We start from the raw sequence: 129580 nt of genomic DNA on the forward strand, positions 1-129580 counted from the left end.
TCATCTGTGTCTTGCACATAATTGTCTTTCCTGATTCAAGGCCTTTGTGCCTCCCCTTCCCACCTTTCTGTGGGGATAAATCAAGGGCCAAGAATATATTCATGCAGCACAGGCAATAACAAGAGAGTCAGGGAGGAGGTTCTGTTCGTGGAGCCTCCCCAGGGCCTGGCATGCAGTCATCTGCCAGAATAAACATGTTTAATTACCTGTATTAATATTCAGATCATGAAGTTTTCAGCATTTGTATTTATTAATTTATATAAATGGAACAAGCTTTCCAGGGCATGGCTGCTGGGAGCACAGTCCCTCGAGACCCCTTCTGAAAGAAGCATTTGCCATTTTGCATATATACATTTCAATTGATTACAATGGGTTGATTAAACGAAATGATTAATTTACAGTTGTAGAAATCATCCAGGGTCAGAGCAAACACATGGAAATGACATATTGTTCATTTGCAGCTCAGTTTCACTTTAGATTAGTGGTTGTCATTTTTTACAACAGGACATTAATAAAAGAGGGGAATGACATTTATGGCAGAGGCAGACACTCATCACTGAAAAAGCAGGGCCATTGCCAGGAGCCCGTGTCTCCTCTGTGCTTCTGGTCTCAGATCCACACTGAACTCAGCAGGTCTGTCTGACATTATCCATTTGCCATGATTGTGAAAGGCTGGAGCTGTGAACCATGCTGGATTCTTGAATTGGTCTCTTCCTATCCATCTGCATCTGCAGCCCCACCAACCTACACCCAGGTTGCCTTTCTACCAAAGCACCTCCTGGAGGTCTATCCCTGGTCTTCCTCTGAGCATTTAAGAGGTGAAACTGGTCCTGTGCTTAATATCCCCCATTCCTGTGGCTGGCAGCTGCCAAGCAATCTCTGTACTTGCCACAAGTGAGCACTGGCTGCCAGGGGTACAGAGAGGGGAAACTGCCCTGCGCTCAAAGAGCCCCTGAAAAGAGTTGTCTGGGTGGGAACCTTGGCAATGCCTAGTTTTGTCTGCAGAGCTTTCTTGCTGTTCTTTCTGAAAGAGAATTTGGCATTTTTAATGTAAACGTCAAATTACTGATGGTTAATTAAAGACCTTAACACCAGAATTAAGTCCTAGGGAAGGCTGAGTGGAAAGGTAAAAACCCAGCTTGAGAAGCTACATAGAGCAAACATTAACAGGCACAAACTGAGAGAGAGCAGGGGCAGTGCAAGAGTGTCTGATAATGTCACAGATAAATATGTGGGCAGACAAGTTCATATGTAGGTAAACACTACTCTGTTGAGTATACTCAGTAATTATCTCAGGGATCACCCAATATTCATCAGAATTCTCTTTGATTCAGCTCACTTCCCAAGCTGCTGTATGAAAACAATCGGCATGTTAGTCCTGATTGTCAGATCCAATACCAGATCTCCTGGTTTAATGGGCTTCAGGCATCTGAGATGGTACTTTCTGCTTCTGGGGCAGACATGCAGATGTGTCTATGTCTGTGCAGGGCAGAAGCATCTGCGCTGCCAGCAACGGGTGCAAGGAAAGAAGGCCTGGGTGTGAGAGCAGACACAAAATATTGTCAAAAGCTATTGATGCAGTGAGGAAAGGGGCAGCTCGTGTCAGCTCAGATTGCTGGATCAGGCATAGACAACCTGCAAATGCTCCACAGTATTTAAGGATTCAGGAGGGAAAGGTTATTCAAAGCAGGTGTTTCAGCAAAATGAATACATGCAGCTAAGTCCTCTGTGTTTTTCACTGAAGTTTATCTCAAGCATATTTCTAGAGAGAGACATTAGGACACAAAGAGAAGTCAGGCAGTAGGAGATTTTGAGAGGATGCATGTTTTGACTATTAAAAATGAACAGTCGAGCACTATACATTTTCCAACGATGTTTATTTGTTTCCTGTAGCCCACAGACACAATTGGATCTGGCAACAAAGCAGATTCTTTTTTCTTAAAGTGTCCATATGACATTAAGCCCAGGGTAACACTGTTGCCAAAGGCATTTAGGGAGGGAGCAGCAAAAGCAATGGGAGGTGCTGGGAGGAGGCTGGACAGCAAGGCATGAGAGCAGGAAGCACCTTCCCTCACTGACACAGCAGGGACAAGGTGCAGATAAGCATAAAATCATTTTGCTCATCTATACCAGACCAACACAGCACCATGCAACACAATCTGCAGCTGGAGGTGGGTGGAGAGCAGGACATGGGGAGTTATTGCAGTCTGGTTGTTGGGAGCTGAGTGCCCAGGACTGCAGGGAGCAGCCTGGGGAGTGACCAGAGGGCAGCAGCTCACACACAAGCTCCGAAGTGGCAGTTGCTTTCTGAAAGGAACCATCATTTTCAGGAGGATGCACCTACTGGGACAGACCTCTCCCTTGGAGCCAGATCCACTCTGCTGCATTTCAAATGGAGTTCAAGTACCTAGAATACCATGTAGAGAGACATCTGTTTACTTTGCAGGAGGTCAACTACCATGGTGTCTCATCAGGTTAAGATTCCTTCCCAGGGTGTCTTCCTTCCCAGCTCTGGCCCAGAACTGCACCTCCCACGGCACTTGCTGTCCAGCCTTGCTAAGGGCAGCACCACCTCTAACATCCTTTCTCTTGCAAACGAAGATTAGAAGAATACCTTCTCCTGATTGCACTCTGCTGCTCACAATCCCCTCTCCTCCCTCCAACTCGGGTCCCAAGCAGCCCCCACCCCACACTCTGCGTGCTGTACAACTGCACAGAGGCACAGGGCCTGGGTTGTGGCTACAGGCTGTGGGTACAGGAGGGTGGCACACAAATAGCAACACTTCCTTTTCCTTTGTTTTGCCCAGTCACAGATTCCAGCATCTGAATATTCCTCTGCCAAGTGCTTCCTTCATCGCAAGCAATCTGCACAGTAGCAGCTAACCCAGAAGTCTCCACAGTACAGGGTGACTTGTGCACCCCAGTTTGCAGCTGTAACCTTTGCTCAGCCCTAGAGACTGAGGAAAAGGCTTTGGAAAGGCAGGCTGGCTCCTGCAGCCAGCACCTTGGCTCAGCCAGTTACTGTACAAAATGGACAACACACAGACATTATTTACAGCCCATTTTTCACATGATGGAGCAGCTCTTGGCTCGGTCTTTCCTGATCTCTGTGTCACTCAGTAAGTCTGTCCTGCCAGGCATCTGTGACACCCGCTTCAGTCCCCGTTTGGAGTTGCTGCGCTTCAAGTTCTTGTGCACTCTGTTGACTGAGGCAAGTGTGGTCACATGGAAGACATCCCGGACGCTGTTCTCCGAGACCTTGGAGGAGCACTCTGCGTAGGCCACTGCTCCGATCTGCCGTGCCAGTGCACTGCCCTGCAGTCCAGACAGAGCAGGAGGAAGAGAAAACAAGGTTAAGACACAGGTGCTCTGCAAGGAGCATCCTCTAACACGGCCAGCAGCCTTGCCTATGCTGGCAACCCTGCCGCAGCACTGTGGCACCACTAGGACGGCTCTCACAGCGGTTCCTCAGCACCTGTAAATACAGTGCAAGCCTTGCTTCGAGCTCCAGAGGTGTGGGCAGCCTCCTGAGCAGACAGTGGTGCCAAGCACTGGGCCCCGGGTCACCAGCACTTTCTCATTCACGTGATACCACCCCTGCAGCTGAGATACTTGGGCAACCCCTCTCACCTGGACAGTCACCCACTCTGTGTGACACAGAGTCAGGCACAGCAGCCTGGGGCTCAACCATTCCTGCACCACAGAGACTGGGTCTGTTGCCAGCCTAGAGATACTGGTGGCCACTGGCAGCAGCCCCTCTGCCCCTCCAGCTCTGGCCTCCTCCCCACCAGCAGTTTTGCCCCAACACAGAACACAAGCCGGAGGATCACTGGGAGCAGCAAAAGAGCACTGAGCTAGAAGATGCAGAAACACAACGCTCTCCTTTTAGCCAGTACAACTTGCCAAATTAGGCATCTCCACCCTCTCTGAGGAACTGCTTTTCGATACTAAGCAGGAGGCTGCTCAGCAGAGCATCAGGAATAAGTCAGGGTCTGCCAGCACTGGGGACAACACTGCTGTCAGCATGAGCAGATCTGAGGTCCTGAGCCACGATTACAGCAGCTGCAGACCAAGACCCAGGTGTAGTGGGTCACGGAGCCCCCATCTCTCCTCCCTGAGCCCTGCTGGGTCCTGCCCAAACACACCTGCTCATGTGTCACAGGGATGAGGCGCTGCTTGGAAAGCTCTCGAAGCGTGTTGAGGTCTGTCCGCATGTCCAGCTTGCAGCCAACCAGCACGATCTTCGCATTGGGGCAGAACTCCTGTGTTTCCCCTTGCCACTGCAGAGGAAACAAGAGGCTCTGGCATGTATGGCTTTTCCAAAGGGGGGGTCCCAACTGTTCAGACACTGATTGGCTCATCAGGGCACTTTAATGTCTGTATGTATGGCCAAACTTCGCAAACGAATATTTGGGAAGGGCTCTCCCCACGTGGGTGTGCCCTTCGAGCCTGTGCAGTGGATTTTTTAGGTGAGGCTCAGCGTACACAGAACTGGCCCTACTGTTTAAGTCCTAAGGTCCATCTGCCACGGCCGAGAGAGCTTGGACAGTGACAGTGAAGTCCTCAGGACTGTCTACAGCCCCCGGTACTAACTGGGCTGACCCTGCTCAGCATCCAAGATCCGCGGGATCGGATATCAGGGAGACATTAACTGCCAGAGGACGATCCCTACTGAGTCTCGAACTCACAACCTTGGGTTTCCAAGTCCGGAGTGCTCTCCCTTACAACACAGGACCACCCGTAGCACTTTAATGACTGCCACAGGAAAGGATGGGAATGGTCGAGTGCCTTGGACAACTTGATGCTCACTTGTTCCAGATTATGCCCTGCACACCTTCTCAATCCAAGCTGTGGTCCCCTGGGCAAGCCTATGGGAGGCCAGTCCTGGCTGCAGAAAAGTAACAATCACACAGTCTGGTGCACAGATCTGGGACCCCAAGGGTCAACACAGCCAGCACACACACTCTTTATTTACTACTGGGAGCCACATGTTAAAGACCTTATGATACTCAAAGTGTAGCTATAGCCAAGGAAATAAAGAATTGAAGCAATGGAAGGAGAAGACCAGGCCAAACATCTGCGTCCTTTGCATAAATGGTTCCTTTCAGAGCTCCCAAAATGAATGCCTGATGTCACCTGTGTCTGTAGCAGTAAATGAATCCATCACCTTCCCCAGGCCAGACCTGCATAGCCCCATTAGCATATCAACACCCTGGTTACATATCTAGTCATTCTGAAGCAGGAAGTAGATAATAGAGATTACCCCCTGGCTGAAGATGTCACTTGGAATTAGCAATTTCCTGCTAACCTAACTGGTGGTTAAGCATATACTCTGGCCTATTAGAAGCAGAAACCCAACTTGGTGGTGGAGTGACAAGAACAACCCAAGTTCCATTCAACCAGTATCAGACCAGAGCAACTGCAAAATACAGAAAAATCTTGTTTTCCACCACGAGATGGGCTCAGGTATCTTCAGGTATCTGCTTAGCAGCAACATTTGTTCCCCAGGATTCAGGTACCTCCAGCCCCTGGACAGCATGGGTTGCACAGACCTCTGGTGTCACAGCCACAGAGAATCAAGGGCCAACACATCCTCACGAAGAGCAGATGCAGTTCCTTTGCAGCTGGAATTCAAGCACCCTAATTTACGTGAAGGATTTGAGCTACAGGGTCTGTTCACACCTGCCAGAGGTGCCGGTGTCTGCCTGCAGTGACACGGGGCTACGTGGTCTCTGGAGAGACCTGTGATGCTCTTCCCACATGACCGACACCTCTGGGAGCCCAAGATCTGTTGCGCCATCAAGACTTGTCAGAACAAAGGTACCACCCCATGAAAACCTCTGTATGAAAGGAAGAGTTGTTTGTTTGCATTCCCTCAGACAGCTGTGCCTTACAACTGTACACGCTGTACAGCAGCCCCAGGCATCAAAAGGGCAGCAATAATAAAGATTTCCTCTGCTGAATTAGTTTTTTTTGCCTCAGGCTTGAACAGCCTGATATCACAAGGTGAAAGCCATTTCAACTTCATGGTATGTTAGGAATTTTCCTCACCTCCATAAGGCTGTAAGCCTGCACCAAAGGAAACAAGGCAACTACTCAGAGGCACCTAAGGAATCCCCTGGGATGTGGGGTTTATTTTAAGTTACCATATCAAAAAGACACTGCCTAACAGCACTCAAAGTGTCTGTGAGGCTGCACAGGGAAGCCCATGCACCAAGCAGGATCGATTCACATGAAGAGGTTGCAGAGAGACATAAATAACTCCCAATGCTAGCTAATTATTGAGGGGTTGCATCTCATTAAGGTGTAAGTGATTCACTTGCATTATTATTCTGCGGACTACCAAGCTGAGCAGTGAATTCTTTCAGTCCACATGAAACACCCTCTCTCCACCCAGCCTGCTCAGTATCCAGGACCTGCTGTGGAAGCCAAGACTGAGCCATTGACTGAGTTATCTGAAGGGTCTTTGTCCGCTCACTGGGACACTCCTGAGACAAAGACCCACTTCCCAGGCTTCCCAGCAGCTGAGTAAGAGGCACTTCTTCAGCACAACATTTGGCAAAATGTGGAGAGGCCAACAGGGCAGCCAGTACAATGTGACATGTTTCAGGCTGTGGCCAGTCCAGCCCTGGCAGCCTGGGGCTCTCTGAGGAGAACAGCCACGGGAACCACTGGTCTGTGGTGCTTTTCACGCCTCGGTGTCCCAAATTGTCACAAATGAGACAGCAGCCCAAGGCTCTCCCCTGGAGTGATGCAGCTGCCAGATGCTTTGCTGCCCAGCAGAACCACAGCTCCCTGAATTCCACGGAAGGAAGCAGGGTACAGCCAGGACCAAGGGATGCAAGTGACCAGGAGGCCATTTACCCTCTCTCCCTTGAGCAGCATTCTGAGTTGCTGAACTTCATTCCACCTCAGAGGAAAGCCTCATATGGGACCCTGTCCCTGAAGTGACCCACTGGAGACCAGCCAGTGGAGCTCCACAGATGATCCCCAGCCTTGTCGGGCTCTCCGGGATCTGACAGCCAGAATATCAGCTTTGCTGAAAGGTACGGACCTGCAGTTTCAAAACCCTCAGTTGCTCCCACAGAACAGTCAGCTCTGCTGGGGCAGGCAGTGCCAGGGGCCCTGCTCTCCACACCAGTGGCATTGTGTCATCTCATATCCATTCATGGGTTCAAACTTCACTGCCACAGCTCTTTATTTTTGTTGTCAAGCTATAGAGAACTGATTGCTGTCTTTCTTGTTGTGCAGATACTGAACGGAGGGGAGAGCCAAAAAACTGAGCACTCTGCTTGCTTGGAAATAGGCACCAGGGGCCACTTCTCAGCTGCTGCAGGCAATCCACAGTTACTGGTGATTCTGCTAACAAGATCCAAAACACCTTCCAACGCCTTCATGAAAAACAGAACAAATGCCCTACATTTCTCTCTGTCCCCACATTTGTATCTGTGAAGACAGACAGACATAACACACATGCTGCAAACTACCATAAGCTTCACCACTCACTGGGCTCCTTTCAACTGGAAATATCTTGCCTTCTGCACAGACCATGCAGAGATCAGCTGCAGCAGCAGCAGCCGACCATCCTCCTCTGAGCACACAAATTCCAGCCAAGGTTTGGCCACAGGGCCAGAGCTCTGAGCCCTGATGACAGCCTTGGGGAGTGGGGACCCCATGGTGGCTCCACAAGCTGCTGCAGGAACACCCCTCTGACTGGCCAGAGGGCAGGGGGCACTCACCTTCTTCAGCACACTGTCCAGGGTCTCCGGGCGGCTGATGTCAAAGCAGATGAGCACAGCATCCGAGTCGGGGTAGGCCAAGGGACGGACATTGTCGTAATACGCTGAGCCTGCAGAGAGGAGCGGGAGGAGTGCGGTGAGCAGGTCCCACCCACGGACTGCTCCTTGCCCAAAGGGACAGGCTGAGACCCTCAGCCCTCTCTGCCACTCAGAGATCTTTAATTCCAGTAAGAACTGGAGACATTGCCACATGATGCAGACTGCTCTGCTGAGGATCAAGGATGTCAACCTGAGTTTCTGACCAGTGAGCAGACACTGTAAAGTTCAGCAGAGTTTGATTTGCAGGGGATGGAAGTCAGAGGTTTTGTCCTTGTGTTCTTGTATTTAGCCCTTTACAGAGTGAACAGCAAGTTTTGCATCCCTCTCCTGCCCTACAGAGCATCTGGCAAGTCTGTGTGGAGCTGCACTGCTGGGGGATGCTGCTCCTGTGGGAAGGAGCTCACAACACACTCACCACTCCTGCCTTGATTCCATCACTCATCATGCCGGTGCTGCATCACTAACAGTGGAAGGCTGTGGTTGAGAGAAGATAGGGAATGCTACTGCTATTTTTTATCCTCACTTGCTCACATAGATATGAGAATTTAAGACAGGTAAAAATGAATTGCTTTTTTCTCTGGATTTGTGCTGGGAAAAGCCAAACAGATTCTTTTTAATACATAAAAGAAGTGACAGGATTTTATGAACAAGCTATAAATGGAAGGGGATGATTCTGCATTCTACAGAAATTCTGTGAGCAGGCAGAGAGCCCAGCCTGAATCTTGCACAGCTTTTACTGCACACACAGGCACATGCACACACCTTGAATGCAAATTGCAGGCGTTAAAGTCATTGTGCCAGAGTGGTTTTATTCACAGTGCATTCTGTTGGTGAGTGCAGGTGTCTCAGCAAACAGTCATGGAGCAATCAGCTCACTGCTAGATAAAATCACTGTTTTGGTGTTATACTTTTCTTTATAATGGCTTAAACTTCCTAGAGGATTGAGAAGCACTTGTTTGTTTATGAAGAGGGGCAGCAGAAACACCAGAGTCCTTGTTGAATTTGCCTCCTTCAAAAGCAGGATCGCTCCCCAGAGGCTGAGGCAGCCAGATGCGCTCCCTGTTGCAGCCCCTCAGGCTGCCCAGACCCGGCATTTTCCCACACCGAGAGGAGGGTACAGCACCAAGCCCGGGTGTCAGGTGGCTCCTTGATGAAGTTCAGCACCTGATGAATTATGGATGATGGATCTTATGTTTCCAGGACAATGGGAATCTGCCTGGGCTAAGAGTGAGAGAAGAATGGGCTGACACTCCCCAGGAGCTCTGCCCCGTGGTCCTGCCTGCACAGGGGCTCCCAGCTGAGGTCCAACACAGCCCCAGCACACCAGGGGCTCCCAGCTGAGGTCCAACACAGCCCCAGCACACCAGGGGCTCCCAGCTGAGGTCCAACACAGCCCCGGCACAGCCCAGCACACCAGGGGCTCCTCAAACACCCCAGGCCCCTCTGGAAGGCTGAGCATGGGGAGCAGAGCCATGGCCACTCCTGCCTTGCCCAGAGCCCATACAGGGCAGGCTGAGGGCTGTGTGAAATCTTCCCAGACCCTGTCCAGTGCCAGAGACTGGCCATCCACCCTCCCCTTGCCACCAGCTTCGAGCAGAGTACCAACAGCAACCACCACCAGCAGAGCTCGAGGGCTCTGACCAGCACAGCCCCTGCCTTTCCCACACAGCCAGGGGCAGATGCCCTGGATTCAACGTGCAGTTGGATTCCAGCAAAATTGGCTGCAGGTATCTTCAGCTCTTACTGCCAACCCAGAGAAGCAAAGGCACCTGCAGACTCTGCACCATCTGGGAGAGATGTGTCTGTCCCTGCAAAGTCATTGGGAAGGGAAGCAGTAGGGATCAGCACAGAACAAGCAGACCATGATCTCTGCAGGGCCCAGCCCTCTTCCTAAAGGCAAAGTCACGTCACGTTCCCTGGTGAAAAGAAGCCCGTACCTGTGGCACCTGGGCCAGCTCTGGGGACGTGGATGCCGCACAGGGAGGCACAGGAGGGATTTCTGCCCTGGCCTCAGGCTCACGTTGCTGCAGGTCACGGATGGCAGAGCCGGTGCCCTCACTACTCCCTCTCAGGCCCCAGTCTGCCAGGTACAAGGCCACTTTCACGGGCAGCACCAAGCACAGGAGTGCTGAGCTCCCCTGTGAACGGAACTTTCAGTCTTTTGCATGGTGCGGGCTGAGGGGATGAGATGGGCAATGCAGGGCTAATTTGCACGCTTGACTGAGTCGGGTTGGTTATTTGAGCTCAGCCCTCTCTTCCCCAGCACACACAGAGGTGCTGCCTCCAGACAGGGGTCTGGGGCTGCAGGGAAATGTTCCCACGCACATCCCCTCCCTGCGGCTTCTCAGTTTTACATAAACACTTCAGATTAATCTACCCTCTCCCAGGCAAGGAATGCTCCTTTTGTAGAGGTGGCTTTGACTCGTTAAGCACAGACATTGCCACGGCGACCTGTATCATAGCAACCTGCTGCTTCCCAGCACCAGCCAGACCTTCGGCAGAGCCCGCAGTGCCGGTGCAGCCCCCCCGTATCCCACAGGACCACCCCCAGGAAGGATGCTCTCACCACTTGGGATCACAGAAGGAAAGACACTCGTGCTGGCAGGAGGAGCCGAGGGAAGGGAAGTACGAGGCAAAAACCCTTATCTTCTTAATGAGATCAAAATTTGTTTCACATTAATTAACCTGCTGCTCCAGCTCCAAAGAGCAGGAGTCACCACCGGCCCCTCCGCTGGCAGCTCAGTCAGACCCAGCGCTCCCGGCTCAGCAGCAGCAGCTTCTGCCCACCCCAAGAGACCGATCGAAACTGCTGGGGACCCACGGTCAGTGCTGCCTTGCGGGGCATTGCATTGCTCCCAGCCAAGGTAATCCCCAGTTTGCTCTGGAGACGCCTCTACTGAATCAGGAAATTCTGTTTGGGTGATTAGTCTTGTAGTTTTTGCATCTATTTTACTTTTTCATTGCATATGATAATTTAAAAAACAACAAAACAAAACACAAAACCCAACAACAAAACACAAAAGCCTCAATGCCTTCAATTCCAGCTCTTCTGAGCACTCGGCACATTTCACATACTCCACCAAGATACTCCAGAGACCCACAGTCTGGCACTTCCAAACTCACACACATGCACACACACGCCCAAGGCTTGATGTGTCTGCAAATTCAGTCTTCCTTTACCACATGAGTCATTTTCCCACTTGGCACCCAGGTTTGTAAGAAACAGGTCCTATGTGCATCTGCTCATGATTAAAGAGGGAAACTGGAGCAAGCCTAAAAACAGCTTAAAAATAAAATCCACACAGTTGTCTGAACTTCAGGGTTGGATACAGCCATGAGCAGCTCCTCTTTCTCCTTGGCTGGCAGCCCCTGGAACATTTAGCACTGCAGCTCAGAGATGCTGCTCTTGAGCAGGGACTGAATGCCATTTCATCTATACCAACATTGTGCTAATCTTCATTTGTGCCTTATTAGCTGTTCTAGAGATAATGAGCCTCCTCACATGCACAACCTCCATCCAACAATAGGACATTACAAACCAGGAAAGCCAGGGTGCATGTAGAGCCATGATCTGCAAGGGGGTCCCACAGCCCTGGCCAGCTCTGGCTTGAAACAGAGATGAGCACTGCCCAGACCCAAGTTTCTCAGCAGCACACTTGCCTTGGAGGGCTCCCTGTAAACCCTCCCCATAGAGCCAGCAATGCTGCAGCACATGCTGCTTTCTGCAGGGACAGCCAAGAACAGCCTTCATGGAATGAAACAAATTCATCCCAGCTTTCGGGAGGGCTACATTGACGAACCAAATGGCACTGGCCTTTAGAGATGACACAGGATGTCCACTCTGCCAAACAGATCCCACTGATGGTTCAGTGAAGTTCTGGGCAGGAGTACTAAGCTGTCAAAGCAGGACCAAGCCATCAACCCCGGGACTTCTATGAGCTTCTGTCCTAGCTGGACTTCGAGATTTCTCTTGCTCATGCAACATCACTGCAAACCCCTGAAGTACAGGGAAGTAGGAAACTACTCCATGACGTGGAACAAGCAATCTTCTGCAAAGTGCACAACTGAATCAACAGGTCATCAGCTTGGACAGTTAATCTCTGATCCTAATTCTTACAATGCACGTACAAAAATTAGTGAATTACTGAAGAGCCAAGCTGGCATACCTTCAGGATGGACATAATCAGGATGAAGGGAAAGGTATTTGCATGGGCTGAGGTGGCACTTCTCAGCCTCCCTCTAGATCTTATTAGTGGAAACCTGCCCCTCAGGAAGAGGCTGTTCTGCTGGATTTACCAGTGGAAGAATCCCCAGCTCAGGCAGGCACAGGGTGCCTCATCCCAGTCCTGTGTCCTGCCTCGCATATGCTTGCTCAGATGCAAACCTCCCTTCAGCAACTGTGAGGAAGCTCTGAAAGCTCCCTGTTTAAGTTCCTGCTGGCTCCAGGGGGAGCATGACCGAGTGTCTGGTGTGGTGGGGCGGGGTCTTCGGATGCAGTCAAGGAGCTCAGCAGCCTTTTCACCATCATGCCTGCAGCAGCTGACAAGGGAGACAAATGGGAGTCAGAAGTCCCTTCCTGGCACTCTTGCCGTGTCACAAGGGCAGCTGGTATTGCCACAACCTGCTTGTCATCCTTTCTATGGGGTACAACAAGGACTAGGAGTGGCAACATCTTCCTGCATCACAGCCAGCACACATTCTGCTTTTGGGGAACACAGTCCCTCAGTCTGAGGGCTGAACGAATGCAATTATATTGACGCAATGCTGCACCATTCAGGTTTGCTGTGCACAAGCATTAGATCCCTCCCTAAGCCCAGCTGCCAGTAAGGTTTCTTCCCACAGAGAAGGCTGGGCCTGTACATTTGCAAACTTTAACAGAGTAGAGGTTTTATCTTCAGAAACAGGAGCAAAAGGAGCAGGGAGACCAGAGCGGTGCTGTCCTTGCCATAGGAGAGAGCAGATCACCTCTGAGCTGTTGCAAAGGGGTCTGCAGCAGGGCTGGGAACAAACCCACTCAACACAATGAGGTCACAGCAGCCAGCAGGGTCGGCTGGTTTTCACTGACAGCACCACTCCCCAGGATCCCCACGCCATGCACAGCCCAGTGAGACAATCCTCCTGGGCACTGTCCTGCCCGGTCATGCCTTCTCAGGTCCATTATCCACCCCCTCCAGGTTTCTGCTGCAACCCTTTAAACTTCTGTCTGACTGGTTACTGGCCTGCCTGAGAATGTGACCCACACGCACATATTTTTAGGCTTAACTACTTATTTGTGCTGAGGCACAACACAAGTATGTTGGTTTCAGGCTCCCAGGCTCAATAGGAAGCATGGGAGGAGCTATTTTGGTACGGAAAGGGCAGCTCCACGTTTTCTCTCTGCCTCAGAGTGCAAGTGGCATTGAACTCTTTCCAAGACAGAACTTGCCCTTACACTTTGGAAGAAGCAGCCATGGCAATCCTGGAGCTGCACCCTGGGAATCCAGGCACAGACAGCCACAGCATCCATGGAGATGCCATTGTTAAACTCAGCCCCTTTCAGTTCTCTAATCTCATCAACATTCCTCAGTAGTTCCCCTAAAGAAGGATCTTTATCACAGCCTGTGGGTTCCCACACAGGCCATTCCAAGGCAGACTGTTTGCCGAGTAGAGGCAAAGAGGGAGGTGGAGGGGGATTTGCAATTCACAGTGTTATTCTTGTCTTGCAAGCACATCTGCTGAAGAGATAGTGGCTGAGGAGGGCTGGCAGCCACACAGCTCCTCTGCTGGGAGCTGCAACACGGAGCAGAGCACTGCTGAACCTGCCGGCACCAAGCTTTGCAGTGTTGCAGGTTGTGGCAGACACTGCAACACTGCATCCCGACAGTCCACAAAGGACAGAGAAGTGCTCTCCAGCAGCTCTCCAAGGCAACAATGACCTTGTGCAAGGCACAATGCCAGGCTGGACCTCCTACTGAGCACTGGCAAAGATGCCCCTACCAGAAGCAGGCAACTCTACTCTGCAGCAGGACCTGCACCAGCAAAAGATGCACAAAACCATGACCTCAGGCCACTCACTGCTCTGCCTGCCTGCACTTTGAGGCCACAGACACAGCAGGCATGCAGAGTCTGCCAGCACAACGGGGTGAACCTAAAACAAAGAACTGAGTCCAGGCTGCAAGGTACAGACTAGCTGCCTAACCACTATTACTGGAAGCTGAACAAAAAGTCCACTTGCAAACAGGGCAAAGCCTCAGATCTGCCAGCACCAAAGCTGCAGCACTCTGGCTTTGGAGAGCCACTGGGCAGCAGCACTGCCTGAGCCCATGTCTGCCCTTGCCTGCACTCAGTGCTGGGGAAGGGGCTCTGCAGAACAGGCAGGGCGTTGAATCAGTCCAGTGTAAGGCAGCGGGTTCAGTGACAATGCCACAGTCATGGTGGAACGTTCCAAGTGCTGGTCCCTGGGAAGCCGGGCAGCTGTTGCCAAAGGCTCTTGCTGCCGGAGACGTGCTGAGCACTGCAGTGGTTCTGCTCTGGGCATGAGACCTCCCAGAGCTGGGCAGACCCACAGACCCTCCCTGACCCCACATGGAACACAGGCAGTGCATTGCTGAAGAAAACCTCCCTGCCCAGTGCACGCCCAGGGGTAACCACACTCCCTCTCACACCTGACGCACAAAAACGAAACTCGCCCACTCCTTGCAGACAGAGCATCACTAATGAGCACAAACCATCCACCACAAGGAACAAAGCTCTTCCAGATGGGTCCGGTGCACTGGCACTCCAGGTCTGGGAGGCAGCCAGGCCTTTGGGAAGAGCACTCCCAAGCCACCAGGCATCCTGTTGAACAGGAGTTTCCCCCACCACAAGACACCGGTGCCATGCAGAGGACTCGTGTCTGTGCCAAGCGTGTTCAGCCAACAGGCAGTAAAAAGAATTTGCCAGAACAGGAGCACGAAGAGCAGCAGAGAACCATGTCACCCATAAGGAACAGCCAGTCCCCAGAGACATGTCTACCCTGCACATCTGACAGGCTCTGCACCTCTTCCCTTGCACGCAAATATGTCAAACTGCTTTTTACCAGAGGCTTTAGCAAACAGTACAGGCTTCCCGGGACAGGAGGATGGGATATCCCGGCCATTCTGTGAAATGATACCTGAAACAATTTTACTCCCAGTCTGTCCCAAGCTGGGACACAAATGGAAACAAATATGAAATACAAGCAGCACAGGCAGATGTTGGAAAAGGGCATTTTCTCCCTGGTAGGTTCCTAGATCTAAGGCACTTGAGACAATGCAGAATTTTCCAAGCAGACTGCTCTTGTCCCACTGCTGAGTGATGCTCAGCTCACTCTGTGCAGCTTCCAGAGTCTCCAACTGCTTTCTCAACTAAGTGTGAAGGGAATTAATAAAAAACTAAAAATCAATAGCCAGCTCCTCTGTCCAGGTCTCTGCTGATTTCTGGTGGAGTTTCAGTTCGAATTACTTATCTAAGAGATGGCAAGTGTTTAAAATAGAAAGGGTGATCCTGACCCAAGGAGGGGAACAGTTTCTCAACACCTCCCTGCCTACTCTTGCTGGGATGGAATTTATAATGAACAGTAAGCCCCTGCATGTGAAGTGGCTTAAAAGAGAGAGGAAGTAGCACCCCCAGTGCCTGTCATTCTCCCTGAGGAGGGCAATGAGCTACTCCCAAAACCTTCAGCTCAGCTGGTTCAACTCACAACTGTGCAAAACCTCTTCAACCAAAGTTCCCATTTACAGGGGGCTCCAGAAGGCAGTGGAAACTCAACAGCAGCTTGCAATCGACAGCTAAAAATATCAGTTTGATTCCTGGGAAAAATTGCTGTGTAGTGCTTTGCAGGACTGTTTGTTGAGAACTAGCTCCCATGTATTTCAAATAAAAGCTGCAATAGAAGGAAATTTATCTGGAAAACTACCAGAGGAAGTCTATCTACAGCAAAGCAGTTAAAAAGGCCTGACATTTTTCATAGCACAACAGGGAAAGAATCAGAGTCCATTTCCTTTGGACTGCAGAGATAAACATTAGACAAACATATCTTCTGTTGCAAAGAGGAAAAATGAATGTGTGACAGCATCAGATGCAGGTATCAGCTACATATACACAGCTTTAAAGACTTTTTATCACGTCCTATTCTTCTAACATTTTTAAGACCAAAGGAAACCATTCTGGAGAATTCGTAAAGAACAGACAATGTCTCAAACTCGCTTCCACAGTCTCCAAAAGTGAAGGTTTTTATATCAAATACAGACTCTTGGAGCAAAGCCATTCAGTGCCCAACAAAGATAGCCCACCCCAGTCCCCTCCAGGGCTGCAGGAGCCCCTGGTTTGGAAGCCCCCAGCCATGGGGGTGACCAGGCTGTGGGTGCACACACACATGCACCACAGTGACATGCAGGGTCTGCTCCAAGGAACCCTCTGCAGCGACGGCCACGAGGTCTGCCAGGATGGCCACGTCTGAAGGACTTCACAGAGACACATCAGCCCAGCACCATCCACCAGGCACCATTCTGTGCTCCAAGCACAGCTCCCAGTCAAACACTGAGAGTCAACATTTCATCCCCAGCTCCAGCCCCAGGAGCTGCCAAGAAGCCAGAGTCCTTAAGGCTCACATAACAGCACTCAGTGTGCAGGCAAAGCTAAGACCCCTTTCTGTTTCAGGGAATAAAAATCAGCAAAAACAAGGTCTTCTGGGTCAGAAAGCTCCACAAAAGACTCAACAAACATATTTTACATGTTTGAGCTAGTCCAAGACTCAAGTAAAGCCACCAGCCTAGGTAGAGCTATGCTGATCCTATAGCTGTCACTTGATGGATGCAAAATTACAGCAAGGAATCTGAATGAACAACAGCAAAGAAAGTCCTTGACGTTTTAATTCACTACTGCTCTTGGACACTGAAAGGACTTCATTTGTCATGAGGACTCCAGAAATTACGGGAATATGGGGAAAGAGCATCAGCAAGACCATGAGAACACAGCATTCAACTGCACTCTCTGTACAAAGGAGTCCAAAGGTAAATTAAAAAGTGTATGTGAACTTTGTGGGAAGCCAATATTTTTATTAGCTCTACATCAAGCACTTCACTTGCAACTCATGCCACCACAGAAAAGACAAACAGCATGAAGTTTGGGTCAGGTTTTGGTGGGTCGGGACAGCTGTGCCTGTGGCTTAACACTGAACCACAACTGAGAACACAAAGAGGCAAAACCAAACCAAGCAAAAAAGACGCCAGAGAACCACAAGGGCTGTGTGGCAGGGGGCACCGACAGGCGGGGGCATCCCTCCCCGAGGTGAAGGCTCCCTCCTGCAGCAGGAGGGGGGCATCCCTCCCCGAGGTGAAGGCTCCCTCCTGCAGCAGGAGGGGGGCATCCCTCCCCGAGGTGAAGGCTCCCTCCTGCAGCAGGAGGGGGGCATCCCTCCCCGAGGTGAAGGCTCCCTCCTGCAGCAGGAGGGGGGCATCCCTCCCCGAGGTGAAGGCTCCCTCCTGCAGCAGGAGGGGGGCATCCCTCCCCGAGGTGAAGGCTCCCTCCTGCAGCAGCACTTTCCTCCCCCCCGATCCCCCCGGCCTCCCTCGCTCTCGGGGCCGGTTCTCTCGGTACTCGCCGCCTCCCCACACTCCGGTGCAGCACCGAGAGGTCGCGCCGGCTGCGGAATAAGGGACGGGGCGGCCCCGGGGCTGCCCAGGCGGCTCGCAGACTGCTCGCAGGGCTCGGCGCCGCTGCCCCGGTCCGAGGGTGGGTTGAGAACGGGGACAGACCGTGGGGCGGAGGGAGGAGCCAGCCCCGCTGCCCCCCGCGCAGCCCCGGGCCCACCTGAGGTGTCCCACATGTTGAGTTCGGTGCGCTGCTTGTCAATCTCGAAGCTGGCCGTGTAGTTCTCGAAGACGGTGGGTACGTAGCTCTGGGGACGGAGGGGAGAGCAGGGGTGAGATGCTGCGTGGTGCAGAGCCCGGCCCGCCCGCCGCCCGCCGCCCGCCGCACCTCGGGGTAGCAGTCCTTGGCGAAAACGTGCAGCAGCGCCGTCTTGCCGCACTGCGTGTCCCCTACCACCACGATCTTGCAGCGCGCCAGGTGTCCCTCCATGGTCCGGGGAGCGCCGCCCGCTCCGCCGCTTTACCGGGCCGGCCCCGCCTGGCCGCGCCCACGGCCCCGACGGCACCAACCGGCGCGGAGCGGGGCCGGCGCTGGGCAGGGCTGCGCTGACACGGCCGGGGGAGCCGCCCCTGCCGCCCCTCGGGGTGTCCCCCGGCGCTGCCGCCGCTTGTCGCCAATCCCGGGACACGGCACCAGGGGTGGGCACGGCTCCGCCGGCCCTGTCCGCTGCGCCGCGGTCTCTGCCCTGCCTTCGGTCCGCAACACAACACCCTCCCCGCCCCGGGAGGTGCCGCTCCCCCCGGGGCCTCCTGCCCCGGCGCTGCCGAGGGAACGGGACCTGTGCCCTGAGGAATTCGGCAGAAACGGGCACATCCGGCATTCTGGCCCGCCCCATGCGCGTTCAAAGAATCTGCGGTGTCCGTGAGCAAGTGACATCAGCAGGGACAAGAGACTGGGCTCTGCAGCGACTGCAGGACCTCAGGCCCGGCCCCTCTGCAGAGACGGCAGCGATTTCTGCCTTCCATTCCTCCCTGAGCACAGACAGCACAGCTATAAATTACAGACTGTGATTTTAATTAGCAGAACTATTTAAAAAGGAAAGGCTCCTCTACTGCTAATATTTTGCTGGCCACACTGCACAAAGGTTCTCCGGAATGGTGAATGAAACCGACAAGCTGCCTGACACAAAATGCGGCAAAACTAGAGACAATGAAGACAGAGCAAGTCTGGAGAAGCAGAAATTAAAATGTTTTGGCAGTGAAACTGGATTTATTAATGGACTGAGGGGGCAGATTGTTTTTGCTGAAATTAGTAATTTTTTGCATATAAATATTGGCTCAGTGCTGGGACAAGGGAAGAACAGAGATAGCGTGCAAGGCATGGGGGTGTGCCATGACTTCAAGTGCTGCTTGGCCTTCTCACAGCCGTGCCATCCAAGCCCCCTCAGACACATCAGCCTCAGTCAGCACTTTGGTGAGCCAGCTGCCTGCCTGTGTTCTTGGGCCACCTGTGTCTTAGGATACACCACCAGGATGGGCCAAGTAAAGCAGGGCTGAAGGTATGTCTGTAGCATGTTCAGCTGGTCAAACAGGAATTCAGGTCCTCCGTCATCATCACATACCAGAGAAGACCTGAGAGCCAAAGGGATGAGGCAGTCTTGGAATCCAGGTCACTCCTGTCCTCACCTGCTCTCATTCCTGCATTTTGTGGTCCAGGAAATGGCTGCCAGTTCCTTGTTCTGCAGCTTTGCAATGGGTTTTGCTGCAGCATCTCCAGTCTTGCCTTAAACCTTAAAGATGATGAGTGACTGTCTCATGCTTGTTTCCTTCCACTCTCCCTGGGGAAAGGAGCCTGTGCTGTGACAGGTTTTGTAAGGCTTGTAGGGGTTTTTTGTCTTCTTATAAGTGTACATGTTGTGCCATTTTTATGTGGAAGAATGGAAAGAAATATTCATTGTCTTGTGACTGCAGGTAAAGAAAGGAATGCCGGGTTGCCACTGGTGTCACCTGGAGCAAATTCTTCCCCTGGCCAGTGCCCTTTCTGACAGCACTTCACCACATTTCTCAATAGGAATTAGGTTTTTGCTCCCAACAGATTGTTATAGCCCTGCTTCAGTGGAAGCAGGACAGTCTCTGCAGGGATTACTCAGACCTTTGCAAGCCTGACACCTACATTTGCCTTCCCCAGGGAGGGGCAGCAGTTGCTGCCTTTACTCAGAGCCACTGGGGCACCATCACTGCTGAGACTCATGTCCCCTTCGGTACAGAGCACCTTTTGTCAGGCAGAATCCTTTCAACAACCCACCACCACGGTGTGAATTTTCTGAGCAGGATGCAGAGACATGCTGTGACTGTCACTGTGTATAGAGAGGTGACAGATGGCTCTCACACATTTGCTCCTGAAAATGCTTCTCCAGTGGTTAGATCCTCCCTTGCTGATCCATGTTCTCAGGGATCTTAATTGCTATTCTGAATTAATTTTATTGTGTTATATCTGTGTCATTTTCTGTACAAAGAAACTGGAAGACATCCTCAGGTCCTGTACTGAGAAAATGTACTAGGAGAAACTAACTCTCATCAAAGGACCCACAGCTTGAAACCTGGAGCCTGTGACATTTTGTTCTGGTGCACGAAGCCCCAAAGTCTGGTCCTGTACAGCCAGTCATAAGCTCTGGACCTAATTTCAGGTGTGATGAGCAAGTGAATGTACTGAGTGAGCAGTGTCCTTTTTACTCTGTTGCATGACTGTGGTCCCTGCAAGATGCACACGTACATCTGGTGAGAGATGCACGAGTGTCAGCCCAGGAACACGGACAAAGCTCCTGCTCATCACATCACGCAAGTGACAGTTTCCTGGATTTTTATGATGTGTGCATTGTTCACTTTGTACCCAGCTCCTCTGTGACATTTGTCTCACTATGCAACATCTTATTTCCACTGGTAAGCCTCTAAGCTGGGACAGAAATAAGGAACACACTTTAATTTCTCACCAGATCTAGTCTTAAACATCTTTTTGGACTTGTCAAATATGTGAAAGAGCTAGAAACCTCCCAGGCCAAACTGCAGAGTATTACCAACTGTGAACACTCAGAGTTAAATCATTCAGCCCCAAATGGTGTGTTATTTGATGGTTTCCCTTAGAAGATAAAGAGGTGGAAAAGCAGTAGAGTTTGAACACATGCAGCAAAAAGATTCAAATCATCAGCAATTAGGAAGGTTAAAAAAATAAAGAGGAAAAAGTCCCAGCCAAATCGCCTTTCATGTGTCCAGCCTGTTTACATTCTGGGCTAGAATAGCACTGATTTGACTCACTGCTGGCATTAATGAAGTTTGCACTTCTGGGTGAGCAATTTAATTTATCTCAGCAAGCCAAAACTCACTATAACAGTTCATAAAAGCTATCAGATGAAAGCAACATCCTTCAGCAATCTCAGGGATTAAAGTGAGGAGGCATTCAACTGCCAAGGCTTCTGCAGGAAAGACTGCAGTCAGAACATGTGTGTTAGAGGCTGAGGAGACACAATGCCTCAATTACTGCTGCAGATTTCACTGTATTGAGACAGTGACCTGGAGCCTCTGGAGGTGAGCAGCTTCCTTTTTTTCCTCCCCTTGCTCTCTCTAGACATCTCTCCTTAGGGCTCATCCAGCCCTGTAGCAGCTGGAGAGACAACCTGGGGGACTGCACAGGTTGGCCACAGATGGTGTCTCTCCTTCAGGGAACAGGAGGCCCCTTGGATAGGAAGGGACCTGCAGCATGAAAGCACACAAAGAGAGTCAGGGTGCAAGGAGGAAAACAGCTCATTCTCTCCTCTTGGGTGCAGAAACCTCCTTGCCACACGTGTCCTCTCCCACACTGGATCCAGCTACTTGAACTGCAGCTCCCAGAGCTGCGCTGGCCTTGCCCTTGCCTTGCTCTGGGTGGAGGCAGTGCAGCACCCACACATCCTTCCCATCACTCCCTTTCTGCCAGGGCTGCCAACCTGGCTGTGGCTCCAGCTGTGGCTCCAGCACACAGCACTGGCTGTTGGGGTGATGGAGGAAGCCCAGCTGGGTGCTCCCTGGCAGAAGTGCTCAGTGGAAATGGCTTCTCCAGAAGTGGAAGTGATCTCCATTGCCTTAATGTTTGAAATTCTATTTTTAGTTTTGCAATTCTTTTTCACATGGAGAGTGGTGGAGGTGGGGTGGACAGGGGATGAACAGAAATAAACCCTCAAAACTTTATTTTCCATTTAATTAAAAAATGAATTGCATATCACAAACACAAACTGGGCAGAAAAGAGTTTTCTTTTTAAAGTCTTCCTTTCAGCAGTCCCAACACAGCGAGGCAGCATCCTACAGGCTGCCTGTGCCTGTGCCTGGGGTCCCTGCTCTGTCTGAGGGATGGGGCATCTTGAGGGGGCTGCTTCAGCTGGGCTGGGCTCAGGTGAAGCTCTTGGCTCTGCAGACCCACTGCTGCATTCTGACATGTTTTAGTCCCACCCTTGCTTTTCCCTGCAAAAGCATTCACGTGCCTGGGGTGAGCCATGGGAACACTGAGCCACTGGCATTCCCAAGGCACAGAGGTGCCAGAACCTGACGGGAACCAGCGCCCTCAGACAGCAGCAGAGATGTCAGTGATGCAGAGAAAACTGCCTCCTGGTGCCAGACAAGGCCAGGCTGCCCACTCCTGCATGCTGTGCCCCTGAAAGGCACGGTGAGCACGCTGAGGCAAGTCTGTGCATTTTCAGCAAGGTAAAACACACTGACCAGATAATGGGCTTCTCATGGATGCACAGCATGTGGATGTGCTAAGCCTGTAATTTGGGGATTATAATTGTCAGTAAGTTACTGATGCTGGGGTGGAAGGTTAAAGTTAAGGAGAAGGATTCTCATTTCATGATTTCTCCAAGGACCACAGTAGAGAAGGTGCCTGCCTCCAGAGGAGGACACAGTGGGATACTGTTCCATGCACACCTGGAAACTGGCCTCATGCCAGCTATGCCATTTGCTCATGCTGCACATCCACAACCTCTGCTGCTGGGGTTGTGCAGGGGAAAAGGCTCAAGCAACCACAGCCCCTTGCATTGTTGGAATGATGCTCTGTGCTGGGAAGATTTCTTCAGTCTGCTGCCAGTGTGAGGAGCGAGCCACCATTCCCTGAGCTTCACTTACCACTTGACAACCACCTCCATTGTCGCTGTGATCAAAACTGCAGCACTGGGAACTGCAGCTGTGAGTGGCAAGTATGTCTGAGGGCTTGTGTCAGATCTCTTCCACCTGCTGCTCTACCTGTCAAATCTAAATGTAATTTACTGTGATATAAGCACAGTGTCACCCAGGAGGCACAGCATTCCTGGTATGTGTGATGCAGCTGAGACACCTTGTCTGTGTCTACCTCCCTATGCATCCCAACACTGCAGACACAGGCGAGGAAAAGACAGAACAGAGATATGATGAATCTTTCACTTGAGTTGCCAGCAAACTCAGATAGATGGATTGAGGCCAACACCTTCTGGGGATGTACAAAGCCCCCCCACATCCAGCAGCCAGACCCTGGCCCCAGTGGTGTCTCAGGCAGCCTCACTATGCGAGGGAAGGCTTTTGTGAGCCTGAGTCTCTGAGATTCTGTTCTGAGAGAGCCCTGGGAACAGGCACAGGCAGCTGCCTTCTGACCAGCAAACTGCTGGCAGGCTTTTGTATCTCCTGCCTGTTCATTGTTCCAACGTCCTTGAGAGCAGAGGAGAAAGACTGCTAGAGCCCTGTGTAGAAATAAAGGGAGGGAGAACAATGGGCTGGGCAGGGGAGCTGGCATTGCTCCAGCTGTGGCACATCCTCCTCAGTCCCTCTCAAGGGATCAGGGAGGGCAGCAAGGGTGGGAAAGAGCAGGACAGCAGCTCAAGGGGAGGCAGAGTTGCTGGAAAGCTGGAAAGCTGTGTCTGTCACAGAGAGAATGAGAAAAACTACCTCGGTGGCCTGTGCTCACCTCTGGTTGTAAAATCACAAGTCAGCACCATTCAGAAGGGCCCAGCATCTTGGCCACATGGTTCTGTGCAGCTCATTTGGAGAGCTTGCTGGAAAACAGGATAGAGCAGTAAGTACCAATTCCACTGAGATAACTAGTTTTCTTTAGCTAATGCTTCTTTGCTGTTACACACCAGCGTCCTGTCCCCAGCAGGCAGTGCCAGCCACTGTGCTGTGCTGGAGGTCACAGGTCTCTAAGCTCTGAGCATGCCACCTTCATATGCCTGGCCTGTGCCTGCACACCAGCACCTCTGTGCCCACTCCCCCAAATGGCAGCACCTCCCTGTCCACTCCCCAGACAGTGAGCTAGAACTGACCTTAAACCTGCTGCTTCAATACAGTGAGGAGGCCACCCCAGCAGGACACCAAAGGAAGCAGGTAAAGATTTACATGGAAAATGTTACTGACTGAGCTGATAAGGAAAGATTGACTCAGAAATACGAAAGAGACAAAGGCAGGAAGAGTGTCCTGTCCAAGCACGGAGACTTGCCAGTGTGCATAAATGTCCCTGCCCTGTCCAATCTGCTCCAGAGCTGCACACAGCTGGAACAGCCTTGCAGAAGAAGAATCTTACTCCCTAAATCCACTGCCTTCATCTACTGCTCCCAGCCTCTGGGGCTCAACCCCTGATCTCTGGGGTCTGTAGGGGCTCGCTGCAGGTCAGCATGTTTCATGCATCACAAGAGCCCTGACAGCTGCAAAAATAAATCACTGAAAGAAGAAAGGCTAGGAAAGCTCCTAGGAAGAGCAGTAGAAGGCAGAGGATTGTGCTCTGACGGCTTCTTTCTAATTCTGGGCAGGGAGAGATGCCCAGACATCAGGAAGGGGTACACCTGTGTTTCTCAGAGCTGAGCAACAACAAAAGGTAAAGCTGCGCTATGGTCCTGTCGTGCAACTGGACATGAGTCTCCTCCTGGTTCTCACTGCAGCCACCCAAACACCCATAAATCTGCCACACAGCAGAGCCAGACGACGTACAGCCTGCCCCAGGCTCTGTCCTGTCCTGCTTTCCTGCCCTTGTGCTCCGCTTCCTGAGCAGCCGCAGCTGCCAGCACTCCTGGGGCCAGCCGAGCCCGGAGTGCGGCTCCACGGGACACGGCCACGGTCACAGAGAGCTCACCCAGGTCAACAAGGCCATGCTGGCACTGCTGTGCCAAAGCTCTGGGCTTTGCTGATCCTTGGACCAGACAGAGCCAGACACCAAGTGCTGTTGGAGTGTTGGGCTTTGCTTGGCTTGGGAATTCTGGAGCACTGGAACGACACAGAAACTTCCCCAGCACTTGTTTGCCTGAGCAGTCACTCTGCAGTGGCTGTGGGTTGTTGGGGACAGGTTAGAGACAGGTTTACCAAGAACCGAAACCCGAGGCATGGATCCTACTGTGCTACACACACACAAAGTGATACCGAATCGGCATTCCAGACGGCAAGCGGGATACCTCGGAGCCGGAGCCGAGCACATGCAGCTCATGGCGCAGCTGATGTCTGCTGGCAGAAAGCGAACCTGGATCCAGCGATTTGTCTGAGCACGCTGCTTAATGTATTGTCTTTAGCTACAGGACTAAGAACTCTGCTCCTCCCTTGGTGTGGGCGCAGCCCGTGAGTTCCCCCCGCCGCCCGCAGCCATTGCAGGGCCCCGAGCAGGGCGATGGCCACGGAACTGCCCGCGAGTGACAGCATTTGCACACCATAAATTTACCATAAAGTAACTCGGGGAGATGATGCTCCGACAAAACCGCCGTTTCAATCGCGGCCCCAGGCAGGATGCGAGCAGGGTTTTCAGCGGGGCGGTGTGGGAAAGGCGGGGGTGAGGGAGAATAAAAAAGACAAAAAAGAAGGCGTAGAGCAGCAGGCAGCCGGCGGCCCCGGGGGCCGGGCCGGACCAGCACAGCCCCGCCCGCCCCGCCCCGCTCCGCCCCACGGCCGCGCCCCGGCTCTCCCCCGCCCGCCGCCGCCGCCGCCGCAGCCGAGCCCGCCGCTCCGCTCCGCCATGTCCGCCGAGCCGGCCCCGACCCCGACCCCGGCCCCGGCCCCGGCCCCGGCCGAGCCCGCCGCCGCCCCCGAGCAGGCTCCCGGCCCTGAGCCGCCGGCGGGCGGCGGGGAGGCGGCCGAGCACCGGGCGCTGGTGCTGACTGGCTTCGGTGGCTACGAGAAGCTGAAGGTGCAGGCGCGGCGCGGCGCCGGCCCGCGGCCCGGAGAGGTCTCCGTGAGCGTCCGCGCCTGCGGCCTCAACTTCGCCGACCTGATGGCGCGGCAGGGCCTGTACGACCGGCTGCCGCCGCCGCCCGTCTGCCCCGGCATGGAGTGCGCCGGCATCGTCCGCGCCCTCGGCGACGGCGTCCGCGACCGACAGGTGAGGGCGGCCCGCCCAGTGGCCCCGCCGCGCTGCGGAGCCCCGGCCCGCCCGGTCCCGCTCCGCCGGCACGCTGGGGCCGCCCCGGGGCCGGGGTTCCCAGTCGGGGCGGGCGGCCCGGCCCCGGCAGCGCCAAGCCCCGCCAAAGGCCCGTCCGATGCTGCCCGCGGGGAGGCTCCGGCGGCGACCGGGCGGCGGACACAGGGCCTGGACAAAGGGGAGAAGGAATCCCCGGGACAGCCCTGCACGCCCCGCCCGCTCCGGGTCCCCGGGGGCGGCGCCGCCCTCGGGGCGGGCCGGGCTGACGGGCCGGAGCCGCGCCTGGCCGTGATCTTCATACTCAGGGCGTTTTCATAGGACTGGGCATGCTTTTTCCATGGTTGATGCTATTAAACGTTGCCCCAAGGCTCGGGCCTCTTGGCAGGATAATCCTTACAACGCAGGGTAGTATTCCACGGTGTTCAGACTCCTGTTCCCGGGTGGGGCAAAGAGAGTGGGGGACACGATCCTCATTCCTCTTGCCTTCTTGGGGGTCTCTGGGTTTGGGCAGCTGGCAGGCAGCAACTCTGGGTACAGGACAGAGCCTGGTGTGCCTGCAGTCCCTCTGAGGTTCCTGGTGTGTGCCTCATCCTGTGGTGAGCAGTGCTGTGCTGCAGTCTCCCAGGGAGCAGAGCACAGCAGAGCCCGCGCTGCTGCAGTCCCTGCTGACTCCACACAGAGAACTGTGCATGCACTGCCTCTGGCATCCCGAGGCCAAAGGTGTGATGGCTTCTGCCAGCTGGCACTCGTTTCAGACCTACTTGTCCTCCAATTTTAGGTTGGCGATAAGGTAATGGTCCTGGCTCGGTCAGGGCTCTGGCAAGAAGTCGTGAATGTGCCGGCCAGTCAGACTTTTCCAATGCCTGAGGGGATGAGTTTTGAGGAAGCAGCCGGTCTTCTTGTCAACTACATCACTGCCTACATGATCCTGTTTGACTTTGGAAACCTGAGACCCAACCAGAGTGTTCTCATCCACATGGCTGCAGGTAAATGGTTCTTGCCAGCCTGTGATGAGACTCTTGACCTCATTGTGCAGCTTCCAAGTGGGTGGCGTGGGTGAGGAGCTTCTGGAATGGAGCTGGACCGACAGAACATCACCTGGCAGAGATGCAGGCTTCACACTAACCCCATTTCCCAGCAAATGCGGTTGGTCTCTCCCAGTGTGTCCCAGGCATCAGCCTCACCAGGCAGAGCCTTTATTCTGCAGGCTCCTACCACTGTGTGAGCAGTACAAGCAGGGATGATTTACCTATGCAGAGGTTTTTCTGTCTTCTGGGGCTGTTTGCTTCTAGGTCTTTCTCACTGCTGTTTTTCAGGTGGTGTGGGAACTGCTGCCATCCAGCTGTGCAAGACGGTAGAAAATGTCACCATTTTTGGCACAGCATCTGCCTCCAAACATGAGTCACTCAAGGAGAGCGGAGTTGCTCACCCCATTGACTACCGAACGATGGATTATGCAGAGGAGGTCCGGAAAATCTCTCCCAAAGGTATGATGTGGTGGAGGATTTAGTGCAATCATCCTGCATTTCTTTCAAGTGCAAAGAAACTTCTAGTTACTTCCAGTTCTCTCTCTAGGTGTTGACATTGTCCTGGACCCACTTGGAGGATCCGATACATCCAAAGCGTTTAACCTGTTGAAGCCAATGGGCAAAGTCATCACCTACGGTGCGTGTGAGCCCCATGCCCGCACACAGTGCTTGCACAGAGGGGGGAATTGGTGGTGGCAGGGTGGGATCCATACAGGAAAGCTCTGCCTGGGCGCAGTTGTCAGGGACCATCGCTATTCCTGGCTGCTCTGAGTGCTGTAGTTCTGTTATTTTGTTAAGGTCTTCAGGATGCTTTGCCTGGGTGAGGCACTGAGGGGAGTGAGATTCGTCTCTTGTCCCTAGAACTCTAGTTACAGGCTCCAAGTTTCTTCCCTCCCATGGCAAGATCTGTCCTGGAGTCCAAGCCGGTGCATGCAGGGGAAGGTGAAATGTCCTCGTGGAGGAACACTGGCACAGCTGCTCTGTCTAGGCTGAGTTAAATGCACAGCCTTGCTTTTCTTCTAGAGGATGTGTGGGTGAGGAGGTTTGAAGCTACTGAATACTTATCTCTTCATTCCCCAGCACTGGAACACTGTGATTTTGTCCCATAGACAAAGCCTTCACACAGCCCCCAGTGGAATTCCAGACACTTGCACCAGTAAACTGCTTCTGTTGTTGCAGCCGGTTTGCAGTGTGTGACTCTCCTGAAGAAAAAGGGCTGTGGGAGAAGGGGAGAGCTGTCCTGCCAGCCTGGCTGCATGTCACTCGTAACCCTTTCTTGCCTCTGCCAGCACTCTGGTCTAGCTGTGAGGCTGCTGCCTTAGGAGGGATGAAGAAGGTAGTTCTACATTTTTGCAACATATACGAGTGCTGATAATCTAAATTCTGTGTATCTTGAGGCTGAGGCAGGTGCCTGTTTCCATAGAAGATCAACTGGTCAGAGCCTGATGTGATTCAGTTCTCAGCTCTGTCCCTCCCCTGCGTATTGTCTGACCTGTTCCACGGGATGCCTGTTGTCTCTCATGCTGTGTTCCAACTCATCTGTGGCTTGCCTTCTTTTTAGGGGTAGCAAACCTGCTCACTGGGCAGAAGAAGAACCTCATGGCTATGGCTAAAACATGGTGGAACCAGTTCAGCATCAATGCCTTGCAGCTTCTACACCAAAACAAGGCTGTGTGTGGCTACCATCTTGGATATATGGATGAAGAAGTTGAGCTTCTCAGAAGCGTTGTAGCCAAACTGGTTAACCTGTACAGTCAAGGGAAAATCAAGCCCAAAATAGACTCTGTCTGGCCCTTTGATCAGGTGAGTCTGAGCTAACATACAGGCTGGTAACAGTTCAGAGTGAACACCTTGTTTGTGAGGGCTGAACTGTTGAAAATGTTGAATAACTGTATGTTCTCAGACATTCAGTGCCTTTTTAAGATACTATGCATGAGTAAAGTGGCTGGGCTTTTCTGCTCCAGTGCACAGAGCTGGGCAGTGCCAGACAGTGTCCCTGTGGAGCAGAGCAGGTGCTTAGCTGTGCTCCATGTGCAGGAGCAGCCAGAAGGGTCTGAGTTATGCATCAGACTGGAGTCTGCCCTGAATCTGCTTTGTATAATTAAGCAGACAGATGGGAAAGTTGTTGCTGCCCTTCCAAGAGTAAAAAGAATCCCAGTCAGTGAAGCAGAATGAGGGTATTGGAAGGGAGCAGCAGGTTTTTCAGCAGCTCTGCTCTGTTCAGGGTTGCTGCATGGATGATTGTGTCCAGGCAGAGTCAGGCTCTTCCTTTGGAAATCCTGTGCTGGGGCAGGACTTGCTGCAGGGAAGCAAAGAACTTAGTGATGATCAGTCAGCATTCATGCATGAGAACTAGTTTTATGGAAAGGCTTAAGGAAAACTTTTAATTCCAAGCCTGGCCCAGGTGCTGTTCTGCTTAAAAATAATTATAATAACGATGAAATTCTATGCATCTGTTGTTTTGTGTGGCTGGTAGAGGCTTTGTTTTCCTGGCAGATGGCTGGGTTTTTGCAGTGCTCCCCTGCCTTTGGAGAGGAAGCTGTGGTGACACACACTGCACTTCCATGTTTGTGTAGCAGAACTTCCTTGTGTGTGTTAGGGTTGGTCTTCAGGATAGTTTCCTATGGACAGGGCAAGTAGCTGCCCAGGCCTGTCCAAAACACATCCATGCAGAGGCACTTGAATGCTCAGCACTTGCTTGGACTGCAGGGAAAACTGCCTCTGGGGTATCCCTGACAGCTCTGGGTGGACTGAGGGGCCCCAGAGGGGCATGGACACACTGTGCAGGGTGGGCAGGGGTCTTACCAGGTTCCTTTTGCTTCCAGGTGGCAGAGGCCATGAGACAGATGCAAGAAAAGAAGAACATTGGAAAAGTCATCTTGGTTCCTGAAGCACTGAAGGAAGAATCCAAAAAAGCAGAGAACTAAGGAGAAGAGATGTATGCAAATTATGAATTTATGGTTTAACTCCCTGATCTCTTTGGGACCTGAAAATGGACAGATCAGTAGCTTCCATCTTCACCAGTACAAGAACATCATGGTTATCATTCAGATGAGGTTTGCATGCTTTTGTTGTGACCGACCCTTTGCCAGATGTGCCTCCTGCTCTCTCTTTTGATGGCTATTTATTTTGTAGGCTTTTCTAATCTACTTTCTCTACTGAATTTCCAAACTAACCTTATTTTTCTCTGGCAGTGAGGCTGAAGCTTTCAGGCAGTTGGTGACTAACAACTGCACAGGCTGTCACTGTAAAGTCATGGCACAACGTACTGGAGCAACTGCCAAGTATCTCTGCAGAAACTGAGTCCTGCTGAAGCATTTGCACTGTCACCTTTGAGAAGCCTGTTCAGTGGAGAGTTGGCCAAATGCAGGGCATTTCCCCCATAGCCAAAGGAAAAGCACAGCTGGCCTAGTTTAATTCAAGCAGGAGTTTCTCTTCTGTTCACACTAACCGTGCTCTTTCCCCTGTGCTTTTGCAGGGCACTAACACGGTCAGATAGTAACAGTTCATGTTGTCTTTGCCTTGGCCATCCTGGCAATTTGGAGTCTATGGCATATTGCACTTCATGTGCAGTCACTTCTCTGTGCAGTCAGCAAATACCCTGACAGGCTGGGCTGGGCTGTATCTGAATACAAATGAAAACTTTCAGTTCAGTAACTTGATCTTGTCCATTTTCTATTTCCAAACTGGATAGAGAGATCTGAACTGTGTCTCAAACAAGTGGAACAATTGATGATGGCTCTGTGCTTTATTATGTTGGGCTCCAAGTTGATATTGCTAAGGCTAGACTTCACCCTTCTGTTTGTATTTCTAAGGGCTGCAGTGTTGAATTAGATCATGATGGGAACAAAGTAAGCCCCCTGTTAATGGTTTGTGGTGCACCCTGTATGCAGTTTGGGAAGTAACTTACAAGAGCCAGTCCCATGGGCCAGCTGCCTGAGAGCCTGGGCTGGCTCTCCCTGTGGCAGACTACTCGGTAAAGCTGTTGCCAGGGTAGCAGCAGGATGGTAAATGGCCCAGCCATGTGTCAAACCTCTTGGCCTGGGCATTTGGAGCAGTTTAAAGTGTGCTTTCTGTTCTGTCCTAGCTCACTCATTAGATGTCCACTCACACCACCTCGGGGTTCAGTGCTGCAGTCGAGCTTGACTCTTCTTCCCCTGAATTTCTGACTCTTGGGACCCTTGGACTCTTTTCCACCACTGAGGGTTTAGGAACTGCCTGGGGTGTTCCTCCCATAGTAGGACATTGTTTCTCTTCTCCTTTTCTTCTATACATTTGAAAACAGAACGGGTGATGCTGTCCCTACCACTTGGCCCTGCTTCCAGCCCTGGGCAACTCTGGTGCTGTTGGTATTTGCTTTGAGGCTTTGTCACGAATTATAGGTGTTGTAGGCTTTTGAGCTTCATTCTGGGTTTGAAAAGGTAAACCTGAGGGCATGAGAAAGAGCTGTTCATTGTGGAAGAACTTGGGCTCCAGCAGCAAAACCTTGCTGCTGAAAATCCTGCTTAACCAGCCCCCAGGGACGGCCCAGGGCCCAAGGAGGGTGGGTGCCTGCTGGGTGCAGGGCCCTGTGTGCAGCCTCCCTGGCCCCTGAGAGAGCCCCTGCAGGGCTAGGGCTCCTGTGCAGAGGAGTAGTATGGCTTCTTCCTCAGCCTGCTCTGTTCTCCAGTGGCAGAGCTGCGTCTGTCAGTGCAACCTGAAATTCACGTGCTCGGGCTCAATCCAGACTTCTTTAGAAATCCATAGGACAGCTGGCCTGGCTAACTTTAAATACTGAAACAACCCTGTTCCCTACAGCCTCAGAGGAGTGCTGGAGCCCTCTCACAGGTCCTTGTCACTTCATCTCTTGTACTTCATAAACATGGGCTGATGCAACTAGCAAGCACAACTTTCTATCTTTCTGAATCCAAAATCTTGCCACTTCTTTCAGCCTGCCCTATCATGCTAATTTAGATTAAATCCAACAGTGTCTAATGCTGCTTTACCAGGTCTGACAACAGAAGGACTGTCTAAGTTGCTGAAACGGAAAATCTGGACCTGTTCCTCTGAGAAACTGAACTTCATCTTGATGACAGAGCACCGTGCTTAAATGGCACACAATCCTGCACATCTTCAGGTTCTGCACACTGGTGGAAGGGAAGACTATTTCAGTGTGTTTCACAGTAACATCCTCTCCCTGCTTTACTCTGGGCCAAGCACATGCTCAGTGCCTTACGTGGATGGCCTTGGGTTGGGTGGCATGGCCTGGGAGCCTCACAGCTTCCCGTCAGACCCCCTTAACACACAGCAGGCAGCATCTCAGTGCCTTCTGCTACATGACTAGGAAGTTACTGGAGCCTTTTCCATTCTGGCCATATTGCCAAAACCCTGTTTTGACTCTTGCTAGCTCTATTTTGTGAGCACTGGTGATGTTTGGTGGACTTTCTGTGAATAAGCTGTACTCTTCCCAGGTGTTCCAGCCTTTCTAGGGCTGTCCTGGTGGTTCTGTGCTCCCCAGTCCAGAAGACCCATTGTAGAGCTCTTGTCTCCCACAGGGTGCCTGTTTGGCTCCTGACAGTCCTCGAGTGAGGCTTTATCTACTGCCCCAGCCTTGGCTCTCTGGGAAAAATCTCAGCTCCCAGGTGTCCTCAGGTATCTGCTTACGTGTCTTATACATACAAATTCCTGTAGCCCTTATCGGGGCAGGAATGCCAAGCAGTTACTGTCTTCTGGAGCTCAGCACTAGCTGTTCTGTGTCCCTTGGTAGCAACAGTGTTTTCTGCAGAAAGAGTGAGATTAAATCTAACCTTGCTCTCCACTGCCCTTGCTCAATGCTCTGCTCTAGGTAGGGGGGGTAGTTTTTTGGTTTAGTTTTTTACTTTTTTTTATGGGCCAGAAGTATAGAACGTTTGTAAAACAACTTCAGGTGTCTTAATCAATTTAACCAGCAGGTTTGTGTACTAGGGACCAAAGCAAAAAACCAAAAATAAATCCTAGGATAAAAATCATTCCACTCAGTGTTGCTTGTTTAGGGCAAAGTTGTGTTATTGAGGAAGTGGGAGATTCCTGTGCTTAATCATGTGTGCCATTCCAGATACCAGAAATGCAATTTAATGTTTATTTCACTGATTGTCTGACTCTAAGCTTCTGCCATGAGGAGTCCAAGTAAAAAGTGTGAGCAAGGAGTTAATGAGCATAGGAGGGGTCCCCAGCCCTGCCCACCATGGGGGGCTCAGCATGGGGTGCCTGTGTGAGTGCCTCTCCTGTCCTTGCTGCAGTGGCCTCCCAGACTGGTGCTGCTGGTCTTGGATGAAGGGCAACTCCTTTGCTTCACCAGAAGGCTGTTGTCACATTTTTGACTCTTTGGTTTCTCTGAAGCTCTCTTAGGCTGTACACTGACTGCAGCAAGGGAAGGAAGCAGAGGCAGCCTCTGCTTGCACAGAACAATGTAGCTCATGCCAAGTGCTGTGGGAAGAAGTTTGGCTGTGCATTTTGTTTTAGACACCTGTATTAAACTAGAATCGATTGACCAGGGACAATTAAGAAGCACTGTGGGTCTCAGGCTTCAGCTGGTGCAGAATCCTGGCACACTGACAGGTGCTATCATAGGTGTTAAACCACTCTGGTTACCTGAAGACTCTGGTCTGCTGAGCCCTTGTGATGGCTGAGTGTGACTGGCAAGTAATATATGAGCATAATGTGAAATGCATAAGACTCTGAGTGAGCCTCTTACAACTTATGGTCTGGTCTGTACTGTTTGAATTGTGTTGATTTGCAGATATGTGATATCAGTGCTGCTCATCCTACAGACAGAAGGAAAATCTTTGTTTAAAAATATGTATTCTACTTTGTGCGTGTAACCAAGTTGGACAGAAGGCAAGTGTGCCACTGATGTTTACATGGTTAAGTGTAATGCTCCTCTGTCCAGTGTTGCCATATGCCTTATGTGTTTCAAATGGTAATTAAAAGCATAACAAAATTGTCCATGGTGCACTGCTGGGGTTTCTGTTGGCAGGAATCCTTTGCCCTCAGCTCAGCCTCTGGGCAGCTTCAGTTGATAAAGTGCAACTTTCCCAGCATGAAGAGATGCCTGTGCTCTCAAAGACAACTGTTAATTGTTGCTTGAGTGTTGTTCCTAACACTCTTCTGGAGGGCAGCTGTGGTGATTTTTGTTTGTGAAGGCCTGAGCTGGGCTCTGCCCTTTGTGTCTGGGTGTCTCTATACTCAGGTGGGACTGAAGTGGGTGCCTAGGCTGAGGGTAAGACAAGCCATGAACAACTGCTACCAAACGTGAGAATAAATCCTGTTTATTTGTTTCTCCACTTAGAGACTGCTGGGAGGCAGCTGTTGTGGGTGCTGAAAGCTGTTAATGTTCTCCCCAGGAGAGCCCCAGGTCACCTGCTGGCCCCAAAGCAGGTGCTGGAGAGGGGCTGAAGCACGGGGCTGTCTGCTGAGGTGTGAATAGCTGACAGTAATGATACCTGGCCCTGGCTGTGGCGGCAGCTGAGCTGGAACTGCCTGCAGGAGTTGGAAGAGAATTCCAGAAGCTGGGGCTGGACTGGGCACAGGCTGCTGCTCAGGTTTGGGTCATGCTGCTGAGAGCTGCATGGGGCTCAGCCTGAAATCAGCTGAAATAAGGTGTGTTACTGGCTAGCAGGACATGCATCCAGGAGGAGCTGGAGTTTGTGGGAAGTGCTGATCCATACTGAGGCCTGTGCGGGGCAGGGATGGAGGTGCTGCTGTTGCTAATGTGCAGACTTCTGACTACCTATGGGGACACAGGGGTCTTGTCACTCAAGGCAACTGAGGAGAAGCTGCAGCAAGCTGGCTGCACACTGTCTGCTGCAAAACATGTTCTCCACAAGGCATGACAGCAGCGGCCCTGGCAGGTCACCACTGAGCCCGGGCAAGCATCACACCAGCCCAAGGGGATCATGCTGCTTTCCTGTCCAAAGCTGGGGTCTCTTCTCTGCTGTGATGGGAGATCGGGCTCCTGCTCACTGCTCCTGCCCCTGGGCCTTTCCCTGGGCTCTGGGCTCTGCTGCAGGTGCCTGTTGGGCTGCAGCTGGTGGCAGCTCAGCAGCTGTGGCCCTGTACAGACAAGTGGGTAGGGAGTGAGGAGCCCTCTCTGCTGCAGGGACTTGGGAGCACAGCTGTCCCATCGCTTCATTGTGGCCTCCTCTGTTCTTGCCTTTGTCTCTTGCAAATGGGAATCTATCTGGTAAAACCTGTTTTGGCTGGGTGATGTCAGGCTCCCCCAGAGACAGTTTTGTCTTCAGCTGCTCCTTGGACTCCCTCAGACCAGCTGGACTTGGCTTACCCCCTGCAGCAGGGCTCAGAAGGCTGATTCCTCCTCGCCCAGCCCCAGAATCTACACGGCCATTGGCCTGCTCCTGCCCCCTTGCCTGCTGGAACCTCCAAGGACTGGGGGACCTCCTTTCTTTAGTCTCTGGCACCCAGGAAGCCCTGGGCATGTCTGTGGTGTCTGCTTTATCGCTGATGTTCAGGTGCTGCAGGCCCATCTGGAGGCATTCCAAGCTGATGGGAAGGGCTGCATCCAGTACCGTGTCCTGGCTTCTGCTTGGCTGGATGACACTTGGCTGGCCTGTACTCTCTGGTCCTGGAGACATGGATGAAGACTTCAGGGCACACAGCCTCCTAGAAGAAAACATGCGGAAGGCCTCAGTCACTCCTGGCAGCATCTCCTTGGGACAGACAAGATACAGCTTGTCCTTGTCTTTGCTGAGTCCAGCCTGGAGGGATTTTCCTTGCAAAAGGCTGCACAGTTCATTCAGGGCACTGTCATCTGGACCATCTACAGCAAGCTCTGAGTAGCTCAGACTCTGACACACCAGGTCAGGGCACTTCTGCACAAGAGCTTCCATCTTCCATTTTGCTTGGAAGAGCCTGCTCCTGTCTGCTGCCTGTAGTGTCAGCACCGTGCAGTCCCCAGTGTGGCGCTCCAAGATCTGCACCCTTCCACCCCTGCACAGCTCGTCAAGAATGGTGTGGCAGGTGTCTCTCAGGTAAGACCACTGCAGAGAGTCCAGGCTCATTTCCTCACTAACTCTACTGCTGCCACTGTCTCGGGGCTTGTCGCTTTCCTTTGACCTCGGCAGGGAGAAGCTGTTGGACCTTCGCAGCAAAGGCCTGGATGCAGAGGGTTTGGAGTCTAAAGCAGAAGAGGTCCTTGTTACATCAAATGTGCTGGAGGTGCCAGCAAGGGAATGGTGCCCAATGGGACCTGAGCTTTTGGAGTCCCCAGGATGCTGTGAAGTGCTGTTTCCCTTGCCCCAAAAGGGCAACAGCACCTCATGTCCTGGAAGCCTGGCACCTCCTTTGACATGGTCCCATTCTGTGGGATCATTCTGCTGAGGCTCTGCTGCTGACCCCAGAACCTCACCTGTCATAGGGAAGGGAGGCTGATACTGCTGGGTCACTGCCGTTGGGTCACCCAGACCAGGAGCATCTGTCTCTGACAAGTGTTTCCCAGAAAGCTGCACCTGTCCCACTGGTGGAGAGTCCTGATTCAGCAAGATGTCCTGGCAAGCCTGAGACCTGTCAGCCTTCAGGGAGCTGAAGCTGGCAGCTAGTTTAAGCTCACCTTTCACCTCTGGCCTGCCTGAGCTAAGCCTGGTTGCTGAGGAATCCACAGGCACTGCAGGCAGATGTAGCACAGCCTCTGTGGTGCCAGAGGTTGCAGGGTCTGAGGGCTGATTGCTGCTTAGCATGTCAGCCTTATGTGCAGCACTTCTTCTGGTGATGGAATCCTGAAAGTACTGCTTGGCCTGGGACACATCAACAAGGTTTCCAATAAGATACAGCTGCTTCACATCCTCATGGCAGAGCAACTGGGGATACAGCTTCTGCAGCTCATGTGTTAGAGCCAGTACCTGGCTGTCCATTCCCAGCCCTCCCTTGGCGATCTTCTCCTTGCGCAGGCTCACCTCCAGCTGCTGGTAGAGCTGCTGCAGGGCCAGGCGGGCCTTTCTCAAGGCCTCCATGTCGCCAGGCAGACCTGCAGATGGTTGGAGGTACAATATGGCAATGCCATCACTGCTAACATCCACCACATCCACGTGATGCTGGCGCAGCACACCCTGGTACGCAGCAGCACAGAACCTCTGCATGTACAAGTAAATGTCCAAGTCCATGACTAGGGAAAAGTCCTCCAGCTGTTCTATGGCTTCCCCATCCACTGGGCCCTGAGGTGATGGGACTTTAGGTGTCATTTCACACACCTGGTCCCAGTTTGGCAACTTTGCTGTCTCTTCTGCTGACTTAGTGGAGTTAGGCACTTGCTGGCGAGTGTGCATTCCCATCTCTTTGGCTGCATGGCTGGAGCCTGGCAGGAAGATCTCCCCAGTGCCTTGGTTCCTGAGGTTCAGGCTGCCCAGCAAGTCTCTGCTGAAGGCCTGCAGCTCAGTGAATGGGCCCCGGACTATGCAGTGTGTGTTCCTGGAGTCAAAGTTGAACTGCACGTTGCTGTAGCCTTTGTGCAAGTCCCTCAGGAGGGTTTTGCCAGTGGGAAGCTTGCCATAGTCAATTATCAAGCATGCACAGATGAAGATCTGCAAGTAGACAGCAAGGAAGTGAGAGAGCAAGGACCAAAACCAACGCCCCTCCAAGGCACAGGAGAAGGCAAATGCACCTCGCCCCTGTATTATTATGACAGAAGAGATGACCAGTCATCCACCTCTTTCTCTCAGCATCCTGCTTTCCATAGAGATGGAGCCTGACACAGGCAGGACAAAAAGACCCAGACCAAGCAACTCCTCGACCTTATGCACTTGTTAAAAGCCTTCTGGGAACAAGTATGCAAAGGGGAAGTCACACAGAGACATGGCTGAGAGCGTTACAAACAGCCCAAGCCCAAGAAATCCACTATTGCTTTTGAAATGCAGTTGCCCTCTTGCCCTTGCAGAGCTTCCTCTGCAGACCTTCAAGCAGTTCTAGCACCACAGCCTTGTAGAACGGTCTGTAAGGCCAAGCTAATTCCCATGCCCTTGTTTCTGGGGCTCAGACATGAAAACTTGAGACATGGCTACTGCCAGAGCCTCTTGAAACTGGAGGAAGAGGCAGGAACTCTCCACTAACTCCTAGACATCAGCATGTCTGTACCCTAAGCCTTCCTGAGGAGGAGAGAGGAACAATACACTGTGCATGTCCAGCTGATGACACAGCAGAGCGATTAACAGAATCCCCCTGTGGCACCAGATGGGCTGGGGAAAAGTGCCCCCTCCCTCCAGCCTGACTATTCTGCCTTTGACAAGCACAAATACCACATGACCAAGTGCACAGCCTGCCTCTGCTATCAGCACAGAAAAAAATTCTACAAAATCCTCATCTGAATAAAAATGGATTTAACTGTAATTAAGATGAAAGAAAAGAGCGAGGTCTCCATTCCCGAGCTGTCTGCCAGGCACAGAGCCTGTGTGGGAGCAGCTGGGGCTCTCATGGCCTCTCGGTACCTCATCAGGGCTGAGCTCCGTAGCGTGCGAGGTCACCTCCAGTGGGTACCGCCTTCCTCCAATAACCAGCACGTGGTCCTTCAGCTTCAGGATCCGCTGGGCCACTGGTGAGGAAAAGCCACCGAACCTGCGTTAGCCCGGCCGAGGGGCAGCAGCGGGACAGGGGACAGCGGGGCTGGGGACGGGGGACAGCGGGACTGGGGACGGCGGGACAGACCCCCAGGGGCCCCGCGCCGGTACCTTCCGGCGCCTCGAAGGTGATGAAGGCGCAGGGCAGGGGCCCGGGCAGCACCCGGACCTCGGCGATGTCCCCGCCGCCGTTGCGGGAGCGCAGGAAGTGGATGGTCAGCTTGTCGGCCACCCTGTCGGGAGGCAGCTCGGCGGGGAAGCCCCGCACCCGCACCGTGCGGCCCGCCATGCCCGAGGGAGCGGCCGCGCCCACCCCGTCCGGTCCCACCGCTGCTCCGCCGCCCCTGCCCGGCCGCTGCCGGCCCCGCCGTCGCGGGGAAACGAAAGCGAAAGGAGGGCTGCCCTGCCCCGCCCCGCCCCGGCCGGCACCTCCCCGGGACGGCCCGGCCTCACCGAGCCCGCGGGGCCCGGCCCCGACGCCTCCGCCTCGGGAAGGGACCAGCCTCCCCCACGGCTCTTTCATGCAGCCCCAGCACTACAGACACGGTGCTCCGGAAAGATGTTTTAATTTCCGCCGTGCCCGGGGCAAGGGCCGCACGGAGCTCCGCGGCCTCGGGCAGAAACGGGGGTGGTCAGGACTAGCCCGTGTCCTCCACAAACACGGCCAGCCCCGTCTGCCCCGCTGGAACGTAGGCGAGCGCGTCCACCTCCCCGCCGCCGCGGCTGGCTTTCTGAAAGTGGATCTCCAGGGTGTCTCTCATGGACTCCTCATCCAGCAGATCGGGAATGCCAGAGAGCAGGACAGTCTTGGAGCAGCGGGAGGGCTGGAGCTGAGCAGAGCCAAGGCTGAGCTGATGGCGGTGCAGGCAGAGCGGCTTCAGGAGCCCCCCACCTCTGGTGCCTCAGCGCAGGTTGGCAGGTGCTGCTGGCAAAGGGTTCTTGCCCTTACCTGCACGTTAATGATGCTTCCAATCATGCATGGCGATATTTTGACTTTGTATTTTCCTCTCTCAATAAGCACCTGGATGTGTCCTTTCTCAATTAGCGGCTCTGCCACTGAGGACGGAGAGGAAAGCCCTGAGCTGCCCATGCCCCAGGGAGCCCCAGGGGAGCTCCAGGGGAGGTTGTGTCCCCGGCACAGGCACCAAGACTGACACTGCCCAACTCATTGTCCAGCTCACCCGCACCAGCACAGTCTCAGGGGAGGCACGACAGCCTGGGCTCCCCGTGCCTTCCCTGTTCCCTACACATAAATACATCTGCCCTCGGGAGAAGACCTATTTCCCTCCAGAGCAGGCCGGGGCGCTCCACCCTTGCCAGCTGCCCAAGCTCAGCAGACCCCACACACCTCCATCCCGTGTGAAGGTCAGCACCATTTGGCCAGAGTCGCCCCAGAACTCCCTGCTCTCCACCTCACTGCCCCCATTCTTCGTCTTGCTGAAGAAGAGCTCCAGCTTGTCCAGCAGTGTCTCCTCAGGGATGCCCAGGCTGGGCAGGTCAGACACGAGGATGCTTCGGCTGCTCTGAGTCAGCCTGATCTGCGGGTGACACAGACTAGTCAGTGCGAGGGCAGGACAGACCCCAGAGATCAAAGGAGCAGCACTGACTGGGGCTGGTGGCAGTGCCCTGGTGGTGGCAGTGCCCTGGCAGAGGCAGGCTCAGGTAGGGAGGAGCACGGCATGCCCAAGGCAGCCCTGTGGCGTGGGGACCAGCAGGTCCTTGGGCCCTACCTCCAGGGCAGACGGCAGCAGTAACTCCACGGGTGCTGCCTGCACCCGCATCCTGCACTGGTCAGGCTCCTCCAGTTTGTCCCCACAGCTCAGCTTCACCACGTGCTCCTTCATCTCTATGATCCTCTGGGCCACTGCAAGCAGGGAGAGGCCCCAGCAAAGGGCAATGACTGCCCATTCCCAGCGCCCTGTGGGACAGGACAGAGCAGGAAGAGCCCCCAGCACAGGACAGTGACTGCCGACTCCCAGCGCTCTGTGGGACAGGACGTGGAGTGGGGAATGCTTTGGGGAGGAGCCCCACACAACACAGGCAGACAGGCAGCACTGAGCCCTGGCACAAGGAGGGGACATGGGGCAGACCCGAAAGTGATCGAGCAGGACACCTGGCCAGGGCAGTGTTCTTCTCACACCTACCCTCTGCCTTCTCAAAGGTGATGAGAGCCGAGCCCCCTGGCAGAGGGTACTGGATCCATGGGGTAAGTGTCAGTTTGTTCACGTCCTCCTTGTTTGCTACAAGTCCCTTAAACATCATTTTCTTTTCCGGCAAGGCAGACAGCATCTAGGTTCAAGTACAGACAGCACCTGGAGGAGACTGGACCCTGCATAAGGCATGTCCCTGCCAATCCACAGGCTAGAAACAAGCTCATGGCTCAAAATAAACAGCTGGAGAGCCTCAGCAGACTCTCCTCAGGTGTGGCTGTACCTGAAGTCCCAAAGCCATGACTGGAGCTCCTGGCCCTGGCAGAGGAGGCACCTGCTAGCAGGAGCTGTGCCAATCATCACACAATGCCCAGCTGCATTTGCCTCCAGCCTCTCCAGCCAGGCGTGCACTCCTGCCAAAGACCTGAGCACCCATACATGCTCTATTACCATCATAGGATCACTATGGAGGGCCCTCTCCGATTCTTCCAGTTTACTTTTCAAGACCCGCTTCTCCTGCCTCAGTTTGTTGTTCTTCTCCTGTGCTACAAAAAAGTCACCCTGGAAGGAAGGAAAGAAGGGATAGTAAGGGAACACCAGGACATGAGGGGCTGCAGCACACTGTTCTGAGCACAGCACTATTCTTGGACGTGGCTTCACTCACACCATTCTCCTGCTCTTGACTGTCTGCAGCCCTTGCCTTTGAGGACAGCTCTCCCTTCACCACCACTGCACTGTCTCACTTCCTGCCACAGGCCCGTTTCCTATGAAACCTCCACCAGACCCCGAGCAAAGTGATCTCAGAGCAGTGAGCTGCATGAAGCAGCCCCTCCACCCCCGGCACCTTTCCAACCCACACGTCCTCTGAATACCAACCTGGAGGGCTCTCTCTTCATCTCTATTTAAAAACAATTGTTGCTCAAGAGTTTTACGAAGAAGTTCTCCCTCTTGCCTCAGCTCTCGTGTTCTTTGCTCTGCAGCTTCCTTGGCCACTTGTAGCTCTTCACATTCTTGCTCCAGAACACTGTGACGCTCCTGTGAGAAGCACCATCAGACAGTGAGACCCTACAGACACTGTGCCACCCAATTGGCACCGAACCCCGGCACGGGCTGCTCCTTTGGGGATGAGCCCTGATCCCGGAACAGGCTCTCTTCTCCATGAGATGAGCCCTCTCCGCTGCCTTTGGCTCATAGTCTGAGAAAAGACACTCGAGCTCGTGGCCGGGGCCGGCTGGGCGGATCCCGGGACAATCCCGGCCGGTTGGGATTCAACTGTTTAATCCCGTCCCGGACACACCTTGAATCGATCGATCTCCTGCCGGAGCTGCTCAAGGCTCTCCTGGCCGTCGTTCTGCGAGGCGTCGGAGCACGGCAGCCGGACGAAGGAGTCCTAAGGACAGAAGGGGTCTGAGCCGCGCTGCGCCCCCCGGCGCGCAGGACCCCGCGGCTCAGCTCTCCTCACCTCCTCCGAGTCCATCCCCGCGGCGCTGGCGGCGGCACGACCGGAGCCCCGCGGAGCGTTCCCTACCCGGTCTCCGCTGCCGGGGGCCCCGTGCCGGCTCCCGCTTTCGCTTTCGCTTCCGCGGCCCCGCCCGGCCCGAAACCCCATCGATCCCAATCCCACCTTCCCCCAGCTCGCCCCGCGGAACTCGCCTCCCCTCGGCACGCAACAGCCCTACGCGGAATCGACCAGGAAGCAAATACCTAAATAAATACATACAATAGCCTCTTTCCGCCCCCCCTCTTGGGCTTAACACACTGAGCCAGCCCCTGCTCCCCTTGGGTGGCCACAGCCAGCACTGCCGCCTTCAGGAACCAAAAATCCTAACACCCACAGGTCGGTCCCTGGATGAACGACCTTGGACTCAGCACACACCCATTCATCTTCCCTCTTCCACCCGTTTTCTCTCACAGGGAGCACTGCAGTTTTGGGAATAAGAGATTTCCAGTGTGGCAGGAACATCAGCTCGCAGCTGCAGGAGAGGGGAGCGCAGCCCCGGGGCAGGAGGGGCCGAGGGCAGTCCCAGAGGTGACACCTCCATCCAGGGCTCAGGCCACACAAAGGCTCACCTGGCCGGCCACGGCTTTCCAGTTCTTAGGGACAAAGAGCAAGCACAACCACACCACAAAGAACACTGCTTAAGTAACAAAACAACGTGGGTTTTAATAAACGTTTATTGATGCAACCTTATTACAGCCCTAGAATCGCAGCTTCTGGAAGAACCACTTGTTCTTGCCGGTTTTGTACCTGAAAGAGAATACAAAGGTTAGAGAAGACTCTGTTCCAGCAGGTAACAGTAACCAAAGCTGTACCTGAGATGTCCCAGACAAACAAGAGGCAGCAAAATCAGCTTACTAAGAGACAATTCACCTGGTTGCTCCAGCCTGGACTGCAACTAGACCTGCTTTAAATACTGAAACTCCACGGGAAGCAAGTGCCAGCTTACATCTCTCTCCTGAAGGACACCCACACTGTGGGGCCTCCCCCCTCACCCACAGGAGCACCAGACGTGGCCATCCCACTGGACACCGGGCACGGCCTGGCGGCGTCACCAGCAGCTGCCTCAGAGAACAGCACAGGGGCTGCCTCAGACACGCTGGGGCCCACTGGGGCCACACAGCTCCTTCCTCTGAAGGAGATTTTGAACAGAAAACAAAAAGGAAGGACTGGTAACCCTGGCACTCCTGGGCAAAGCACAAGCACTGCCCCAGCCCACTCAGTCCAGCAACAGAAATGGAATGGACAAACTTGCAGCAGGATGCCAGAGCATCCACTGGCACGTGGAACACACAAACAGGTGAGAAGGAACACGCTCACCAAACGTGCACGCAGGGAAGCTGGGCAGACATGTCAGCCGGGGCACTCGGGGGCTATGGCACAGCCACACCAAGTCCTGGCCCTGGGGACCAGCACCAACACCACTGAAGAGAGGAGCACTCAACTCACCTTTCCTCAAATTTCACCTTGGCTTCACGTCTCGCTTTCCGTTTCAGAGCAGGGTCCCTGAACACGTCCTTATTGACCACTGTTTTGTCCAGGGGAATATCCACAGAATACCTGGGCAAGAGAACAGCATGGCTGGAAAGGGCCACAGGACCTGGCACAGGGCTGAACACCGAGCAGGGAGCCAGGACCGGTCCCCAACTTGTGCCAGGCCAAGGGGCTACAGCTCTTAAAGCCTCCTCCATTCAGGAACCACCAAAGCACTAAAGGCCCCCCGTTCAGCCTATAAACAAAACAGCCACGTGCTTCCCCACGGACACACAGCTCTGCCAGCCCCAGATTTTCCCAGATGTTTCAAACCCCATCTGCCGACACTCCCTGAGCAGGGGGAAGGGCAGCGTGGCTGAATTAAGAGCCAAGTGCCTCACTCCAAAAGTCAGTATTTCCCCTCAGCCTCAGACCACCAACTCCCTGTTTTTGCAGAGCCCGAGCCTCACGTTCACTCAGTCACGACATAAACAGCCCCAGTGCCTCTCGGCGGTCACGACACCACACGAGAACGCTCCCCAGAGGCAGCCGAGACTCCTCCTGCCCCGCCGGCAGCACTGCCGGGGCCGCACTCACCGGGTGGGCATCAGGTGGTTGTAGTTGTAAACCTTGACGAAGGACTTGATCTTGGATCTCTTGGCGATCTTCTTCTTGCCCATGGCGGCCGTCACCTTGCGCGGGTAGCGGTCGATCCCGGCCACCAAGGCGTGGCTGTACGGCCGGTCCGAGGTGCCATCGTCGATGTTCTGAAACACACGGGCCGCAGCGGCGATGGCAGCGCACGGACCCCGCCTGTGCCGCCCCGCGAATCCCGCCCGGGGCGGCCCCGCCGGGACAGCCCCACGCTCACCTTAACGATGACGGCCTTCCGCCCCGAGTAGCGCCCAGCCAGCACCAGCACCACCTTCCCCGGCTTCATGAACTTCCCCATCTCTGCAGAGACCGCAGCCGGCAGTCAGGCCGCGCCGGCGCCGCCGCACCCGCGGATGGCGGCGGATCCCGCGCCCCTTCGCACTCACCGAGGCTCCGCCGCGATGGCGCCCAGACCGGAAAAGGAACCGGGGCCCGCGCCCCGACCTTTCACTGCAGGATCGCGCGTCACTTCCGGCGCGACACCGGGAGCGGCTGCTGACACCGAGCACGGCAGGACCTCGTGTTCCCTCTCCGGTGTTCCCTCTCCGGTGTTCCCCCCCCGGTCCCCGCCCCTCCCCGAGCACGGCGAGGGCCGCGGGACGGAGCCGGTAACGGACATAGCACACGGCACGGTGTTGGGCTGGGTCCAGACGTAGCACAGCGGTATTTAATACACCCCGCGGGACACGGGGCCGTGCTGGCCCTTGCACAAAAGCCTGGAACAATTTGCTCGGACCGGTGGACAAGCAGCCCGGAGACGCGGCCTGCGGAGCTGCTGGAGGAGCCTCAGGAGCCCCAGGGCAACTGCGGATCTGCCCGTGCCTTCAGCACCCACTCTGGGGAGGGCAGGTCCGGTGTGACCGGGCAGGCCCCGAGGTGCCTCAACACCTGCCAGCCTTGCTCCTCCCTGAGGGGAGGGCACAGACTGAGGAATAACCACAAAGGAGCTCAGCTGCACGTCCCAAGGGCCTCCCCCACCTGCAGGCCCGGTGGGCAGCCCTCTGCCCCCTCCCCCAACCCTCACGGGCACCCGGGCAAGGCAGTCTGGCCTCGGAAGCAGCAGGGCCAGGGCAGGGAGGTGCTGCCTCCAGCAGCTCTGCAGGGGCAGCCCCAGACAATGCACACTTCCAACATCGTGACACTCTAAAATTTCCCTAAAAGCAAACATCAAACAGACAAACTTGGGTCTTACAAAAGCCAGGCTTCTAGAGCCCAACAGCTGCCTACTTGTGGAAAATGAATGATCTCCAATAAAAACATCAAAAAGCATCTTTGATGTTTTTCAGCTGCCGGACAGCCAGATCAACAGGGAGGTCGAACTTCAAGTTGCTCAGGCGGCTGAGGAGGGTGAGTGCACTCTCAAACCCCGTGCTGGCCATGTAGCTCCAGGGCTGGTAGTGGGACTGCACCAGAGCTCCAGACTTGCAGATGAGGTTGAGCCAGGAGACCAGGCGCTGCTCGTTGAGTGCCAGGCACACCAGCGCCTTCAGCTCCGAGTCCGCGCTGCGCTTGAAGGGGCCGTGCTCCGTCAGCACGGTGTGGATGGCAGCCAGCAGGCTCTGCTTGGGGGTGGCAGCCACTGCTCCTGTCACAGGCAAGGCAAAGGACTGGGACAGCTTGCGAGCTGGGGATTCCACAAAGGCTTGTCCGTTCTTAGTGTTGTAATACTTGACAAAGAGTTCCCAGGGGTGCATCGTCCGTGGCGAGGGGGTGAGCGCAGGAATCAAGCAGGCAATGGGGGCCAACACCAGGCTCATGCCAGGGGAAGAGGCAGAGAGCCCGTGAGCCAGCAGGTCCCGCAGAGCCACCGTCAGCTCCCTGCGCACAGCCAGTGTCAGCTCATCTCTGCCTCCCAGGGGAACGTCCTGCAGCTCAGAGGAGCAGAAACCATGCTCTGCCTGCTGCTGTTCCAGGGCGAGCTGCCTCACCCGCTCCACTGACAACTCCAGTTTCTTAATTAAAGGGGAGAAGTCCTTGTTGTCTTGGTCCTTCTGCCACAACGTGTGAGGGATCTGACCCGTGGCACAACCAAACTGGCTGACAGCAAAGATCTGCAGCACGGCCAGCATGCGGCGCATGAGCTGCAGGCCCGTCTCCCGCATTCTTCTGGCATCTTCTGGGTTCACTGCCCAGGTTAGAAAAGAGAAAAACATACTCTTGTTAGGGAGTCAACAGCCCTTGTTCATACATACAAAGGGAGTGCAAATGTCTGCAAATTCCATCAGGCCAACATTCTGAGTAGCAGCAGATGCCTCACGCTACACTATTGCAGTGCCACTAAGTTCATGGCCTCAGACTCTAAAAAACACTGGATGCCTCAGCTCACAATACCTGCTCACAGAGCACAAATTACTGTGTGTCACACAGGCTTGCTTGGTCTGTCAGTGTTTTGTACTATCAGCAGTCCCTTCTCTTCCTGACCCCTGCCAAGGACGAATCCCATTCTTTGCCACATGTTCAGGCTCTGTGACTACTCTGAGGATCACACGGAGGGAGGGTAAAAGAACTGGACACATGCCTTCAGCAGTGGGGCTGGGGAGGTACAGAAACCAACTGCCAGGCAAAAGCAGAGCATGACTGATTTGTGCCTGTCAAAACTTCAGGAAGGGACAGCTGGAGATGTGCTGGCAGTGCTGAGCCTGGTGATGCCCACCTCTGTTCGCAGAAGGCCGAGTGCTGGGTTTGGAGGAGCCCCTGCAGTCACAGTGTCCATCTTCTGCCTTGCCAGAGCTTCCAACTTCATCTACAACAAGGATTTCACACCATTATTTCACATTTGTGAATTTCAGCTGCATATACCAAGTATGAAGGTCAACGTTCCTCAGACCTCTCTGGAACTCTTTTTTCACTCTATTCATTTTCTCACCATCAGTTTAGAGAGATTTATACTTTCCTGTGACCCAGAAGCTGTTCCTGCATGCCTGACATCTGTGACCTCCCTCCTCATGACTATGACAAGGAATTACAAAGCAATTCAGTCTGCTTATCTCAAAACTCATCACTGACCCTGAATGAAGTTGATGAACATTTCGAGGTCCCTTATCTGGGTCTTCAGTTGTTCCACCAGCTGCTCCTTCAGCCTGGCTGGATTTACAATCTGTGCTATGGCAGCATCCACCCGCTGCCGCAGTTCCTCTGGAGAGAGAGTTGCAATATCTTCACTCAAGTCCATGTCCAGCTTCTTTATCAACTCATTTATAATCATCTGAAAACACAAGTGAGCAGCATGATATCACAGTGTGGCACTGCAGCCCAGGACATTCCCTTGGAAGCAGGAGGCCTTTGCTGTACAGAAATAATTGCAGAAATGGGACAGCTTCACACATATTGATGAACTGCTAACACTCTGTTGCAGCTGCTGGCATGGAGTATAGACTGATGAGCAGCTACTGTTTGTAAGAGGTTCACAAGAGCTAGGAAATATAGTGGGAGGATTTTTAAGCCTTACCTGTTGCCTTTCCATAACCACAGACTGTGGCAGAGAATCATAGCTGCCCTCTTGGTAAGCAAAGGTCTCCAGGTCATCCAGCTGTGTCTTGAGCTGCAGGATCAGCTCCCTCTGCTTCTCTTTCTGGACCTCAATCTGCTCCTGCTTCTCTTGCTCACCCTGAAAAAAAGTTACCAGTAAATAAAATTGAAGACTTATTGTCATAGCAAAGTCCCAGCAAACAGCATCATGACATGAGTGTTTCCTGCAGTTCATGCAGTTCATTAACAAGCACTGCAAACCAGTCTGAGACAGAAATGTGCCTGAGCACCGAGGAGAGGTGCCAGCCACATCACCTCCTCTGAAGGGAGAAGGGAAGCATTTCTCCAGACCTTCTGCACCCACACCTCATCCCACAAGGCCGGGATCCAGGAAGAAAGTGGCCAAATAGTGTGTGCATATCACAGCTCCTCTGAGTCACCTGTATTGTACCTGGGAGTGGAGCGGTGACACACCACTCAGGGCCTTGGGGCACGTCCCTGCGAGCCAGCTCCGTGTCCGCAGGGCCCTGAGTGTGTCTGGCACCGATCCCTGTGGAAACACTGGTGTCGCGGGCAGAAGCGCCGCTGAGCGCCCGCCGGCAGCGCTAACAGGACAGGCGCACATACTGAGACCGCAGCAGGAGCCAGGGGATGCCGGTGCCCGGGGCATCGGCGCTCTCCGTGCCCAGCAGAGCCCCGCTCTGCCCGGCCGCGGGCACTCACCGGGGCGGCACCGAGCCCGTGGGGCAGCGGCGCGGGGCAGCCGCGGAAGGCGAAGTCCTCGAGGTCGCGGAGCAGGCGCTGCTGCTCGGCCGGGCCCGCCCGGGCCACCTGCCGGAGCCGGAACTGCACCTGTGCGAAGTGCGAGGCGAGCGCCAGCAGCGCCCCGTGCAGCCGGCGCCGCTCGGCCTGCAGCCGCGCCACCGACTGCGGCGACCTGCTCCCCGCCGCCACCTCGTCGTCGTCCTCCTCTTCCTCCTCCGCCGACACGGCGCCTACCGGCGCCCAGCGCTCGCCGGGGCCCGACGCGCCGCCCTCCGCCTCCATGGCCGCCTCTACCGCCGCTACGGCCGCCGCGCCCCCGCCGCCATCTTGGCGCCGCCGGGCGGGGCGATGGGCGGGGCCGGCGGGGCGAGGGCGCCCCCTCGCGGCGCGGCGGAGCGGCTGCGGCGGCCCCGGGGGGTTCGCGGAAGGTCTCGGGGGGTCCCGGAGTTCCCGGGAAGTCCCGGGCGGTCCTGGGGGTCGGGGAGCTCCCACCGCAGGCCGCGACCGGGCTGCGGGTTGGCCGCGTTGTGCCCGCCCCGGCCGGTCCCCCCTCCCGGCCCAGCCGGCAGCCTCGCCCCCGGCCCGAAATAGCTCGGGGCGGGGTCGGCACCGCAATGGCGAGGTGAGCGCGGTCGGACGGGACGGGCAGCGCCCCTCCACGGCGCCCGGTCCCGGCCGAGGCACCATCCCGGGGCAGCGGGGAACGGTACCGGCAGAGGGGAGCGGGCACGGGCCGGACGGGCCAGGCTGACTGCCGGGCGAGGGGCCTGCGGGGCGGGACAGGAGAGCGCTGCTGGCCCACCGCCCACCACACACCGGCCGGCACCCGCCCGGCTCCCTCCGGCAGCCCCGGGGCTGGGCACGGGGGTGAAGGAGCGGCCCCGGAGGCGGAGCAGAGCTGGCACCGCGGGAATGCCCCCGGTGATACTGGCTGGTCTGCTTTTCCCTAAGGCAACCTGCAAAGACACTGTGGTACGATCGCCCGCGGTACGTGTACCTGGAGTTCTGCGTCGAGGACAGCATGGACGTGAAAGTTACCATAGAGGACCAGCGGCTGGTGTTCAGGTGAACTGCCCCTGCCCTGCTGACTGATGACATGGCCCTGAACTGGGATGGTTCTGTGAGAGCAGGGCATGCATGGCCTCAACCGTTTCCTAAGCCAGGCTGTTACGGTGTTTTGGCAGTTGCAAAAATGCAGACGGTGTGGAGTTCTACAACGAGATCAACCTGTATGCCAAGGTCAACTCCAAGGTGAGGCATCCCCCCAACAAACTGCTCTCCGACAGCCTCTATCAGGCTCAGAGTCAGAGCCAGCCTGTGCAGGCATGAACAGCGCTGCTTGGTGCTGAATGCTGCCTGTTCTTGAGAGCTTCAGGTAAGCACAAACCTGAGAGCCCTGGCTTGCCCTGGGCCTGGTACTTGGAGTGCTGCCATGAGCCAGAAACAACTTGTCTCCGTGGTTCTGCACAGGGCTGAGCTTTATGACTGTCTCCAGGTCTGCACAGAGGAGTGTGGCAGACACTGGGGTGAGGCACCCCTGATCTCTTGGCAGGACTCACGGGAGAAGCGCTCTGACCGCTCCATCACGTGCTTTATGAGGAAGTGGAAGGAGAAAGTGGCCTGGCCGCGCATCACTAAGGAGAACATCAAGGTGTGTGTGGTGTCTGGCAGCCAGGGCCAGCTCAGCACGTGTGCTGTCGCCACACAATACCTTGTGGCTCCCAGGGACCAACCTGGCCCCGGGACAGACACAAAGGGCCCCAAGACAGAGCTCCCACAAAACTCAACCTGACAATCACCACTACTCCACAAATATCTGCCCTTCAAGAAGGATGCAGCACAGGCAGGCCCAGGACCGGCGCCTGCGGGCAAAGGGACACCCCTACTTCCTGATCCTCCCCAGGCCCTTCACCTGTGCAGGAACAGTCCCTGGGCTGTGGGTCCCTACTGTGCTGCTCCCCCTGCTCAGGAGATGTTCTCTGTGCCCACAGCCAGCCTGGCTCTCCGTGGACTTTGACAACTGGCGAGACTGGGAAGGGGATGAGGAGGTGGAAAGGGCCATGGTGGAGCAGTATGCAGAGGTGAGCTGGGCTGCTGGCTTTAGGGTCCCCAGGCACATCAGGTGGATACTTGGGATGGTGGGGAGGCCAGGCATTTGGGGTTCCAGCCATTTGTTTCCCATCCAGATGCTGGAGAAGGTGACAGACAAAGGCCCCCCGCCAGCCATGGATGACCTGGATGTAAGTACCACCTGCCAGCTGCTTCCCACCACTCTGCTGAGCAGAGCCAGGCCTTTGCCCTCCCCAGCTCCGGGACAGCGGCAGCAGCTCCTGCTGCTCCCCTCGGCCAGGCCGTCCCGGAGACAGCATGGACGTGCTCCCCGGGGCTGCCGGCCGGTGCAGGGCTGGCCCGGTCTCTGGCATCTCGCCCTGCTCCTACAGGACGACTGAAGCCCGGGTCCCGGGGATGCTGCGGCTGCAGGAGGCCTCCCGGCGTGCCGCTAACACGCACCGACCGACGGGCAGCGCGGGCAGGGTCCTCCGAAGCACCGGAGCTGCCTCAGCTGGTGCCCCGCCGCGGGCAGCGCACCCGACCCTGGGCGGCGGAGGCGGTGCGGTCTCCCGTGCCCGGTTACCGCGTGGGGCTTAGGCTAATAAACATGTGTACTGCCGCGGCCGTCTGCTGTGCGCCCGGGATCCGTCCGTCCCCAAACCGGGGCCGTCCCTCCCCAGACGGGGCCGCCCCTCCGCACCGCGAGCGCGCCCGCGTCATCCCGCAGGTCCCGCCCGCTCCGCCCGCGCCGTGTCCCTTCGCGGCCGGTCGCGATGGTGTTCCGGTGCCAGCGGGACAGCTGGGCCCGGCAGGTACCGGCGCGGGGCGCGGGGCGCGGGGCAGGCGCGGGCCGGCCCTTACTGTGCCGCCGTCTCTGTCGCAGTTCGCCACCAGGGTGGTGTCGTGCCGGCCGGCGGAGGTGCGGCTCGAGGACGGCGGGGAGCCGGTGCGCGGGTTCCAGGTGGTGCTGGAGGACACCATCCTCTTCCCCGAGGGCGGCGGGCAGGTACGAGCCGGGCCGGGCGGGGCGGGGGCCGGGCCCGACCGGCGGCACTGACGCCCCGTGTCCGCAGCCTGACGATCGCGGCCTCATCGGGGACGTGCCGGTGCTGCGCGTGACCCGGCGGGGCCCCGAGGCCCTGCACTTCGTGCCGGCCGCGCTCGAGCCCGGCGTCGAGGTGCAGCTGTCGCTGGACTGGGAGCGCCGCTTCGACCACATGCAGCAGCATTCAGGTCCGTGCCAGTCCCGGGGGGCACCCCGTAACACCCCGCTTACCCTTACCGGGGGTCGGTCAGTGTCCACCGTGCCCAACGGCTCTGCGTGCACGGCCTGGCCCTGGCACCACTTGGGACAGCAAGTGACTCGCTGCAAGCCCTCCTTGGCTTGTGAACAAACCCACCGAAAACAGCTTTGGAAGGAAAAGTTCAGCCCATGAGGCCAGGGCTGTCTCCACTGCCCCTGAGCACTGGCAGGAGCCTCACGGTGCCTGGCACTTGCTGCTGGGGGGAATGTCCGTGGGGCTTACACAGCCTGACTGAGAATACCAGTGGCACTCAGAGCTGGTGCTTGCATGTCTCTTCCAGGACAGCATCTCATCACTGCCATTGCAGAACAGATGTTTGGATTCAAGACAACTTCATGGTGAGCAGGATGAAGATTCCTGTATTACCTTGTTTGGCACATCCCAGCATGCTGGGCTGCACAGAACCTGAACATTGACACACCAAAAGCAGTTTGGACATTTCACTCAAGCTCAGAGGTCCTGGGAGAGGTGACTGACCTAGAGAAGCTGTACAAAGGGTTTGCTCTGTCTTGTCCTCCTCAAGTGTTTGGTTTGTACTTGGTGTTCTGAACATAACCGGGAGAAGAGGGAAGTTTGTTTTGTTTCAGTCCCCACATGCCCAGCAGTGGGATGCTGGTGCTGCACAGAGGGACCTCCCGGCTGGTCTGAGCTACAGCAGCCGATGTTCTTCCTCGGTGCAGGGAGCTGGGCCGGCAGCGGAGCCTCATTGAGCTGGACACCCCCTCGATGACAGCAGAGCAGGTCAAGGCCCTGGAACAGAGTGTGAACGAGAAAATCCGGGACAGGGTCCCTGTGACAGTGAGGGAACTGGCAGCAGATGACCCTGAAATTGAAACAGTGAGTGGTGGGAGAGAACTGGTAAGATTTGTGGGACCAGAATAACTGAGCATGGATGTCACCTTGTTTCTCACTGTCCTCCTCTGCCAGGTGAGGAGCCGGGGACTGCCCGACGACCACGTGGGGCCAGTGCGTGTTGTGGACATTGAAGGCATTGACTCCAACATGTGCTGTGGGACTCACGTCTCCAACCTGAGTGACCTGCAGGTGGGTGGTTGCAGCCAAGCTGCCTCCAGGAGCCACACTCCACACAGAGCACAGCAGGAGACACTGGGATCCAGAGGCTGCTCGAGACTGTACCCCTTGGAAAGGGCTGAGGGAGCCCAGCAAGGCCACACATGGGCTGGCAGCCTCAGGGTCTTTTGTTTTCTTGTAGCAGAACTCAGACCTGTGTGCAGCAATGACATCCCTGTGCTGCCAGTGCCTCTGCAGAGGGTGCACGGGTGCTGCGGGTGCGTGTTAGTCATGTACCCCCTGCTTAAAGCTCTGATATTTTTGAGTGTTTGTCATGGATCAGAGGTCCTCTGTGCAGGGAGATGGTGATAAAACTCTAGAGCTGCCTTTAAGTATTTGTGCCTTTTCAATTGTTGGTTGGAGTCTGTTTCCCAGCAGAGACATCCACATGCCCTTCAGAGTCCAGGCTGTGACTAGAGAATTTCATAAATTCCATTGTACCACCATCTTGGTTTTTTTGTATGTTGCTCTTGTGGTTGATTTTAATAAATTTATTTTCACCAGCAGAGAGTCAATATTCACCACAAGGCATAGTCTGGTAGGAACTGATCACCTGTGTGTATAACCAAAATGCTCTTCTAACCAGGGTGATTTTCTTTTTAAGGTTATTAAACTCCTTGGCACGGAAAAAGGGAAAAAGAACAAAACCAATTTGGTTTTCTTGGCGGGAAACAGAGTGCTGAAGTCCATCGAACAGAGTCACAGTACTGAGAAGGCTCTAACCTCCCTGCTTAAGTAATACCCTTTCCACTTCTGTTATTTCATCTTTCTTCCTCCTCCTGACAGATACCACATAAGCCTCAGGGTGCAGCTTCTGGGGCTGCTTAGGATTTGGTTTTGCTCCTTTAGGAAATCCTTCCTTTGTCCTTCAGAGCAGGGATCCAAACTCTCCTTGTTTTTTCAGAAATGGACCAGGTGAGCATGTAGAAGCTGTGAGAAGACTGCAGAGCTCTGTGAAACTGCTCCAGAAGGTACGAGAGTGGCTGGGAAAAGTGGGGCGTGGCTGCTTCCTGTAGACCTGAGCTTCAGTTGTGGTAACTGGGAATTGAGTTGTAGGCTTCAGTTTTTGTGGATATGAAAAGTGCTCCAGCCTCTGGGAGCACAGCTGTACTCACATGGACTTCTCCAGCTGCAGTACAGTTCATTTGCTTTTCTTTCAGAATAACCTAAACCTGCTTAGAGACATTGCTGTTTTGATAGCCCGGGACTTCAAGAGCAAACCTGCTCCAGGGCAGCTGTTTGTGTTGCACAGGTATGGAGGAACTCAGGGAAAAGAGGCCAACAGTGTCTCACACATTTTATGGCAGTTACATCTCTCACACCTATTCAGGGTTGTTTTCTGAAGGAAAGGTATAAATGAGGTAAATAGAATATTGAACTGCCTCAGCCTGCTGTGCAGTTGTGTCACTAAAGGAGAGTGTTCACATTAAAGGAATGTGTTCATAATTCAGTCACTGACTTTTCTGGTTTTGTAGCTGAGAAATGACTGCAATTCATCTAATTTCTCTCTGCCCTTGATATTTTCAAATAAAACCAGGGAGATCTATTTCTTAAAGACTTTAACACATCCACAGGAATGCCCAATAAGGATTTAGATATATAGGCAAAATCTAATCTCCATCCTAAGAGCAAGAGGCCAAAACCCCTGATGAGGCCATTCTTTTCTGATTGAGATTTTGGACTCTAGAGGAGGTTTGTGCTTTCTTCTGAAGTGTTTTTTTACCCATCCATACAGGAAAGAGGGTGATTCCGAATTTATGAACATCATTGCTAATGAGATTGGGACAGAGGTGAGTCGCTGATGAAGACTGATCTGACAACCACTGTTTTTTCACCTGAGCTATACACAGACAGGGGCTGGCCAGGCTGCTGTTCTGCCACAGGTGTGATTGGAGCTCTGGTTCCCTTCGACAGTTACCTGGGGTTACCTGTCCCCAGCAGCTTCAGTCTGCAGGGAAATCCTCAACAGTGAGAATTCAGAGCACTGGGGCAGAGCCTGACCCCCAAAGAGCTGCACAGAGCCTCATCAATAAGGATAGGATAGGGATGTGATGGGAGGGGATAGGATGGGATAGGATAGGGTATGATAGGATACAAGTAGAATAGAAAGAGTAGACTGTTTCAGTTGAAAGGCATCTACAACAGTCATTAGTCAAACTGCCAACTGTATCCTTTTAATTCAGGATACCCCAGTACTATGCTGTCCCAACAACACGTGACTGAGAACAAAAGGTTCAGAAGACACTTCCCTTATTCTTTTTTCGAGCAGTCTCTGTCTCAGTAATGTGTATAAACTTCTGAATTATGGGTGTGCTGTTTGGGTCCTGTGGCCAGTGTTTGTCCTTTCCCTGAACAGAGAGGGCACTGCTTAATCTGCAGCAATGTCCACCTCTGTCCACAGGAAACCCTACTATTCCTGACTGTGGGGGATGAAAAAGAAGCAGGCCTCTTCCTTCTAGCTGGACCTGTTGAAGCAGTTGAGAGTTTAGGTCCCAGGTAACATGTTTTGTGGTTTGTTTCAAATGAGCAAGGATCTCTTGTTGCAGACGGAGCAGCTGCGCAGTGTAATCCGGGCATGGGGCTGTGCTTGCTGTTCAGAGCAGCCTGTGGTGTCGTTGCTGCAGGGTGGCAGAGCTACTGGGAGGGAAGGGAGCTGGGAAGCGCGGCCGCTTCCAGGGGAAGGCATCCAAGATGAGCCATCGAGGAGAGGTGCAAGCTCTGCTTCAGGAATTCCTCAGCCATCGAAGCCCTGAAGAGTAAGAAATAATACTCAAAGTAGCATTGTCTTCCCTGTTTTGCAAATGCCTCACCAACTTCTCTCTTGGAAAATAAAGACCTGAACCCGAGAGCTGATGTGCACGTGATCTGAACGGGTTTGTTTGGTGCTCACAGAAGGGTGGAGAGGATCTGCCATCTGTGCTTTGCTGCAAGGGCTCTTTCATTTCCCCAGATAAATGGTAGAGGCATTCAAGTAGTCCTTAGTTAACCACTTTGTAGTAAAACCAGGAGGGCCCTCCCACTGGCAGTACAGTGGGGCTTTTTGCTTTGCACCGGTTGCTGAGGAGCAGTTGCTTGGCACCAACACTCAGCAAGAGGCAGCTGGTCCCCCCACCCCTCTGACACTTTGGCTTGCACAGGGGCAAAGAGCAGCCAGAAGGGAGAGTGGGTGGTTCACGGACAAGAGGTGGTTCCCCACTATGTACCAGTCCTTTCCCTAGTTGGGGTGCAGTTGTTACTGATCCTTTCTTGAACATCAGGAGTTTCTCGGGCTGATGCAGCTACAGACTCCCTCAGAAACAGGCAGCCCTGCTCCTGGTTTTCCCTCAGCTCACTTCCACTGCCTGGGATGACCCTGAAAATGCTGCAGTCTCAGCCAGAGGACCTGAAGAGTGCTGTGGAGCCATAGTGGGGCACAACAGATAATTTGGGCTGTTTTTTCCCCTTCTTGCTAGAAATGGCGTTACAGGTGTACTCTAGATGTTGGAAATAGAAATAGAATGAAAGAAACCTCCATCCTAAGGAAGTTTATCTGTCATGAACAAAGGGATGGAGAACCCCAGCACACAACATTCCCACAGGTGGCTGCTGTAACGGTGTCAGCACACAGGGAACGCCACTGAATCGTGTAGCTGGCTGAGTGTAGGGCCACCACTGACAACTACGACCCCAACCCCGCAGCACAGCCAAACGCCAGCTCTGTCTCCACACAGGGGGTTCAGCACAGCCCCAGCCGAGCCAGTCGTTCTCAAAGCTGAGCTTGTTTCTGGAAGCTGTAAGGTGTCAAGTTTGTCCCTGTTCCTGCCACAAGGTGGACTCAGAAATCTTGGATAAACAGCACAAAAAGCAGCTCATCCGCCCCGCCCCGCTCCGCTGTGCTGTGCTGTCAGTGTCCGACTGCAGAGCAGGGCGAATGGCAAACACCTGGGGCACCTGGCAGTGCCCTTCCCAATGATTTGAACGTGTGTTGCAGGTGTTAGTGCTTCTCATCAGCCAGGAGAGAGGCCCTTCCTCCACAACTCGCAGTCTGTGCCACAGCCCTGAACCCAGGAGCTGAACCCACATCCCACGGTGCTGGCCAGCGGGACACCTGAACTCACCAGCTGAACTCATCTTCGGCTTTAATAAAACTTGCTGTGCACAGCCACACCCCCACGTCACGTGTGTATAGATACGTGTCATGTATGTACACACGCATGCTGTGTCACACAGCGGCGAACACCGAACGCCCCGGGGCTGAGGGGCCCTCACGCTGGTGCTTTATCTTCATGTCACAGTGTCTGCTCGTTCCTGTCACGGAGCTGCCTCACCAGCAGACCCCAGGCACCCAAGGGTGAGCACCCTGCTCCCAGTAGTACTGTCCCCAGCCCTGCAGTGCTGAGGTGGCATGTCCACGTGAACTGCAGAGAACAGGGTCTCCCCTGCACTGCTGCTGTGTCCTGGGCAGATGACCTTCACCTGTGGGTGCTGCGGGAGGGGCAGCAGGGGAGTCCTGGGAGTGCAGGGCTCTCTGTGCCATCAGCCAGCCGCAGACTGGCATGACTGACACTGTGCTCAGATCCGTGCCGTGGGGGCCACCTGGCAGCAGTGCCAGCCCAGTCTCCACAGTCCACTCCCGGTGCGGAATCAGCAGGGAGCACAGAGGGTCTGGGCTGCACCCAGGGCATGGTGGCTGTCCCCGAGACCAGGGCCAGAGTGGCCACTTGCCTGGACACAGTCATCTGCAGGGACGCCCTAGGCAGCCTTCTTGTCCTGTGTGGCCAGGAGGTGGGAGAGGCAGTAGGGGATGAGGCTGACAGTAGCCAGTGGCACAGCTGCACTCTTGCAGAAGGAGAGGAAGTAGAAAAGTAGCTGCATGTGAGAGGGTGGCTTGAAGGCATCAAAGATGTGGAGGATGAGGAGGGAGGCAGCAACACAGCCCAGGCGGAAGGGCAGCTGCTGGCTCTGCTTCCCTTGGAAGCTCTTCTGGTACATGTGGGAATTGAGGGCCAGCCCCAGCCCAAAGAGGATGCCCAGGTTACGGAGGAGGCTGGCAAAAGGGGTGGTGTCGATGTGGACCCACTCAGGGTGGCTGCACCACCTCTGTGCCTTCTCCAGCGTCCAGAGCAGGTCCACGCCAAGCACCCGCAGCAGCAGGTAGAAGCCCAGGGTGAAGCTGAAGAGGAAGAAGGTGATGCCCAGGTACCGACGAAGGCTGGCATGGTAGATGCAGCGAACATGCTGGAAGGTCTTGGCAACAGCGATCCCTGCCAGTAACAAAGCAGGAGCACTGGTCAGTGCCCTGGGTACCACAGCCCAGCATGGCAGTGCCACAGAGAAGGGGATGGGGGACCCAATGCACTTACCTGAGAAAACCCCCGCAATGACTTGGTGGGGGAAGTGAGCAGCAATGAAGACTCGTGACAGGCAGACGCAGACCTGAACTGCCCAGAACCCCATCCAAAGCACCGTCCACAGCACCCTATGAGGGGCAGGTGGCCATGTTGGTGCCAGGGCCAGCTCATGCTGCCTGTGACACAGCCCTCACATATGCCAAACAGTGGCTGGCTGCCTGCTGAACCCATCTTGTGCAGACTGCACCTGGAGTGCCACAGCCTGGCTGTCTGTCCACAGCCTTGTGCCTTAGTGGGCTTGGCCATACCAGTCGGTGCTGGAGCTGCCTCTGCCCAGCACAGGTGGTTTTGGTGCACAGCTTACCAGTATGTCAATGTCCTTGACCGCTTCTTCCCACGAGCAGCGGAGAGGAGGGCCACCACCATGACATAGTAGACACCTGCTGCACCCATGGCATGGCCAGATGGGCTCCCTGGGCAAGAAGAGAGCCCCAGGTCAAAGTCGGCATGGGCCAGAGCCAAGCATGGGCAAGTGTTTGTGCTGAACCACCACATCTGCACCAAGGGTCAAGATCTGCTCTGGGCAGGGACTTCCCTTCCTTCTCCCACTGCAGGCATAGCTGGCATCCCTGGGAGCACAGCAGTAATGGCCCTTTCTCAAGAGCTGGCCAGGAGCATGTGTCGCTAGTGGGCTGTCAGCCACGGCCCTGCCCAGGCCAGCACCCCTCCCTTTGTGTGCAGGTCACCCTGGGCAAGGACCCATTGCCCCAGCTGGAGCTAGGGGACCCCACCAGGGCTGGGGGACCCTACCAGGGCCAGTCTCACAGGTGAGCGGGAACTGCTGGATCTCTGGAGCGGAGTTGTTGCTGTAATAGTCTGTGTCGTGCACCCACCAGTATGGTCTCTCTCCAAAGAGGATCCTGAAAAGAAAGGAGAATGGGGGCTGGGGGCTCCTGGGCACAGTTGCAGCTTCAGCTCTGTACTGGGAGCTGGAAGAAGCAAAGGACCCAGTGAGTGGTTCAGGGCATCCAGACAGACACAGCACCGAGCTGGTCACTTGGTTCTGACTGCTGACACTGTCTGTCTAAGTTCCCATTCCCAGCCCTGATGAGGAAGGGAAAGAATTTCCTGGGAGTAAGTCAACGCAACCTTCTGTGGTGAGGGGCTCTGTGCAGCCCCTGCTCAGCACCACAGCCCTGGCTGATGGGAAGGGTCTGTTTGTAGAAGGCTCCATCTCTCTAGTGGGCTCTGGAGATGGGGAGCTGTTTCTGCATAGTGTGGGAAGGAGCGACCATTGTCACTGCCCAGCTGGGAGCCAAACTCTGGTCGTTGTTCCGCTCCAGCATTGGGACTGAGAGCACCCATCTGGCCTGCATTAGTCCAGCTGTGCCAACACACTCAGAGGGAGCTGTGGCTCAGGGCCACTCACCACTTGAAGACGAGGTTGAGCCAGTCTCCGATCACAGCCACCCAGATGAGCCTGATGCCCACTGCCTCACTGAAGTGGAACCAGATGGGGAAGAGGACAAAAAAAGCATTCCTGAGGTCAGCAGCATAGGAGATGAAGAGGAACCAGTCCTGGGAGCCTTGGAAGCGTTGCTGCAGCCAGTGTGTAGCCCAGATGCCCAGGTCGTGCAGCAGGTTCATGTTGGCCTCCATTCTCTTCTGCTGCCGCTGCCCTTGCTGTGGCTCTGGCTGTCCCACACTCCACTGTGCCACTGGGGTTTTTTATACTCTGCAGGGTCTTGTTTGCTGCGGGCAGGTCGCTGTCCCAGCACTGATCTTTGGACCCAAAACCACTTTTGCCAAAGGTGCATCGCGGGGGGGTTGTTACAAACATGGTTGGAACAACTTACGTAAAAGGGAAAAACAGGTTTCGAGGGCACATGGAGCACAGCCCAGCACCATCCCTGCCCCACAGCTCCCCTCGCTCAGGGGAATCCTGCAGCCCCAGCACCATCCCTGACCCACAGCTCCCTTCACTAAGGGGAATCCTGCAGCCCCAGCACCATCCCTGCCCCACAGCTCCCTTCACTAAGGGGAATCCTGCAGCCCCAGCACCATCCCTGCCCCACAGCTCCCCTCGCTCAGGGGAATCCTGCAGCCCCAGCACCATCCCTGCCCCACAGCTCCCTTCACTAAGGGGAATCCTGCAGCCCCAGCTTCTCTGGCTGCCCAACACCACAGTCTGGCTGCTCCAACTGAACTGCAGCTTTCGCTCTGTTATCTGGGTGACAGCCCTGCAGAGCTGCCGCACACAGGGCTGACACTGCTCCCACCTCTCTGCCATCTCCCCATGAAACACCACACTAATGGGATGCCCAGGAGGGTGGAGTGGGAGCATGGAGCAGAGGGTGTGCTGTCTATCCCTCTCCTCATTTTCCAGGCCAATTCCAGGACTTTGTGTAACCTGAAACTTTCCAAACCATTACTGGAGCTCCCTGCAGCTACAGACAGCCAGGTCTGGGGCAGTCCTGGCTGCCAGCCACGTTCTCCTGATCTCTGGTGTGGGGCTAAAGGACCTCTGCAAATAGGGATGGCATTTCTCCTCCCAGTACCCCTCCACTGGATTAATCCCTCCTGCACCATCAGACCCCAGCTGTGGGGATGGAGCTGAACACACCACTCATCCCAATGGACTGGATCCCAGCCCGTGGCCATTCCCTCAACCCCAGCCACACTCTGCTGTCACTGGCACCACTGAAGACACCACAACTTTATCGTCCACAACCAGTGGTGCTCGGACACACAGGCCTGTGGCAGCAGCACAGCGTGCTCAGCCATCACCCACTGCAGCTGAACAGGCAGCTGCCCGTGGTGGGAGCAGGCAGCAAGGTGTTAATGATCAGCAGCCAGTGAAATGCATCACTTATCTCCCTCCTGAGAAAAGTCAGGTCAAGATCCTTGAACTGCTGCCACATGCTGTTTGCTGCTGCAAGAGCCATGTCCAGCATCTGAGTCCTGCCCACAAGCCCGTGGGGTTCCAGGCAGCATCCTGTCCCCTCTGCCCACACGGAGCCTGGGGAGCCACGGGGTCTGACAGGCAAAACCCCAGCAGAAGCCCTGGGAGAGAGGCACAGATGGCCCATGAGAGAAGCAGTGCAAATGCCACAGGATCAGCCCTGTCACAGACATGTCCCTGCCCAGTGCTGGTCCTCCCTGTCCCTTCCAGCCCAACCTCACTGCACCTGATGAGGATCATCCCAGACCCCGGACTGAGCTTCCAACCTACAAAACACCCCAATAAAGTAGAAGTTTGAAAAGAAATGGAATTACTCTTGCAAAACATATTCCTCAACAGTTCCTTCCAGGATCCTCAACTGAGTGGCTTTGGCCAGCATGAAGGAATGCAACAAACTTGGCTTCTGTGTAAAAAATATTTTGAAACCATCAGTAATAAATCCTCTGCAGGAGATTTCACAGCAGAAAAGGGGGCAAAACGTGCTGGGGGATGGGGACTAGCACTCCAGTCCTCTTGGAAAGTCACTGCAGGAAACCTGGGGCCACAGCAGGGAGAAGCCAGGAAGAGGGACAGAAGCAGTCACCTCCTCCCTCCCAGCATGGAAGATAGAGTGGCACAGCCCAGTGCCCCCATGTGCAGTGGCCAGGTGCACATGCCATGGTGTCAGGTCTGTGCCAGAACCGCCAGTATCCACATGGTAGTTTCCCTGTACTGCTCTATGCCTTGCACTGCAGATACACCCCTGGCCCAGCCCACTGTGTGGAGCAGGGGCAGGTTGGGGTGGAAGGAGCTGCTGACCCCCAGGACACCACAGGGTTCTGCGTCCTGGCCAGTCTGACACGGGCAAGGAGCACCATGCCAGGGTCCTGCACTGGGCAGCCACACTGGCAGCACCACTGGGCCCATGCTTTGCAAACTGTCTGGGGAGGCTTTCTCAGGGAAGGAGCAGGGGCAACCTGATTCCTGCCCTGGGTCTGTGCATACCAAGGCCAGGACCACCTGGCAGCACAGGAAGATTGTGCCTGCAGTGGCAGCAGCTGGCTCTGGGACATGGAGCTCCAGATGGAGCTAAGGCAGGTGCAGAACAAGTAGGTGCTGTAACACAGTGTGCCACATGCAGTGCCAATGTTTGGTCCAGAACATTCCCAGATGGCTGTAAGGTCCAGGCCAGCCAGTAGCAGCAAGCGGGTCACTGCCAGCATGGGCCTGCGTCAGCAGGCAGAGTCCAGGCACACCGGACACACGTGGGCACGCAGCACTGGGCAGGGAGCCAGCTGGCCACTGCCATCCTCTCACACTAGGCCCTAGAGAGGAACCTCTGGGCACAGTCCCTGCTGTTACCCCAGGACACCTGGGAAGCACTGCAGCCTCCCACTGAGTTGTGGCCTCAGCTGCCCATCACCCCTCCCTGTGCTGCAGGTAGCAGAGATGGTTCCCAGGGGGAGGTGCCGCTGACATTAGGGCTTCTCAAGCCCCTCCAACGTGGTTCTGGGCAGACCCAGCCACTACATTAGGAGGTCAGAGGGGATGGACACCCACTATCCTCCCCTGGGCACCTTGGCCAGTGCTCAGCCTCTGCAGCCAAGTGCTGGGGGCTGCACTGCCCTCACCAAGCACCTTGGTGTCCCATCCCAGCCTGGCACAGTGGGAATGGGCTCCGGGTCCTGCAGAATCCCACAGTCCAGGGCTGCACACGCAGCTGGGGGTGCAGGAGCACCAGGGGCTAAGCATGTCTGGCAGCAGCCAAGGCTAGAACTGATTAACACTGCTCAGAACAGCTGTTACACATTAACTGTCTTGTTTGTCCCATATGTCCCAAGGGGAGCCTACGACCAGCACTCGGGGTCCAGGAGCAGGGCTTGGGGCACCCTCACGCAGCCATGCCAAGCACTGTGCCGGGTGCTGTGCCAGCCCCAACGGCCCCGGGAACCCCACAGAGCTGAGCCAGGGCCACCGCTGACAGGACATCAGTGCCCATGGTATCAGAGGTGCTGTGGTCTGGTCCTGGCCATAGGAGCTGCAGCAGCACTTGTGGGCTACCCAGGTTTGGTCAGGGAAAGCGCCCCAGTGCCTGTTTATTGGGAAGGGCAGACACAGGATAACCCAGCCTGAGGAGTGCCCGTCTGGGGGCCCGGCTGTGGCTCCTCCCGTGGGCTCCCAGCAAGCCCACCACACCGTCCCCCGCAGCTGCAAAGGTGGCACTGCAGTGGCTGGCAGGGCTTGGCAGCACCGGGGTCCCGCAGCCCAGATCTGCAGCGCCTGCAAGGCTGAGGAGGATGTTTAGGTCATCCTGGAGCTGCCGTCTCCCTGTGGGAAGTCCACAGCAGCATCACACCACTTCCTCCTGCCCCCCTGGGCTCCAAGGGCAGCTGTGGCTTTGTGCAATGTGAAGCCCCAGCCGGCACCATCACCCATGTGCAGTTGATGTACTTTAGGAGGATGGCAGGAGCCCCATCCCCGAGGAAGGGAGCAGTTGTGGGCACCCCACAGCACACAGGGTGACACCCAGGACGGAGGCCAAAAAATCACTCCTAAGGGCTGTTTTTCAGAGGCTTTTGTTCCATATTTAGCAGCACTGCAGTGCTGAAATGGGAGCTGAGCTCCTCCAAAAACCTGACTCCGAGCACATCACAGCCTGTGCAGGGGGAGGGCAGGTCCTGGGGTGGTGACAGAGCCCCTCCAAGTGCCCACCCGATGGTCAGGCATGGACTGCTCACATGGGTGGGGAGGGGGCAGGGGGTGGCGGCCCATCAAGGCCCTTCAGGTGGCGGTGGCAGGCTGAGATTGAGGAAGCCCCCAAAGCGAAAGGGGGGCAAGCGGGGGGCGCATCCAGCGGTGCGGGGCAGGCAGGCGAGCGGGTTGGCCCTGCACGCCCCGGCGTCCTGCTCGCTGCTGAAGTAGACACTGTCGGGTGAGTCCACTGAGGGGTCCTCATCGAAGTAGTTGTAGGGCCTCAGGAAAAAACCAACACCATTCCCCACAGTTACCGTGTTGGGGACGTCTTCAGCATGGGGGACGTGGAGGAACCCCACAGAGATCCAGGCGACCAGGTCCTGGGCAGCAGAGGCAACAGGCATCATCAGGCTGAGCAGGACCCTTCCAGCTGGGTGGCTGCTCATTTTGGCTCTGGGACAGGGAGAGCCTCTGCCTGGGGCAGGAGCCAGGATGCCACCCCCAGCTCAGCTCCTCTCCACCCTGGGGACCCTGACTTACCTCACTGGTGATGGTCTCATTGTTGATGAAGTCAGCAAAGGCAACTGTGGGCGTCCAGGGGTCATTCTGGTTGTAGATGCTGGTGCTGGTGGGCTCCTCCTCTTTCCGCCGGGTGACAGCCAGCTGGTACCTGCCAGCACAGGGAGAAAAGGGACTTGGCCCTGCCGGCGCCAGGCAGGGCAGCCATGGCATTGCTAGCTGGTGAACTGGGGCTGAATGCATCCCTGGTGCACATTAGGGGACCTAGCCTGGCCTGGGCAGGGACGGAAAGGGGAGGCAGGGATGAGCACAGCACTAATGGGCAGCAGCCCCGCCACCTTCAGGCTTGCAGGGGATCCTTTGCTGCCCATGGCTGTTCCAGCATGGCTGGGAAACACAAACGGAACCAGGCACAGGTGCTGCCACTCAATGTCCAATGCACTGCCTTCAGCCACAGCTACTTCTCCCCTATACAGACTGCCCCAGCACGAGCTCTGCCAGTTCACCCTGGCAGTGAGACTGATCTGTGCTTATCCCAAGCATTTTCCAAAACATATTCTGTGCTCATGGGAAGATATCACAACCTGGGGACACCAGTGCTTCCTCTGGGAGTTGGTCCTGCAGCTTGGTTCCCCTCAAAGGAAAAAACACATTAGTCTGATCTGGGGTCACATTCCTGCCTGTGAACTAGCAGGAGTAGATGTTATTGAGCAACTTTTCAAGGGAATTTCAGAGCCAAAAAACATGCATGTTCCCTGTTTAACCCTTACATGCAGCCTGCCACAGGCCTGCCCAGGGGTGGCTGCCCTCCCCCTGGGAGCAGGAGGAGCCAGGCCACAGGGGTGGGCAGGGGAATAGAGGGTGGGAGCCACGTGCTCCCCAGCCCTGGCACCCACCTGCCCCAGCTGACAGACCGCTCCATGGAGCTGCTGGTGGGCAGGTGCTTCCCAGCAAAGCTGACAGTCTGGATCCGGTAGCTGCGTGGGTGCCCCCACTTGTTGGGATTGGGGCTGGCAAAGGAGAGGTAGCGGGGCATGGGGGCATCGAGCGGGAACGCCGCCTCGTCCTCCCTCTCCAGACTTTTCCTGCGGAGGTACGGACGCTCGATTGTGTTCTGCATGCTCCAGGGATCTTTGATAAGCTCGTACTCCATATCCTGGGTCTCCAGAGAGTTCAGCTGCCCTGTGAAGCAAAATGGAAAACTCTCTCAACCTCCACACCTCGGGCAGAGCCGCAGGCCACAGTGAACCACAGCCATGCCCAAAAATGGCCAGACCTACCATCAACATCCAGGTCCACCTTGTAGTGCATGTGGTGAAGGTGCATTGTCCCCAGTGTGTGTGGCCCCACTCTGTTGCCATAGTCAGTGCCTCGGCGGTGGAGGAAGGAGGTGCTGATGTAGCCGGTGGCGTGCACACGGACCTCCACAGCCCCGCTGCCGTGGAACATGAAGTCCCAGATGTAGTCATAGTTAATGAGCGTGGAGATGGTACGGATGACTAGCGTGTTTTTCCGCAGCCCACCATAGTAAAAGGACTGTGAGTCGGAGAAATGGCGCCGCAGAGGGAGGGCAGAGTCATGCTCAAAAATGCAGAGTGAGTTTTGGTTGGTTTTGGGAGCATCTGACTCTGCCAGGTAGTGCCGGTCCACATAGGTTGCTGCGTAGGGGCAGTCAAGACCCCGGACCAGCTCGTAGGCAAATCTGCCGATGCCAAAACTCCCATCAAGGTAGCGAGTGGACATGCCCCCAGGACAGTTGGAGCCATACAAGGCTAAGGCTTCCTGGAGACTCAGCTCGTAGACAATCCTCTCCCCACGGTACCTGATGTCAAAGAGGCGTGGGCCAGAGTTGGGGTTCATACCAAAGGCAATGCTCCAGCCCTGGAAGGTAATGTGATTGTCCCTGACTCTGTAACGGGGACCCTGGGCCTCAAAGTGCAGCGGACCTGGGGAGTCAGGTGGGCTCCGGAGCTTCATGGAGCCCAGCACTGCATCAGTCTGGGGCTGCTTGAGCTTGACAACTTCCAGCGTGCCAGCCACAAACTCCTGCTCAAGATCCCCTGTGGTGGCAAAGTACTGGCCATTGTAGAAGACTTTGTGCAGCTGCCAATTGGAGACATGGAGGTCTTTGTGCTCCACCAGCACCTCCAGCCCCACTGGTGACAGGTAGTAGCCAGTGCCAGGCATGTTGTGGAAAAGGACAAACCAGGTTGTGCGGTCACCAGACTTGAAGCCCCGTGGGGCCGTGGTGAGGATGGCCAGGTCAGTCCCATCAGACTCGCAGCACGCAGCGAGGAAACGTGGTGCCTTTTTCAGCTCCCTCTGGATGAGGGTGTTGATATCCATGTACTCCTTGCCAGTAACAGGTCTGCGGTGGTACGGCACCTTCCCCCCGTACTTCTGCACCGTCACGTCCCGGTGGTACGCCGGTGTCGGCAGCGGACCCACCACGTACTCAGTGACATTGGGGTCTGGCTGGTTCCCAAAGTACAGCACAGCCAGCGCCTCGCGGGGGGGACGAGCCCCCCCACCATCCAGGAACTGCAGCACCTCTGCCTTGGCGGGGACCTGCAGATCGACGGAGGCGATGCAGTTGTCCGAGGGTTTGGCACGCGAGGCATCAACCAGCTGCACCCCGAGGTTTCCCTGCAGGTACCGCACCACTTGTGTCATCTCCTCAGGTGTCAGGTCGGCAAAGACCAGGCTCTGGCCATCCTTGGTGTCCTCGTGCTCTGGGGGAAGGTGCTGGCAGGTGCTGGGGGCCCTTCCTCTGGTCAGCAACACACAGACCAAAGCAAATATTGTGGCTAAGGCCAGACCAAGGAGGATGAGCACAGTTTTCACGTTCATGCCTGCTGAGGCACTGAGTGCTCCTGCGGTCTGGCAGGACACATTTCCAGCTGCGGAATCCTCCCAGTGACCCGCTGGAACAGGGGGCTGGGTTTGGCTGGGTTTATTTTTCTCCCCTGTTTTCTCAGCAGGATATCACAGGAAGGGCGTGAGGGGACGTTCTTACATATTGCCAGGATTTGCTAGGAACCATAAAAGGCAACTTTACACTGCTTCTCCAGTGGTTTATAGTTTTAAGTAAACTCAGTGCTTGTGTATCTGTCCTTCCCTTCTGGTCCCAGATCCTACACTGCAGAGGTTGGAGAGGATGGATCCAGTCATTTGAGGGTAATAAATGCATCTCCCTGCTCCTTCTTCTTTTAACCCCACAGATGCTGGGCAGGCAGCAGTGGCCACAGTGACAACCCTTCCCTATGCAGAGCAGCACTGAGCACAGCTTTGTGGCCCCATCCAGCCCCACCATCACCAGCAGCTTTGCTGGCTGCTGCCAGCATCCCCATGGTCCTGCAGCCAGGACCGAGGGGACAGATACTTGTCATCCCTCAAAGGTGTCCTTTGATCCTGAGCTACATCCTAGCACAGATTGGGCTGCAAGGAGGGGTTGAGGGCTCCAGAGGCTGACCAGCATCCTGGCAAATGTGCTGCACCACTAGCAGCCGCAAGACCCCTCCTTGCAAGGGGTTCCCTCCACATCTGTCCCCTGTGCCCAGCACTGAGGGCCTGAGAGACGCAGCCCATGCAGTCCTGGCCCTGACCCCAGCCTTTCCCCAACAGCCACAGGGCTTGGTGACAGTGCCCACCTCAGTCCTGGCCCCAGAGCCCCAGCACACTCCAGCTCATCCCTCCTGCCATCCAGCTGGATGTCCCTGTGCCTTGAGGGGCACCCAGAGCAACACTGCTGGTTTGTGGGTGCAGGAAACATGACAGAGATCAGCATCACCCCCCAGGAGACACTGCTGTAAGTTGTAAGAATGAGACACTCAGGAGTACTGAACCAGAACCATTTTCATTATTTTAACCTGAGATAGGCACTACACAGCACTTACTTCTACAGCAGAGGAATCTGATTTTCTCCTCACTTTCCTCCTGCAACAGACTCAAATTCAGCAAGTAACAGATAACATAGACTCTCATGTGGCATCATGCCAGGAAGATCATGCTTCCTTTTTCAGGAACACTATTTCAAAAGCAATGATAATATGTGAAGTCTTTGCACAACCGGAAATCGAGAAAACTTAACTAAAAAAATGAAAATTTAAGACAGAATGGTCAACCTGGTGCCTCTCTGACTGCATTTTCTCACACAATTCTGTAGCATTAAAGCCTGCTCATATTTTGAAAACCATCATAGGTGAATGGGGGGAAGTTTGGCAAGCAAAAGGCAGTTTTGGGCAGGCAGGCAAGAGGGTTGATTTCACATGCTGTGAAATCCTGCTCATTGGTGAAAAACACACCATCTTGTGAGTATATAGAGGGGTCCAGATCATAGTAGTTGTATGGTCTCAGGAGAAAGCCGACTGAGTTTCCCACAGTCACAGTGTTGGGAATATCCTCAGAGTGCGGGATGTGAAGGAAGCCAGTGGTTATCCAGGCAACCAGATCCTATGCAGGGAAGAGTCACAAAGTCCAGAGTTAGCTTAGAAGCTGCAGCAGCAGTGACTGAAATCCACATTGGAGCCATGGGGAGAGACAGGAGAGGAGGATGGGACCCCATGGGCATCATTCCCACAAACTGAGCTCCCCCCTTCTGGGAAAGATCCCCTCCCTTCCCCCAAGGCCTGCCTGCAAATATTCACTAAGTGGAAGAGCCCTTGCCTTGACCTCTGTGGCCTCGCTCCAGTCTTGCAGAGGTTTTCCTGTTGTTTTGCCAGCACTTCCCCACAGGGAGAAACAAGCCCCTGCTCTGCACGTTCTGATCTGCATGCTCTCACCAAAGCACCGTGCAGACTCACAGAGAAAGGGATGCTCAAACCCACTTCCCTGGATCCCCAGGGCTGCTCCTCTCCAAGCTGAACCCACTGTTCCACAGGCAATGTCGGGGTCATTTGACCCCTGGGGCAGCCCTGGGGCTCCTGTTGAGCCCGAAGATGGGTATTACATCTCCAGCCCAAGGGACCCCAGCCCACCTCGTTGGTGATGGTCTCGTTGTTGATGAAGTCAGCGAAAGCAACGGTGGGCGTCCATGGGTCATTCTGGTTGTAGATGCTGGTGCTGGTGGGCTCCTCCTCCTTCCGCCGGGTGACAGCCAGCTGGTACCTGAGGACAAGAAAAGAGATGGGACCAGCCCCCTGAGTAAGGGCAGAGCTAAGTCAGCCCCTGAAAGAGCCTGCAGAGGACAGGCTTGCTCCAATGGAGCAACCCCAGCCCAGAAGAGTGTTTCCCTGTGCCTCCCCCATCAAGGGATGCGATGCCATCCCAGCTGGCAGGGTTGGAGGATCTCCGAGAACCTGCCATCCCAAGCAGAAAAGCCTGACCTTGCCCAGCTGATGGCCCTCTCCATGGAGCTGGCTTCGGGGATGTGGTCTCCAGCAAAACTGGTGATCTGGATCCTGTAACCACGCTGGTGGCCCCACTTGTTTTTGCTGTTGGCTGCAAAGTAGGTGTATCTGGGCATCTTTGACTGGAGTCGGAAGGCAGCCTGGTCCTCCGTGTCCAGGAGTTTCTTGGTGAGTCGTGGCCGCTCTATCTGCTGCTCTGGGCTCCAGGGAGCCCGTGCCATCTCAAACTCCATGTCATGGGCCACCAGGGAGTTTTTCACCCCTGCAAAACCAAAGTAAAGTCACTGAGGAATGTCCCCACAGTACCCTGTTCCCCAAGGATATCACTCCAGCCAGACCTCACTCTCCCTGTCCTACCTCCCTGCACCCTGAGCTCTAAGCACTGATTCTGCCTGAGAGCAGTTGTGGGTGTTGATCTATGGCTGGACACTTGTCTGAGCCAGGCAAGACCTCTCTGCAGTAGACTCTGCAAGAGACAAGAGGGAACAAGGGGCAAGGCTCGTCTCAGGGCAGAGGAACAGGTTTGCTTCCTGTACAAGCAGAGTCTAATTAACCAGAGTGCCACCTGGCACAGGCTGTGTTAGTGCTCTTCAGCATGTCTTGTGTGATGGAGGCACCTGGAGCAGTCCAGGTGGCCCAGCAGCCACATTAGTACACCACAGACCAGAGCAGTGCTGCATTGATCAGGTCCTGCCACAAAACAAGTGACGTGGGCCCAAGGCTTGGAGCAACAGCAGGGGGTTGGGAAAAAACTGATCCAGTGACAAGATGGCAAAGGGCTGGCCAAGAGAGCTCAATGGCCAGTGCGGGTGTGGCTGATGGGCCAGTGCTCAGCACCTCCTGCCCATCCCACCAACACACCCTCCAAGTTCTGCTCCTTTCAGCCCCATGTGATTTTCCACCTTGCATAAAGACCATTTCAGAGCTGAACCTCTTGCCGTCCATGAAGATCTGAGTCCCACAGAAGAAGATCCATGCAAAGCCACCACCACTGTGATAATTTTCTTCCCTTTTCTTGTGAGAACGGAACTTCTAAGACCATACCTTCCCTGCCAGCATTAGCAGTGACAGCCTGATTTCACCCACCTTTTGCCTGTTCCTGCAGTTTTGCCAACCCTCACGGTGAGTACACTATCCTGCCCCACAAGTGGAAAGAAAAATCTGTATAAGCATCAAACCCCTCAAGTTTTGCAAGGCTAAAAGTACTTGGAGAGTGCAAAACAGAGAAACAAGACCCAGACCTACCTCCCACATCCAAATCCACCTTATAGTTGATGAAATGGGTGTGTATTGTACCCAGTGTGTGCTCCCAAAGCCTATTGCCATATCTCAGGCCATCTCCATAAAGAAAGGATGAGCTCGGGTACCCCGTGGCCTGGACCTTGCCTTCGATGGCACCGTTCTGGTAGAAGATGAAGTCCCACACATAGTCATAGTTCCCCACAGTGGCAATGGACCGAACAACGAGAGCAGAGTTGACCAGTCCCCCGTAGTAGAGAGACTGCAAGTTGGAGTAGTGGCGCCTCAGAGGGGAGCCCAGGTTCTGCTCAAAGATGCAGAGGGCATTTCTAGTAATTCTAGAGACTTGGGAATGAGCAAGGTAATGCACATCCAGATATGTTGCTAAATAGGGGCAGTCAACCCCTCGCACCAAGGGGGAGGTGTAGTGCCCGAGGCCAAAGCTGCCATCCATGTACCGCGTGGACATTCCTCCCGGGCAGTTGGAGCCGTACACAGACAGCGCCTCCTGGACACTGATTTCATAGGCAACCCTCTCCCCCTTGTGTCGGATGTCAAAAAGGCGCAGGCCCGTGCTCACACTCATCCCAAAGGCAAAGCTCCAGGCCTGGAACAGGACCAGGTTGTTCCTGACGCTGTAGCGGGGACCCTGGGGCTCATACTGCAGTGGGAACAGGGCAGCCAAAGGTGCTCGCGGCTTCATGGAGGAGAAGTCCCCATCCTGCGGCGCCTTCCGCACCTTCTCCACGCCAATACGGCCCTGCACATAGGCACTCTCCAGCTGAACCATGTCCCTGTAGTACTGCCCGTTGTAGAAGACCTTGCTCACTGCCCACTGGGAGATGTCCAGGCTGCTGTGGTCCACCAGCACCTCCAGGCCCACTGGGTGCACAAAGAAGCCACTCACATTCTGAAACAAAACGAACCAGGTGATCCGATCTCCAGACTGGAACCCACGGGGAGCAGCTGTCATAACTGCAAGACTGGCTCCATCATACTCCATTACTTGTCGCATGAAAGCTGGAGCTGAGGGGAACACTTGGCTCTTTAAAAACCCTCCAACCTGCTTGTATTCAACAGTCAGCGTTGGTCTGCGGTGGTACGGCACCTTCCCCCCGTACTTCTGCACCGTCACATCCCGGTGGTACGCCGGTGTCGGCAGCGGACCCACCACGTACTCAGTGACATTGGGGTCTGGCTGGTTCCCAAAGTACAGCACAGCCAGCGCCTCGCGGGGGGGACGAGCCCCCCCACCATCCAGGAACTGCAGCACCTCTGCCTTGGCGGGGACCTGCAGATCGACGGAGGCGATGCAGTTGTCCGAGGGTTTGGCACGCGAGGCATCAACCAGCTGCACCCCGAGGTTTCTCTGCAGGTACCGCACCACTTGTGTCATCTCCTCAGGTGTCAGGTCAGCAAAGACCAGGCTCTGGCCATCCTTGGTGTCCTCGTGCTCTGGGGGAAGGTGCTGGCAGGTGCTGGGAGCCCTTCCTCTGGTCAGCAACACACAGACCAAAGCAAATACCGTGGCTAAGGCCAGACCAAGTAGGATGAGCAGAGGTTTCACGTTCATGCCTGTGGCTGGTCCGGCAGTGTTCACAGCAGCCCTCTTAGCAGGCTTCCCAGCTCCTGCCTCTCTCAGTTTGCGCTGCACTGGACGGATTAGCACGGGAAGTACAAAAGACTGGGAGAGGCTAGGGGAGGAGATCTGAAATCTGTGGTGACCAGCTCTCTCAGCTGCAGCCTCCTCTGTCTTTCTCCACGGCAGTGCCCTGAAAGAACTTGTGGAGATGCAGGGTCAGTGACTCAGACAAGTTCCACATAATTCCGTTACTTTTTCAGTCCAGCCTGGCTTCCTGAGGCTGCCTGTAAAAATGGAGATCATGCAGTCAGCCTGAGGTGGCTGCAACTAACGTGAAGTTCCGACAAGCTGGGAATTGTTGCCACACTGTACAATTTCATCTCTTTGCAATTCACCCATTTTCCGTGTTTATCAGGCTCCTTCCTTGTAAACATTCTCCCTGGCAACACCATTCCAAGCTTGGAGTTACTTTTTATTTTACTTTTTTCAGTCTTCCACATGGAAGCCTTTGCTGAAAACACATCCTTCTGTGTAGCAGTAGAAAAACTTTGGCTGGCATGGAAGATGGAGTTCAGGATGAGAATCAGGCCCCAAAACGCTGTGAACAACCAGCTCTTAGTTTGCACCTCAGAACAGCTCCAAACCAATTAATCCCCAGCATTCCACTGCCACAGGATTGTGCAGCCTTTGTCTCTGCCTCTGTTTCAGATAAACCGAGCTGCAGCTTCCAAGAGGTTCCCTCAAGGACAGAACCACCCTGAACCCATGTCCAGCTGCTGCTGAGGGCAGTGTCCACTACTGGTCCTGCCAGGCTACACTGCCCAGGCTGAGCAGCCACAGCTGCCCTCTGCCACCTCACCAACAGTCTCTGCTGACCTCGTGGCACTGTTCAAAGGCATTGGCAGAGCAAGGCAGCCAGGACTTGGTGTTTCATCCTGCCACGTGGCAGATGCTCAGGGTAGACAAGACACACCGCCTTGGCTACAGTCCCTGAGCTGGTGCTGAGTAGGACAAGGCATCCAAGAGAACCAGGGCTGGGTGTTCAACCCAACATTTCCACTTCTGCTGCCAGCCTCACCTCACCTCAACCTAGTTTTCTCTTCCTCCTCCTGTAAGTTTTCCGAGGGGAGACAGCCCCCACCAGGCTCTGGTTCTTTCTCTGCGGCAGATCCTGCCTGGGGCTCAGCCCTCTGTGGTTCTCTGGCCGTGCTCTGGCAGCACACTGGGAGGCAGAACACCACGTTGCCATAGGACACACTCCATTATCCTCACCACCACTGGCAGCCTCAGCCTTCCTTAGCCTAAGCTGCAGTTGTAAGGCCCGGGACATGAGCAGTCTCAGAGCCACAGCACTTGCTTCACATGGTTGCAGTGCCAGCAAAGGGGCTCACTGTAGCACAGACACAAGCAATGAGGAGAGACAGAACAGATGAGGGCAGAGCCTTGGCTGCACAGGATGCAGCAGCCACAAGTTTCAGAGGTACCTGCTCTCATCAGATCACAGCGGCAGAATTGGATGCTTCTGAGCAACCCCAAATTAGGCAAAGCAGTGCTGACTTCCAAGTCAGTCTGTCAATCCATGCAGTCAGTGAGGCTCTGAGGATTACCTGGGGCCAGGTTTGAAAGAAAAATTCCCTTTCGGTGTAGGCCTGGAATGTGGCACCCACTTCACTCGGAGCACACAGCAAAAGCACTGCTATCCCGGTTCAGGTTTGGAGCACAGCCAGGACATACCTCCTGCCTCCCAGGAATGGAACAAGTGTTCTGCTGCCACACACGTTGGCATAGCTGAGCCGAGTCTATGGCGGAACCTCCATGTCTGCATGACTAATCTCACATGGACCTTTCCTTAAAGAAGTACACAAAAGAGCAGATTATTCAGGTTTGACTTCACCTCTTGGTTTTGCAGTCCCTCAAAGCCATGGCACAGGCTGCAATTACAGAAGGGCCTTTTCCCAGCAGCACAGCAGTAGTTTAAGGGAATTGGACAAACTCCACAGGCCTTCCTGCCCCACAAATCACAACTCAACCCTGCAGCTAGGCTGGGAGAGATCTGAAAATAGAGTGTGGGAACACTCCAGTTTCTGTGCATGTCGGGGGCTTGGAAAGAAAGAGAAACCCTAATCTATACTGACATCCCCATGACAAACCAACCACAGCACACACCCCAGGGCTGCGGGACACGGATGGCAGCTTTCTGTGGTGCCTCTGCCTCGCTGCAGGGCCTGTGCCACAGAAGCCCTGTCTGATACCAGTTTTTTTTAGTACTGTCTGTTTCTGCTGGACTTTTCAAGCTCTGGTTTAGAGCTCTGTTTCAGAATAAACAAAACAGCCCTAAATCCACCTCCATCTTACAGTAGGAACTTCAAGGAGGAGAGTAATTAACTGAGCCTGCAGTGTCAGGAAACCTTGTCAATATCTGACTGATGAAAAGAAATGAGGGATCTTCAGACACCCTACACACTAGAATTGCTTGTGTACCTTCTCTAAAAGAAGCCTGAAGCAGCTTAAAGCTAACCTAGAATTAAAGAAATTGCACATCTCCCTAATAGCAGCATAACTTGTTTACAACCTGGTTCCCACATTCCAGTTCCCCAGTGCAATCAGCCTGTCACTGCACCACAACCCATAAGGAGAATTCGCATCCTATCCATGTTTTATTTTGGCTACAGTTACTTTTAGGCACTACCCATCAGTACATCTAAATTGCCCATGTTCCTCAAACCAAGTGAAGACGAGGTGAGTTTGCTGCATTTCACTCACACAGAAAGGTAGAGGTGGCAAAAAATAGCAAGTGAAATTTATAGAAACCCAGACAGATAGCCTTTGGCTTGGGGAAACTCTGAGTCGGTGACTGGGACAGCTGGGGAAAGGGCACAGTACAGAAACCCCCTGCCAACGCTCCTGACAGCAGCAAGGCTTGAGCAAACTCCACGCCAGAGACTCCCACTCCCAAAGCCTCACCTCACAGGGTCAGCTGGTGCACAACACAAGTAGAACCTGCCTGCCCCTTCCCCAGCAGTGCCTGTGGCTGCACACAAGTGCTGAGCCATTATTCTCTTCCCCTGCATGTAAGCTGGGATGTCTCAAGGACTGGTGAACCTGAGCCCTGACCCTACACTGCCACTGCTCCCAGACTCACTAAGATCACGGACAACAAACCCTCTCCTAACCCTGCTCTTGCAGATGAACCTCACTCCCTGCCAGCACCTGCCCAAACAGACCCAGATGTCCCACCCTTCCACAGGACCGCTGGCACCAGACGTTCCCAGGACCTCAGCCTCTTTTGCTGTGGTGAGGAGCCTCTTGTGCTGCACCGCATCAAGCCCTGCCAGGAAGTCCTTCCCTTCAGCCCCAGCTCTAGCACCTTGGCCCCCAGAAATCTGCAGCTCAGTGCCCCCTCCCCACTTGAATCAGGCACCTGCAAGGCTCTCCCACACCACAGGAGTCCTGCAGAGGGCAGGAAGCTTCCTCTCCACAAGCACTGATCCCGTTCTTGGCAGCAGCAAGTGTCAGCTGGGAGCCCCAGTCTGTGGTGATCACTCCCAGGGCCAGTCACAGGCCCTGCCCAGCTGCACCACGGTCAGGATGGGCACCAAGCAGTGCAGGGCAGGCAACAAGCCTGCAGCTGGGGGACAGGACACTCAGGGAGCCAACTGACCTTCGAAAGGCCCCCGTGCCCCAGCTGCAGTGCATCAGGCACAGGGGGAGCGCAGGAATGGGATGATCCCCAGGAGAGCACAGGGCTCTGTGGCTGGGGACAGCAGGGTGGCCACTTCTTGGGCACCACACACAGACAGCAGCCAGGAATAATGGACTATGTGCCCAAGGGAAAATGGATCATGTGCCCAAGGAGTAACAGACCACGTGCCCAACAGACACATGGTGCTGCATCCAGGTGCCACAGGACAGCCAAGAGACATCTGCCCAGCAGGAGCAGCCCCAGAGAAACACAGCATAGAGCCCCCATGTCTATTTGAACTGGAACGGCCCGAGTCCCACACTGGGTTTAGATGAGACAGATCCCATCAAGCCCAAACCCATGGGCCCTTTGTGAAGCGTGCTGAAGGGGCAGGAACAACATACACAGCAGAGCAGAGCACTGACAACACAGTCACAGAGAGGAATGAAAAGAATGCTGGGAAGGAGGAACTGAATTTGAGAAAGGCAGGACCGGAACAGGACACTAACACTGCACAGCCTGAGAACCCAGTATCACACACAAGGGGCTGCCCTGAAAGAACTCTAAGTACCTTAATTTCTTGACTTGGTAAAAGTTTACATATGTTCATCTGGCAAGGAAAGCTGAACAAATTAAAAGGAATCAATACAAAGAAACACAAGGGGAAGTGCTGCTCCCAGACAGCAGCTCAACGCAGTTGGTTTGTTACTGAATATTTATTAGCGGGAAGACTAAGAGTTGATTTACTACAAATAACAACAGAAGAGTCTATAGCAAGGGCCAGCGACCTGCCACACTTTGGGCAAATCCCTGGGAAAACAGCAAGAGACAACATGGCTCTTAGATGTGGAAGCAGAAAAGAAACCAAAAACAAAGTAAAAAAAGAAGGGGAGAAAGTTCATTCCATTTGTCACTGTTGTTACAATATGATTAACACAACTCTTAAGGCTACTGCACAATAAGAATATACAGGTGTAACAGCGAGACCTGGGAAACAGCAAGGTTCCTGAAACAAATGATTTAACATTCCCTGATTAGGGGACTTAAGTAGAAATACTATAAATAAGAAAATTTTGAAGCCTGCAGCGTTACGGGCCCACTTGCCACACACAAAAACTGACGCAACACAACCAGTCATTTCCAAAGGGGTTTGTAATGGACCATGAAACGTTCTGGCAGCTTAGAGGAGTCACCAGGCACAGGAACATGCCCTGTGCAGGGGAAAGACTGCAAGGTCTGCAGGGTACCAGGTGAGTATCGGCCACCCTCACCTCTGAGCACCAGCTGTAGCAGCCAGCCTGTTCTGCCCAGGCCCCGGGGAGCACTGCCGGGATAGGGGGGCTCAGTCTGACCACATGCAAAGATATTGGGACTAGCATCAGACCTCTCGCCCCTCTCTTCCCTCAGCCCGGGCAAAAGCAACTCATGCTGAAGGAGCACTGGGACACATGTGAAGAAACGTTAGTTTTAGCCAAGAAAGTAGCTCTAGTCAAATGGCAGAGCAGCAGAAGCCACCTGAGTTCATGACAGCCAGGACAACACCAGCCCTAGTTCCAAGCACCGCCTTGTGCTCTGCACTGATCCAAAGAGAACTGACAAGGCAGAGGCCCACAGGACAGGCTCTGCTGAGCCAGGAGAGAAAGGGAGTACAGACTGCTCAGTGGCACCGGAGCATGGCTGGGGCCACTGGCACCAAGGGACAGGGTCCTTGGTCAGTGCAGAGCTGATGGCAGAGGGGCCCAGCCACAGCTGGCAGCAGCGGGCAGAGATTCCCCATTCTGCAGTGCCGCCAGGCCCGCCCTTGTGCTGGGCTGTCTGCCCCCTTCCCAGAGACCCCAGTGCAGCCGTCAGCCAAGAGATGAGACAGGACAAGGGCTTGGTCTCTAGTGTTGTTCCCACTCAGGTAGGAAGCAAGGCATGAAGGAATGTCCCTGCCTGGCTGCAGCAACCTCTGGGGTGCCCAATGCGGTGTAGCCTCTACTACCAGTGACTAGAGGGAGGGAGAGCTCCTGAGACCTGAACAAAACCAATCACAAAACTAGGCGAGAATTTCTTTAGAGTTTAACTAAGAATGCAATACTATTTCCAGCCAGTTTCCCATCTCGATAGTCATGTAACAAACCAAGGCAATGACGGTCTTTAGTTGACTGAACAGTTCTCAAGTTCAAATGTTGACACTTAATAGAGGGTCTCAGCATTGCTGCTCCGAGGCCTCTTGATCTTCTCAATGTTTTTAAGGATCATGTCATGCAAAGTGACCTGCAAAAAGAGAGAACAGGACTCAGAGAGGAAGGGCGAAGCCATCCAGTGTTCAGCTTTCACCATGAGCACTGGTTACCACAGCAGCACCATTCCCCCTGACACCACCCTGAAGCCCTGTGTGCTTACATACTTAGTTAAGCTAAGGGTTTCCTTCAGCCAGACCTTACAGAAGCCACTGCACATTAACACCAAAAACATTTATTCAGAGACCCCAGGATTGACTTGTTCTGTTTGAAGAGCTTAGGATCAGAGATTCCCACAGAGGGGGAAGGAATATTTTGTGCCAGAGCCCTGTGAACACTGTTGAAAACACCTGCATCTCCAGGGGATGGTGAAGCAGCAGTGAGCTCACACAGCTGGTGTCAAAGCACAGCAGGCAGACTTTCTGCCAGGAGTGCTCGGAGGGAATGGGGAGAGGAGCAGCAGCAGGATAGCAAGGGCTCTCCCCTGCTGTGCTGGGAGCCAGTGTGAGCTCTGTGTTTTCTCTTACATATTGATTCCTCAGCTCTGAAATGATCAGGCGCAGACTAATGTACTCCTTCTCATCGATCTCCGTCACGGTGCGACGATAGTCCTCCTGTTGAGAGAGCAGTCTTGCTCACCTGGGTGTCCCACACTCTAAGGGAGGGTCCTGTTCTCCACAAAGGAACCCACCCTCCAGTTTGCTGCCCCCTATGCATCTTCCCTCAGGACCCTCAGCTCAAAAGGACAGTGATGAAATGGCTCACAGTCCCAAGAAGCAGCAACAAGAACATGCAAATCTCCGTGTCCCCCGGGACTTACCACATGAGGGTACTTGGCTATTTTCGACACCAGCTTCGCTCTTGTGATATAGTATCTGATAGGAAAACAGACTGAAAGTCACATAAACAGCACCAGGATTTTTTTTCAGTCCAAGCTGTCCTGTAACAGCTAGGAGACCTTTCCCAAACACGTTCTTTTTCCAAAGGGATCCCAAAAAAGAAGTCTGTTCTTGCATGCCTACCTAGAAATCTGGTCCAGGTAGGATGCTGCCTCGCTCTCCACAGTCCGAAGCTCAGCAACTGTTTCCTCCTGCCAGGAAGACAAGGAAGCTATTAGCTCCAGGAAGCTGCAGCTGGCCTTCAGGGCTTGGAAAGCAACCCCTCAGCAGTGCCACATCAAGCTCATGTTTGGGTTTTAAGACTTAAAACACCCCTATGATTGCAGCTGCTGGACAATATAAACTGGAAGATTCAAATTAACCTCAGACATTCAAGTCCTGGGAGCTCAGAGCAGGGCCTTACCTGAATAGAAACACCAAAGTTGTTCCCATCCTCTATCCTGGGGATGAGAAGCTGCACCCACATTTTGACCTGCAGTGGAAAGACCACAACACTGACCAATGTCAACATCTTGAACTAAGACCTCGCTCAGAAGTGTTACCAAAACCTCTCAGAACCCTGCCTTTGCCACAGAGCTCACAATAAACTGCTGCAGGTCCCACGAGCACCTGCAACACTTCTGAGGAGATTGCTTCCCATATGGCTGGGGTGCCACTCAAGCCACCACAGGCCCAGATTCCCATGGGAAGCTTCCCTGATGGTGTTACAGCTCTTGGCAGGGGTCTATGCCTGTGCAAAAGGAGGACAAAGTCAAGGCTCACAAGGCCTGAAAAGAAATCCTCCTTCATCACGTGAATCACAGAGCTCCTCAGGAGCTTCACATGCCTCCCAATCCATGAGACAGGGCAGCAGGAGCCCCATCTCCAGCACGGCGGGGCCTGTTCCCTCTGCTGCTTCATCTCTCCAGGAGCAAAGCCCAGCCTGCTGCTGCCTCCCCTCGCCCCAGCTCACACCCACCGTATTGCACTTCTCAATCAGCAGCCTGATTTCCGGCTTCACTTTCTCAATGATGTCCACCAGCTGCTGGTTGCTCTTCAGCATCCCATTGGGCATCACAAACACTTTGGTACCTGCAGCAGAGACAAACCCTGGGTGTCAGAGACACACAGGAGCTGAGGGGTCACCTGAGTCTCATCTCCCACGTGGGCCAGAAAGCCACGGCCATCTGTGGGGAAAGGGAAATGGGACATGGGGTAACAGCAGTGACCACCAGAGAAGCAAAAGAGAAGACACGGAGCAGAGATGTGGTTGAAGAGCTTAAAGCTGCTGAGGCACAAAGGGTTTTCCTGGTGCACACACATGGGGAGGTTCTGGCTCAGCTTAATCGAAGGCCTGGAATCTCCCTCCATACCAAGAGAGGAACGGCACAAAGCCAGCAGGAGATCAGCTGCCTCTGTCAGCAGGCCAAACTCAAGCAAGAACTACTTATATCTATAAGAGAAATACTAAGAGCTGGAACCTGACTTTTCCACACCAGCATATCTGTATGTTGGGCCCTGGCCTGCAGGAGCAGCAGTGGGGCAAGTGGGACTCATGTGATTCCCCCCCCAAGGCACAGTGCAGTGGTTCATGGGGGCCAGCAGCAACACAAGGGACTTGAAGACTCACCCTGAAAGGTCTCTTCATGGTCTTCCAGCTTCCTCTTTTTCATATTTGGCTAAAATACACAAAATATTTTACTCACAAAGCAGTCACAAGCTATAACAGTGTTGCAAAGACAATACAGAAAACTTTAGAGCCTCTGCCACACTCCTGGTTTCTAAGCATCCTTATCTAAAGCCAAAAAGGGACTGCAGAGCACAGTGTTATCTCCAGAAGACTTCCCAGGCTTGAGGGACAAACCCCTAAAAGCCTTTGGGAGAGCCAAGGCCTGTTATTAAATAAGAATATCCTCCTGAGCACAGAGCAAGCCATGCAGTTTTAATTAACAGAGGCCAGGATTACAGCCAAGAGAGTAACCTTACCCCATCCAGTCCATCATGACTGTTGGTGAGAAGAATTGGGTCAGGCACTGGGAGGTTCATGTCTGAATGGATCTGAGTAAGATCATGAATATTCAGGATGGGCTCCTGGAAAATAAGTCATATTTATTATTGAATTATGAACTAACAAATTCAGCCACACCAAATACAGTGAGAAGACAAAAGATTCAGACCACCTTCTTATTCAGCTGTAATGTAAAAATAAATGGAAAAGCCTAACAAAAGGCTGTGACCAGAGATCCCTCTGCCCAGGAGCAGGGAGTGAGCCAGGCTGGGCCAGGCTCAGCCATCAGCAGCCCTGCCAGACCCCAGCACTGCCAGGGACAGCCTTGGACAGGTAAATGGGAGATCACACAAGGCAAACTGGAAAAGGCAGCCCCCCTCCAGAGCCAAGAGCACTCCAGTGGCACATGAACCACCAGCTGCTGCCTTCTGTCTCTACAAGAAGGTGAGACAGAGCACACCCAGGATGAGACCTGTCACATTGCCTTCAACGTGTGGCTGGAAAATGGGAAAGGAGACAGAGTACAAAGCACATCACCCTACCTTAAGGAACCCATCGAGTTCTAACAGCTTCTTTGGGAAAAAGTTTGCTACAAGGTCTTCAGCCTGAGAGAGAAAGAGGAGACCAAGATGTGAAGCAAGGCCACGAGTTCCCACGGGCAGGCAGAAACACCAGGGAAATTATCTGTCCATTTGCAGGAAAGGGGAGAGAACATAAATTCTTCCTGCTGCCAAAACCACCCTAAGGCCAGATGAGAGGCTGGGAGAGCCACGAGTTTCAGCAAACCCCCTACAGTGGGTGACTGATGCTCTGGGCGCTGCTGAGCTCTCAGGGGAAGATGGACCGTCTGTCAGGAAGAAGCCAACAGTCCCTCTCCTGCCTTTGGTGTGACACTCACCTCGCTCGTGATCCGCTCCCTGAAGGAATCAACCTGCAGGAATGAACAGCGACAGGTCAGGGCCGCTCTCGAGCAGCGCGGCCCGGGGAGGTCCCGCACTGCAACCTGCGGCCGCACCCAGGACCCTCCTGGCGCAGGTCCCGCGCTCCCGGGAAACGGGGGGAACGCGCAAGCACCGAGCGGGGTTGCCCGACCCGTGCGGGGAGCTGAAACCGGGGCGGCAGATCCGCCGGGCCGCCCCGGGCCAGCGGCCGCACTGCGCCGGGATTCGGCCCGGGGGCGGCCGCGGCTCCTGCCGGCGCTCCCGTGGGGCAGCGGGCGGGCCGCGCTCCGCTCGCGGCTGGGACGGAACAGCCGGACGGCACCGTGGGGTGGCCCCGAGCCCGCCCCGCGGGGCCGAGGACAACCCAGCCCGGTGCGGGGCGGAGGCGGCGGCCCCGGGGCGGAGGGGAAGGCGGGGCGGGCCGGGAGGGGCGGGCGCACCTTGAGCTTCACCTCCGGGTCCACCTTGAGCAGCGAGGCCATGGCGGGTCCGGTCTTGGGGCCGCTCCGCTCCCCCGGGGCCCACACCGGAAGTGACCTCACGCCGCGCGCCCGCCAATGCCGCGCGCGCCCCCCGCGCGGCCTCCCGCGCATGCGCACGCGCCGCCGCGTCCCGGCGCGCACACGGGGCCGCCCGGCGGGGGCGGGGCCCGCTGACGTCACGTCCGGCGCGCGGCGATGGCGGGGCGCGCGCGGGCGGCGCGATGGAGGCAGCGCGGGCGGGCGGCGGCACCGCGCAGGTCAGCTTCGTGTGCCAGCGCTGCCTCCAGCCGCTCAAGCTCGACACCTCCTTCAAGGTCCTTGACCGCCTCACCATCCAGGAGCTCACCGGTACCGGCGGCGGGGCGGGGCGGGGCGGGGCGGGAGGCCGCGGCTCAGGCCCAGGCCCAGGCCCGGGCCCGACTGACGCCTCCTCTCCCGCAGCCCCCCTGGTGACCGCCGCCCCTGCCCGGCCCGGGGACGCGCACGAAGAGGAGAGCGCGCTGACGGAGGTACGGCGGCACCGGGCGTGGCGGGGCGCGGCGGCGCCTCCCCCGGGCCCCGCGGTGACGGTGCCCCTTCGCTCCCAGGAAGCCTTCGCGGAGAACCGGCAGGATGGCGTGTCCAGGAGGTTCATCCCGCCAGCCAGGTATGGCCGCCGCACTCCCGCCCGGCCCGGAGCACGTCCGCTGCCTCCGGGCAGCCCGAGCCGACGACGGGACCGACGGGGAAAAGGTTCCCGCGGGCCCTTCGAGCGTCCCCCGCGGGATCCCCGTGGCTCTCGGGCTCCTCGGCAGTTCGGACACGCAGAACTGCTCGGCGCTGGGGGTGCTGCTCCTTAGCTGTGGGTCAGACCCCAGCCCGGGCTGCCGCGGCCCGTGTTGTCCCCCTCCCGGCCCAGCCCCACAGCCAGGGCTGGCACTGGAGCCACCTCCCCGCGGCCCTCGGCACTCACGTGAGTAACGTTCTTTCCAAGAATGATGTCAACAGAGAGTGCCAACAGTTTCACCCTGATCGGGGAGGCGTCGGATGGCAGCACGATGGAGAACCTCAGCCGGAGGCTGAAGGCAAGTGGGACACGAGCTGGTAAACTTGTCATGGAGCATCAGGTTTTCTTGATGCCCTGCAAAACTAAACTGCAGTTTCCTGTAGCACTGGCCTCCCAGGGGCTCAGTTGGTGAGTAGCTCAGTGAAGTTGGGTTGTTGCAATCAATATGTGACCTGCAGAGAAGACTTTGCCAACTGGAGCTGCTGAAAGCCAGTGGGCAGCTGCCTTTGCCTTTGCCTTCACCTGCACTAACGTGGACTCCTCCTGCAGGTCACTGGTGACCTCTTCGACATCATGTCTGGGCAGACGGACGTGGATCACCCCCTGTGTGAGGAGTGCACGGACACTCTGCTGGACCAGCTGGACACACAGCTCAACATCACAGAGAATGAGTGCCAGAACTACAAGTGAGTGATTGATGGGTGACTTGGGATGCTGTAGCTTGAAGCAAGATCAGCACGGAGAGCTCATTGTCGACAAGACATGCAGGGGTTGCCACAGAAGGAGGGACTGGCAGGGGGGTCTTTCCAGGATCCCTTGTTTTTGGTAATCCTGTTTGCTTTCCTGTAGGAGATGTCTGGAGATACTGGAACAGATGAATGAGAACGATAAAGAGAAGCTACAGACAGAACTGAAAGAACTGGCACTGGAGGAAGAGCAGCTGATCCAGGAGCTGGAGGATGTTGAGAAGAACCGCAAGGCTGTAGCTGAGGACTTTGAGAGAGTCAGAGCAGAGGCTGAGAGGCTGGAGCAGGAGGAGGCTCAGTGAGTGACCTGCAGCCTGTGGTGGTGTTAGAGGCAACAAAGAAATGAGATTGTCATGTGAAAAACCTGTAAATGTGCCCAAAAGCCTGAGCAGCTTGTTCTCTGCAGAAGGGAAGGTGGCTGGACCAAACTGACCCCACAGAGCTGTTGCTCTGAGGTAAAAGCTGGCACTTAGCACTTCTTGTCTTGCTTTTGCTCAAAGGTATCAGAAGGAATACTGTGAGTTCAAGAGGCAACAGCTGGAGCTGGATGATGAGCTGAAAAGTGTGGACAACCAAATGCGCTATGCCCAGATGCAGTTGGATAAATTAAAGAAAACCAATGTCTTCAATGCAACCTTTCACATCTGGTAACGTAGACACTGGAACATCATGTCCATTTGCTTGGAAGCTGCATTGTGGGGCTGTTTAAGTCTCACTGCATTCAGTAGGAAAGGTGCAAGCCAGATCACAGTTACCCCCCAACAAAGCAACCAGTCCCAGCTCCTGGCAGCAGCTGTGCTGGGCTGTGGGACTGGGAAATGGCTCTTTCACCAGCCCCTACTGGGACCCCCTGTGCTAGCCAGCAGTGACACTGGCATCAGACTTCACAGAGCAAGTAACTCAGGAGGGCTGCTTGCATTTTTTTAGTTGTGTTTTTATGAAAAAAAAGAGGACAAGTGGCTGGTATTTCCATACACTTGGTAAGCAGAGGCCCAAACCCTCCGTGTGTGTGGCTGGCACTGTGTGTGTGCTGTGCTGTTGGGACACTCCCCTATCTGGTTCTTGTGCCAGGAGCTGTTCCCAGCCCAGCACACTTCTGTGTAATTCCTCTTCCCACAGGCACAGTGGGCAGTTTGGCACAATAAACAACTTCAGGCTTGGCCGCCTCCCCAGCGTTCCTGTGGAGTGGAATGAGATCAACGCTGCCTGGGGGCAGACTGTGCTGCTGCTGCATGCTCTGGCCAACAAAATGGGCCTCAAGTTTCAGAGGTACAACACAACACCACACACTTACAGCCCAGAGAAAGACAGGCAGGCTGAGCTGCCTGTGAATCCTGTCTCCTTTCAGATACCGTCTCGTCCCCTATGGCAACCACTCCTATTTGGAGTCCCTCACAGACAAGTCCAAGGTAAGAGAAGCCACACAAGTTGTGGGACAGATTTTGAGTGCCAGAGCCCTGGTCACGCTGAGGATGTGGGAAACAAACTCGCTTTCTATGAATGTGGGTCCAGCAGAGTTGGCTGTCCCAGCTCCTCCAGTGTGGCAACATCTCATTTACTCCACATCCTGTATCGAGCCACTGGTTCTGCCAGCCAGTGGTGTTAAGTGACAGAACTGTTAAATGTGACACCATAGCTGGCCAGAGGCAGGTGACATGATTGACAGGTGGCTGGCATGGTTTGGGATGGATGGAGGTCAGGAACACATGCCCACACATGGTAGGCACTTTGACAAAACCAGTCACACCCACTCTGTGCCACAAACTGTTTCTGAGCATCCTGTGACAAATTTAAGCCTCACATGAGGTTGAAGAGCTGCAGTGACTGTATTTAAAACAAGTACTTGGGGTGCCCAATACAAACCTCTTTTCCAGGAGCTCCCCTTGTACTGCTCTGGAGGCTTGAGGTTCTTCTGGGACAATAAGTTTGATCATGCCATGGTGGCATTCCTGGACTGTGTGCAGCAGTTTAAGGAGGAAGTGGAAAAAGGTGAAACTCGGTTTTGTTTGCCTTACAGGTGAGTGTTGCAATGTAAGTGTAGATGAACCCCTGCTTGCTGTCCCCAGCATGCTTAGTGTTTCCCTCCTGGCTTTCTGCAATCATCTGGAATTCTTCATGATGTGCACTTACTAGTTTAATGGAAACTTAAAGCCAGCCCCTTGGGTGAAGACCTGAGGCTTGCTAGGTGCCTCTTAAAAAGAAAATATTTCTTACAGGATAGTATGAATGTCAAATTGAAAATTTAGCACTTGATGTCACACTGAGATCAAATGTTTGCAGAAGAAATGCACTAATAAAACCTTGTGTGTGATACAGGATGGACGTGGAGAAAGGAAAGATTGAAGACACAGGTGGCAGTGGTGGCTCTTACTCAATTAAAACACAATTTAACTCTGAGGAGCAATGGACAAAAGCACTAAAATTCATGTTAACTAACCTGAAATGGGGTCTTGCCTGGGTCTCATCCCAATTCTATAACAAGTAACTGTGGTCAGAACTCAGCCTGGCAGCTGTGGGGTGTCTGCATTATGTTGGAGAAAGGCAAATTAAGATGTCTCTTAATATTAAGCAGTACAAAATGTTTACAATACCAAAAATCCACAAGACACTTTATTTAAAATGCCATTATTACAAGTAGTTTATAGAAAAGCAATATGCAAAGTTGTATCATTGAGCTGAACAGAATAAAACACAGCTATTACATGGATGCTAACCTGGTACTTTTGGGGTGTTTGGCCAATGTTACAAACATGGGGAGTAAGGCAGAAAAACTCCCAGAACTCTGCTTGGTCTTTAAAGAGTAACTACAGTTTGAAATAAAGTATTTTCTAAGTCATATCAGCACTTAACATATCAAACTTAACAAGGTTTGGTACCATTTAAAACAGTTTGTAATCCCTCCTGCAGCCTGTTCCTGCACAGGCTGCACTGAGGAAACACTAAAACTTCCAGCACTGCCTGGCACAGCACAAACCGTGGCACTCACGGGGATGTGCTGCCTGGGCACCTGCTGTCATGACAGGATTCTGTCTCATCACAGTGCTGGTTGCTGCTGGCTGTGGTAGAGCAGGAGCAAATGTGCTCCAAGTGCTGGCAGAGAGGGAACTGGAGATACTCAGGGATTTTAGAAGAGCAGCAAGTGGAGACAGCACAGCCCCAGATGTGGCGTGGGTGTGAAAGCTGCTCCCAGCAATCCCAGTCCCAGCCGAGCACCAGCTGTGGCACATCTCAGACCTGACTACTCCGAGGGGCCTCTTTAATCAAAGGGAACTTGGAGCAAATTTAAAAGATGCACCTCTTACAATGAATCTCTTGGGGCCCCAAAGAGGCACATCTAAGCACTGGTGTGCTGCTGGGCCTCCCTGCAGAGCACAAGTGTGATGCCTGGCAGGATGAGCTTTGCTAACGAGCACACGACTGACAGGCTGTTAGAACCCCTGGTGCTCGGGACCAAAGGTAACCCTGAGCTGCACTGGGAGGCCAGGCAGTGTCACTGAGCCTCGGGGACTGTTGCAGCAGCATGACAGTTGCAGACAAGGTGGGTCTATTTCAGAGGCAGGGTCCTGCCCTCAGGAGCTTTGGTTCCACAATTCCCAGGGCACTGCTCGGGTCGGGTGTGGTGCTGCCAAGGATGCGCCTCAGCACCGCGTAGGAGAACTCCAGGATGCTTTGTGGAGTAATGCCAGTGATGCAGTTCAAATGCTCCACAACCTGAACAAAAAAACAGAAAAGTTGCAGTGCCTAAAGCCCAGAAGTTTACAGACTGAGAAAAGTAACTGCTGCATAGGGAGTTGGTCCCATGGCCTCTCTACCTGCTAGCACTGCCTGAGGGGGTGGGTTCTGGCTGTGAAACACGAAGGGTGAGGACACACCAGTGCCTGCACACGCTGCAGGTGGAACCTTCCCATGCCCTCAGCTATTACAGGCCCAGAGCTTCCTCCTCAAAACCCTAAAAAATGTGCCCTCCCTCATGCCACTGCCAGCACAGCCCCAGCCCTCTCCTTTCTGCACTGAAACAGATAAACCACTCTGGCATCGTGTTTCTACGGAGCCAACATGTTGAGCAGCAACTGTACCTGCTCCCAGCGCCCAGGGCTCAGGATGAACACACCTGTGCTGATGATCCCAACAGCCAAGAGCATGAAATCCTCCTTCACCATCAAAAACTTGGCTCTGCAGAAGGAAAAGTGTGTTCAGGTGTAAAACTCAAAAGCACCTGCTGCAGTTGCTGTGGCCCAGAAGGTGTTGGCTTATTCAGGCCAACCAAAGCCTTACACTGGGAGCTGGAACTGACAGTGCAAGGCTGGACTTCAACAACCAAGTGAAACACTTTCCTTGCCCCTGAAGCCGCTGTGGAGATCGCTCTGAACTGCTGTATTAGGAAACAATGCTGAAAGCCCCCCAAATTACTTCTTTTTCAAAAGATGACCCCAAAATGGCATACTAAGAATTATGCTACTATTAATTAGGCTTTTTTAGAGTTTTAATTTCAAAGGGTTATTTTAAGTCATAGTCAGGTAAGACCCTTACACCTGCAGCTTGCTGGGTGTGGAATTTTCGATGGTGATCTTCAGCAAAGTGTCATAGATGGCCTCTCTGGTCAGGTAGCAGAAGTCCAGCAGCTGCACACACAGCTGGTGTAAGGGTTTGGCAGGAAGCAAGCACCCGTTGTGTCCTGGCAGAGATCACACCATCAGCCCCACATTCTGGGTCAATAAATTGAATCAGAAGTATTAGGAACTGTAAGGGAGGGATGGAAGTTTCTGAGGACAAGTGCCCTGTCTCTGAATGCCACACACTCCCTCAGCCTCAGTATAACTTCATTCACTCTGAAATTCAATTGTCACACCTAGGCCAAGAAAAAGGTGAGGGTGGGAAATGTGGCCTTACACCAGGTTTGGTTGTTTTGAACTCGCACGACTGGCTGTCCAACAACATTCATAACTGTCTACAAAGGGCAAAGTTCTCATCTGAAAAGTGAAGCCCTGGACAATCTGAACAGTTCCATGTGCAAAAAATCTGTAATAGGAGATGGTTTGGTTCAGATCAGCAATAGCTCAATTACCCTTCTGAGAAACCTCCTTTCCACTCTCTGGGATTGACATTCTCACCTAGAACCTCCAGAAGCAATTCCAAGTAGGCCAATGGAGTTGGCACATTGATATGGAAGTGCAGAGTGTTTAAAACAGTAAGCTCTGACTCCAGCAATTCCTGTTTAGAGTAGGAGTATTTTAAGGATTGAAGAAACTTTAAAGCTCTGTCACTGGTCACTCTCTGAAGAGGAAAAAAGAGAAAAAACATCTTTCAGGCCATTAGGCACTTGGCAGGAACAAAGTGCTCCTCACGTGCCTCCTCCTGACGAGTGTGAGGCTGCGACTCACCCACCTGTCCTTTGAGCTGGCACCAGAAGTCCAGCTCAGACCTTTCCCACAGGTTTCCTCGACTCCACAAACCATCTGCAGGCATGTGTGAACCCCCTGTAGCCACCCAATTTCCTGACAATCACAGGCTCAAGTTTTTCTGCCTTTTCCCCCCCAGCACTGGGAACATTTCCCCACAAATTGTTACTGGCCAAGTGGCAATTTGCCTGCCCTGCAGGGAACGTCGTGTCTTTTGCATTTCATTATCACTGTTGTCTTTCAGAGAGGCAGTGTGGGGTTTTGAGGATCCCTGCCAAGCAGGGGCAGGCTGGGCTGCCTTACACAGTAGTGCAGGGAGAGTTTGCTGGCGAGCTGGACACACGACACGAGGCGCAGGACGAAGGTGTCCACCAGCTGGTCCTTCACGGAGCTCCAGCTGCTGCCCTGGCCCTGGGCACTGCCCCCTCGGGAGGGCTCCCACAGCTGCTCCACCTGCTTCAGCATAAACCTGCAAAACCCAAACCAGCTCAGAGGGCAGTTCTCTTTGCTGTGAGACAAGAAACCATCAAATCCAATGGAACAGAACAAAATCATTCCTTTTATTCAGCGCTGGGGACATGGGGGATTAAGTCCACCACAGACACGTTAATGAGACTTTTGTGTTTCTAGATTTATACACTGAGTTACAACTGATAACCCCTCAAAGTTAAGCAGGATATTTTGGGTGACTTTTAACACATCTAATGGGCTGCTCTTATCTCTGCAGCTCTGTATTTCCTTTTATCTAAACAATGTTACAGCATCAAGCCTCAAATTTAGACAGGTTTTCTGATTTATTTCTTACAGTTTAGCCTCTAATCTGAAGAAGGTTTTGATTCATTTCTCAAAGTTCATCGTACAGCTACAGGGTTAAATTCCTCTTTGTCTAAAACTGCATGATTAAGACACCTGACAAACTTAAGGTACAAGCTAAAATCAAAAATTAATATAAAATACAAAGTTAGTACAGCTCTGATTAAAATTAGTGAAGACCATTATGGTTTTATGGAGAAAGGATAAAATCCATTTTCTGTATCAGCTGAGAAGAAGGAAAAAGGCAATTCCACGGGTAGCCTGAGCATACAGGGAGCTGGTAATTTGGATTAAGTGGATGAAGAGACAGACACAGAACTCGTGTTCTCAGTGAGGGGGCAGGGCAGGGCAGCCTCCTCACTGGACATGCCAAGGCCCAAGTGCTCAAGGCTCTCCTTACCTTTCCAGTAACTCCACTGCTTGGTACCTCGTTGATTGGTCCAGGTGCCATTGTTCAGCCAAAAGGAATATAAATTCTGCAAAGAGATACACCAGTCACTCTCTTTAGTCTCCCGGGGCTCCCTGTGCGGCTGTTCCCTGCCCGGGGCTGCCGGGACCGAGTCCCCTCACCCACAACGCGCGTGTCTTTGAAGCTCCCGGCGTGCCCCGGCAGCGCGCTCAGGTACTGCTCGTTCTCAGTGGCCAAGTGCACCAGCGTGTCCTCGATGATGTCGGGAGCGACGCCGCTGAACACGGGGCCTGGGTCCCGGCCAGGGGGTTCCGCGGGCACCGGGGACCCCATTCAGCAGCCCGGGGCCGAAGCCGCATTGACGACACTGGTTTCACCGGGACAGGCCGGCGCGGGGCCCCCGCCAGCGCCCCCCGGCCGCGCTGAGTCACGAGTGCCCAGAGACACCACCGGGACGGCGCGGCCCCTCGGTGCGGCCGAGCTCGGAGCGGGGCCTCCGGGGCAGAACCGGGCGATGGAACCGGGCCCGGCCCAGCCCCGGGCGCGGCTCCCGCCGCTGCCGCGCCTCAACGCCCGGCCCCTCACGTGACCCCCCTCCGCCAATCAGCGCGCGCCGCCGCCGGCACGCGCCGGGGCTCAGCCAACCGTTCGACGCCGCGCGCTGCCCGCGCGCTCCGATTGGCCAGCGCGCCCCAGGCAGCACCGGATGTGACGTCACCGCGCCGCGCGGAGTCTGCGGGGCAAGATGGCGGCGCCGGAGGAACCGGCGTTCGCGCGGCGCATCGACCCGGCCCGGGAGCCAGGACTGAGCCCCGAGCAACGCCGCCTCATGGCGCAGGTGGAGCACGCCCAGCGACAGCGCGTCCTTCAGCGCCGGCTCCGCGGCCGCAACACCTTGCTTGCTCTCGGGATCGGCGCGGTGACGCTGGGCATCTGTATCCTGCGGAGCCAGGCTGGGCCGGGGGGCGCTGGGGCTACGCCCGCTGCTTTTCCTTAACTCCTCCCGCAGACGGGTACACCTTCTACTCAGTGTCGCAGGAGCGATTCCTGGACGAGCTGGAGCAGGAGGCGGAGGCGGCGCGGGCCCGGGCCCGGGCGAGGGCGGAGGGCGCCGCGAGCTGAGCGCGGCACGCGCGGCCTGGCCCGGCCCGTGACCGAGCGGCCCCTCCCCGCGGGGCAGGACGGGCCTGAGGGGTTTGGGCTCGCCCCGTGCTCAGCGCGAGCCTGGGGAAGGCCCCGGGGGCTCCCCCCAGGCAGGGCAACCCCCGGGCAGCCCCCGCGCTTTTACCAGGGCAGTGCCCGGGGGAAGGACAGGGGTGCTCGGGTCCCACCACTCGCCACAATAAACCCTCTGACTGGAGACACCGTGCGGGTGTTTGAGTTGCTGCTGGGCTGAGCCTGGCTCGGGATCTCACCCCACTTGGGCTGCTGGGGGGCATTTTTTGCTCCACTTTTTATTGTTGCCCAGCGGGGCCAACAGCCCCAGGTCCTGCCCCACAGACACACAGAGACTCCCTTGGTATTCAACTCATCTTTATGAAAACACTTTGGACGGCTCTTCTTAACAAAGTGCTCCTGGGTCCTGCAGCTCCTGGTGCTCCAGCTCCATCACCTGGCAGGGCTGCAGGGAGCTCATCCCGCCCCACCGGGCGGGCGGGGGGCTCGGCCCCGTGCGGGGAGGGGGCTGGAGCTCAGTGTGGGGCGGGGCTGGCGTGAGCGGGGACTTCTCGGGACAGGCTTAGCTCAGGAAAGCCACGAGAGGTGGGGACACCTGGTGTGTGTCGTCCAGCAAAGGGGCTGGGGGAGGACAGGTGTGGGACAGCCCTGTCCCAGGACAGCTGCGCTGCCACTGTGGAGCCCCCAGGTCCCCACCGTGGGCCGAGGGGAGCAGGGGGTCCAGGCACTGCCCTCCAGGCAGTACAGGGGCTCTGCCCGCCCTGGGGCCGCAGGCACTTGGGTGAGGTAGTTAAAGAAGCCACTCCTGGCCAGCCGGCTACTGGGGAGAGAAGTGGCCGTGAGCGGGGAGAGCTGCGGGACCAGCCGAGCGCGGCCGGGGCTCGGTCCCGCCGCTTACCGAGCGCCCGAGGTCGTCGGCGAAGGTCACGCCCTTGCTCAGGCGCTGCTCCTGCGAGCCGGTGCTGCTGCCGCTGAGCGAGTTTCGGCGCATGATGCCTGCGGGGACAGCGGCCCTGAGAGGGGGCACCGGCCTCACCAGAGCCAGCCCGAGGGTCCTTGCTCAGCCCGGGGCCCCGCGGGGAGCAGGGGCGGCACCTGCGGGCTGTGCCAGCTCCAGGCGCTGCAGGCTGTTGCGGCGGGAGGGGTTGAAGCTGCCCTTGGAGAGGCGGCGCTGGCGGCTCGACAGCATCGCAGCGGGAGAGACGATGCCCAGTGGCGGCTGCTTGCCCATCCGCAGGTACAGCTCCTCGATCTCCTTCTTCTGAGCACTCTGCAGCAGCTGCACCTCGGCCAGGTGCCTGGGGACGAGATGGGCTCTGGCAGCAGTGCCTTGCAGGAGAAGCACCGACCTCCCGCCTGGAGCGGGTGGGAAGACCCGTCCCCTCCTGCAGCCCCCGCGTCGCCCTCTGGGAGCAGCTCACCCCCCTGCTCACTTCTGGCGCAGGTTCTGCAGCTCCTCCCAGATCTCCTCGTCCTCGCTCTCGGTGTCGTCGCTGCTCACGTATGTCAAGCTGCGGGGGTAGCTCAGCCACACCTGGCTCAGCATGGCCTGTGGTGTGCTGTCTGCACTCTCCTCCCCGGGGCCTTCCTGGTCGCTCCCCAGCGGCTCCGCTGGCACCGTGCCCTCCTTGGCCGGCGCCTCCTTGGCCCCGACTTCCTGCTGCTCTGCCTCCAGCCCCACATCCGAGCAGCTGCTCAAGCTGTGGGCTGTGTCGGGCACCATGGGTGGGGGGCAGCTGCTGGCTGCCAGCTCCACGCTCTGCTGGTCGCCCTCACTGCTGTTTGGCACCGTGGAGGGCACGGCCACGTCCTTGGTTGGCACTACCTGGAACCGGCCCAGCACCTGGGGCTTGGCTTCTGCTGTGGACAGGGGCAGTTGGTGGGGTCTGGGGCACATGGAGAGGCAGGAACATGGTGGTGCCACAGCGTGGGCACGGCCCCGCCGCGCAGCCCGAGCCCTGCCCTGCCTCACCTTCGCTGATGGGCGAGAGCCGGGCCTTGGGCGCAGCAGGGGCTGGCGACTCGGAGACGATCAGTGAGTGGCTGGGCTTGGGGGTACCAGGCAGTACCTGCGGGCACCTGAGCACCATCAGCTGCCCCACCCCATGTTCCCCCACATCTCCTGTTCCCCCACTGCTGCTCCTGTGCCCTGGTACCCGCTGCCCACTCAGCCCTCCCTGCATCCAAGTGGCTCCACAAGCCATGAGGCTCCCTCTCCCATCCCAGGGCAGCATCCACAGCAAACAGCCAGTCCCCACTGGCACTGGGCTCCACCTCAAGCAGCCCTGGGGAGTCTTTGCTCCCCCACACTCACCGTGCTGCCCTCTGGGCTCCCTGGGATGGACATGCTCAGCGATGGTAGGGGGCCACCCACGGCCTTGCTTCCTGCGGGGCTCACTGGGGCTGGTGCTGGGAGTGGGAAGGACAAGGGCCCTCCAGCAGTGGGGTCGTCAGTCCCTGTTGACTCCAGGATCCCACTGCCAGCCAGAACTGCCTTGGCTGTGCTGGTGGGGTCAGGGTAGACAAAGCGCGTGGCCCCCAGGACAAGGCTCTGTGGCCTTGGCAGCAGCGGGGGGTAGAGGTGCCCTCCTGAGCTGGCAGTGGGGGAGACAGTGGGCAGCAGTGTGTGGGCCACACTCATCACTGCCAGGGAGAAGACATTGGCCAGGGACAGGAGGGGGGTGGTGGGGGACAAGGGTGTGCTGGTTACAGGGGGACTCAGGGGGCTGCTGGGCTCACAGGAGACAGGGGACGTGGGGAGAGACTGTGGGGACAGGAGGGCTTGGGGCAAGGCTGGTGGGACAGGCCTCTCTGGGGTCCTTGAGGGGGTCTGTGGGAATGCTGGTGATGACGTGAGCCAGAAGGGAGCCATCGAGATGAGGGGCCAGGTCTGCACAGAGCCTGCAGAGAGGGGAGTGTCAGGAGAGGGTCCCAAGGGTCCCCTCCTTCCCACCCAGGCACACCAGAGTCCCGAGCCAGGGAGCAGCCCCGGTGCGATGGACAGAGCCGGCCCTGCCACGCTGGTACCTGCGGGGGACTCCAGCGGTGCCGGGGCTGCAAACGGCTCTGCGGGGCTGGCCAGGTCAGTCTCTGATGGGGAGCGGCTCAGCGACGGCAGGACGGGGGACTGCACAGAGAGGCTGGGACTGGTGCAGCCCAGGTCTGCAGCACAGTGGTGATAGTCTCAGCCAGGGCAGGACATGTCCCATGAGACCCACTCAAGCTTGGCTGAGGCCATCACCTGCCCTGCATGGGGCTTGGGGAGGACGAGAGGGGCTGAGGCAGGGGCACAGACATACCACTGAGTGAGGATGAGGAGGAGATGGAGCGTGAGAACCCCTGCAGTTGCAGGTCCACCTGCAAGAAGGATGAGCTGAGCCCAGCACTGAGGCAGAGAGGCCCAAGCCAATCTGTGCTAAGCTGCACCCTGGCCCCACCACCTGTGGGGACAGGAGTTGGAGGCTGTGCCAGGCAGGGGAAGCACCACGACTTGTCACAGGAGTGGGCAAGTGACCACAGAGGGACCCTGTACTCCGGCCCCCTCCCCCTGAGCTCCTTGGGGCCAGGCAGCACCCCCAGCCACACTCAGCATCAACAGCTTTGCCAGTGCTGGCGGGGCCAGGCTGACACTCACGGGGCTGCCCATGCCAGCCTCAGCTTCAGGGCTCCTGGGCAGCTCAGCGCCGCTGCGCCCGTCCTTGCGGAGCAGGGTCTCCACGCGGTGGATGATGTCCCTGATGCGGCTGATGAAGCTGTCCTGCTCCGACTTGAGGATGAACTCATTGTGGACCTGGGGGCAGAGGGGCTGGTCAGCACCTGGGGCAGCCAGGCAGACCCCCACCCTTGCCCTCATCCCATGCTCACCATGACAGCCGCGATTTCCTCTGGGTTGTCCCCATCCAGGTCAAACTTGAAGGTCACCATTTTGTTGTTGTAGGTCTGCAGCTGGCACTCCACCACCCGATCACTCTTGTCAGAGATCTGTGGAAGGCAGGGCTGGCTCAGCCTGGGAGTGCCCACCTGGCACCCACCCAGCACCTGTGGCACTCACATTGGTGATGCGCAGCCTGGACCGGGCTCGGCGCCGCAGCAGCTTCCCCGAGGGTCGCTTGGGGGGCAGTTTGGTGCTCTGCTCGCTGGCCGAGAGTCCCTCACAGCCATCACTCATGCCCGATGCCACATCTGAGGTGTAGCTGCAGGAAGCCCCAGCACTGGAGCATCAACGTGGCCATTCCCAGATACCACACTCCCAGTCCAACCCCCGCCCTGCCCCCCCAGCCTCACCTGTCCACCGGGGAGGAGAAGCCGCTGGCAGGGGGCAAGCGCTCAGTGGGCAGCTGCACCGCGATGCTCTGTGTGGAGAGGATGGGGTGAGCCAGAGCTGCAGCTGCTCTGACCCCTCTGCTCATGGGGCCCTGCTCACCGTGGGGAAGCAGCGCACGGGCCGGGTGGGTGGAGGGCTGGCAGGGTCCCCAGCCACAAAGTTGCGATGGGCCAAGTCTGGGGAGTCCAGGAAGCCAGAGGAGCTCAGGTACCCATCTGTCTCACAGTCAGCTGTGGAGGAGCACTGCCATGAACCAGAGCAAGCCCCCCTTGCTGGTTGGGTGCCTGGGAAAGGGCCGTGGGGCTGGGAGCAGGAGTGGGACCTCCCACCCCAAGTCCCTTGCTGCCCACCCAGCTGCTGCCTGCCCCAGTGCATACGCACAAGTAGCTGAGGAGTAGCTGGTGTGCCGGTAGGCAAAGTGCTGGTGCTGGTCAGCCTCGGGCTCCTCAGGCTCGGGAGGGAAGGTGCTGCTGAAGACAGAATCCCTGGAGCCAGGGGTGGCTGTGGCAGCTGCAGGGGCACCGGGTGGCTGTGGGGACTTGAGCTCCTCCAGCAGCCGCAGGACGCCTGGCGGCTGTCCCGGCTCCACGGGCGATGGCACGTCCTGGACACGCTTCAGCTTCTCCCGCTTGCGCTTGATGGCGACCACGCGATCCCGCACCGCCTTGGCCACCAGCTTGTAGTCAGCCTCGCAGACAAAGCCCAGGACCACCTGCACGGGAGGGGCCTTGTCACTTTTGGGGTGCTGGGACCCCGCGGTGCCCAGGGCTCCCCTGTCCCCATCCCCACCATCTCCTGGGCCACTTCCTCTGCTACATCCTTGTAGAGCTCAAAGAGGAACTCAATGGCATTGTTGTCCTTGTATTTGCCATGCAGCTTCTTTGTGTCGTCCATGCGCAGCCAGAGCTTGAGCCCAGACTTGACACCATCATCCTCCTCAGCCAGCTCCACATGCACCCCAGTGTCTTCCTGGAAGAAGGAGTGCTCCAGCAGGTCCTGGATGGTGTACCTGTGTGGGACACAGCTCAGCATGGACTGGGGCCCAAAGGGGACTGTGCCCCCTAGGCCCCCTCTCTGCCCCTACCTCTCATTCTTGTCCATGCGGATGCAGCCCTCGATAATCTCCTTCAGTTCCGGCACCTTCACCTTGTAGAAGCTGCTGGGCTTCAGGCCCTGGGGGTGATGAGTATCAGCACCTTCTGTGCCAACCTGCCACAATGCTGGGCTCCCAGGGCCCAGGGAAGAACCAGCCCAGAACCCCACCGGTGCTGCAGCGGCTCCCATGGCCAGGGCACATGTGCCTGCATGGGCCAGGATGCCCCAGGGCTCTGGGTTTCCACTCCAGCAGGCAGGAGCTGGCAGGAGCCAGCTGTGACCGGCCAGGGCAGACATGGCACCCCAGGCAGGGGGTGGCTAAGCAGACCTGCTCCTGTTCCACCCCATTAACGTGCTGGCAGTGCTTGGTGTAGGGTGAGGAACATGGGGTCTGGCCAAGACATGCCCCCCCCACCCAGCTCCATGTCCTGATAGAGCAATGCCTCACCACCCAGACTACCTTTAGCTACTTGCACAACCTGCACAATGACACATTTAGGGCAGCAGCAAGACCTGACAGCTCCAGCTGACTGTTCCCCCAGCCCCTTGCCCTGGCTCCTGCAGCATCAGCCAGCAGCGTCACCCACAGCTGGGGCCAGGGCCTCACCGAGGTGACCTTGCGGTAGATCTGGGCAGCATTCTGGCACTCAGAGTAGGGGTACTCTGAGGTGGCCATCTCCAGCATGCACATCCCGAAGGCGTAGACGTCCACAGCCTCATCATACTTCTCCTCATACATCTCTGGTGCCATGAACTCAGGGGTGCCTGGAGGTGGCAACGAAGCTCAGTGTCCCCAGAGTGCCCACCCTCTGCAGCCCCCACAGCCCCCGTCAGCCCAGCCATGCTGGGACCCCACCTATGACACTCTTGGCGAAGGAGGCTCGCTTAAGTGTGGCCAAGCCCAGGTCCCCAATCTTGACTGAACCCGTGGGGCCCGTGATGAAGATGTTGTCACACTTGAGGTCACGGTGGATGATGGGAGGAGAGCGGGTGTGCAGGAAATGCAGCCCCTTGAGGATCTGCCGGCTCCAGCGCTGCAGCACCTTCAGCTTCATCTCCTTAAACCGCTTCAAATACCTGCCAGGAACCAACAGGGCTCAGACCTGTGGGACTCAGACCATGCCCCAGCCCTGGCCCAGTCCACCGTTGCCATGCCAAGGCTATCCAGACTCAGGTGCCCACGAAGGGCAAGCAACAAAGAGCATCTCAGTAGAGAGCCTGTTCCCTTCCCTGCACACCCCAACCCAGTGGTCCCTGCTCACGTTTTCAGGGTGCCAGATGTCATCAGCTCTGTGACCAGCACGATGCAGATCTGGCCTTTGATGGTTGACTTCCAGGAGTCATAGAAGCGAACGATGTTGGGATGCTGCAGCCCCTTCAGCATCTCCACCTCCTCACTGAATCGCTGCCGCTCTGTCTTGGACAATTTCCGTGTCTGTGGGAGCCAGCGAGGGGGTGAGGGGGGCATGTGGGATCCTGCTGAGCATGGGGCATGCCCTGGCTACAAGAGGCCATCACATCTCCATCCCACTTCCCTACATACAAAGCAACAGAGGCTGCTGTGGCCCCAGCACAGAGGCAGGGTCACACTTGCTGTCCCCCAGCACAGCAGCACGGTCAGGGCTGGGACCGCCCCAGAAAGTGTTCTCCCACCACCCCACCATTCTGGAGCTGAGAAGGCCATGTGCTTCCCCACCATCCTGTGCTGGGGTCACCCATCCACGCTCCCACTGCTCAGCCCCCAAGCAGAGCCCACCACCCCTCCACAGGATGGGGAACCCCGACCTGAAGCCATCCTGCTGAGGGGACATGCAGGGGCTCTGCAGTGGCTGCTGCTGTCCTGCCCTGTGCAGACACAACAGCCACAGCTCTTCTGCCCCCACCGAGGCACCACCGGCACCAAGCTCTGCATGGCGGGGTGCCGGGCCAGCCTCAATGAGGCCTTTGTTGGGGAAAGCAGGCGGGGGAGGCTCCAGCCCAGGTTTTTCCATGTTCCTCCTGCTCGAGTTAATTAAACTGGAAACCGAAGCCGAGGTTGCTGAGTGGAGTTGGGGCCAGGGCCAGCGAAGGGGACAGACCCGTCATCCTGGAGGGACACAGCCCAAGGGTGCAGGAAGTGAGGAGCTGACTGGGCAGAGCTGGAGGAGCCGTTCCTGCCCCGAGTGGGGCAGCTGCTACTTCAGTGCCCTGGGCAGAGGCAGGAGCACTGACAACTCCACCGCAGCCTGGGGTCTTGATGAGCTCAGCTGCTGCAAAGCCTGGGGGCCTCCCAGCTGGGACCCTTGCCCAGCCCATGCTGAGAGGCTGAGGAAACTGGGGCTGCCACAGAGCTCCCACCGCCAGCGCTGCCAGAGCCGTGCTTGGCCCCTTGGCCGGTGGCCGCCATCCATCAGCCCCAGCAGCTTTCGTAATATTTTCATTGCATCACAGGCGGCCCCACGGCTGGACTGGAGCAGCTCCATAATCCCCCTGCATTTAACACACGCTCAAGGACTGGCTCAGCCCAGATGAGAACCTGAGCCTGCTGCACCGGGATGAATGGGACCTTTCATAGGCGAAGACGAAAACAGCACCCGAACTCCTGCATGGCCAGCAGCACGTGCTGGTTGCCCTGCCCAGTGCCACAGTCACCTTCACCCCCCCACCCCCCCACGCCCCCCTCGGCCTCCCTACTCCCCACTGAGCCATCTGGAGGCTTCACTGCACACTGCAAGCCTGCAAGGGCTCAAGGAAGCCGACACGGGCTGTGAACGGGGGCAGAGAGGGAATCACGGGTGGCCACAGCCCTCCCAGCTCAGTGAGAGCAGACCTCACCTGGAGCACCAGCATAGCCCCCACTGTGCCACCCCCATCCCCAGCACAAGGCCACCTCTCCCAGCGTGCCTGGAGCAAGATCTGGGGGAGCTCAGCATGTCCCTGAGCCTGTGCCAGGGCTGCGGGCACACCTGGCATCATTCCTCCTGCACAACCAAAGTGGCAGCTGCTCCTGGTCCCAGGTATCCTGATGCTCACCCCACTGAGTGGGATCAATAGCCAAACAAGCACTGGGGAGGGCAGGCCAGGCAGGGCTGACAGCACAGACATGCTGCACAGGCACACCATGTCCTCTCCTAAGAGCACCCTCACAGGGTGGAGGACGACACTGGGGATGGTGTCGTGGCAACAGTGAGGAACTGGGTGGCAGTTGTCCAGCCCCATCCTGTGAGCCAGGAGCTGGCTGTCAGGGAGCCCAGCACAGCCAACACTAGAAACTGAGGCCAATGAGTGAGGAGGATGGGCTAGGCATGGTGGCCAAGGATGGCTCTCACCTCTGCAGCAGGAGGCTGTCCCCAGTGTTTGGCAGTGCTGGTGCTCAGCATACTCTGCAGCACTCACAGTGCTCTCCCGTTCCCACAGCCCTTGGTTGTCCTGCTCACACAGCCCTCAAGGGTCCTGGCTCCACACTGGCACTCACACTCTGGAGGAGCATTCACAGCAACATCATGGTGAGGCAAGGAGTGGGTGCTGGAGAGCACCCAGCCACGGCCACAGCATCTCTAGCCACAGGGAGTCACAAGCCCCCTGCAGAGAAGCCATCTCTACAGCAGCAGTGGGTGCCAATGCCTCACTGCCCAGCCCACAGGCCTTTCCTTTTGAGCAGGGAGCTCCTGCACGCTCACAGGCACGTGAGCACCCACACAAGGTGCCCCGCAGCCCCGGGGCTGCTGGCTGAGGTTATCTGTGCAGTCTGGGTGCTGGGTCAGGGGAGGCAGGACAGCACTCACTGTCCAGGATGCTCTTGCCTCACTGGGGAGTCCCAAGGGGTTCCACAGGAAAATCACTCACAGACAGGTATTTACAGCCTGACCCCACTCTGGGCCTCTGGTTTCCTCCCTGCTTCCTCCTTCCCCACCGCCCGCAGCACCTACCACAGAAATAGTCCTGGGCTAAAGCTGGAAAGCACAAACAGTGGGGCTGTGGACACAGGGGGGAGGCACAGACAGACACTGTGTTCAGGGCGGGGGGCAGTGGCATGAGGGGATGGGGTTGGGCAGCTCCCCAGAGGGGTCTCACAGGAAGACTGGACAGGCAAAACCAGCCTACAATTTTCCAGGCTACGAGGAGGGAAGGGCAGGATGAGGACAGTAAGGACAGCTGGGATTTGGGATTGGGGTCCATCATAGCAGCTGGACAGGGCTCGCTGGTTTGGAACAGGTCAGGCCTGAGGTTAGGTATTCATTTGGAATTGAAAGGCAATAGAAGAAAAACTGTGAAATGCACAGGACAAAGCTATTTTTAAAATGGCAGAACCACAGCCACTTTTATTTGTGGTTCCAAATCCTGTTTTTGTGTCACAGTGTACAACTCTTCACATAATTGCTGAAAAAAAAACTTCTAAAAGTCTGTATCTGTATCCTCAGCTCCTTGTGGGACATGGATCTGGGGACAAGAGACACTGGATAAAGAGCACTCAGTGGGACAAAGCCAAATACTGTGTGGGGAGGGGAGAGGGCTGGGGTGGAGGAGTGGTGGAGGAGGCGCCAGGGCAGTGTGGGGTGGGAGCAGGGCTGGGCTACCCGCAGGGATCTGGTTGTGCTCCCCTGGGAGGGTGGGTGCCAAGAGCAGCCAGGTCTGCTAGATTTCCCAACACCATGGGATGCTCACAGAAGGGTCCATGCCAGGAGCTCAGCCTAGACTCTGGCCTCTCTGTACCCGTGCCCTGCCAGCTCCCCAGGCTCCCTGCGGCTCCTGGCCAACCCTCAGGACCAGCACTGGGGCCAGCATGTGCCTGCTGGACTGAGGCACTGGAGCATTTTGCTTCCCAACTTCCTTTCCCCCACCTGGATGGTGTGGCCACATCCCCCTTTGCAAGTTACCAGCACTGCCCACGTGCAGCTGCAGGGATGAGCAGGAGGGCAAGGAAGGAGATGGGCTGCCAGTCCTGCTGTTCATCCCAGCTGCCAGCACATGTGAGCTGGTGCACAGCTCTCACATGGGGCTGAGACCCACAGGGAGGGACATGGAGCCAAGTGGGAAGCACCAGGCACGGCTGACTCATGCAGAGAAGGTCCTGGGCTCACCAAGGAGAGTCTGTCCCCAGCAGCAGACAGCACTCAAAGGGACATGGAATTCAACAGAGCTCAGGGGCATTTGGACAGGGTCATGGGGCTGCACAAGGGTGGGACAACTGAGCCAGCTCTGAACTGAACTCTCAGCAACAGAAGCAACTGTGCAACTCATGAGTGGGGGTCAAATCCTCACTTTCCTCCCTATGTGGCCAAATTCACTCCCTCCAGAAACCCCCCACCTCTCTCTCAAGATCTCTTCTTGCTCTGCTGGTCTGCAGCTACCCCAAGGACCCAGCCCTGGCAACCACCTGCTGCTGCACCACCAAGCTTTTAGGAACAAGACAACAAACTCTCAAGACATGTTTTTCTGTGTCAATAAGGACTTGGACCTGCCCACCACAGCAGCCATCCCAGGGTCAGAAGTCTGTGGAAGACTTTGGACTTCACCAAAGCCCTACCTCAGGGGCTCCAAGGAGAAAAGGGAGCCTCACGGCACAGCTCTCCTTGTGCACCTCCATGGACAAGATCAGGCCCATCATAAACAATGAATGGTTGAAGGCATTGCAGAAGCAACATCTTCACCATTTCCCTCAGCACCTCGTTGCCTGCATCCTGCTATCAGGGGGTGAAGGAGAATGGCAGTAGAGAGGAGATGGGGATGCTTCTCAGAGACCCAGAAAACCCAGCAGACAGCCCCTGGCAGCATCACAGAAATGGCACACAGGTGCCCATGGACACTCTTTCAGCCAAGGTCAAGCAGGGAGAGCACACAAGGTCGGGTTGTACCCTGCTCTAAACTGACTCCCAGCCCCCACCCACTGCAGGCACGTGCTCCCAAGCAAACCAAAGGCTGTCGGAGCAAATCTCAGAGCCAGCTCCAGCACTGGCACAGACATGCAGGCAGGAGGGGCATTGCTGCCCTTACTGCTGTCTCAGAGGGAAAGCTGTGAGCTGGTGGGTGCCAGAAAGGCAGTGGGATGCTCAGTCCCAGTAGCTCATCCGTGATCCACCTGTAAAGCCCCAGACCAGGGACTGGCACCAAGAGGTTGGGTGCCCTGGCATGCTCCATAGCACAGGCAGCGAGAAGGCAAATGGAAAAGAGCACGTGATGGGCAGGAGGGCCAGAAGCCGCAGTGCTAAGCAGGAGTCTGGGCCCAGGCCAGGAGCCCTGTGAGGCACCAAGGCACTGGCAGTGATGGGCACAGCACAGGGCAGCGTGGGGATCCCGTGCCCAGCCACGGGTCCCTGTCCTGCCCTGTTGCTGTGGCCCCGCTGGCTGGTAGTGCCAGGCAGAAGTGGGGGCTCAAGGGTCCCTGCCCTCACCAGAACAGGCTCCAGCCTGGGGAGGTGCCCCACGCAGCTCCCAGGCAGGCAGCAGGGTACAGCGGGCTCAGGGCCGGGGGCCTGTACACACTAGAGAAACTAGACGGAGAAGGGCCCAAGTGCCCCTCTTGAGCCCGCTGCCCTGGGGCGGGGGTCTGCGGGCACGGGCAGCGAGCGGGCGGGCACGGGCAGAGGTGCTGGCAGGGGCCGTACCTGCAGCTCGCACCAAGCCACCTCCACGGTGGTCTCCGTGTCCAGCCCCTTGTAGACAGTCTTGAAGGAGCCGCGGCCGATCTCGATGTCGAACTTGAGAAACCGGCCGTCGGGGGAGGTGGCGACTGCCCGCGTCTCCACCTCCTCGCTCTCCGTCTCCTCCGGTTCCTGGAGCCCGGCGGCGCTCGGCGGCGGCGACGCCCCGCGCACCCCGTCCGGTGCCGGGTACACCAGCAGCTCCAGCTCGGCCGAGCTCCGCCGATTGAAGCGGGAGGAGGCGCGCCGGGAGTCGCGACCCGAGGGCCGCCGGCTGCGGCTCCGGTGAGGGGCCCGTTCGGGGAGCCCCGTCCCCGGCTCCAGCCCCGGCTCCGGCTCCGGCGCGGAGCCGTCGCCCGCTCGCTCCGCCTCGGGCTGGGACATGGTACCGGCAGCGGCGGGCTCGGCCGCCAGCATCGGCTCAGCCCGGCCGGGGCGGCCGCTCCCACGCAGGTTCGCACCCGTTGCCGCCGCGACCCCGCAGCCAGGACGGACCGCCGAGACCCGGCTCGGGCACCGGCCCCGCCGCTGCCCCGCCCGACGGCCCCGCCCCCGCCCCTCCCGGGCCCGCCCCCGCACGGCCACCGCCCCCTGCCCGCTCTGCGCCACCGGCCTCGCACCGCACAGGGGCCCCGCACCGGGCACCGACACCGCACCGAGCAGCGGCTCCGCACCGGGTCCCGACCCCGGGACGGCATCCAGCGCTGCGGGTGCGGGCATGAGCTGCGCGCAGCTGGCGAGCGCCCCGGCCCCCCGCCCGGGACGGAACGATGGGCATCCCCACCGGGATGCCGGGATGGCCCCTCCCGGTTGGGGGTCACTGCCCGAGCCCACCCGGAGCCGCGCTGCCGTGGCTGCCCCAAGGGCTGGCTCGCTTGCCCTCCCCACAGGGCAGCCCCCGCACGGTTCTGAGGCCGCTGCCACCGACGCAGCCGGAGCCTGGACGTAGGAACGTGCCTGGTTTAGACATTTCCTCGGAGTTTCTGACTCCGGTCCCGGAGCAGCGTGTCCGGGAGCACGGTTCTACACGCCGCCCCAGACAACTCCCCTTGGGTTCACTACAGTCTGAAATCCTGGAATTAGGGTCACGCAAATAGGAAGAGTCGAAGGTGTGTGTCAGCCCCGCGGGAGCCAATTGCCGGACAAGAGCGTGTTGTCTCTGCAGGCTGAAGGAGGAGGTTGTTCTGCCGGTGAGGCTGTTTACACAAAACACAAAGCAATTGAGGCCACAGCTAATTTCTTTTCCCTGAGGTCAGATTGTTTCTACCCAACGATACCGGAAACATTAAGGAGTGGATCGACATAAAAGCACAGCCACGTCCTCCTAAACGTAAGCGCGGGGTAAGCGCGGCTGCTGACCCGACGTTCGGCTGCGGCCACGTCCCACACGGCTGCTCCCCACAAATCCCCGCCGACGGGAGGAGGGAGAAGCATTTAATGAAATGTTGTTACAGAAACTATGGCCAAGCTGTGTCACACCGCTGATCGCCACTCTGCTCCTCCCACAAGACTCAGCCTGGCTCTCCAGCACCGGAGGAACCGGGACCCCCCCCCACCCCCAAACAAGGGGTTTAACGGACACCTCCCTGCCAAGAGCTGCTCGTGCAGCACGGGCTGTTGAGCAGGAGCAGTGACCACATCCTCATCCAGCTCTGCACGCTTTGGAGCGTGTGAGGGGCACGATCCTATGGGAACAACCACTGACGGCAGCACACAGTGTCCAGCACTAGCCCCTGCAGGGCTCAGCCCACTGCCAGGGCACTGGGCACCCCCAGCCGCCAGAGCCCAAAGGCTGGGACTGACAGGCCACGGGTGCAGTGCTCACGCTGGTCCTGCCGTGGATGACTCTCCTGTTGTAAGATGCAACACGGTTTGACTCAGCTCTGTCAAACAACGCACTTTGTTCAGGTGAGCCCTGCCAAGAACAACCCAGCCCTTCTCATCACTGCCAGAAAGGGGGGCACGCTGCTTGTGCCCCTGCGGGCTGGCTCTGCAGCTGCCACTGTCCAGGGTTCCTTGCCAGGGACTCTGCACTGCCCAGGCACAGGAACATGGCTGAGGCTGGCAGGAGCCCCAGCTCTCCAGTGAGACACATGAAGACAGGCAGGGATCTCAGTTTGGTCCCTGGCAGGCAAGCCCCCTTATCCAGGGTTTGCATCATGAAACAAGATGCCTTGGAAGATCCCAGAGGAGCAGGGGAGTATTCCAGTCCAGTGAGGCCCCTGCAGACAGGAGAGGAAATTAGGGGTGTCATTTTCTCTGACTGCTGCCCTCCCACACCTCTCTTACAAGTGCTCTGAGAAATTCCCTGATCACCCCCACCAAATGCCACCCCACACCAAAGCTTGGCAGAGGCAGGCAGCTCAGGCACGGGCACAGTTCCCCTCCTGACCTGGCCAAGAACACAAAGCTGGAGCCAAACCTGCCCTGAAAACAGAGGGCTCATGCTCCACAATCAAGTGCCCACTGCAGCTCCTGAGCGTTATCAGGGTGACATTTCTGGGCTGTGGATGCCAGTGCCAGCCCTCGCTTTGAGGAACCGCTGCAATCAGGGAACATAACCCATTTCTCACCTGCATTTGGCTGCCAGGAAGAGAACAGAGGACTGTGTAATCACTCTGCTCAGAATTAGATCATGAATCAAAGCCCTGGTCAGCTCTGGGCTCCAGCAAGCCCTGCCAGGAATTGCCTGTTCAGATCCTGGAGCTCGAGGCAGGATCACAGAGGGGCCAGGATGGGTCCAGAAAATGGTGTCCCCCACCCAGAAATGGGGATGCACAGCTGGGGCTGCGTGGCACAAGGTGCCTGCTCCAGGAAGGGTTCAGGGGCTAGAGCTCCAGGGAAACCCAGAGCTTGTTTCATAGCTGGCTTCACCACCCCACAGGGGCTGTGGTGCCCTTCCGTGCCCCAACCCACATGAGCTCAGGGAGGAGATGGCACCCAAACCTCAGCTGTGGCTGTAAATCCTGGGCACATCACTGTGGAGGATTTCCTTAGCCCAGAGGTACAGATGGGACCCATCTGCAAGTTTATCCCAACATATAAATTTATCAGACTGAAACAACTCCTGCTCCTAAGCAGCCACATTAAATAAAACCCCTCTTGGCATCTTACCTCCCTGACCAGTGGAATCTGAGTGTGCCCAGCTCGATAGTGCCTTATCTCTGTACCAGGTCTCCTGAGCAGTGCCTCGCCCCAGCCAGTGAGCCCTAATCACTGTGGCCAGATGTAGCAAGGGCCTCTGAAGGGCCATGGGCCAGAGCAGGGGGCTGCATGAGCCTCCCCTCAGAAACACCACCCCTTCCATGGGGCTAGTCTGGGCAGCACCTCCACAGAGGGACATCTGCTCCCTCCAGGGCAGCAGCACCAGCCAGCAGCAAGTCTGCTGTTCTGAGGAGCCAGCCCACGGCCTCGGCAGTGACGTCTCACTGCAGTGGCACTGCCACAGTGCCCGGCACTGGGAGCTGGTCCCGCAGGGTCCACACAGGCACAGCTGGATGTGGCCTCTCCTAATGAGCCCAAAGGGCATGGAAAAGGAATTTTACACCCTGTCCATTCCACAGAAGGGATGTACTTTTCCTCCTCCTCTCACTGAGTAAGCAACTAAATAGGAAGCTGAAAAGGAGAAGGGAATTGCTGCCAGGAGCACCATGGAATGAAAGAGCTGGTTTTAGGCTTATCTAATGTCACATCAGCCATTTCCGAAGAAGGGAGCAAATTTAATTAAGAACACAGACTCCCTCAAGGACAGCCAGGTTACAGACAGCACTCCCAGCTTGGAACACGGTGCTGGGAGGTCAGCATCATGCACACAGACAGCAAGAACAGACACCCTGAGCCTGACTGCTGAAGGCTCATTGTTTGCCATCAAGTGCAGACTTCAGGCACAGCACTGCAGCTGCAAGGGTACGAGAGCAGTGGGGCAGGCAGAGCAGCCAGGGAGGGAAGGGGCAACATGGGTGGCATGCAGAAGGAAGCAGAGGCAGATCTTGGACACCAAAACAAGCCCAGGGCAGACACTGGTAGCAGACAGATCCTACCTAGAGACTTTGGGGGGTTGCAGATACAAAGGGAGGCAGTAAGTGCCTGGCTGAGCAGAGTCCGTGCCAATTGTGGCGACGGACATGGTGTGAGGCTCCTGGAACATGCCATGGCACAGCTTTTGCTTCTGCTGGACTCACTCAGTGCTGTCAGCACACAGCAGCACCAGGGCAGAACTCACAGGGATGATGGTCTCCAGAAAGGATGGGAGACCATACCAGCCCAGTGTGTCAGTGATTCATCACGAGTGCTGCCAATGCCTTTGTCCAGCAGCGAAGTGCTGGCCCTGGGGAATTCCTCCGCAGCACTGCTGTCCCTGGGCACAGACAGGAAGCTTGGGCTTGAGCTGCAGCTCCACAGCAAAATGCCCAGACCAGGGCAGCACATCCCGCTGAGATCAGGTCAATGTCCTCCTGCTACAAAATGGAAAGTGTTGCATTTTGCAGCCCCTGGACTCCAGCATCTCACCTACATTGAGAGCTCCCTGCCACGAACACTGGCTGTCAGCAAGAGCTGAGCCAATGCTGGGCTGTCCCCAGGGTCAGGGCAGGCTGGACGTGTTGCTCAGCACTGCCCAGTGGCAGGAGGCAGAAGTGTGTGGGGTGCAAGTGCCAGACCCCCAGAACAACCACACTGGTCTGATCAATGGTCACTCCAGCCCTGTCCCCAGCCTTCACCAGCGACATGCATGGAACACTCAGGGAAAGGTGAGTGTGATCCTGACCCTTCACAGCCATCCAGATTTCCCAGGACTAACAGTGTCAGCAACTGTACCTGGACTGCAGCTCCCAACAAGCAGGGGACTTTGTTATCAGCACCACGAGCCTAAGGCTGAGTCATCCCTTTCCCAGGCACAGTGGTACAGAGCATACCCTATCACTTCTGCACAAACCCAGGGGCTTCCAGCAGGCTGCACAGGTAAAAACAAACTAAATGTTGTCCTGAGATGGGCAGTGAGGGCCCCCACAGGCCACAGCCCTGCAGAGTGGAGAAAAACACTTGTGCTGCTGCTTCCAATACGGGGGAAGGCCCAGCCCTCCACAGCACTGCTGCATTCCCCCAAGGCAGTGAGGGCACTGACTGAAGAGCAGAAATCTGTGGCACTGCTCTGTTCTGTTTCTGATGGAAAAACAGACGAAAACACCCAGGCTGCTCTATAACACATCTCATTTTAATCACCTGAAATTAGTTGCCCAGCACACCCCAGTCCATTTGGCAGCAAGTGTGTTTCCTTTTGCCACCAAGGGTTCCCACAGCACAGCAGCAACAGCCAGTCCCCTGCTCCTGCCTTACCCCTGGGCACTGCAGCAGGACTATGGGGCCCAGACACCTGGCTGGCAGGGGAATGGGGGGGCCCTTCAAGGAGAAGCTTAACCAGCCAGCTGGGACTGCTCTGAGGCTGTCACAGAAACAGGGACCAGTGGCAGCCCATGTTTCACTTCTGGGTGGTCCCTCTCCAAACTGCCTAGAGCAGCTTTAGCCTCTCAAAACACAGCAAGAGGGAGAACAGACAAACGAGGAACTTGGGATATTTCTATGTCATGGCTTTGGAAGGGTTTGAAGCCTCTCCTTGCCCCAAGAAATCCCAAGGATGCAGGTACTTGCAGTCATAATGTGAAGTCAGGCCCAGGGAGCAACCCTTGTCAGTGAGACCCCAGACTGCAGCCAGGGAAGGGAAGAGGGGCTCCTGTCAGAAGAACTTGACACCTCGGCCATCGTCCAGCGTGATAATTTCAGCCTTGTGCTCCTGCTGCAAGGCTTGCAGGGCACGGAGCAGCATAGCCTCATCCAAGCCGTGGAATTCTAGGGAAGGAGCAAGATTTCCATCAACAGGAAAAAAGGCATATCAGGAAACAAACAGGCTTGCAAGGTCCAGGGACTGGGGGCAGCAGAGGGCTCTGAAGAGCACTGTAACACTACAGCAAATCCAGAGTCACGGTTCACTGACAGGCTCATCTCTACATCACTGCTTCAGGAACAGAGCCTGAAGGTCACCAGACAGCAGGGATGAGTCACTGCAGCCTCTAAGAAAGTGAAGGAACTCAGCATGAAAATAAAACACCCCTCACCTCACCAGAAAAAGCGCTGGGCACTGGGGAAGTGAAAATGCAATTACAGAGGGAGATGTTTCAGGGAAGTGGTAAAAGCCTTCAGAGCAGCACGTGCCAATGGTGTGGGGGGCGAGTTTGCACATGAGATTTCAAAATATTTAATCTAAAAAACCGTAATCTGCCTATCAGCTGTTTCCATGCTCCAATCCAGGGTGCTCTGAAGGCCTGCTCTGCAGCACAGGCCCTGGCCTTACCTTCGCCCTCGGTATCATCCCCGCTGGCCAGTTCATACAGTGTGAACACAGAGTTGGTCAGGCCGTTCCTCGACACCTGGAAACATGAAGGCAATACAGCAAACCTCATCCCTGTGGCTGAACATCCTCACACTTCCAAGAGCACGGGACAGAAAGTGTGCACAGCACTTGAGAAGCAGCAGCACCCTGGGGCAGCAGAGTCAGAAGTGCAGCCTGAGGGAATGAGGACTGTTCCTCCCCTGCCCCTCTGTTCATGTTTCACAGTGAGGGCTCAGGCCATACAGAGTGGCACTGCCTTGTCCTCATCAGGGGACAGCCAATGGCACGAGGGGGGACAGTGCCACCCACCACTCACATGCAGCTCACAGCAAGCTGCTAATAATAACCTCACCCCTCTCTGCAACACAGAGAAGTGTAAGGAGAAGGGTCAAGGCAGCGAGGAAGCAAGAGGAGAACACTGCAGTGGTCTTCCCCAAACAGCAGCCAAGCCCCCATGTCCTCACAGAGAGCCTGGTCTGGGTGTGCAGCTCTCTCACCCACTGATAGATGAGCTTTCCCCATTCTTCTGGTCTCCTCCACATGATCAGAAAGCTGGTTTTGTTCTTATCTAACCATTCCAGGTTTCCTAAAAACAATGGGGAACAGGCGTTGAATCAGAGCACAGGTCAGCAGTAGGTGCAGATTTCAGGACACACCCCAGACACTGCACCCAGGGGCAGCCTCAGGGACCAGCCTCCTCCCAGCCCCTCACACCAACTTCCTAAATATCGCTGTGCCTACAGAAACAGATTTCTCATTGAAGGCCTCTCTTTCTGCGCAGGTAAATCTGCCTGCACAGCCAGAGTTGGGTCCTGCAGAGCCGCGGGCAGGGACGGGCTGAGGAACAGCCCAAACCCGCGGGATGGGCAAGTCAAGTCCCGGCCCCGCCCGCGCACGGAGCTGCCCCGCTGCCGCCGCCCTTCCTGCCCCGCTGCCCGCGGGTCGGACACCGGCTGCGGGCGGGGGCACGGACCGACGGACGGGCAGACTGACGGACGAGGCACCCACCGTTCTTGCGGAGCTCCTCCAGCACCACCTGGATGGATTCCAGCGGCAGCTTCCCTGGGCGCGGGTTAAGGAGGCGCTGACGGAGGCGAGGGGTGGGGGCGGCGGGGGCGCGGGCACCGGGCCCAAAGGATACGCTGGAGGCGCCGGTTGGCGAAGAGCGGGATGTCCTGCGCCTCCCGCACCGTCATGGCGGGCAGGCGGTGCCGCTGGCTGTAGGCGAGCGCCAGCGCGCACCAGGCCGAGAGCTGCTTCTGCCGAGTCTCGCCGTTGGGCTGCAGCCTGCAGGGGTCGAGTCAGCGCGGGGCCGCCGGGGCACCGGCACGCTCGGCCCGGCATCCCCGGGGCGGGGACCCCGCGCCCCCCGCCCTGCTCCCTCTGCTCCCTCCGCCCCATGCCCGGTGCCCGTGCCGTCCCTGCCCGCGCTCACGTGAAGAAGGGCGGGAAGCTGTACTGCCAGGGCCACGCGAAGCTCATCGCCGCCACCGGAGCCGCCGCCTTCCGCTCCGGCCCGCGCCACTTCCGGCCCGGCCGCGGGGCCCCGCCCTCCCTCGAGGCCCCGCCCTCCCTCGAGGCCCCGCCCCAGCCGTGGCCCCGCCCCAGCCGTGGCCCCGCCCCAGCCGTGGCCCCGCCCCAGCCGTGGCCCCGCCCCAGCCGTGGCCCCGCCCCAGCCGTGGCCCCGCCCCAGCCGTGGCCCCGCCCCGTCGGAGTCAGCCCCGCCCCCTGCCCGTCCCGGTACCGGCGCGTTCCCCACGGCGGGGCTGCTCGTGGGCCCGGGACGGGACGGGGCTGACGAAGGGAGCGAGCGACGGAAGAACCAGCGCCAGGCGTTGTGGGGAGAAGCGTTTAATCCCGGGCCGCGGGGCGGGGAAGGCACAGAAGGAAGCGGCCGCCCCAGCAGCAGGAGCGCGGGGCGGCGGCCCCGGGAGCCCGCGGGGTGGCCCGGGTGGCCGGGCGGCTCCGCAGCCGGGGGTCCATTCCCCGGGGCGGAACGGAACGGCAGCGCTAGGCTTGTGCCTTGCCGTCCTTGCTGCGCCAGATGACCAGGGTGACGAGGAAAGGGATGAGGCAGATGGGGGCAACGATCATGGCCAGCAGCACATCCTCGGGCGGGTCGAAGTACACCGGGTTCTCCAGGGTGCAGTTGTGGAAGTAGCGGTGGTGGCTCTGGAAGATGTACTGCTCCGCCAGCGCGTTGGGGTAGCTGTAGTTCAGGTGGTCGGCTGCAAACTCCAGGCAGAACTGCAACTCGCTGTAGGGCCTGGACAGAGAGCTGGGAATGGGGCACCAGAGGCGCGGAGCCCCCGGGCCACAGCCAGCCCCCTCCCAGCCCAGCAGCCCCTCTGGACTGCCCCGTCCCCTGCGCCCACAGCTGCCCTGTACCTGCTGATGACTTTCCACTCGCACAACTCTGACGCACTCACGTTCCTCATCAGGTAGACGAAGTAGTCCCAGCACTTCCGTGTGATGTCGGTGTAATTCCCCTCTGTGGGGAGAGGTGCTGAGCACGGGCAGCATGTCCCTTCTATAGCATATCCCTGCCTGCCCCTGCTGCCAGGTGACACCAAGGCTGGTGGGAGAGACACCAGCACAGTGGGGGACAAATCCCACAGCAGCCCTGGGTGCTGCCCAGACCCTCCAGCAGTCCCAGGGCAATGCCAGGAGCACAGTGTGAGGGCAGGGTGCTGCTGACTGCCCACACTCTGGAGTCGTCTCTGGGACTGCCCACACTGTGGGCAGTGCCAGAGACGACTCCATGGCATGGACCCGCTATTTTGGGAATGGTCAGGGGAAAGGGGGGGGAGTGGTCACCCTGTGCTGCAGAGCCAGCCCTGGCCAGGGCATCATTGGCCCCATGGCACTGCCTGGCCCTTGACAAGCCCCAGCACTCACCCATGGGCTGGGCTGTTCCATTGGCCATGGCCATGGGTGAGCTTCTCCCAGCATCCTGGCCAAAGCCCTTTGTCTCGGTGTCCGTGTGGCAGAGCCCAGTTCCCAGGAGCACTGCAGAAGGGGGACACAGGGTCAGCGTGGGAGCTACCCCAGCAGAGGCTGGGTCTGCAGAAGGAAGGTTTCAAGTGTCCTTTATGGGCCGCTGGAACCAGCGGTTGGGGTTCAGGGCAGTGAGCTGCCCTGAGCCTGGCACATGCTGGGGCCAGGGTGTCCAGCCTCCAAGATGGGCAGAGGCTGTGGGGAGTGGGCCAGCCAGACTGCAGACAACTACCCAAGGGCTCGGAGGATCTCTCTGGGGGCTGTGGGCCCCGGGCCATGGTGAGCCATAACCCCTGCCCAAGGGGAGCCAGTGCAGGGGCTGCCTCATTGCCCCAGGTGGCTGCATTGCAGCCAGGGCTGGGGCAGGAAGAGGAAGTGCTGGATGCAGTACGGCACTGTCAGAGAGCCCCTCCGCCTACCGTCAGTCCCACACCCAGCAGAGCCTGCCAAGGGCGTGGGGAACGTTTCGCCTGGCCCATGGGGCCCCATGGTCCAAGGAAACCACCCCATCCATCTTCCACCCTTGGTTGAGGGCCTGTGGCACGGGGCAGCAGTGCTGAACTGCCCTGGTGGGCCCTGCCTAGGGCACTCATGGGGAGCTCCGGCACAGCCAGGCACTGGCCACAGGGTGCTCCTGGGCTGGCACAGTGGCTGCAGAAAGGGCAGCCTACCCTGCCCCAATCTCTGTCCCCGACGACTCCCACCAATCCCTCTGCCTGGGCACATGTGGTGCCACAGCTCCTGTTGCAGCCTGGGGCTTTACAGGGCTCCCTGCTGGATCAGGGATGAGCATGGTGGGGGCTGCCCCTGGTGCCCACCTGCCACTGACTCCAGGCCATGCTGTCGCTGGCTGCCCCAGCTGTCCTTGGCACTGCCAGGCTGGTCCCATTCCAGGGTGTGTGGTGGGTTGGGCTGAGCCAAGACCCCAGCCCTGGGCCCCACGAGCGGGCGGGCGGCTGCGTGCGAGGTGGTGCAAGGTGCAGAGCCCCCGAGGCCGCCCCCCACGCACTTACCCCAGAGCAGCAGGAGCCCTTGGGAGAGGTGGCTGGAGCTCGTGTGCGCGCGCGGTGCCATCCCGACAAAGCCTGCCGGCTAACGACCGGGACAAGGATTTCAATGGAAATAACAGGAAGCAACTCCTTTCCTCTGACAGGGGCAGTTTGACTACAGGAGACGTGTGAAAAATGAGATTGCTCAGCGCTGCTCTGAAGCGGCTTTCCCGGCGGGACCCCGCCGTGCCGAGCGGTGCCGGCCCCTGCGGGCATGGCTCCCGCGCCCCGGCACCCGCGCCTCACCCACGGGCCCGGAGGCTCCGCTCCCCGCACGGCACGGCCAGCGTTAAGAGGCCGCGATTTGTTTACTTGTGTATTTCTCTTTAATCCTGTCTGGGCTGGGTTGTGAAATCCCTCTTCTCCTGCGTGGAGGGCAAGCAGCCCAGCAGCGGGGGGAGTGGACGGGGAAGCACAATGTCCCCGGACAGGCGCTGCCGCCCAGGGATGGGGAAGGCAGGGGGACCCATGGTCCCAACACCGCAGCTTCTGGCTTACCCGGGCACCTGCCCCACGGGTGGCACTGCAGGGGCAGCCCCGGACCCGAGGCCGAGGAGGGAAGGGTGATGGCACGACCTGCCCACAGGCACGAGGCCGAGGAGGTGGGGAGAGGGCAGAGACTTGGCCGACCCTGACAGTCCTTGGCCACAGCGCCTTCCTCCTGCACCGCCCAGCTTAGTGCCTGCCCAGCTCTGTAGGAGCGCCCTATTCCTGGAGCAGTTCCCTCCCAGGGGCCCATGTCACCCTGCTGAGGGTGACCCCAGCCCGCGGGCCTGTGGCATTCCAACGCACAACAGGGCTGAGGCCAGATGAGCTCGTTTCACATCTGGCCGGGGCAGGGTGCAGCTCAAAGCCTCCCCTTTAACAGCTGCCTATGGAAGCGCAAAGCGAGAACGAGTGCAGCGAAAAGATGATCGCTGTCCCCTTTAGCTCTGCAGCAAAGGTGCTGGCAGAGCTGCCTAACTCTTCCCGGGCAGTGGCAGCTACTGCTCCAGGGCACAACGGGACCTTCTGCGTGTGAGTGGCCATGTCTGGAAGCCATCCCTGGCACTCCAGTGGCCACAGGGGTGGAGCCCCCCAGTCCCATTCTCTGGTGGAGCCAACAGAGCCTACAGCTGGGTGGCAGGAACTTCTGCCCGGGAGACACCCAATGATCTCAGCACGGCCCTGGGGCGTTTGGAGGGGATGGGCAGGGACAGAACAGGCAGGGACGGAATGGTGGCTGCCAGCCAAGGGCCTGGGCTCCCCACCCAGCCTGGCATCACCAGCGCTTCCCACCAACCCCCACCCTGGGTGCCAAGGAAGGGGCTTTACCTATGCAGGATCCTGGTACCCAGGATGCTTCTCCCAATGCTGTCCCTGTCCAAAGCAAACACAGGCATCCGGAGTCCCATGCCCAGCCTCTCCCAGCGCCATGGAACCTGCTCCAACTGCAAGGACTCCCAGACCCACCATCCATGTTCTGCCCTGTCCCCCTCACCCTCAGCCCTTTCCTCCTGGTTGCCAGGGCTGAGAGGCAAGGGGGCTGTCGCTGGCCCCTTGCAGGCACGGCAATACACAGGGGCTGGGCTGCTGCCCCCTGGGGCTCGAGCCCCTTTCCGAGTTCTGCTGAGGGTGAGAGCAGCTGCAAGGGGCACAAGGCAGCTGAGCCCCACGGCCACAGCCACACTGGGGGCCACTCACCCAGCCCAGGGAGCCCGGCCTTGGTGTGGTTAGTGAAGGTGTTGAGGATGGCTCCAAGCCAGGGGCAGAAGTACAGTTGTAAGCCAGCAGCTGGGTGCAGCTGGAGAGCTCACTGTAGGTGCTGCAGAGGGACAGCGTGAGGCCAGCTTGCCAGGGCAGTGACACTCCCTGCGGTGGCCCCACTCTGAGCCTGTTTGGCACCACTGCGTCTGATGCTGACCCACCGCCCGGCTTCCCCCTGGGAATGACTCAGCGAGCTCCCACATGCGGGCGAGATGCGGGGACTGCTCGTCCCTTCGCGGTCACCCTGCTGGAGCGGCGGGAAGGGGCGCCCCGGGGCAGCCGGCGCTCCGCACTGAACGGGCCGGAGCCGGCACCGCCCGCTGTCCCCGGGCAGGAAGGCCCCGCCAGCAGCCGCTTCCTCCTCGGCGCCGCCACTGGGAGCGCCCGGCGGTGGAGCCTGAGGGGCCCGGGACCGCCAGGGTGATTCGCCGGGGTCAGGCTGCTCCGGGGACTGGAGGGCGGCGGAGCCGGGGCGAGACCTGCCCTGTCCCGCCAAGCGCTTCCCGCGGGATCGGACCGGGGCCACAACAGGGGTGGGTCCGGGAGGGCCCACGGGGAGACGGGGCCGGGCGCACCGAGCATGGGCGGGCACCGGGGCGGGCTGGGCAGCGAGCTCAGAGCTGCCGGGCTCCAACCTGTCCCCGGAAGCCGGTGGGACCACCCCGCGCGCCCCCGGCCCGCCGACACCTGATACGGGGCCCGAGACGGGGGCGTGGCATGGGGGCGGGGCTTGAGGGGGGGCGGCTCCTCGAGGGGGCCGGGGCGGGGCCGAGGGCGGGGCCGGGGCCGGGGCGGGGCCGGGGCGGAGGCGGGGCCGGGGCGGAGGCGGGGCCGGGGCGGAGGCGGGGCGGGGCGGGGCCGGCCCTGGGCGGGGCGGGGCGGGGCCGGGGCGGGGCGGGGCCGGGGCGGGGCGGGGCCGGGGCGGGGCCTGGGCGGGCCCGGGGGCGGGCCCGGGGGCGGGCCCTGGGCGGGGCGGGGCCGGGCCGGGGCGGGGCCGGCGCGCGCGCAGTGTCGCGGGGACGCGCGGCCTCCCGGTGTCGCCATGGCTGAGCAGTGAGTGCGGGCAGGGCCGGGGGTCCTGGGTGGGGGCGGGCCCCGGTGGCACCGGCCGGCACGCGGGAGAGGCTCCGGGGCCCGGCCCCCCACCCCTGGCCCGGCGGTTCCGCCGGGTGCAGCTCGCTCCGGTACGTGTTCCCGGAGCGGCGCGGGGGCGGCTGGAGCTGGACCCACGAGTCTCCGGCGCCGTGTCTCGGAGGGGGTCGGGGACCCCAGCAATCCCCGGGGCTCAGGCGCTGTCCCGGGGGCTCGCGGGGCGGGAGCGGCTGGTGCTGGTCAGCGCCGCCCCTCGCTGCTGTTCCGGGCCTGTCCGTGCAGTTCGGCTGCGGGTGTTCCACTGGCAGGAGCACTGCAGGCCGTCGCCGTTATTTTGGCTGGTTCGAGCCTGTGATGCATTTAAAATCCACGAGGATGTTTTTTCTAATATCACCTGTTTCCGGGCTTGAGCTCTCTGTTACTTGATATTTATTCTTTCCGTACTGTTGTAGAAAAATGGAAATTGCTGCTCCTCCGACATCCAAGTGTATCATGTACTGGAAGAGGAAGGTCAAGTCCGAGTACATGCGCCTGCGGCAGCTGAAGAGGTTCCAGGCTAACATGGGAGCAAAGGTGTGGACATGGCCGGGGCTGGGCTGGGGTGACCCGGAACGCTTCACTTCAGCTCAGAGTGTCCCGGCAGTACCAGGGCGTGTCAGCTGGGAAACTGATGAGCTGTGCTTGACTTCCAAGCTGGATCAGTTGGAGCAGATGCCGCTTCTCCCAGTGCTCTGTCCTTGGTCTGGAGCTGTGTGGGCAGAGGCTGTTGTGCACACACGAGTCCACTGGCCGAGCTGTGGAGGGCCCATTTCCACTTGTTTTTAACCTACCACCCTGTAGAACCCTCCCAGTGGTGTGGGTTTGAGATGGCTTTCTCTTGGCAGCAGGATTTCAGAGGGGATTGGCTGGGTTCAGGAGTTACCCAAAGCTCCTGGCTGCTGGGTGGATTCTCAGCCCAGTTCTGTACCAATGCTGAGTTCAATTAGAATGTGTTACAATGAGTATTACCAGTCTGAAATGCTCAACCTTGCATGTGTTTTGATGCTCAAAACAGAATCTCAGGAAGAATTTTAGTGTTCTCAACAGGATTTTCTAAATTTTGAGAGCTCCTTTCTCCCATTTCAGGCTCTTTTTGTGGCCAACTTTGCAAAGGTTCATGAAAAGACTCAAATCCTGAATGAAGACTGGAAGAAACTTCGAGTGCAGCCGGTGCAGTTGATGAAGCCGGTCAGTGGGCACCCATTCCTGAAACAGGTGTGCAGAGGGAAAGGGGCACAGCAGCAGCAGTGGGGGAATGCAGCCAGGGCTCTGCAGAGAGCTGTGGGGATATGGGATGAGTTTTTGTTTCTGCTCTCCTATGTCAGTGTCAGGACATGCCTTGCACTTCTGGGGTGCAGAAATGGGCAGAAAGTACCCCAGAGAGATTTTCCTGTGGAGGAGTCACAGAGTGGTTATGGGGCTTCTGTATTTGTCCTGAAGTCTGTTTTCTCTCAGGCTGTGGCAGATTCTCAGGGCAGTTCCCCACTGCCCTTCTTTGTACTTTCATTCCAGTGCACTGTTGAGAGCATTTTCCCAGGATTTTCAAGCCAGACGCTGTACATGAGGACCCTCAACACAGTGGCACTGGTGCCCATTATGTACTCCTGGTCTCCTCTTCAGCAGAATTTCATGGTACGTGGGAGTCTGTGGCGTGCAGGGTCTCAGTGTGGTTGGTGATTGTTACATGGTTGGGAAGTGATTCTTTACTTTGTGATGGGTTACAGTGGAATAGCACTGACATATCAGTGATGAGACATCTGAACCTTTGCTGGGCCCTGTGTTGTTGGCAGGTGTGAGGGACTGGAGCATTGTTGGGTGCAGCCCTGCTGGGATAGGCAAATGCTGCTTTTCTCATTTTTGTCTGATCTCTCTTAAGGTGGAGGATGAAACAGTTCTGTGCAATATCCCTTACATGGGTGACGAGGTGAAAGAAGAAGATGAAACTTTCATTGAAGAACTTATTAATAACTATGATGGGAAAGTTCATGGAGAGGAAGGTAATCTGGGAGCAGCAAGCCCTGTCCATTCAATGTCAGATTGAATGGGGCTTGGAGCAACCCGGTCTGGTGCCCTGGCCATGGCAGGAGGTGGAATGAGATGAGCTTTAAGGCCCTTTCCAGCCCAAACCATCCTGTGGTTCTGCGGTTCAGTCTCTTGCAAATAAGAGACATATCCAAGTAGTTCAGAAGTCAAAAGGTGGCAGCAGTGACCAGCTTTTCTGTGGGAGCTCTCAGAGCAGGGAAAAAGGACTGTGCCTGCTGTTCTCCTTTGCAAGGATACAGTCCTGCCTTTGGAGAGCCTGCTCTGTTCTAGGCCTGGGGTGCTCTGGAGCTGATGCTTCTGCCCACAGGGGTTCACAGGAGTCCTCTGGCATGCTGAAAGTGTGCTAGACGATGGGAGTAGCTCAGCAACCCTGTTCTGGTTGTGACTTTTGCCAAGAGTTTAGTCAAAAGCCAGAGTGTTTCCCTACAGCACTGCCTGCCCCATCATAAAACTGCCTGGGGGGAGGAAGGCACAGAAGACTCTGGTGTGGCCTGTCCCCATGTTGCTGAAAAGGAGAAAACACTCCTGACTCTGGTGCTAAAATCCCACTTACCCCGACAAAACTGAGAGAAGGGCTCTGGTTGGTAGCAGTGGTGAGTCTGGCTTGTGGTTTGCCGTGGTGAGGAGCAAGAAAGGTGATAGCAATCCCACATCGCTGTGTTTCAGAAATGATCTCGGGGTCAGTGCTCATCAGTGATGCTGTATTCCTGGAGTTAGTGAATGCCCTGAATCAGTACTCGGACGAGGAAGAGGAAGGACACAATGATTCTGAGGTGAAACAGGAGGATGGGAAAGAGGAGCTGCCAGTCACAAGGAAAAGAAAGCGAATCGCAGCAGAAGGTGGGTTTGGCCACAGAAATGGAGGTTGTATTGGTCACGTCTGTCCTGCTGTGGGTTGTTCTCACTGTCTGCTGTGGACAGGACCAGAAGTGACCAGCTTAAAGTGTGATGCGGTGTAATTTAGATGAGTCATCTGGAAACCCGTTTCCTGGTGAGATTAACAGAGCTGGGTGTTATCTGAGGAGGCTGTGGGAGCTCTGCTTGTTGAGGGTTTCAAGTGCTAGTCTGGCAAGCACCTGTCAGGAAGGTGTGGGTGGGTCTGTTTGTGTGGGAGGCAGAGAAAAGGGCCTTTTCAAATCCCTTCCAGACCCGCTGTCCGTGTATTAGTGCTTCTCTTCCTTCTCCTGTGCCACCTGGAGCTCTGGTTGCTTAGAGAAAGCTCTGGTTTGTGGGATTTTCATGTGTCCTGGATGACCTTAGGAATGCTGATGGGTAGTTTTGTTTTTGTCCTTGATCTGTAGTGATGCAGGTGGCACCAGTACCAGGACCTCTGTGGATGTACAAAAGCATTGTCTGCCCTGGCAGAAATAAATAGTAATAGTGCTTAAGAAATGTTGGTTCTTCCAGCAGTACATCATGCCGTGCTGAAAGTGGCCATGCACTCATTCTGGAAGTGCCTAAGCCTGGTTGCAGGACTAGTTTATCCACTGCATATGGAATTACATTTCTGTCTTAAAATACAAACCTCAATATTTCTCTGATCGTGCTATGTGAGAAGGAAAGACCCATTCACCTCAGCCTGACTAAGGAATTGTGTCCTCTTCTTTGTAGGTAGCAAGAAGTGTTCCAAGAAGCGTTTCCCCAATGACATGATATTCACTGCCATTTCTTCCATGTTTCCTGAGTACGGCTTCCCAGAGGATATGAAAGAGAGGTAGAAGATCTCTGCTGGGGTTCTGTTACCTGTCTTAGCAAGAGCTGAAATCTGTATTTCAGAGGACAGCTCTGGCTGGGCCGCAGAGCTTGGTGTCTGCAGGCTCTGCGGGCAGAGCGCATTTTGAGCCTTACAAAACCTTTCCAAACAAACTGCAGTTTGGCCTTAAGGTACCTGGGGCCAGAGTCTGATGGGCTTGTATAGTGGCATCGCCATGTAAAGTGTCATGGATGTGGCAAATGTGCACATCCGTGGGTGTTTTTGTTTGTCAACAGGTACCGGGAGCTCACGGAGGTGTCGGACCCGAACGTGCTGCCACCACAGTGCACTCCCAACATCGACGGGCCCTGCGCCAAGTCGGTGCAGCGGGAGCAGTCCCTGCACTCCTTCCACACCCTCTTCTGCCGCCGCTGCTTCAAATACGACTGCTTTCTGCATCGTAAGTGCCGCCTCAGCCGGACGCTTCCCTAGAGCCCTTTCTCCTCAGTTTTCCTCTGCACGCCTTGCTTAGTCCATGCTGCAGTCTCTGAAGGGTGCTGCCTCCGAGCTTGCAGTGGGGCCTTAGGAGCTGACAGGTGCCCAGAAGCCTTTTGTACAGATGGCTCCACTCTTTGCTCACATGGACTGACCTGCGTGGCCGTCCCCTCTCTGCGCTCAGCACGCCACCTCCGAGCTCCCAGCAGTTTGTGCCGTAGTCCTGCCGCCACCAGACTTTGCTCTTGCTTTGCAGAAGCTCATCAGGGAAAGGCATGAATGTTTCACTGCCAAAGTCTGGACATGCCCTTATGTTTTGTTGCCTCACTGGAACTTACAGCTTCATCTTAGTCATGTTCCTGCAGTTGGTCCTGCCAAAGCGTTTTGGATACTGATGAGCTGCTAGACCTGCTGTTCTCCAGGTCTAAGGGCTTCTTTGGGAAGTCACAGGACTTTTTGCAGTGAATTATTTATTAAAAGATGTAACATTAAGATCACGTGGTCTTTTTGTTTCTGAAAGCAGATCCTTTTCCTATGGCCTCTCCTTCCCAAGCTACCAAGTCCCTGTTGGGGGTTGGAGCAGGACTGCCTTGGGTGTTCAGCTGCCAGGGGAGCCCTTGGGCACACAGGCTCCTGCTTCCTGTCCCTTGCAGAGTGGGGGGACGCTCTTAGAGAATGCTAATAGTAAAGATAACTGTTACTTTTTCAGCTTTTCATGCTACTCCTAATGTGTACAAACGAAAGAATAGAGAGACCAAGATTGAGCCAGATCCTTGCGGCGCGGACTGTTTCCTCTGGCTGGTATGTTTCTGTATTGCTGCTTTAGAAACCACAAGAGAAGTACCCTGGCCAGTCCTGCGCTGCAGAGCATTGTGGATCTTTTCACAACTTCCAGAATTAGTGCTAGTCTTTATTGGATTTAGGGGAGCATGAATGCAAATGCAGACCTTACCAGATGCATATTTTAGCAGATTTCCAACAAATACTAATTCCAGAGCTAGCAGGTGGGAAACTGTGTGACACACTGTTTCTCTGGACTCAGTGCAGTGTTAGAAAAATTAAGCCCAGGTTAAAAAGGAGCAGAGCAAGAGGCCAGGAGCATCCAGAGCAGTGGGGAGGGGCGGGGGGGGCAGGGCCAGGAAGCTTCTGCTGACCAGGCAACGTTTGACGTTTGCTGAAGGGACCACACATGGCCGGCCTCTTCCGCCTGCTCTTGGTGGTGGCAGGACAGGGCTTGTCCCAGGACCTGTGGAAAAGCCTTGCTGTGTTCCTGATCATCTGCCCCCCATCTTCTCTTTTGCTCTGCTTGCAGGAAGGAGCCAAGGAGTTTGCTGCACTGCACAACCCCCGGTCCAAGTGCTCAGGCCGGCGGCGCCGGCGGCACCACGTGGTGGGTGCATCCTGTTCCAACACCGCGGCCGTCACTGAGACCAGGGAGGGCGACAGCGACCGGGACACGGGCAATGAGTGGGCCTCCAGCTCCTCGGGTATGGTGCCAGTCCAGGGACACCCCACTCACCTCTGGTGTGGGCAGCGAGGGCGGGTGGGTCCTCACAGCTGGAGCTCTCCTGGATTCCCCTCTTTTTCCTACACAGCTGGGGGTTGTGAATTTAGCAAACAGTTGTTGTTCCCAGCAAACCTGAGAGACACCAGCCCTGCTCTTGCCACTGTGGGATTCACTGTACTCTCCCAGGAAGAAGGAAAGTTGGCAAACAAATTTAGGACCTGCAAAGCTCAGTCTGAGCTCTGAGCACTGTTCCTGGCCAGAGGCAGGACTGTGTGGCTGGGAGAGCAGTGCAGGGTTGTGAGACACTGCAGGGGAACCACTGCCCTCAAGAACCACAACAGCCAAATGCCTTCTTCCAGAATGTATTTGGCTTAACATCTGCCTTTTCTGCCAGAGGCCAACTCCCGCTGCCAAACCCCCACCAAGCAGAAGCTGAGCCCAGCCTCCTCCCAGCTGTTTGCGGTGGAGACGCCGCAGGAGCCCGTGGAGTGGACAGGAGCTGAGGAGTCACTCTTCCGTGTCTTCCATGGGACCTATTTCAACAACTTCTGTTCCATTGCCAGGCTGCTGGGGACAAAGACCTGCAAGCAGGTGGGTGCCTGGAGCAGGCGATGCAGCAGCAGGAGCTGGGACAGGGCTAGGGTTACTCTGCAGCAGTGCTGCTGTTGGCAGAGTGAGCCTCATGTGCCAGTGCTGTGGGTTCCCTCCTGTGTGTCAGCTGGGCACTCATTTCCAAGGCAGGAGGGGCCCATGGGCAGGGAAACAGGGCAAAGCTGCTGTTCTCTGGGCCTGGGAGCCCTGCCGTGTGTGCTTGCTCACACTTTCTGATTATACTTCTGATAAAATGACTCGAGTGCACTGAACTTGTTTCTTTTTCCTTCTGTTCTTTGATAGGTCTTTCAGTTTGCTGTGAAGGAATCACTTATAACGAAACTGCCAACAAACGAATTAATGAATCCATCCCAGAAGAAGAAAAGGAAGCACAGGCAAGTGTTGGACAAGCTTGTTTTGTTCTTAAAAATGCAACCAGATCCTCTGCTTTTTGTGCCAGCGCATTCCTAGTAATCCCCATCTGGCTCCCATCTGTGCACATGTCCTGCTGTCACATGGGGCTGCTGATGTTGCCACTGGGCACTGGCCTTGGCCCAGCTCCAGGGCTGCTGCCCTCGCTGGGGGCTTAGTGGTTCTGTCCTCAGTGCAAGGACAGGGCAGTGCTGGCTGCAACCCCTGGTGCCACTGCCCTAACAGCAGCCTCACCCTCAGCTCAATGACACGTAACTCGCTGACTTGTAACCCACTTTGTGTGCTGATCTCAGTGTGTCCAGTATGATTCTGGCTCTGATGTTTGCCTTAAAGAGCTTCTGCTGCAGCTTCATAGGTCTCTCTCCATTTCATGGTGGCTGCTGATCATTAATGCATGAAGCTGCCAAGCCCGTCTCTGCTGCGCTGGCTGCCAGTGCCAAGCGGTCCTGGCTGGCTCCCCAAGATGGCTCATGCATCCCCTCAAGCCTTTCTGCTCCTTTTCTAGGCTGTGGGCTGCACACTGCAGAAAGATCCAGCTGAAGAAAGGTAGCGTTGACCACAGCTGTGTCATGGGAGGTTTGCGAGGGTCCAGTTCTCCAGCTCCAGCTGCCTTAGCAGGACAGCCACATCCTGCTCAGCAGCCTGGCAGCTCCAGCAGCGCAGAGGGGAGCGGCTCCTGCCGGCTGGGCTCACTGGGAAGCTGGGAGCATCGTGGCCGTGCCAGTGCCTGCTGGGGCCACACGTGTGGTGGGGTTTGCTGCAGCTGTGGGGAGGCTGAGGGCTGGTGTGCAGCCCCACTGTGGGCTGAGTTGTGGTCAGTGAGCACAGCTGTGTGACTGCAGGAGCTGGGTGCTGCTGGGCTCCCTGCCTAGTGCAGGCAGATGGGGAGCTTGCATCTTCTCTGCTCCAGCACCCTGCATGTGCTGCTTTGAAAAGATACCTGCAACATGCAGCTTCTAATCCAGGCATTTCTTTTGCTCCAGATAATTCACCGACCCAGGTATACAACTACCAGCCCTGTGACCACCCTGAGCATCCCTGCGACAGCTCCTGCCCTTGCATCATGACTCAGAATTTCTGTGAGAAGTTCTGCCAGTGCAACCCTGACTGTAAGGAGAGGCTGAGGACTATTGGGCAGGAAAGCAGCCAGCTCCCCTGGCACAGGGCAGAGGGAGGGTGCAGAGCTGGGGCATACTCGGGGCCTGCCTTACTCCTGAACTCCCTGCTGTGTCCAGCTGCAGCAGTTTGATTCGCAGCCTGTTAAAGTCCAAAGGGAAATAGTTCCATGCTGCTCTGTGACTCTCGGCAGCTCCTGTGAGAGAGTGCTCGTCACTGTGTCTGTGTCCCACGGGTGCTGCAGCTGGTCCCCTGCAGGCAGGATGTGTGACCAGTGGTTAGGGTGGGCACTAGGTCACTGTTCTACCATGTGTGTTTTTCCTGTTTGGGCTTCCATTCCCAGCTCTGCAATGCAGGCAACAGCCAGGCTTTGTTCTGTCCCTACACGGGGCCTGCTGGGACGAGATCTGTCTAGGGAGGAGCATCTAGGGCAGGGACCCTGTGTGGCCCCTCTGTTCTCTGCCAGACCCCAGAGTGCAAACCCATGGGCTGTGTTGCTGCAGGTCAGAACCGCTTCCCAGGCTGCCGCTGTAAGACCCAGTGCAACACCAAGCAATGCCCGTGCTACCTGGCTGTGCGGGAGTGCGACCCAGACCTCTGCCTCACCTGCGGCGCCTCGGAGCACTGGGACTGCAAGGTGGTCTCCTGCAAGAACTGCAGCATCCAGAGAGGTCTCAAAAAGGTATTGGTGGTAGTATGGTGGGGGCTGCCTCAGGGCTGATACACAACTGCCTAAGTGCTGAGGTCTGGAAGAGAAGCTGCTCTGTCCCCAGCTTCTGCAGCACTTAGTCTGGAGGAGGGATTGTGGATGTGAAAATCAGGAGATGGGAGTTACATGACAAAGGATTGAGAGCAAGTGGGTGAAAAAGTAGTGACTCCAGAGAAAGGTTTAGTCTTGAATTCTGCTGGCCAGGGCAAGGGATTACACATAAAAAAGAGAGAAATTCAGAGAGAGTTTCAAATTAGTCTGTGTCAGGTCCTGAGCAGCTCCATGCAATGGTGTAAGTCTGTAGGGAGCCAGGTGTCACCATAACAAGGGGATGCTGGATGGACACTGGCTCCCCTCTGCCCCTGTGGTCTGTGTGCTGTGTACCTGCCAACCCTTCCTGTTTCCTTTCATCTTGGTTCCAGCATTTGTTGCTGGCCCCATCAGACGTGGCTGGCTGGGGCACTTTCATCAAGGAGGCTGTGCAGAAGAACGAGTTCATCTCTGAGTACTGCGGGGAGGTCAGTGCTGCTGTGCTGGGGCTGCATCACAGGCACATGACGGGCTGCATGTAGTGGGAGGGCTTCCTTCGGCCACAGGGGCAGTGGGGACAGCTGCCTCCCCCAGCTCAGCTGTGGCCACAGACTCACTCTGACCAGATTTGAAGAGTGAGTCTTGCGCTACTTTAGGACACTTTTCAGAAGATCTGGCCTTCCACTGTGGAGGAATGTATTTTGTGTGTCCTGCTCCCTGGGAGGCCAGCTCTGGCCTCTACCCCATCCCTGGGAGCCCTGGCAGGCTCCTGCCCGTGACATGGGAGGGAGAGCAGGAGAGGTTTTCCAGGAGGCAGGCAAGTGCCTGGCTCAGCTCTCAGTTGCTGAGTCTCTCAAGGTGTTCTCCCTCTACAGCTCATTTCGCAGGACGAGGCTGACCGGCGAGGAAAGGTCTACGACAAGTACATGTCCAGCTTCCTCTTCAACCTCAACAATGGTAACTCCGTGGGGCTGCCAGGGGTGGAGAGGCCAGGTCTGCTGACCAGGCAGGCAGGCTCAGCCTGTGTCTCGTCTGGGTGACAGGCCTGGCCTTACACCACAGGTTTGTTTTTTTTAAAATAGATTTTGTTGTTGATGCCACCCGCAAAGGAAATAAAATCCGCTTTGCCAACCACTCGGTGAACCCCAATTGCTATGCCAAAGGTGAGATCCCCTACCCAGCCAGACCAGGCAGGACATAGTGCTGTGAGAGCTCCGGCCCATGCTGGGGCTGCACGTCTCTGATACCATCTGATTGCAGTTGTGATGGTGAATGGAGACCACCGGATTGGCATCTTCGCCAAGAGAGCCATCCAGGCAGGAGAGGAGCTCTTCTTTGACTACAGGTACCTTGAGCAGTGGGGACTGGGCTGCAGGGGTGACCCTGCCTTCTGTGCGGGTTTGTGGGGAGATGGGAGGTCATTACTGCAGCTCTGACTTCCTGTCCTGTAGGTACAGCCAGGCAGATGCCCTGAAGTACGTCGGCATAGAGAGGGAGACGGACATCATCTAGGCTCCGGGACAGTCCCGGCACACCTTGCTGCTGCACCTTGTAAGCAATGCCATGTTTGCTTCATGCTGACATGACTGCTGCTGTGTGTGTCACAAGCGCTACTTTCCATCCAGACACCCAGAGAGACTCGGGGCAGGAGGGTGAGTGGTCCTTGGGCCCCAGCTGCTGTCCCAGGGTGGTTTCCCCTCTGCCCCAGCTGGCTGGAGCACAGGGACCACCCAGCCACAGCTGGAGTTGGCACCAAGGGATGCCTGGGGATGGGAGAGCAGCACTGTGCAACACGTCACTTTGAGTGGGGATGCCACTGAGCTGGGTAGAAACAATGTTAAAGTCACTGCCTGCAGTGACCCTGAGGAGCCTTCTTGAAAGCCTGCCTTGGGCTTTGTGACCCCCTGGCCCTGGGGATAAAGGGGAAATATTTTCTGACAGGGTGAGATTTGGCCTTAGCACTCAGTGCAAAAAGGAAAGAAAAAAGCACTTTAATCCTCAACTGGCCCTGTATTTTGTGCCAGGGGTGGAGGGACTGCAGGCATCCCAGGTATCCTGCATCTGTCAGCGCCTTCATAGGGACATCTCTCTGGGCCTGGGACAGGGCAGGCTGATGGGGCCTGGAGTGACCTGAAGGTTGAGGCTGTCCCGTGAGAGCCACATATGCTGCCAGCTGTCTGCCCAGCCTGGTGCTGGGTGCTGAGCCATGCTCTGCCCAATCTCCATGGCTGGGTTCCCAGGATGGTGCAGGGAGCCTGGCCAACCCTGGCCTGGCACTGAGAGGGCTGAGGCCCTGCAGCCCCCTCCCAGATGTGTGATCCATGAACACAGAGAGGTGCTGGGTCTGCCTGGGAGCCAAGTCCTCCCTGGCCCAGCCCTCGCCATGCCTTCCCAGTCCCCTACCCTGGCAGGCTGGGCTGTCTGTCCATCCTTCCCACTGTCCATGATGCCCTCCTGGAGCATGGAGGTATTTGAGTTTGTCTGGAGCAGTGCTTGTATCCCAGCACCTGCTTGAGCCCCTGTCCCTGCCACCTCCGTCCACCCAGCTCTCCCCAACCCTGCTCTTGGCTCAGCATCTTCTGCCACTTTGGCCATAGCTGCACTATGCCAGGCTTTTGTCTGTGGTTTGTTGACGGTGAATAATGGTAATAATAATGCACTTTAAATAATGTGGCTTGTAGCCTTTGTCATAATAAAGTGGTAGCAAAGACCCTCCGCTGCTTGCTGGTCTCTGTTATCTCAGGAGCAGCTGGCAGCGCCCTGTCCCTGCCTATCCCCTGCCTGTACCCTGCCTATCCCCTGCCTGCTGGGCTCAGCTCAGCCAGCCCCGCCATGGCTCCTTGGAGCATAGGGGGAATCATCAGCACCCTGATGCCACCAGCTGCCTGAATCACACCAGCTCATGGTGGGGAGGGGGCAGAGGTGTGTGGTGGGGAAAGCAGAACACGATGTGTGTTTGCAGCAGTGGCTGAGCTGCCTCTAGCCCTGGCTCACTACATCCCGCATCCCATTCTGGGAACAGGAATTGCCATTGTTGGTGTGATCCCTCCTGTGATACAGGCTGAGCCAGGGTGGGCAGAAAGGATCTGCCTGCGCTGCAAGGCTGGGGAGTGCCAAACACCTTCATTCTACCTTTATTTGATTATCTTCACATCTCATTCAACAGAACAGGATTTTTAAAAATAAAGTGCCCAGTGGAGCCAGGCCTTTGGGTAGATAAATGCATTTCTGTAACATCGTCTTACCACAACACAGCGAGTGAACAGGAGCTTTCCCTGGGCTGGAGGTAATCAGCAGGACTGGCACTTCATACAGAGAAGTAGCAAACTACAGACCACGCACCACGACACGCGGAACGTCATGCCCGTGGGAACTTCCATTTGGTTTTTTATACAAACCGATAGAATAAAAAAACCAGAGTGTAGTAGAATATCCAGCAACAAAAATGGTAGAAAGGATCTGTACCTGATTTATGAAAGCAGCATCTCAGCAAGGTGTGGTGGCAGCATGCGCGGCGCCAGCGCGGGGTATTGCTCGGCACCCCGGCTGTGCGGGGCCGGTGCTCGTGGCTCTGCGTGGC

At 56.4% G+C, this 129580-nt stretch overlaps 19 protein-coding genes and 1 long non-coding RNA gene across 34 annotated transcripts in view; 6 read left to right on the plus strand and 14 right to left on the minus strand.

Moving 5' to 3' along the window:
* Window positions 1-377: 377 nt before the first annotated feature.
* Window positions 378-18315, minus strand: RND2 (Rho family GTPase 2). The gene is made up of 5 exons (XM_071577655.1): window positions 17817-18315; window positions 17649-17736; window positions 7740-7849; window positions 4146-4280; window positions 378-3315 (listed from the first exon to the last, which is right to left on the minus strand). Exons 1-5 carry the CDS (start codon window positions 17916-17918, stop codon window positions 3067-3069), a joined length of 684 nt encoding a protein of 227 aa, XP_071433756.1. The 5' UTR covers window positions 17919-18315; the 3' UTR covers window positions 378-3066.
* Window positions 18316-25362: 7047 nt separating this feature from the next.
* VAT1 (vesicle amine transport 1) lies at window positions 25363-33806 on the plus strand. 2 transcript variants are annotated; one of them, XR_011699696.1, is made up of 7 exons: window positions 25363-25778; window positions 26596-26803; window positions 27134-27304; window positions 27393-27482; window positions 28407-28648; window positions 29671-29901; window positions 31834-33806. XR_011699696.1 is itself a non-coding variant. In XM_071577646.1 (6 exons), exons 1-6 carry the CDS (start codon window positions 25416-25418, stop codon window positions 29770-29772), a joined length of 1176 nt encoding a protein of 391 aa, XP_071433747.1. In that variant the 5' UTR covers window positions 25363-25415; the 3' UTR covers window positions 29773-33806. The 2 variants fall into 2 exon arrangements, 1 of the variants encoding a protein (XP_071433747.1); XM_071577646.1 differs by having other exon boundaries at window positions 29671-33806.
* A 226-nt stretch (window positions 33807-34032) lies between these two features.
* On the minus strand, window positions 34033-38824 carry LOC139682937 (uncharacterized). 2 transcript variants are annotated; one of them, XM_071577633.1, is made up of 4 exons: window positions 38536-38824; window positions 38296-38399; window positions 36228-37395; window positions 35378-35482 (listed from the first exon to the last, which is right to left on the minus strand). In XM_071577633.1, the coding sequence occupies exons 1-4, from the start codon at window positions 38711-38713 to the stop codon at window positions 35466-35468; spliced, it is 1467 nt and encodes a 488-aa protein (XP_071433734.1). In that variant the 5' UTR covers window positions 38714-38824; the 3' UTR covers window positions 35378-35465. The 2 variants fall into 2 exon arrangements, with proteins under 2 accessions (XP_071433733.1, XP_071433734.1); XM_071577632.1 differs by having other exon boundaries at window positions 34033-37395; window positions 38536-38823.
* A 150-nt stretch (window positions 38825-38974) lies between these two features.
* LOC139682941 (interferon-induced 35 kDa protein homolog) lies at window positions 38975-42331 on the minus strand. Of its 2 annotated transcripts, XM_071577639.1 has the most exons (9): window positions 42037-42328; window positions 41872-41964; window positions 41451-41609; window positions 41025-41135; window positions 40569-40713; window positions 40155-40288; window positions 39773-39962; window positions 39374-39480; window positions 38975-39254 (listed from the first exon to the last, which is right to left on the minus strand). In XM_071577639.1, the coding sequence occupies exons 1-9, from the start codon at window positions 42181-42183 to the stop codon at window positions 39063-39065; spliced, it is 1278 nt and encodes a 425-aa protein (XP_071433740.1). In that variant the 5' UTR covers window positions 42184-42328; the 3' UTR covers window positions 38975-39062. The 2 variants fall into 2 exon arrangements, with proteins under 2 accessions (XP_071433740.1, XP_071433741.1); XM_071577640.1 differs by lacking the exon at window positions 41025-41135 and having other exon boundaries at window positions 42037-42331.
* Window positions 42332-42731: 400 nt separating this feature from the next.
* RPL27 (ribosomal protein L27) lies at window positions 42732-44627 on the minus strand. Its single transcript, XM_071577657.1, has 4 exons — window positions 44417-44627; window positions 44143-44312; window positions 43522-43632; window positions 42732-42822 (listed from the first exon to the last, which is right to left on the minus strand). Exons 1-4 carry the CDS (start codon window positions 44495-44497, stop codon window positions 42774-42776), a joined length of 411 nt encoding a protein of 136 aa, XP_071433758.1. The 5' UTR covers window positions 44498-44627; the 3' UTR covers window positions 42732-42773.
* A 55-nt stretch (window positions 44628-44682) lies between these two features.
* LOC139682953 (uncharacterized) lies at window positions 44683-47876 on the plus strand. Its single transcript, XR_011699698.1, has 2 exons — window positions 44683-45546; window positions 46803-47876. It is a non-coding gene; the product is annotated as an uncharacterized lncRNA (long non-coding RNA).
* Window positions 45381-51162, minus strand: RUNDC1 (RUN domain containing 1). Its single transcript, XM_071577636.1, has 5 exons — window positions 48391-51162; window positions 47648-47806; window positions 47206-47404; window positions 46853-46942; window positions 45381-46324 (listed from the first exon to the last, which is right to left on the minus strand). The coding sequence occupies exons 1-5, from the start codon at window positions 49528-49530 to the stop codon at window positions 45459-45461; spliced, it is 2454 nt and encodes an 817-aa protein (XP_071433737.1). The 5' UTR covers window positions 49531-51162; the 3' UTR covers window positions 45381-45458.
* A 22-nt stretch (window positions 51163-51184) lies between these two features.
* AARSD1 (alanyl-tRNA synthetase domain containing 1) lies at window positions 51185-55705 on the plus strand. Its single transcript, XM_071577645.1, has 12 exons — window positions 51185-51296; window positions 51368-51490; window positions 51558-51717; window positions 52069-52126; window positions 52469-52625; window positions 52716-52832; window positions 53464-53594; window positions 53764-53830; window positions 54020-54111; window positions 54595-54649; window positions 55261-55355; window positions 55484-55705. The coding sequence occupies exons 1-12, from the start codon at window positions 51258-51260 to the stop codon at window positions 55617-55619; spliced, it is 1230 nt and encodes a 409-aa protein (XP_071433746.1). The 5' UTR covers window positions 51185-51257; the 3' UTR covers window positions 55620-55705.
* A 1255-nt stretch (window positions 55706-56960) lies between these two features.
* On the minus strand, window positions 56961-59911 carry G6PC1 (glucose-6-phosphatase catalytic subunit 1). Its single transcript, XM_071577647.1, has 5 exons — window positions 59619-59911; window positions 59000-59109; window positions 58554-58662; window positions 58202-58317; window positions 56961-58102 (listed from the first exon to the last, which is right to left on the minus strand). The coding sequence occupies exons 1-5, from the start codon at window positions 59846-59848 to the stop codon at window positions 57591-57593; spliced, it is 1077 nt and encodes a 358-aa protein (XP_071433748.1). The 5' UTR covers window positions 59849-59911; the 3' UTR covers window positions 56961-57590.
* Window positions 59912-63491: 3580 nt separating this feature from the next.
* LOC139682938 (amine oxidase [copper-containing] 3-like) lies at window positions 63492-67282 on the minus strand. The gene is made up of 4 exons (XM_071577635.1): window positions 65624-67282; window positions 65240-65525; window positions 64365-64494; window positions 63492-64204 (listed from the first exon to the last, which is right to left on the minus strand). Exons 1-4 carry the CDS (start codon window positions 67191-67193, stop codon window positions 63902-63904), a joined length of 2289 nt encoding a protein of 762 aa, XP_071433736.1. The 5' UTR covers window positions 67194-67282; the 3' UTR covers window positions 63492-63901.
* Window positions 67283-68192: 910 nt separating this feature from the next.
* Window positions 68193-74362, minus strand: LOC139682947 (amine oxidase [copper-containing] 3-like). Of its 3 annotated transcripts, none has more exons than XM_071577649.1 (4): window positions 74247-74362; window positions 69668-69953; window positions 69320-69449; window positions 68193-68795 (listed from the first exon to the last, which is right to left on the minus strand). In XM_071577649.1, the coding sequence occupies exons 1-4, from the start codon at window positions 74335-74337 to the stop codon at window positions 68511-68513; spliced, it is 792 nt and encodes a 263-aa protein (XP_071433750.1). In that variant the 5' UTR covers window positions 74338-74362; the 3' UTR covers window positions 68193-68510. The 3 variants fall into 3 exon arrangements, with proteins under 3 accessions (XP_071433750.1, XP_071433753.1, XP_071433751.1); XM_071577652.1 differs by lacking the exon at window positions 74247-74362 and adding an exon at window positions 70937-72503; XM_071577650.1 differs by lacking the exon at window positions 74247-74362 and adding an exon at window positions 70049-70118.
* A 788-nt stretch (window positions 74363-75150) lies between these two features.
* Window positions 75151-82805, minus strand: PSME3 (proteasome activator subunit 3). 2 transcript variants are annotated; one of them, XM_071577653.1, is made up of 11 exons: window positions 82687-82803; window positions 82204-82236; window positions 81848-81910; window positions 81284-81388; window positions 80928-80976; window positions 80277-80389; window positions 79722-79790; window positions 79442-79509; window positions 79240-79294; window positions 78947-79033; window positions 75151-78453 (listed from the first exon to the last, which is right to left on the minus strand). In XM_071577653.1, exons 1-11 carry the CDS (start codon window positions 82726-82728, stop codon window positions 78373-78375), a joined length of 765 nt encoding a protein of 254 aa, XP_071433754.1. In that variant the 5' UTR covers window positions 82729-82803; the 3' UTR covers window positions 75151-78372. The 2 variants fall into 2 exon arrangements, with proteins under 2 accessions (XP_071433754.1, XP_071433755.1); XM_071577654.1 differs by lacking the exon at window positions 81848-81910 and having other exon boundaries at window positions 82687-82805.
* A 105-nt stretch (window positions 82806-82910) lies between these two features.
* On the plus strand, window positions 82911-86947 carry BECN1 (beclin 1). Of its 2 annotated transcripts, XM_071577638.1 has the most exons (11): window positions 82911-83076; window positions 83170-83237; window positions 83316-83374; window positions 83702-83792; window positions 84044-84180; window positions 84344-84538; window positions 84741-84887; window positions 85360-85509; window positions 85589-85649; window positions 86115-86257; window positions 86557-86947. In XM_071577638.1, the coding sequence occupies exons 1-11, from the start codon at window positions 82950-82952 to the stop codon at window positions 86723-86725; spliced, it is 1347 nt and encodes a 448-aa protein (XP_071433739.1). In that variant the 5' UTR covers window positions 82911-82949; the 3' UTR covers window positions 86726-86947. The 2 variants fall into 2 exon arrangements, with proteins under 2 accessions (XP_071433739.1, XP_071433738.1); XM_071577637.1 differs by having other exon boundaries at window positions 83170-83374.
* On the minus strand, window positions 86837-91219 carry CNTD1 (cyclin N-terminal domain containing 1). Its single transcript, XM_071577648.1, is given in 8 exon segments — window positions 86837-87850; window positions 87853-87951; window positions 88317-88413; window positions 88771-88915; window positions 89352-89514; window positions 89943-90108; window positions 90853-90928; window positions 91023-91219. Coding segments are annotated over 8 exon segments (984 nt in total). The 5' UTR covers window positions 91195-91219; the 3' UTR covers window positions 86837-87784.
* A 348-nt stretch (window positions 91220-91567) lies between these two features.
* Window positions 91568-92221, plus strand: COA3 (cytochrome c oxidase assembly factor 3). Its single transcript, XM_071577658.1, is given in 2 exon segments — window positions 91568-91796; window positions 91871-92221. Coding segments are annotated over 2 exon segments (342 nt in total). The 3' UTR covers window positions 91984-92221.
* Window positions 92222-92389: 168 nt separating this feature from the next.
* WNK4 (WNK lysine deficient protein kinase 4) lies at window positions 92390-104602 on the minus strand. 4 transcript variants are annotated; one of them, XM_071577620.1, is made up of 20 exons: window positions 104041-104602; window positions 98719-98891; window positions 98313-98533; window positions 98064-98221; window positions 97446-97534; window positions 97151-97370; window positions 96743-97073; window positions 96461-96591; window positions 96322-96389; window positions 96089-96230; window positions 95902-96018; window positions 95672-95827; window positions 95337-95394; window positions 95065-95199; window positions 94352-94938; window positions 94010-94106; window positions 93471-93897; window positions 93133-93335; window positions 92936-93033; window positions 92390-92854 (listed from the first exon to the last, which is right to left on the minus strand). In XM_071577620.1, exons 1-20 carry the CDS (start codon window positions 104491-104493, stop codon window positions 92828-92830), a joined length of 3891 nt encoding a protein of 1296 aa, XP_071433721.1. In that variant the 5' UTR covers window positions 104494-104602; the 3' UTR covers window positions 92390-92827. The 4 variants fall into 4 exon arrangements, with proteins under 4 accessions (XP_071433721.1, XP_071433722.1, XP_071433724.1 ...); XM_071577621.1 differs by having other exon boundaries at window positions 92390-92857; XM_071577623.1 differs by lacking the exons at window positions 92390-92854; window positions 92936-93033; window positions 93133-93335 and having other exon boundaries at window positions 93712-93894; window positions 94010-94116.
* Window positions 104603-109267: 4665 nt separating this feature from the next.
* Window positions 109268-112011, minus strand: VPS25 (vacuolar protein sorting 25 homolog). The gene is made up of 6 exons (XM_071577656.1): window positions 111897-112011; window positions 111603-111748; window positions 111470-111523; window positions 110959-111047; window positions 110423-110498; window positions 109268-109920 (listed from the first exon to the last, which is right to left on the minus strand). The coding sequence occupies exons 1-6, from the start codon at window positions 111941-111943 to the stop codon at window positions 109808-109810; spliced, it is 525 nt and encodes a 174-aa protein (XP_071433757.1). The 5' UTR covers window positions 111944-112011; the 3' UTR covers window positions 109268-109807.
* A 291-nt stretch (window positions 112012-112302) lies between these two features.
* On the minus strand, window positions 112303-115099 carry RAMP2 (receptor activity modifying protein 2). Of its 3 annotated transcripts, none has more exons than XM_071577434.1 (5): window positions 115006-115099; window positions 114472-114550; window positions 113360-113470; window positions 112850-112952; window positions 112303-112727 (listed from the first exon to the last, which is right to left on the minus strand). In XM_071577434.1, exons 2-5 carry the CDS (start codon window positions 114530-114532, stop codon window positions 112472-112474), a joined length of 531 nt encoding a protein of 176 aa, XP_071433535.1. In that variant the 5' UTR covers window positions 114533-114550; window positions 115006-115099; the 3' UTR covers window positions 112303-112471. The 3 variants fall into 3 exon arrangements, with proteins under 3 accessions (XP_071433535.1, XP_071433534.1, XP_071433533.1); XM_071577433.1 differs by lacking the exon at window positions 115006-115099 and adding an exon at window positions 114820-114913 and having other exon boundaries at window positions 114472-114622; XM_071577432.1 differs by lacking the exon at window positions 115006-115099 and adding an exon at window positions 114754-114860 and having other exon boundaries at window positions 114472-114622.
* Window positions 115100-116741: 1642 nt separating this feature from the next.
* On the plus strand, window positions 116742-128789 carry EZH1 (enhancer of zeste 1 polycomb repressive complex 2 subunit). Of its 3 annotated transcripts, none has more exons than XM_071577430.1 (20): window positions 116742-116786; window positions 117798-117918; window positions 118471-118599; window positions 118897-119016; window positions 119261-119381; window positions 120094-120267; window positions 121039-121141; window positions 121417-121580; window positions 122325-122416; window positions 122928-123102; window positions 123517-123713; window positions 124017-124108; window positions 124651-124691; window positions 125129-125254; window positions 125765-125943; window positions 126393-126488; window positions 126876-126957; window positions 127083-127163; window positions 127261-127345; window positions 127452-128789. In XM_071577430.1, the coding sequence occupies exons 2-20, from the start codon at window positions 117802-117804 to the stop codon at window positions 127510-127512; spliced, it is 2235 nt and encodes a 744-aa protein (XP_071433531.1). In that variant the 5' UTR covers window positions 116742-116786; window positions 117798-117801; the 3' UTR covers window positions 127513-128789. The 3 variants fall into 3 exon arrangements, with proteins under 3 accessions (XP_071433531.1, XP_071433529.1, XP_071433530.1); XM_071577428.1 differs by lacking the exon at window positions 116742-116786 and adding an exon at window positions 117234-117306 and having other exon boundaries at window positions 127452-128788; XM_071577429.1 differs by lacking the exon at window positions 116742-116786 and adding an exon at window positions 117354-117437.
* Window positions 128790-129118: 329 nt separating this feature from the next.
* The window catches only part of CNTNAP1 (contactin associated protein 1), an 8596-nt gene continuing 8134 nt past the window's right edge, over window positions 129119-129580 (minus strand). Inside the window, exon 24 of the mRNA XM_071577513.1 lies at window positions 129119-129580. This exon is cut by the window's right edge and continues 582 nt beyond it. The gene's annotated coding sequence lies outside the window, so the exon portion shown is untranslated.

The sequence above is a fragment of the Pithys albifrons genome, chromosome 25 (genome assembly GCF_047495875.1).
Source record: "Pithys albifrons albifrons isolate INPA30051 chromosome 25, PitAlb_v1, whole genome shotgun sequence".
Classification (NCBI taxonomy): domain Eukaryota; kingdom Metazoa; phylum Chordata; class Aves; order Passeriformes; family Thamnophilidae; genus Pithys; species Pithys albifrons.

Coding starts and splice junctions, on each gene's coding strand:
- RND2 (XM_071577655.1), bottom strand. CDS start 17,918: ATGGAGGGACACCTGGCGCGCTGCAAGATCGTGGTGGTAGGGGACACG. Junction 4,281..7,739: donor TGGACAGTGTGCTGAAGAAG/GTGAGTGCCCCC, acceptor TTTCCTCTGCAG/TGGCAAGGGGAAACACAGGA. Junction 3,316..4,145: donor TCCCTGTGACACATGAGCAG/GTGTGTTTGGGC, acceptor TCTGGACTGCAG/GGCAGTGCACTGGCACGGCA.
- VAT1 (XM_071577646.1), top strand. CDS start 25,416: ATGTCCGCCGAGCCGGCCCCGACCCCGACCCCGGCCCCGGCCCCGGCC. Junction 26,804..27,133: donor TCTCATCCACATGGCTGCAG/GTAAATGGTTCT, acceptor GCTGTTTTTCAG/GTGGTGTGGGAACTGCTGCC. Junction 27,483..28,406: donor GGGCAAAGTCATCACCTACG/GTGCGTGTGAGC, acceptor CCTTCTTTTTAG/GGGTAGCAAACCTGCTCACT.
- LOC139682937 (XM_071577632.1), bottom strand. CDS start 38,713: ATGGCGGGCCGCACGGTGCGGGTGCGGGGCTTCCCCGCCGAGCTGCCT. Junction 38,400..38,535: donor CACCTTCGAGGCGCCGGAAG/GTACCGGCGCGG, acceptor TTTCCTCACCAG/TGGCCCAGCGGATCCTGAAG. Junction 37,396..38,295: donor CGGAGCTCAGCCCTGATGAG/GTACCGAGAGGC, acceptor GTCTACTTGCAG/ATCTTCATCTGTGCATGCTT.
- LOC139682941 (XM_071577639.1), bottom strand. CDS start 42,183: ATGGGGTTTCGGGCCGGGCGGGGCCGCGGAAGCGAAAGCGAAAGCGGG. Junction 39,481..39,772: donor GACCTTCACACGGGATGGAG/GTGTGTGGGGTC, acceptor CTCCGTCCTCAG/TGGCAGAGCCGCTAATTGAG. Junction 39,255..39,373: donor GAAGCATCATTAACGTGCAG/GTAAGGGCAAGA, acceptor GGCTCTGCTCAG/CTCCAGCCCTCCCGCTGCTC.
- RPL27 (XM_071577657.1), bottom strand. CDS start 44,497: ATGGGGAAGTTCATGAAGCCGGGGAAGGTGGTGCTGGTGCTGGCTGGG. Junction 44,313..44,416: donor GGAAGGCCGTCATCGTTAAG/GTGAGCGTGGGG, acceptor CGTGTGTTTCAG/AACATCGACGATGGCACCTC. Junction 42,823..43,521: donor AAGGTGAAATTTGAGGAAAG/GTGAGTTGAGTG, acceptor ATTCTCTTTCAG/GTACAAAACCGGCAAGAACA.
- RUNDC1 (XM_071577636.1), bottom strand. CDS start 49,530: ATGTCATCAGTCAGCAGGGCAGGGGCAGTTCACCTGAACACCAGCCGC. Junction 47,405..47,647: donor TGGTTATGGAAAGGCAACAG/GTAAGGCTTAAA, acceptor TTGTGTTTTCAG/ATGATTATAAATGAGTTGAT. Junction 46,943..47,205: donor GTTCATCAACTTCATTCAGG/GTCAGTGATGAG, acceptor TCCTTGTTGTAG/ATGAAGTTGGAAGCTCTGGC.
- AARSD1 (XM_071577645.1), top strand. CDS start 51,258: ATGGTGTTCCGGTGCCAGCGGGACAGCTGGGCCCGGCAG. Junction 51,718..52,068: donor CCACATGCAGCAGCATTCAG/GTCCGTGCCAGT, acceptor TGTCTCTTCCAG/GACAGCATCTCATCACTGCC. Junction 52,626..52,715: donor ATGACCCTGAAATTGAAACA/GTGAGTGGTGGG, acceptor CTCCTCTGCCAG/GTGAGGAGCCGGGGACTGCC.
- G6PC1 (XM_071577647.1), bottom strand. CDS start 59,848: ATGGAGGCCAACATGAACCTGCTGCACGACCTGGGCATCTGGGCTACA. Junction 58,318..58,553: donor TCAAGGACATTGACATACTG/GTAAGCTGTGCA, acceptor TGCCCCTCATAG/GGTGCTGTGGACGGTGCTTT. Junction 58,103..58,201: donor CATTGCGGGGGTTTTCTCAG/GTAAGTGCATTG, acceptor TGTTACTGGCAG/GGATCGCTGTTGCCAAGACC.
- LOC139682938 (XM_071577635.1), bottom strand. CDS start 67,193: ATGAACGTGAAAACTGTGCTCATCCTCCTTGGTCTGGCCTTAGCCACA. Junction 65,526..65,623: donor GGTGGACCTGGATGTTGATG/GTAGGTCTGGCC, acceptor TTTGCTTCACAG/GGCAGCTGAACTCTCTGGAG. Junction 64,495..65,239: donor CGGTCTGTCAGCTGGGGCAG/GTGGGTGCCAGG, acceptor CTGTGCTGGCAG/GTACCAGCTGGCTGTCACCC.
- LOC139682947 (XM_071577652.1), bottom strand. CDS start 72,503: ATGAACGTGAAACCTCTGCTCATCCTACTTGGTCTGGCCTTAGCCACG. Junction 69,954..70,936: donor GGTGGATTTGGATGTGGGAG/GTAGGTCTGGGT, acceptor TTGGTTTTGCAG/GGGTGAAAAACTCCCTGGTG. Junction 68,796..69,319: donor ACGAGACCATCACCAACGAG/GTGGGCTGGGGT, acceptor TTCCCTGCATAG/GATCTGGTTGCCTGGATAAC.
- PSME3 (XM_071577653.1), bottom strand. CDS start 82,728: ATGGCCTCGCTGCTCAAGGTGGACCCGGAGGTGAAGCTCAAG. Junction 81,389..81,847: donor AACTCGATGGGTTCCTTAAG/GTAGGGTGATGT, acceptor CTTATTTTCCAG/GAGCCCATCCTGAATATTCA. Junction 79,295..79,441: donor TACCTGGACCAGATTTCTAG/GTAGGCATGCAA, acceptor TTTTCCTATCAG/ATACTATATCACAAGAGCGA.
- BECN1 (XM_071577637.1), top strand. CDS start 82,950: ATGGAGGCAGCGCGGGCGGGCGGCGGCACCGCGCAGGTCAGCTTCGTG. Junction 83,375..83,701: donor AGGTTCATCCCGCCAGCCAG/GTATGGCCGCCG, acceptor GTTCTTTCCAAG/AATGATGTCAACAGAGAGTG. Junction 85,510..85,588: donor ATGGGCCTCAAGTTTCAGAG/GTACAACACAAC, acceptor GTCTCCTTTCAG/ATACCGTCTCGTCCCCTATG.
- WNK4 (XM_071577620.1), bottom strand. CDS start 104,493: ATGCTGGCGGCCGAGCCCGCCGCTGCCGGTACCATGTCCCAGCCCGAG. Junction 97,371..97,445: donor CGCATGGACAAGAATGAGAG/GTAGGGGCAGAG, acceptor TGTCCCACACAG/GTACACCATCCAGGACCTGC. Junction 93,898..94,009: donor GCTCTCGCCCATCAGCGAAG/GTGAGGCAGGGC, acceptor CCCTGTCCACAG/CAGAAGCCAAGCCCCAGGTG.
- VPS25 (XM_071577656.1), bottom strand. CDS start 111,943: ATGAGCTTCGCGTGGCCCTGGCAGTACAGCTTCCCGCCCTTCTTCAC. Junction 111,749..111,896: donor AGCTTCCCGCCCTTCTTCAC/GTGAGCGCGGGC, acceptor CGACCCCTGCAG/GCTGCAGCCCAACGGCGAGA. Junction 111,048..111,469: donor GGAGGAGCTCCGCAAGAACG/GTGGGTGCCTCG, acceptor CATTGTTTTTAG/GAAACCTGGAATGGTTAGAT.
- RAMP2 (XM_071577434.1), bottom strand. CDS start 114,532: ATGGCACCGCGCGCGCACACGAGCTCCAGCCACCTCTCCCAAGGGCTC. Junction 112,953..113,359: donor TGGAACAGCCCAGCCCATGG/GTGAGTGCTGGG, acceptor CTCTCCCCACAG/AGGGGAATTACACCGACATC. Junction 112,728..112,849: donor GAGTGGAAAGTCATCAGCAG/GTACAGGGCAGC, acceptor CTCTCTGTCCAG/GCCCTACAGCGAGTTGCAGT.
- EZH1 (XM_071577428.1), top strand. Junction 120,268..121,038: donor AAAGCGAATCGCAGCAGAAG/GTGGGTTTGGCC, acceptor TCTTCTTTGTAG/GTAGCAAGAAGTGTTCCAAG. Junction 124,692..125,128: donor AAAGATCCAGCTGAAGAAAG/GTAGCGTTGACC, acceptor CTTTTGCTCCAG/ATAATTCACCGACCCAGGTA.